This window comes from Natator depressus, chromosome 10, assembly GCF_965152275.1.
Source record: "Natator depressus isolate rNatDep1 chromosome 10, rNatDep2.hap1, whole genome shotgun sequence".
In the NCBI taxonomy this organism is placed as follows: domain Eukaryota; kingdom Metazoa; phylum Chordata; order Testudines; family Cheloniidae; genus Natator; species Natator depressus.
The window spans coordinates 23483818-23627996 of NC_134243.1; the positions used below are offsets into that span (position 1 = coordinate 23483818).

The 144179-nt window shown below is 42.2% G+C and overlaps 1 protein-coding gene and 1 long non-coding RNA gene across 2 annotated transcripts; one reads left to right on the forward strand and one right to left on the reverse strand.

The window, feature by feature from the left end:
• Window positions 1-27730: 27730 nt before the first annotated feature.
• Window positions 27731-42450, reverse strand: LOC141994418 (uncharacterized). Its single transcript, XR_012641123.1, has 4 exons — window positions 42367-42450; window positions 29364-29497; window positions 28631-28725; window positions 27731-27787 (listed from the first exon to the last, which is right to left on the reverse strand). It is a non-coding gene; the product is annotated as an uncharacterized LOC141994418 (long non-coding RNA).
• TEKT5 (tektin 5) lies at window positions 34873-92607 on the forward strand. Its single transcript, XM_074964641.1, has 7 exons — window positions 34873-35445; window positions 36528-36611; window positions 39917-39987; window positions 47942-48085; window positions 54353-54575; window positions 81528-81682; window positions 92394-92607. The coding sequence occupies exons 1-7, from the start codon at window positions 34873-34875 to the stop codon at window positions 92605-92607; spliced, it is 1464 nt and encodes a 487-aa protein (XP_074820742.1).
• Window positions 92608-144179: the final 51572 nt, after the last annotated feature.

A 144179-nucleotide genomic window follows, 5' to 3' on the forward strand; every position in this document is an offset into this window, starting at 1 on the left:
TGCATATATAAATCACAAGTACCATTTCTAATACCTTTTTTCCTTTATTCCTCTAGTTTAGGTTCCTGTTCCTCCAAGACATTTATTGTGATATATACAGAATCCTAATTTTAAAATTGTGGGTTAGAATTTAAATTTACAAGAGTGAGAGATGTGAAAGCAGACAGTGTGGCCAGCCAAAAGCTGTCAGTATTCTTTAATTCTTTCCAAGACCTGGGACTCCTGAGCAGAGACTGCCAATGATGTCTGATTTTTCAAGCACTCATATTGCTTTGAGGATGTGTTCAAATGGGTAATAGGTTGATGCCAAGGAACTCACCTGAAACCCATGGACCCACATTCCCAAGACCAACTGATAGTGCATTAGTCTGTATGTTTGAATGGTCATTACCATCCTTCAGTTCTTCTCTAACTGGGTCAGTAATATGTCATTTGTCATCTTGTTCCCTTCCTAGCCCAACCTTCAGACTCCATGTTTATCATGATTGGCACATACAATCAGGCATGGGAATGTTTTTAGAAAATGATTATGGTACACAGGGTAGCTAAACCCTATTCCATAATGCTCCCAGTTCTTACTTTCATGTGTTGAAAATGCCAAAAAAGTTCTGAAACAAAAGCAGCACGTGTAGCTCACTTATGTAATAGGGTTATCAGGAGTTCAGCATCTAAAGGAAATTTTTAGTAATGCAGAAACATCTAAATGGTTGCATAAGCTTTTAGAAGCAAAACTAAACAAGAAGGGAGGATGCAGTAGTGCTTGAACACACAGCACTTCAGAAGTTTCCTACGTCACAGAAGCTGCAACATCCCACATCAGCGATTCAGCGATGCCAGCCAGTGGTTCCTCTTAATAGGAGCATTTAAGACATAGAGTTGTTAAACACAGATCTTAAAGTATGCCTCAGAGTGGTAGCCGTGTTAGTCTGTATTAGCAAAAAAACCGAGGAGTACTTGTGGCTCCTTAGAGATGAACAAATTTATTTGGGCATAAGCTTTTGTAAAGTGGGTTTTAGCCCACGAAAGCTTATGTGCAAACAAATTTGTCCATCTCTACGGTGCCACAAGTACTCTTCATTCTTTTTAAAGTAGGTCTGTTATTCAAATATAGATGTCTAACTTGTAACATCCCACTGTGTAGCTGAAGCCACCATTTCAAAACTGCTCTTTTTATATAATGTCCTGACTCCTAAAAGAACCTACAAAACTAGTTTTTGGCCTCAGGAAAGCACCTTTCATAATGATCTAAGGACAACAGTACCTGTATAAAGGAGCTTGATACTGTTTCTACCAACAGAAACAGGATTTTTTCCTGTACTACTCCAAAAAGGATTTTTTTAATGAATGGCTTTATTCAGGAGATCAAGCAAGTTTGTGCCCTGATAAGTAAATCCTTTCACTTCCGTCATGGTTACCACAAAACGTACATACATTTGGAATGTGTATATTAAGACAAGAGTGAAAATATTAGCAATAAGTTTTAGATACTTACCTTACATTTTGGGCATTCAAAGCCATTCATATTTTTAACAACACCTATGATTGGCAGTTTCACCTTATGACAGAAGTTGATCTCCTTTCAAACATCCTAAAGTGATATTACCTAGCAAAGGCAAGTGTTATTTTGTCAGTCCACCTGTACTGGACTTTTTCCAACTGGGTTTTCCTGCAAAGCAAACTTTCCTGGCACTTTCAAGCAACTGTTACAAGAGCTCTTACTGAATTCTCTCTGACTTCTCTTTGCATTCTGAGCATGTTTTCTACCATCAGATTAAACATGTAATCTATTGTCTGGTTTACTCAATTAAGGTATCTTCTGTCTTGAGGCTGACCAAAAATTATCAAGCTATTTAGATCTTTATTCAACCAACTTAGCTTCCAGCATCTTTAAATCTGTCCAACAATTCTGGCATGGGATCAGTGAGAAGTATTCTTTAAATAGAACGGATTATGCAAATATTACTTTTGCATCTACTGTAGGTTTACAGAAAGACATCAAAAAACTAATCTGGTGAAGGTGTTGAGGAAGATGTGCAGGAATGGGTTTACTCACTCTTTCCAAAGTCAATTCTAACACCACTCCCTAATCCTTACCCTTCTCAAACACATACCTGACCTTTATTTCCTTCTATTTCCTCCTACCATGTACCTTGCATTCTGCTCACTACTCCCTACTTAGTATTCCATTTGTTTCCTGCCACTTGTGTCTCGGGACATTTTCTTGTTACTCCTGGAAAACTCTGCCTCTTTCTGCACAATTGGCCTCTTCTCCCCCTCCTTCAAATTGCCCACTAAGAATGTACCTTTGATTTAGCTAGACTTCTCCCACTAATCTCAGCCCTAGCGCCTGACTTCAAACAAAAAGGTACTTAGAAATCATCATCTTTTCAGTTGATCATTTTAAATATAGAAGGTTTTGGATACAACAATCCTGGACCTTCACAATATCAGTACAGAATCACTGTTCAGAAAGATCTGCACCGTAAGTTATACTTCCAACAGAGCATTCTACTCAAATTTCTCTATATTTTAAACTTATGCACTGTCAAACTAGAATTGCGTTTTATCAATAAAAGTTAGGTACATTCTACTTCAGAAAGTTTAGCAGAAAATGTATGCAGAAAGCAATGGAATGTAGGACCAAAAGGGCTAAAACAAAGTAATTTTAAATCGACACTAACATGGAAATCACACATTAAGTTCTGAAAAAAGGATAAGCAGTTTTATTACATAATTTCATCAGCAAAACTGGCTCAAAAGAATATTGTCTATTGCCATAATCAAATGGTCTACTTCCTTCCAGTTTTCTTTTATGCACAAAAGGATATTAAAACAAACAGTATACATTTAAAAGGTTGAATTATTAACCAAATAAGACAGTTTTGCTACCTAAATTCATTAAAAAAACCCACTGAACATCAGGTAACTTGGAAATTATGTTGTTGAATATTGAGATTTCTTTCAGATATGCAATCAATTTAGGAATCTTTTTAAAAATGTGATCAATATCCATACCTATTAGAAAGTTCATTAGACCCGTTAACATGGAGCAATAAACGATAGATATATGCCCAAGTGTGAAAAATGTATAAAAATATACATTTTAATCAGTGGTATACATGCAATGATATTTTATCAAATATAGACTGCTTAGTTTCCATCTAGCCAGTCTTCACTAAATTATTCTGATTATGTTAAAGATCTCAGTTCAATATAAGATAACCATCCTATAGTGAAAGAAAAATGCTAAGAATAACTGCTTTTCCAACAAACCAAGTTTTATATGGAAAAAAGGAAGCACTGTCTAACTTGCAATAGTTTATGCTCCCTGATGCAACAATCAACAACAAAATACTTGAGATACAGACCATTTTTGGGGGGGGCCTCTCCAACTAACAGCATCATCAGGACCACTGAGCAAGAACCCCACTGACATGACCCTTAAGTTTTCTTCAACATACTAGAAAAGAGGAAGCATACTATTAAAATATCCCAGAAAGAAATGTACTTGACAAAATAACATCCTTGCCAGTTCTTAAAAGATTTTAATCTGTTTAAGAAAATGGATGTTGGAGGAAAAGTAAGGACACTTCATTTTTTCAATCAGTCAAAGGCTACATGATTTCTGTACAACAGTCAGAAATCTGATCTATATTTACATTTTAAAGAGCCTTTTACAAACTTATAATGCCAATTACTGCAATAATCTTCACAGAATCTCTATTGAGAAGGCATGTGGCTAAAATGACTTTCCATTCTCTCTCAGCATCAGAAAAATAGTTGTGTGGTGGCATGTACAAAGTTTGAACAACATCTGAAATAGTTCCATGCATTTTGTTAAGAACATCACCTCTGTTATTCCTTGGGATTTAATTATCTGCAGTGTTGTTATAATTGAAAGTGAGGTACTGTGCAAGTACATGAGAACCAGAAATAATGAAACCAACTTGTCTATTTTTGCTGCCCAAACCAAAATAAGTGCAAAAGGAAACAGTTGAAAAAGCAAAACTTTACTTTGTTTTAAAATATTCGGTTATAATAGCCCACTGTGATGTTCGTAACAGAAGGAATTTTTTTAAAGCTATGATTTTTAACCTGTAGTGCCTCTTTAAGAAGCAGGACTTCTGTATATGGAAAAGACTGGCGGGGGGAGAGAAAATACTTCTAGTTTCTCTCTGGGATAGGGCCCCCTGAACTGTATTCTTTAAAACAAAACAAAACAAAAGAAACCCCTCACTAACTTACCACCGGAGACCATCCAGAACCACTCAGGTGAACCTGAGGAGTTTTAAAAACCCATATATGCAGTATATACACAAAGCATGTAAAATATAAGCTACACTGTAATGCTACATTTCAAACCAGATGCCAAGAAATATGCTAACTGTATTGAAAGAGTCAAATGGCCATATAAGAAACTGCAAAAAGGCAGAGTTCCTGAATTAGTCAGTAAACAATGAATTCTGTCAATGTTGATCAAATGGCTGTTGCAGCAAACATGCTGCCTAACAATTGCAATATAGCCCTCAAACCCTTGCTGCAGAAAAGTTAACCCTCAAGGACAGAAATATTTGAAGGAAAGAAAGAGTCAGACGCTGCTAGCCACTGCCTGTAAATATAGGGATACCTGCTAAACATTTGCTATGTAGAGAAGGTTTTGTCATAAAATACAACAAAACCAGAAAGGGGACTGGCAACCAACTTCAGAGAAACACAAGGGGGGGCAGGGAGGGGGAAGAGAAAACCTTTTGTAGTGATAATCAAAGTGGGCCATTTCCACAGTTGACAAGAACGTCTGGGGGGGGGGGGGAACACATGGGGGAATAGTTTTACTGTGTGTAATGACCCATCCACTCCCAGTCTCTATTCAAGCCTAAGTTAATTGTATCCAGTTTGCAAATTAATTCCAATTCAGCAGTCTCAAGTTGGAGTCTGTTTTTGAAGTTTTTTTTGTTGAAGAATTGTCACTTTTAGGTCTCTAATCGAGTGACCAGAGAGATTGAAGTGTTCTCTGACTGGTTTATGAATGTTATAATTCTTGACATCTGATTTGTGTCCATTTATTGTTTTATGTAGAGACTGTCCAGTTTGACCAGTGTACATGGTAGAGGGGCATTGCTGGCACATGATGGCATATATCACATTGGTGGATGTGCAGGTGAATGAGCCTCTGATAGTGTGGCTGATGTGATTAGGCCCTATGATGGTGTCCCCTGAATAGATATGTGGACACAATTGGCAACGGGCTTTGTTGCATATCACTAAAACTTCAGAAATTTGTACAAAGTGATGATTCTGCAGTATTATAGTCTTCAAAAGCAATAAAGTTCATTTTATGTTCTGTTATCCTGGCATTAACTGTTTACTTGAAGCATTCAACTCATTTATACAAGCTAGCCAAGCTGTACTGAATTCGGAGGGGCTCACCTTGCTTTTTATTATGTAAGCATTTCCTCGCATATTCCCCAAGAAGTTATTCTTAAACAAGCCCTATATATATATATATATATATATATACATACACACACACACACACACACACACAAAAAGCAAACTGAGTCAAGTAGAGCTCCCAATAAATAACCTATTAGGCCACTTGAGACAAGTCTCTTACAGTTTTTAAAACAGAAACAATCATATCTGTTCTCCCTGTATACCCAGTATATTAGGGATAGATATTTGTGGACCCAAAATGTCCAGCAGAGCAATCGAAGAAAAAAAGTTGGAAATAAGTTTGCACAGAGTTGTTCACATGATATAAATTAGAAGCAAACACTAAAATGAGTTTAAATTTGGAGTTTAGTTTAGATTACGAATGGGAAATGAGGCATTCTGACATTAGATCGTCGGCTTGAAGACATGACTGCCTTTACTAAATACATTTTTGGTAACAGGCCCAGTTCTAATGGGCAGTCATTCACCATCTCAATGGAAGTTAATTTGTATCTTCCTTGGTAGTTGCAGCAGGAATTGCCCAAGCATGGGAACTGAATTAGCCCCTCATCCTCAGGTACATCCATGCTACAAGGACACGGCCCGGCTGGATATTTTCCATGGGTAGAGGGCATCCCATTCTAACAGGTCTATTGCTAGCACGGTTAGAAAGTGTGTAAAGAAACAAGTTTTCATATCCACCACATTGGCAATAAAACACACTGTAGGAATATAGATGTGCCTAACTGTGTAGCATAGACAGACCCTTAGGATGGTCTGTGCAGGTCAGGATCTCCATAAACCAGCCAGCGCTATGCTGGGGAACTTTGTGCTGCTGCCTAGCCACGGATCTGTGAAAAAATGCTTCAGGCTCAGACATTTTTAACATTGGCTAAATTCACTTAAAGTTACTTAAGAGTTTAGGAGTTAATTACTCTTCAACCAGCAGTATTTGACTCAGACCTTAAACACCTCAGTAGTTACAATCCATTGTGAAGTACAACGTTTCAAACAGTCTAAAACAAAACACAAAAAAACAGTCTTAAGTATATGTGCAACTCTCAGCAATTAGGCATTTGTGTACCATTCAGAGCAGCAGGGAGGATGGCTTGAAAATAAATGGCTTTTGTAGGAGTCCTTTCCGTGACTTTAACGTGTGGCAAAGCTTCTGGAATGCAATTTGTGCTACATTCTTCACCAGACTCAGAGCAAAAGAGGTTATTCTATTACAGTCTAAAATAATGCACGTACACAGAGGGCTGAGAGCCCTTTTGATAGACATTATTAAGGTATCTGATTTTTTGTTACTTTGGGAAAATCAGATGACCTCTAACACTGTATCAATAGACCACGACACAAAAACCTCTAACAGTGGTCAGCATGCTGAATACGAAGCTTTGAATTTTGCATCAGGAAAGCCTGACTCCAAGCATCCAGTTTAAGTAGCAATCAGCTTGTCCGTCCTACTAACACTGACTCACCCTATTCAGATTATAGGATAGGGTATGATATTATGTCTAAAAAGTAAGCATGCATTTTCAAGCATAGCAGAAGCACAGAAATGTACCATTTCTCAGGAGCTGGTCAGTTGAGTTCTTAATAAACTGATTATACTGTTGTACTTCTGCAAAGTTGTGACACACAAACCAAAACAAAGAGGATTACTATTTACAGTTTGGGAAGATACATAACTGTACAAGCCATTTTACATGTTTGATAATTTATTAAGGGCATTTATAAGGTACCCATCATAATCTAGATCAGTGGTGGGCAATTTGCGGCCTGTCAGGGTAATCCGCTGGCAGGCTGCCAGATAGAAGTGGGCATGGGCCACAGGGATGTGCTGGCCACTGCTTCCCGCAGCTCCCATTGGCCGGGAACGGCGAACCACAGGCACTGGGAGCTGCGGCCGGCCGTGCAAATGTAAACAAACTGTCTGGCGGCCCTCCAGCAGATTACCCTAATGGGCCGCAAGTTGCCCACCACTGATCTAAAGTCATGTTCAGCACGCTCAGATTCAAAGACAAGCATTCCTCTAATCTAGCTAATTTCTCGCAGCCCCATAATTTGAAAGAACACATGACAACAACCTCGAAGCAGATGACACTATAGCAAAAAATAGAATTGACAGCTATTAAAAAGCCTGAAGAATAGTGCAAGAGTTTAGTCTCGTGGTTAGGGCAATGGGATTCTTGACTTCTCTTTTCAGCTCTGCCACCTACTCATGCAAAGCTGTATCAAAATGGAGGTGAATAAATAGCTCAGAGATTGCATTGTTATACCATGTTTTTGAAACATCTGCTGTTTTAGTAAGAAAAAATGAGCAAAAGAAGTTTGATGTTCAATAACAACTTAAATATATTTAAAATACAGTGTACACTAGAAACTGATGCAATCTACACATTATAAACCAAAGCAGGTTTCTTTGGCAAAATAATTATTACAGCTTGTTTAAAGTGTCATAGAACAATCTTGGATTGTCCAATCCTTGAGTTGTTATAACTAAAGCAGGTAAATGTTCCCTGAGCAGCCAAGCAGGAATTGGCAGAGTCCTGCATGGATACAAAATTTATATCCACAGATATAAAGTGTATATCCGCAGAGCTGCAGGGCTCTAGCGACAATGAGAGAGACAAGCAGGGCCACGGCCAGTGCCTAGGCCAGGCGAAAGCAGCAGCCGCATGTTGGGCCGCCACTCTCAGGAGTCAGTGCCCAGCCTGGGCAGCTCCTCCAGTGTGGCTGTACTGCCCTCTGCCCACGGGGAGCGGCTCCAGGCTCACAGGCAGCTGTCTCTGGTCACACTAGTGTGTGCAAGTGGCTCACATGCTCCCGGGCAGGAGTCCCTTCCAGGCAGAGGTGTGTGTCACCAAGATGGAAGGGGTTGCAAGCACCTTGGAGGACAGGATTAGAATCAAAATGACTGATAAATTGGAGAATTGGTCTGAAATCAACAAGATGAAATTCAAAAGAGACAAGTGCAAAATACTTAGATAAAAAATCAGATGCACAAATACAAAATGGGAAATCACTGGCAAGGACGGTGCTCAATTGTTCTCCATGTCCACTGAAAGTAGGACAAGAAGGAAAGGGATTAATCTCCAGCAAAGGAGATTAAGGTCAGAGATTAGAAAAAACTTTCTAACTATAAAGATAGATAAACTCTGGGCGAGGCTTCCAAGGAAGATTGTAGAATCCCCATCATTTAAGTTCTTTAAGAACAGGTTAGACAAGCACCTGTCAGGGATGGTCTAGATATTCTTGGTCTTACCTCAGCACAGGGGACTGTATTATAGGACTTCTAAAGGTCCCTTCCAGCCCTACATTTCTATGATATTAATATAACTTGAGTGCAACAGTGAAAGGAGTGCAGATTTATCTTATCTGGGGATATTTAGAAGCTTAGCAACTGAATTAAAAAGGAGTGTGAAACAATTCCTTCCATTATAAATACCCGAAATACATATCTCTGTAATAGCAACACATGATACTAGCAGGTAAAATGTCCAGGTCTTTAAAAAAACCCTCTAATGCCACTTAGTTTCCAAGCATTATTCTTCCATATCTCTTAAGTATTAGGAGAAAAAGCCACAAGCTGCAGAGGCATAATGATCTCTCTTTCTCAAATATTATATCGTACCTTTCATCAGCCTTAGGGCAAACTATATAGGCAAAATCACCAGGACATACAGCCCTCTGCCAACCAAAGAAGAAAAAAAACACAGTGTACAGACAGACAGGAGAAATACCAGCCAAGGACCCAGAGCAAACTCCAACACTTGCAGAATGTCAAGGTCTCCTCCCAAAGTCCTGGCATAGCAATCTGCTTTGTATCCTTGTGACATCAGAAGGAGGAAGACCTGAGTTGACTGCTCAAGGCTTTGAATCCGAAGTCCCTGGGAGACTAGGTATCCTTTCTCACTTTTAACTTTCATCTAAATATAGTGGTCTTTCAGATTTACAAAGCATCATTGTACAATGTGAAGAAGCCAATTGAATTAAAGATAGAATTAAAAAATACTTGGAAAATATAGCTTGTCTGCTGAATGGTACTGAGGAAGAACTGCATCAGTGATCAAGTCCAACATTTGACCCTTTATTTGCATTGGGGGAAGAAACAGATTTTAATTAAATAACCACAAGAATTGCTGAAACTCTCTCACAATCGTCAGGTATACAAAGGTTCCCCCCATTTGAATGTCTCTGAAAATGTGGATGCTATTTTTGCCAACAGGTCTGGGAAAGAAAAAAAATCTAGCCAAAGACTAGGAGGGCAGTACATGATAACCAACAGGAGGGAAAAAAGAATCAGAGATGGATTGCATCATTCCAATGCAAGAAAGTTCTCTGCAGTACATTTCTAGTGTCTTTTTCCAGAGTGAATAATAAAAAAAAAATCTTTGATTTTAAAAATAGTTCTAAGGGGAATGCTGCATTAATCTTTCTACTGTTGGATAATCACATGTCCCTTTAAGAGGACACAAGGCAAGGGCTAAATGACCTTTAGATTACGTTCAAATTCCCTTTTAATCTGGTGATTTTGAACCAGCCACATACACCAACACAAGATAAAGAGATCTGTAGAATACATAGATTAATATTTCCAACTAGGAAAGAAATTCCACTTACGCAGCAGAGAAAAATATAAATCTTATGATAAAAACCCCTTGAAAGAAAACAAGCCTAACTTCCAGATGTTCATGGTCAGAGTGGTCAGCCAGTCAGACCTGGTTCCTCAAGTTTAGTGATAAGATTTTTTTCAGTGGCTGCAACCAGACTTCTGTGTCCCCAGTGCAGCAGTATCAACTGTCTGCTGGGTTTTTGCCATTTTTTTAAAATATAATCATGAAGTTTTTTAGAGTTTCACTCAAGTGCCCTTTGACTTTCTGTGGAGGATACTCTGCATTTTGCAGTTCAAAAAGGCTTGTTTTCGTCACTATATGTCCTTACAAAATATTTAATGGCATTTTAAACTATTGTAATAAAATACCGTCTGCCTTAAAAGTAATAAACTTGTTGAATTTTAAGATACGGACTTGAGAATGCTCAAGAAGCTAATTACTGACAATTCAAGCTGGCAGATGCACGATGGAAATGTGAATAATACAAGTATTTTGAACCTGTGCTGTTTACTGCACAGTTACTAGTTTGTTTAGAATTAGGGGCCATTCCTTTTAAGTAACACTGAGCACCTAAACTTCTAAAGTGGGCACATTTTAAACTGCACTCTCTGCAATGAAGTAGAATTTATAGAATGCCGATGTTACACTTCAGCCCATATTCCCTTACTAACTACCTCAGCAACCTCATTCATATTTAATATGAGGGACAACAGCAAAGAAGCACAGATGAAAGAGCCCTCACATCAGAAGAGTAATTACTCGCCATAACAATTTTTCTGAAAGAAAGGAAAAGAGCTACGGAAGATTAGCTTTGTCCATTCCTGCCAGGGATAGCAGACATCTCAACACCACCTCACAATCAACTGTTTAAACTAATTGTAAATTGAAAGATAATTGGTCCACATGCAACACATTGCTGAAAAGTAAACTTTTGACTAAGAATTAAAACAATGTCTCACTCCAAGCTTTCAGATCTGGACCCTAATTTGTTCTGCTATCTTCTCACTGCTTGCAACATGAATAGAGAGCCCAACTTCTTGTTAACATTAAAGTAGTCACATAGTCGCTATTTGCAAGTGATCTGCTTTAATTCCATGCAGGAGGGAAATAATCCTATTTCTATAGATGCTCCCTCTTTGTTCGCACAATAGATGGTTTATTTGCACTGAGCAGCCAGCTCAGTACCCTCCTTTTACTGATAAATTATCATCCCCATGAGATGAATATTAGCTCTGAAACACAAACCTACTCTGGATCTTTACTATGCTGCCGGAAGTGAAAAATAAAACACGAGAGCGTCTCTTTGCTAACTTTAAGACACCATGACAGCTTTAAACATGTCCCTGCTTCTAGTTTTGACACTACCTTAATGTAGTTTTTAAGATATCCTTACAAAAACTAAGATTTTGAGATTTTATATGAGAAATCAGTTACTAGGTTAGTAATGCAAAAAAGCCCAGTAAATGAATATTGTGGCAGTTTCCTGTATGGGAATTAGCATAATGAAATCTATTATTTGTCAGCTGCTAAATGTTGTTTCATATAAAATCCCTAAATCACATTTAAGTCTTCCCATTCATTTCAATAGGAATTACCCTTCTAGTAGATTTTTGTCCCTCTTTTAACAGGAATATAAAAACTGGCACACTGGACCAGATCAGCAGTAAATCTCTTCCAGTATTTCACCTCCACTATTGACCAGTAAGTACCAGCTGCTTCAGAGAAAGGCACAAGAAATCCCATAATTGCCTACTGCAGGGTAACCTGGCCCCAGGGAAAGTTTCCTCCTAACCTCCAGTAATTAAAGTTTTGTTTGTGGCCTGAAGGGTTTATATCCCTTCCCAGACAGATGCACTTTATTTTGGATGGGATATAACAGCTATGAATATTCTTGTTTTCCCATGTAAATGTCCTGCCCTTTTTTGAAGCCTTTTGAGCTCTTGGCCTGAATGTCTTGTGGTAATGAGTTCCAAAATGAGTGTTGCATGGGAAAGTATTTCCTTTTACCAGCTTGGCATTTTTCACCTTTCAGTTTCACTGACTGCAAGGTTATTCCTGTAATATGAGACAGGCTGAAATACAAGTTTGATCTACCTTCCCTGTGCCACTCATTGTTTGTATTTCTATTTGATTAGTCACCTTTAAAATAAAGATTCTAAATATGTTGGTTACTAGTGGCAATAAGATTAAAACTTGATTTTGAATAAACACTTTTTTTTTTTAGGAACAGCTGATTGCAGAAAACATGTCAGTTGTGAAACAGTCCTAATTATTGTCTTAAATATTTTTTAAAAATCATTTTATAATGGGGAGGAGGAATTGTTAGGGAGTTGGGGAGCCACCCCCAAGCAGACCCTGGCTGACCCCTAGCTTCTCCCAGTCATTTAGGCACATCTGCCCCTGCCCCTACACTTCCCTCTGCCCCCCAACTCTCCCCTGCCCTCCCACTCCCATTCAACCCTCGCTCAGTGCTGTCAGCTCACTAGCCTGTGCCCCTACCCCAGTCTGTCCACTCCCAGCCCTTCTGAACCCTAGTCTAGGTGACCCCCCCCAGCAGCCTCATGTGCCCCACTCTGTCCCCCGTCACCTGGCCTTGCAGGCAGAGCGCTGTGAGAAGGCAGCCACTGCTCCCTCCCTCTCTCTCGGCAGCTGGTTGCTCCCGCCTGGAGCCAGCTGCCCTCTCTACTGGCACCACAGCAGCCGCTTGTGGGCAAAAGGTGTAATTACGGCACCTCCCACAGAATCTATTTCCTGCTGGGGGGGGGGGGGGGGGGAAATGATTTCTGCACATGCACAGTGGTGCAGAATTCCACTGGGGTATTTTCTAGGTTTTAAAAAATGTTCTCAACTGTTACCTTGTTACTGTTACCTCAGCTGAACCATTTTAAGTCACATAATTTTAAATTGCTGAGCTATTAAGCTAATTGCTGAGCTATTAAGCTAATTAGTTAACTGCAAGTACTACTAGCAATCATACTGTATTTCTTGCTTTCTTCTCACCACTGCCTGACAAGTCAATCTTGTCTCCCATCTTCCCCCACTATGGTAGCTTTTCTTCCAATATAGATGCCATCAACCCACCTTTACTTCGAAGACAACATATCTACATATTTAAGAATTGATTCTAGTCTCAGAAACATGCGTTGTCTTGTGTTTTAGAAATAGCTACTGCAACTCCACTTGGGGACATGCAGCCCTCCACACGGCATATCAGGCAATCAGATTTCCTTTTGACTGATTTATTCAGCCTGGATTCTGGAAGCACTCGAATAATACCCTCTGCCAGAAGGTGAGTGCGCAATGATTCCCAATTCACAGGTCAGTATGCCAATATCATGACTTTCTAACCATTTCCCTACCCCCAAAACAGCTGTCTGCTGGCTTATTTGGAACTGTTCCATACACATAAGAAAAAGAATAAAACTCTGAGGAGGATTTGGATTAAAGAAGTTAAGACCTGAAGAAAGTGCTCTGTGTAGCTCAAAAGCTTGTCTCTTTCACAAAGAGTTGGTGCAACTTTCTGGCCTTGTGGATTATTTATTACAGAATTTGGAAAACACATTTGGCAGTACCACGTGGGAAGCATGATCTTACGAATGCTGCAAGAGCAGAGCTTCGGGGGCTCCCAACTACCTGAAAGTCCTAGTGGTTTCATCACACAAACTAAATACCCTGTTTTATACGAGTACTGAGATCCTTTCGAATGAAGGCGCTACACAGTATAAACACAAACTGATTATGTACACAATTAAGTACTTTAGTATGGCCTCATGGATTTACGCGAATTATAAATAAGGCTCTGTGTTTGTCATGGAGGTCACTGATTCAGTGACTTTCTGTGATCTCCGTGACTTCTGCAGAGGCTGGTGTGCCTGGCCTGGGAGCTGCCTGAGCAGCTCAGGCAGCCCCATGGCCAGTCGCACTGGCTGCGGTGGGGGCAGTCTGCCCCCCTCCTCCCACCAAGAGTTTGGCTGGAGGGGGGCGCTCAGGACTGGGGCGGTGCTTACCTGGGGGGTGTCCCTGGAAGGGCGACAGGAACTCCCCTCCCTCAGCTCCTAGCTCCATGTGCTGCCTCCGCCCGCAGTCACCGCCCCCGCAGCTCCCATTGGCCGCGGTTCCCAGCCAATGGGAGCTGCAGAACTGGGGCTTGGGGCGAAGCGGAGGCAGCATGTGGAGCTCAGGAACCGAGCAGGGAGCCTGCCCCAGCCCTCCCAAACCCCTTCCCCCGAGCACCCATGGCGGCCCCCCGGGCCATCCCCCTGAGGCCCAGCCCAGTTTTAATCAGGGGTATATAGTAAAAGTCATGGACAGGTCATGGGCCGTGAATTTTTGTTTACTGCCCGTGACCTGTCCGTGACTTTTACTAAAAATATCTGTAACTAAAACGTAGTCTTAATTATAAATCCTATCCAGTGGAAAGGCAATCTTCATGTTGTTAGGCTATTGCAACACTGCCAGTCTAACCGCTATGCAATCACAAGTGGTGAATCTCCATTTAGCATAATCCTGTTTCACACACATATTTTGCAATTTCATATGACCACTAACCTCTCTCCTAGCCACAGAATCTCAGACTCTGCTATTTCAACACAATAAGGGATCAAAGGGAGCTCCAGGGAATGAAGTCAGGGAGACAAATTGTGGCAGTTGTGTAACTTCAGAGAATTTTTTGATATCTTTTACAGTTCAGGGACCACACTGATCAAATTCAGATTTTTTTTCAATGTGATAGTCAACTCTAACTGCCTATAAAGTGGGAACTTCTGACAACAGCCATTCTCACTGTTTAGTCTATTGCCATAGTTCCCTCCAAAAAGACACGCCCCCTGCAACCCAGTGAAAAATTCACAAACCAACCAGAAAGACATTCTAAGCACATGTATTTTGATTCTTTAAACCCCTTTCTTTAAAGGGACATGAAGTTGCATTTGGGCACAGAGCTAGCATCCACCAGCTCTCAGAGCTTTTTAGCTGTTGAGCACACTCAGTTCTTGCGCCAAATGCCACCATTATACCTGCCTTCTAACCAAGTGATGGAAGTTACAAACTTCATAGCCCAGATGAATGTAAAGCTGTAGAATAGCTGACAACAAATGTTCTATAACAGGTTGCATATGCAATTATGTTTAACTTTCACCATCCAAGAATTTCACTAAGAGCCTCTTTCTAAGACTGAGCATGAATCCTTCAGTTTTATTCTTTGTTTGCCTACAAAGACTACATTGTTTAGCCAATGGGGCTATATATCCACCTTAAAAGAGGCACTGAATAACAAAATTATTTGTAGTATCCTCCCGGAAGTTTGAAACCCTGTCTTTGTCTGTTTTAATCGTTTACATCTAACAAATCCCCCACCCGCCCAGCTCCACCCCCCCCCCCCCCCCATATCTCTTAAGAGGCACAAGTGTATCATGATCTTCATGCAATCCTGTTGATCTTCTTTATGTATGGTAAGACAGCTCCGGGACCTGGGTGTAACTCATGCGCCCTCTGGTGACTGGTATATAAATTATATAGAAACAGTTTCTATATTTGTGTATGTATTTAATGTCTCAGTAACAGAGTGGTGGATTTAGAAAAAGATTTAGAACCTAGAAGGCACTGCCTAAGCATGTAATCCTGAGTATCAGAAATTATTGGATAATACTACAAACTGCACAGACTACCTTCAAACTGATGTAATTAGAATGCAACTGTCAATGGCTGATAGTGAAAGCATATGAATCAAATAAAATGTTAAGCAACTGCATTGTATGGTGGAAACGAAGATCTAATCACTTTTAGTGTATTTTCTTAGGGTGGAAATGACCAACGTTCCGAATTTATACTGTTGCTTATGAAGATTCACCTTGTCAGGCCTCAGCAACCCTAGTTCTACTTGCATGGAGGCAATGTCAGACACAGGTAATTTAATTTACATTGGGAAAGTGCAGACTGAACAAATTTATGCAGTAGTATGAAGGCCAAAGTGTCCACTTAGTCACAGATTTCACTTGCCAACAGGCAAGCAGCATAAGAAAACATTTCACTTAGTAGTTACATATTATACATTAGACAAATCACCATGTGTGTCACAAAATAAAGTCACTTATTTCTAGTTTTTTTAATTTCTTTAACGGGCCTGAAGCACTGATTATTGTATATGTCTAACAATAGTCTGTAGGAACCTGTTCCATATAGGTCTCAGTTGTGCCCATCAAGGTAAAGGGAAATGAGAACTGCTCCAGTATGAAGCGTTTGTGAAATATTTGTCTTTCTGAATGAAGTAATATTGCATGTGGAAACTCACAAGCATGGGAAAGGATTTAAAAGCTATTAATTAAAGGAAAGTTCTTTCCTGAAAAACAGAAGCTGGTTTCATAGCATTAATTGCAAGCCTACTGCAATTTTTAGAAGATTTTAGAAAAAAAGTTCATAAAAATAAAATTCTATCCATACTGAGCACATAGCACACACGTTCAAGGTGTTGTTAATGAACCTATTTGCTCTATGTGTTGCCCAAATTTTCTTTCTTTGTGCATACTGACAAAAGACAACTTTTTACTGTTATCGGTATTGGAGAATCCAGACAACATTAGAAGAGTCAGCTACATTCTAGACTACCTCACATATGAGCAACACGAATGGCTAAGCTCATATTTAAGAAAATATTGTTTATGGTGACTGAGGAAGTAGGAAGCCAAGAAGAACTGTCCACCACATAACTTGAAACCAGGCTTCACATTGAGTCTGTTGTCAGTTAAGCTTACAAGTCAGCACAAGACTCTTAACAGATTTGATAAAGGAAGCTGCTGGGGAAGAATGGCACATGCCATTTTTATAGTTATTTTGGTAATCTTTAACTGCACTTGAAATAACCAAAGATGTTAAGGTTTTTCACTGTGTATGGCAGATTTTTTTTTAAAGATGCATTTTAGTAGCTTTCGCTTTTCTGGGGTGGGAAGGAAGGTATAGGAGTAAAATAAAGCCCCCGTCTTACTCACAGAACCCCTTAGAACAGACAGACAGGCACATGGGAAGACACCCACATGCCTGAACTACTTTAACCTGCTCCCCACAGTGACCAGGTGTGTGCAGCACAATGCGTTTTATGGCAGCTTCTCTCACCACCTTCATATCATAGAATCATAGAATATCAGGGTTGGAAGGGACCTCAGGAGGTCATCTAGTCCAACCCCCTGCTCAAAGCAGAACCAATCCCCAATCAAATCATCCCAGCCAGGGCTTTGTCAAGCCTGACCTTAAAAAACCTCAAACGAAGGAGATTCCACCACTTCCCTAGGTAACGCATTCCCGTGTTTCACCACCCTCCTAGTGAAAACATTTTTCCTAATATCCAACCTAAAGCTCCCCCACTGCAACTTGAGACCATTACTCCTTGTTCTGTCATCAGCTACCACTGAGAACAGTCTAGATCCATCCTCTTTGGAACCCCCTTTCAGGTAGTTGAAAGCAGCTATCAAATCCCCCCTCATTCTTCTCTTCTGCAGACTAAATAATCCCAGTTCCCTCAGCCTCTCCTCATAAGTCATGTATTCCAGTCCCCTAATCATTTTTGCTGCCTGCCGCTGGACGTTTTCCAATTTTTCCACATCCTTCTTGTAGTGTGGGGCCCAAAACTGGACACAGTACTCCAGATGAGGCCTCACCAATGTCGAATAGAGGGGAATGATCACGTTCCTCGATCTGCTGGCTATGCCCCTACTTATACATCCCAAAATGCCACTGGCCTTCTTGGCAACAAGGGCACACTGTTGACTCATATCCAGCTTCTCGTCCACTGTCACCCCTAGGTCCTTTTCCGCAGAACTGCTGCCTATCCTCCTGCCCAGTGGCAAGTCTGGCCAGACTGTGCCCGTTCAGAGATGCAAGCAGCTTCCTTTTCACCTCCAAGATCTCTAGTCAGTGATGTGTGTATCTGTGTGGGAGGGGCGAAGAGGATGGGACACCAAAGACAGAACAGACAGAGTTAGCAGATGGACTGTACTCATTTGTATTTATTTCAACAAGATACCTAGATATGGACTATGCTGTCTTCCCGATTGTGTGTGCCTACGCACAAAAATACTGAATCTGTAAGAGACGCCTGTGGGGGCAGCCATTTGATCTTTTGGGGATTTCAGGGGTGTTTTCCTTCAACCTAACACCAGTTCCTACAGTTGAAATGCTTGCTGTTTTTGAGGGAATGACAAATATCTTATTTACAAGAGAATTTTAAACACACCAGCAATTCCTCTTATACCAGGAGTAATGATAAACGGGAATTCCTCATACAAAAAGGGAAGTCATTTTCCTTCTTCAGAATTAGGCATTAAAAAGGTGAGGGACAGTTTTTACATCTTCTGGTATAATGACAGTACGTCTGTCAGGGAGCAGGGAGCTACATAACCTCACTAACCCCCACACTGGCACTGCTCTATTGCCCCTTCCTACCTCCCCCACTGGCATTTCCGAAATGGCCAGTTTTGACTTAGCTTAAAAAGAGGACCGTCTCGGCCAAAACGGGACATGTGGTCACCACCAACCTAAAACACAACTATTTGTTATCCAGTTGATCTCCAAATCAGTGGAGATTCCCCTGAGTACCAATATCTCTTTGAGGGGGCAGGATGAAGCCTTCATTCTTGGTAAGACTCTCTAAGACAGGGGTGGGTAAACTTTTTGGCCTGAGGGCCACGTCTGGGTATGGAAATTGTATGGCAGGCCATGAATGCTTACAAAATTGGGGGTCAGGGTGCAGGAGGGGGTGAGGGCTCTGGCTGGGGGTGTGGGCTCTGGAATTGGGCCAGAAATTAGGAGTTTAGGGTTTGGGAGGGAGCTCTGGGTTAGGGTGTGGGGGGTGGGGGTAAGGGCTCTGGGGTAAGACTGGGGATGAGGGGTTTGGGGTATAGGAGGGAGCTCCAGGCTGGGACTGAGGAGTTCGGAGGGCAGGAGGGGGATCAAGGCTGGGGCAGGGGGTTGGGGTATGGGGGAGGGGTGTGAGAGCTCCGGCTGTGCGGGCTCTGGGATGGGGCCAGGATGAGGGGTTCACGGTGCGGGAGGGGGCTCCGGGTGCGAGTGCAGGGGGAGGGGGTGAGGGCTCTGGGGTGAGGCTGTGGATGAAGGTCTTGGGGTACAAGAGGGGGCTCTGGGCTGGGATCAAGGGGTTCAGAGGGCAGGAGGGAGATCAGGGCTGTGGCAGGGGATTGGGGCATGGGGCGGGCTCAGGGATGCAGGCTCTGGGCAACGCTTACCGCAAGCAGCTCCCGGAAGTATGTCCCCACTCCGGCTCCGAGGTGCAGCCAGGTGGCTCTGCATGCTGCCCCGTCCACAGGCGCCACCCCTGCAGCTCCCATTGGCATGGAATTGTGGCCAATGGGAGCTGCAGGGGTGGCACCTGAGGACAGGGCAGCACGCAGAGCTGTCTGGCTGTGCCTTGGAGCCGGATGGGGGACATGCTGGCTGCTTCCTGGGAGCCGTGCGGAGCAGGACAAGCCCCCGACCCTGCTCCCTGGCAGGAGCTGAGGGCCAGACTAAATGGTCTGATGGGCCAGATGTGGCCTGCGGGCCATAGTCTGCCCACTCCTGCTCTAAGAGATCAGAAAGTCAAAGATAGGATGTTGATGGAAACCTTACTAACATGGTTTTCCTCTTGTTGCCGGCACCCAGTGCTGAGAGGCAAAACAACAGCAAGGTTCGTTACCCGGTGTGCGTCACCCAATAATCACAGCGGGGTGGAGAAGCAGAAAAGTTTATTTGCAGCTGCAAACAAGGTACAGGGAGAATAGAATCTCAAATCCTGCACACAGAGCAGGAAGTTACACAGGCTTTTATACATCCTTTCTTCAGCATACTTATCCAATAGCAAGCTGCCCTAAGTATCCATATAGCCAGCCAATCCAGTTACCAGCTAGTTCCCTTGTTTTTTGTATCATTTGTTAAACTATACATAAAGCTGCTTTATTCAGCATTGTTCTTCCATATCTGCCCTGTTTGGCCTTGATTAGTTTCAGGCAGTCTGACTCTGCAACATATTGTTGCAGATTCTTAGTATAACTGCTGCGAGTGCCTCCAGGCGCGGGGGCAAAGGACACTTGGGCCTAGTATGCAGAGCTGCTGCGAGTGCCTCCAGGCGGGGGGGGGGGGAGTGGGGAGGGGCGGGGCAAGGACACTTGGGCCTAGTGCGAGGGGGCTTCATCGACACTCGTGGTCTTCCATCCCCTCGAGTTACCTAGTGGCCATGCCCCAGTGTCCCCAACAACTCCCCCCCTTGAGAACACTCAACAGCCTTGGCTCTGAGTTTTCTCACTTGGGCTACTTATTTCTTTACAATAGGACTTTGCATAAGCACTTTGTGATAGCCCTGAAGAGAATGACTTATTAACTTTTGCAAAAGGGCCCTGACACATGATACTGCACAGCATAATACCAGTAACACAAGCAATACAGGAATGAGAAGTTTCAATAACAGGCTAAATAAACCACCAAGCCAAGACGACAAACCCCAGCCTGAAAACAAGGTTTGCAACCAATCGCTCTCTGGGGCAGTATAGGCAACCTGTGCTCCGGCTTGGGCATGGGCCTCAGCCTGTACCACCTTTTCATAGATCTCATAACTGCTATTATTTACATATACACAACACTGGGGCCCGACGAGGGCACAAACCCCTCCTTGGGATGCCAAGAGATAGTCCAAAGCCAGCCTGTTTTGGAGGGAAAACGTCCTGAGCTGCTGTACCTCTTTATTTAATGTTTTTACTGCTGACCCTAAATCACTAACTGAGTCCTCTAATTCTAGGGCCACTTTCTGAAGTACCATTTGCAGCCTTACAGTATAGCGGCCTACGCATGCCATGGTTGGCCCAGTAAACAGTGGCGCTATTCCCAATACAGAGCACCCTACAAGCTTCTCGGTTGTGAGGGAATTCTTCATATTGCCCTCCAATGCCTTAGTCAGTCGCCGCAGGGTCTTTTCTCGTGACTCAACAGAGGTGTCTTGAGCATTTCTAATCTTTCCTTTGGGCAGTGTGACAGTTATTGACAGATGAGGAACTCCATGAGCTATATAACAGCTACCTGTCCAGTTGGCTGGCAGCACCTTGTAAGCCTTTCGGCCACATACAAAATAGTGACCCTGTAGGGCCCAGTAAGGACTGTTTCTTAAGGGGATTCCTGGGATATTTAAGGCTGCTTTTCCAAACAGTTCATATGCCCCTAAGGGGACATCCCATCCTCCTGACTGGGTACAAGTGGGCGCATTTCTAATTGTGCCATTCAAATTACACTCGCCATAGGGACCACTACAAACCCACCATTGGCTTGCTACATTGGAGATATTAACTGGACGGCAAGTTATATTTCCAAACCTTTCTTTTGTGGTAAGATTATTTGTAAGAGTTTCCCTAAAAGGGGAGGAACCATTACACCCACACTGCTGGCTTCCCCTTTTGGCCTTTATCCAATACCCATCAGCCCACTGTGTAATAACACAGGAGCTCTTTCCCACAGGACGCCCTAGTGATCAGATTGGTTTCGGGTAAAACATAACACTCCCTCAGTGAGTACCGCAACTGAATACTCCTGGTCCTGAAAGGTGGCTTGCTGTAAAGAGGTCTTATTTCAGAACAGCGAGTCCGTTCTTTTCTGCTCTTTGGTGGCGGCTAATTCTGCTAGGGTCAGGGGCAGCATGTCAAGGGGCATTTCCGTTCTGGGGGACAGGGGAGTTGGAGCACATACCCAGCAATCAGTCTGGTTTGTTAAAGTAGCAACATGGTGCGCAAGCGAAACAAAGGAGTTATGCTCCCGATATGCACAGTTTGGAAATACCAATACAGAGAATAACAATGTTACCCAATTAATTATCACCAGAGTCTTCCCAACCCAGGGTCTCCAGTACCTGGGTGGGCCCATTTTGGTGTTAAGGTGTCCGCTAATTGTGTCCTTTAAACAGTAGCTTTAGCCCGAGATCGTCACTAGATGAGGAGTCAGCAGGTTGGACGGTCCACTGTTCTGCTGACGAGTACTGCCTTCAGACAAGAGTGATGGATCCAGTTCTTGTGTCCCTCGATCTTTGCCGCTGTATGGGAGATCAGCAGGACGGTATAGGGTCCTTTCCACTTTTCCTGGAGAGGCTCGTCTTTCCAGATACGAACAAGCACGGAGTCACCGGGTTGTAAGGAGTGGACGGGAGAGTCCAAGGGGAGAGGCTGGAAATCCTTGGTATACCTGTGAAGAGACAAGAGAACAGCAGACAGGGAACACATATACTGTGACAAAAAAACCATTACCCAACTCCCATTCCCCTGACAGAACTAGGGTGCTATTCATAGGCCATGCCCTTCCAAACATAATTTCAAAGGGACTAAGCCCTAATCTACCCTTTGGGAGAACACGGATACGAAGTAGGACGAGGGGCAAAGCATCAGGCCACCGCAGTGAGGCTTCTTGGCACACTTTTGAGAGTTGCCGTTTAAGGGTCTGATTGGTATGCTCCACTACACCACTGGCTTGCGGTCTCCAGGGCGTATGGAGTTTCCAGGGGATCTGTAAGGCATGTGAGATGCTTTGAATAATTTTTGACGTGAAGTGTGTCCCGTTGTCAGATTCTATCCACAGGGGGAGTCCAAAGCGAGGAATGATCTCCTTAAACTTGAGGGCCACTGTTCTGGCAGTGCAATTACAGCATGGGAAGGCTTCTGGCCATCCGCTGAACCGATCCACTATGACAAGGAGATATTTGAACCCTTGGGTCCGGGGAAACTCAGTAAAGTTTATTTGCCACCCTTGTCTGGGGCACGGAGTGGGTTCTAGGGCAGCTGGTGGCACAGGATGTCCCGGTCGGGGGTTATTCTTTTGGCAGACTAAGCAGTCCGCTTGTACCTGGGCACCCAGGGGTCGGAGTCCGGAAGTGATAAAGTATTTTCCCATTAGGTGGATAAGTGCTTCCCTGCCAGCATGAGTGGTTTGATGTAGTTTCTGCAGCACCGGCCGGATCAAGCCCTTTGGTAGGAGGACCTTCCCTTCTGGGGAAAGGAGCCATCCCTCCTTTTCCCAGAGACCAAGTTTGTCAGTTAGCTGTCTCTCCTCCCCAGAGTACTGAGGGGTTGGAAGCTCCCCTACTGATGGGATAAGGGCATGCATATGGGCGTTCTCAGTCTGAGGGGATGGCAGGGTGGCAGCATGCTTAGCCTCTCTATCTGCCCTAGCATAACCTCTGGCCACATCTTGATCTTCCCTTTGACGGGCTTTACAGTGTACCACCGCCACTTCCAAGGGAAGTTGTATGGCTTCTAGGAGCCAGAGGATTTGGGGCCCGTACTTGACTGGGAGCCTTGGGCAGTCAGCATTCACCTTTGCTTCCATAGGCCAGCATGAGCATGTAGCACACCAAAAGCATACTTTGAATCAGTAAAAATGTTGACCTGCTTTCCTTTTGACAGTTCAAGTGCACGGGTCAGGGCTATTAGTTCGGCAAGCTGGGCAGAGGTCCCAGCAGGCAAACCTTCAGATTCCACAGTGTCATGGAGGGTCACAACAGCATAACCCGCCTTCCTTTGCCCATCTATTACAATACTGCTACCATCAGTGTACCACTCATAATCTGCATTTGGGAGGGGTACATCCTTTAAATCCGAACGGCTGGAGTACTGGGCATCTATGATCTCTAAACAGTCATGTTTCTGTTCCTCTGTTTCTGGCAAGAGGGTGGCTGGGTTAAGGGAGGGGCAAGGCTGTAAGGTGACTTCAGAGTTCTTTAACAGCTTAGCCTGGTACCGAGCAATCCGAGCCTGGGTGAGCCAAAGTCCTCCCTTTGCATCCAATAAGGCTCGGACCATATGGGGAGTATAGATTTGCATAACCCCTCCCAATGTTAGCTTCTCGGCTTCCTCAAGCACTACGGCAGTAGCTGCGACCGCCCGTTCGTAAACATGCCGGCCAATCCTTTGCAACCTGATCCAGTTGCTTAGAAAAATAAGCCACGGGATGTCTCCATGCTCCTAACAGCTGTGTGAGCACTCCTAGGGCCACCCCCTTTTGTTTATGTAGATACAACTGAAACGGCTTAGAGAGATCCGGCAGGCCCAGTGCCGGGGCTTCCATCAATTTTCTTTTCAGGATTTTAAATGCCCTGTCAGCCTCTGGGGTCCAATAGAAGGGGTCATTATCTGCTCCTTTTACACAGTCGTACAGGGGTTTAGCCCACAGTCCAAACTCTGGGATCCATATCCTGCAAAAGCCTGCCATACCCAGAAATGCCCTGAGCCGCTTACGATTACTTGGGGTAGGAACTTGACAGATAGCTTCCTTTTTTTTTTTCGCTTGAAAGCTGACGCTCCCCTTGCCTTAGCTGTAACCTGATTCCGCTCTACCTCAGACAACAGGGTTCTCAGGAGGATATTACAGTCGTCTCAATCCAGCTTGTGACTACTGAGGCACCCCTCAAAGACTGAAATAAACCGGCTTGGGTTCATGGATAATTCCCCAGCCTGTGTTTTAAAAGCTGCTAGGTCTATTGGATTGAATGGCACATGGGTGTAAACTTGCATAGTGGTAGCCTGACGTCCGTCTGCCCCTGGGCAAGCCACAACAGTCTCGGTAAGCAAAGGATAGAGTCCCACCGAGGGGGCAATCTCTGTAACCCAAGGCATCCTACCCTTATAAGGTGGGGGTGTGGGGGCCGAAGGGGACACCGGCTCTGCCATTACAGTGGAGGTGGGGGTCTGGGGACTAACATTAGCTACTACCAAACCAGTCGGAGTCAGATTACAGCTCTGCAGAATTACAGCTCTGTTCTGTTTCTTAAAGCCATAAACGCTTGTGCATACAAATGTTCATTCCATTTACCCATTCACTGACAAAACAAAACTAATTGGAGGATCATGTTGTAATTAATTGACCCTCCTGGTGGCCACCACTCCTGGTCCTCTAGTTGATATTGAGGCCAGTCAACTGTACAGAATCGTTTTAATTGGCTCTTAGTCATCGGATCCGCACCAAATACCTTCCAATTTGCTAGACTGCATTCTAGGGGCATACACTGTGCCCTAACCCCCGAGCTCTGTCCCTGTCCCATACCTACAGGGTAACTCTGGGCGTCCCCAGGTTCCAACAGAGCATACAATCTGGATTTCAAAAGGTTCCTACCGTATCCAAGGGACCGGTTCCTCACCGTCGCCCGCAGCTGCTTCTCCACTATATGAGTGCGTTGCACCGTTGTGCCCTCCGGGGTCGATCAAATCGCGTCTCCTCCGAGGCCCCCGATGAACTCACCGGTGCGCGCTGGGCGTCGGTTCTTGCCGCAATCCTCGACCTCCAGGAGGGGTCCGGGCAAGGCTAAATAGCAGCCTCGTCGCCCACCCAGGGACGCCAAAAGCTGTTGCCGGCACCCAGTGCTGAGAGGCAAAACAACATCATTCCTTCACTTTTGACTACTTCATTACCCGGTGTGCGTCACCCAATAATCACAACGGGGTGGAGAAGCAGAAAAGTTTATTTGCAGCTGCAAACAAGGTACAGGGAGAATAGAATCTCAAATCCTGCACACAGAGCAGGAAGTTACACAGGCTTTTATACATCCTTTCTTCAGCATACTTATCCAATAGCAAGCTGCCCTAAGTATCCATATAGCCAGCCAATCCAGTTACCAGCTAGTTCCCTTGTTTTTTGTATCATTTGTTAAACTATACATAAAGCTGCTTTATTCAGCATTGTTCTTCCATATCTGCCCTGTTTGGCCTTGTTTAGTTTCAGGCAGTCTGACTCTGCAACATATTGTTGCAGATTCTTAGTATAACTGCTGCGAGTGCCTCCAGGCAGGGGGGCCAAGGACACTTGGGCCTAGTATGCATAGCTGCTGCGAGTGCCTCCAGGCGGGGGGGGGGGGCAAGGACACTTGGGCCTAGTGCGAGGGGGCTTCATTGACACTCGTGGTCTTCCATCCCCTCGAGTTACCTAGTAGCCATGCCCCAGTGTCCCCAACACTCTCCTTCCTGGTCAGTTTGTTTCTGGGGCCAGGGCTCGCTTGAGGCTCAGACAGGCAAAGGGGCCAAATTGAAGGTGACGTTGTAGACAGAAGGCACAGCCTCCCTTTTTCAAGCTCATGCTTGGGTTAGGGATCTAAGCCCAAATTCAGAGGAAAGTCTTACCTACCAGCTGTCATATGCTCAAGGGGCTAATAAAGACGTGATGTATACATGTGTCACCTATGAATTTAGACTCCAGTGCAGGAGCTCTTCTAAACTGGCTGTGGTGGGTAAAGGAAACAGCACACCGTTCTTTGCTTAAAAGTACTGGTTTGGCAGGAGCTAGTCCTGCTATGCATATACATTATCATTCCTCCACTTTTGACTACTTTATTTTTATATTACATTAGTATGTAGAAGCAGCTTTGGCCAAATATGGGGCCCATGGGGTTATGCATTCAGCAAACATATGGTGAACAACATTCCCTGCTTTCTCTCAGGCATTTCTTTCTTCTAACTTTAATGTGTTGGCTGGTTTATTTGCTTAGGCGCCACACTTTATGGACAACTAGTAGCTGAAAGCCTGTGCTGTAAGAACTGCGGCAGCTGATCTAAGTAATCCACCATCTGTGCAGTCTCCCTCATACACCCAATGCAATTGTTGCATGAAAGTTATCTGTAGCGGAAGGGTGGTGATTGGCTAAGTTACCTCTGAGATCACAATGGTCTAGAACGCTTGGCATGGCATAAATGCAAGCCTTACTGCCACACAGGTGTAATTCATAAATGGCTGAGAACCTAAAAATTGGCTGGTAACAGACCACAAATTCCATTGATGATTAAATGTGGTGATATTCTGAACAAAACCAGCTCTCAACCATTTTTGTAGCTGTTTCAATTGCTTCACACTGCCTCAACAGATATTATAGGCTTCAGAGTGACAATCCTGGAATCTTATTATATAGACAGATTTTTAATCTAGCCAATGAGCTGGAAAAATGTGTGGTGTTCAGTTTCTCTTAACCTATTTCCTTTCAAGTCCCTTGTTTTTATACTGAGATCTGGAAATGCAATCCCAACTATACCTGGAGACAGTTCTTATAATACAAACTGAAACATTAAAACCCCCCGCCCTCCAAATTGCTGTATGTGAAAGAGACAGGCTGCAGCAGTGACTACAATTTGACAATGTTATGTTGTACCTTAACCAAATCAATCAATAGCTTTTCAGTAACCTCCTCATTTAAAACCAAAACCAACCCCTAAAATCATAGGAGTTGGAGAAATTATACCCTCTTGTGCATACTGAGCCACATAAAACTTGCTCACTCATATTTTTACAGAGGAAGGCTGATTAAATGAGAAATGAAAATTCACATTAGTGTGAGAGCTCATGCCAGCATATCTAGCCAAAGTACACCCAAAGGGAGAAGGGAAATTGCTGATCTCAACCACAGAATAGTTAGAAATAATAAATAATGTCAAACATCTTGAAGGTTCTTACATAGGAAGGGCCAGATTGTGTTTCCAAAATTCACACATAGGGGGTACCTTCTGCATACATATCTTCTGTTCTGTGTTTGAAATTAACAATTTGAGATTGTCAAATAACAGGCTCAGATATAATTATTTAATCAAAGATTACCAATCAGATTAGTACAGCACTATACAGAAAGAATGGATACTTTACCACCCTTAGCATAAAGTAAAGAGCCAGCCTCTGTTTCTTCCTCCTCTGTCTCTGGTAGGATGGTGGCAGTCTGTATTCCCCACAGTAACTCCTGAACCATCTCTCTTTTACAGGGGGTGAGACAAAAACTCCTTTTAGGAAGGAAAAATACTTTCCCATGATTAATTTTACCATGTGTTCTCTTTTCCTAATTACTAATGGAATTTCTTTTATGGTCCTCAGTTTATCTGATTAGAGATTCCTTGTTATTCATCAATCCAGTCAAATGACAAATGAATTAGAAACATCTTTCAGTGGGTCATTATTTCATCCATTACAGAACTCACCTGTAATAACAAGTACCCCTTATCAATTATCAAGTTTTGTTTACACTGTAGACCAGTGGTGGGCAACCTGCAGCCCATGAGGGTAATCCGTTGGCGGGCCGCCAGACAGTTGGTTTACATTTGCACTGCCGCCCACAGCTTCCAGTAGCCATGGTTCACTGTTCCCGGCCAATGGAAGCTGCGGAAAGGGGCGCAGGCTGCAGAGATCTGCTGGCCGCCACTTCCCACATCTCCCATTGGTCAGGAACAGCGAACCACAGCCACTGGGAGTTGTGGGAGGCTGTGCAAATGTAAACCAACTGTCTGGTGGCCCGCCAGCAGATTACCCTGATGGGCCACAGGTTGTCCACCACTGCTATAGACACTTATTCGTTTGAGGGGCCTTTTCGATGGACTCCTCGGTTCCCACAGAGTTGGGGGCCTCAGCAATAATGAGATACAGCCCACTATTTAAATCACATGAAATTCCTGAATACAGGTCACGTACAGGTTAAGAATCAACACTGTGGGCCTTAAAATTCAAACACTCTTTGCTAATATCATAAAGATTGTGAGAGAATAGTTAATAAGCAAGTGAATTTAACATACAAGAAAAAGAGGACTAAAAAGGTTAATATTTACTATCACTTCCCAGTTCCACCTGCCAGTGTGGTGAGGCAGCTCTGCAGCACCATCGCTCTTCATGATCTTTGCAGGGAATTCCAAGAGTTTAAGACCTGCAAGAAGGGAATGGGGAGGGACTCTGTGAGCTGTATGTAGGAAGTAGGTGGTCCCACATTAGGCATAGGTGAGTCCAAAGGAGAATGCCATTCTCCCACCAGCTCCACAAAGAATCCCGAAAAGGTAGATGTAGCCATGCTACCAATAAGCAAGGATGCTGCTGGGCACAGGCGCCAGCTTCCTCCGGGTCCCACGTGTGCTCAACCCCACACTCAGCCCCAGGCCCTGCCCACCTGATCCCTTCCCCAAGCTCCCACCCCCGCCCCGCCTCTTACCACCCACTTCCACCCCCTCCCTTGAACACACCCATCCCTGCTCCTCCCCGTCCCCCCAGCACCTCCTGCATGCCGCGGAACAGCTGATTGCAGCGGGCGGGAGGCACTGGAAGGGAGGGAGGGGGAGGAGTTGATTGTCAGGGCTGCCGGTAGATAGGAGGCCCTGGGGGGGAAGGGGAACTGGCTGCTGGTGGGTGCTGAGCACCCACTAATTTTTCTTACGGGTGCTCCAGCCCTGCAGCACCCATGGAGTCGGTGCCTATACTTCTGGGGGTACTGACCCAGTACAGGGGCACAGGACCACCACACAGATGACCATGATCTCCCAAGGATCCTCCAGGTTTCTGGGTGGTCCCTACCTCTGATCCCATGGGGAGCAAACCCCACTCCCCAATAGAACGTTCAAGGAGGAACTCTGCAAGTGGATCCTCATGGAAGTTTCCTCCCTTTTACCCCCTTCTGTGAATTTCACTGCCAGCTGGAGCGATCTGACCTGAAAAAAATTTGAAATTACACGTTGCTGGAGGTGCTATACGTTCAGGTTGCCCCTCTCTTGAGACCATAATGCACAACCAGCTGGGGGATGAGAAACATGCTACTTTACAAAGGAGGACACTTATATCATCATATATGAATTGGCCATTCAAAGGCATCCAATTATGCTCTATTTACCCCACTGATCTGCATGGTACACTGCCTCCCTTTTCTGCTGTGCTGCAAGTGCCCTTGCAAAACAGGATGCAGAAAAAACTCCTCAAGAGCCATCTTGATTTTTCCTCTCTCCCTGTCCCCCCTTCGGAAGGTTACTTTGGGCCATTTTGCCTAACTTTCTTCTGCATCCAAGTGAAATGGTGCAGTGTTTTTCACATCAAGTTAAATAGGTATTTCAATACTTAAGACTGTCCCCCCTTTTATAAAGTGCCCAGCTGGAGAAAGAACAAGCCACTATACGTGCCCTTCCCATCTATTTTTGTCCCCAATTTTTGTTTTAAAAGTTGCCAGTTAAGTCAATTTAAGATCTTAGATCACTGTAAGAAACTTAAAATGATCTAAGACTTATTTCCAAATTCCTTTACCTGCCTCACCCTTTGACTTTTGGCAACTAGTGTTTGTAATGTGTCATGTGATCAAACTTCCTACTTCACCAGTCTGGATAGCACTACTGTATAATGCTAAAAAAATCATTTCCTCACTATGGATGTTCAAAGATTTTCAGCTTTAGTTTAGTTAGTTACTTACTAACTGTAGGATACCATAATGGACTTTTCAGAGCACAGGACATATCTGTGACAATTATTAGTAATTAGGAAATAGGAATTTGAGGAGGCCATGCCTTACATTCTATTTGGTTGTCTTTGGCAACCCTATAAACAAATGAAATCTCAGTTCTAAGAAGATGGTGTTGGAATTTCAAGGAAAAGGTTCTTCATTTAGTCCAGATGAGACTGGATCAACCATGAATGCACATCTGTAGGGAGAGATTCTGCTACTAATCTATCATTACCACTTTTACACTGTGATTTATTTCTGAATTGTACTGTAACATGTTACCTTTGGGAGATTATTTCGTTTACTGTGAAACTTCCTATGCTGTCTTTGTGACATCTATGCATGGACTTACTTACAAATAAAACAATGCTTTTCCAAAGTTACTTTGAGTGAAATTCTCTCCAAGGAAGAAAGGTAAAGCCTTTGAATATTGGAATGGCTTGTTAGCCTACTGATGCACTCTGACCATTCAAGGGCAACTATCCATATAGATAATCCTAGTGAAATCAATAGGCATTACTATTGTCAGTTGAACTACTCACATGCAGTATACGAAATGGAAGCATAGGTCTCTAGCAGATGAACTAAATAGGAATCATCACTAGTTGTCACTAGCGTTTGTTTTTAGCTGTAAAAAATTGTTTAAAAAGAGTCTTACTAAAGTAATCAGTGAAACGAGAAACAGTGAGTGCTACCATAATCCTGACACACTTCACCCCATCACTGTGTCTGCATACAAAGCAGAGAACCCAGGAGTTAAAAATAGTGCAACTTTTAAACTCTGTAGGCCAGTCATTAGAGGGTGACACACTCAAATAGTTGAGCCAGTCTACCCAATAAAGGGGTGGGGTACATATATAGGTTATCTGTCCTGTTATACTGGCCCACTAAATAGCTTTTATTACCTTTTGGCTTTGAAAAAGAAAATTTGATACATGAGAGATCATGTATTACTCAGTCTAGAAAATGGCATTGCTATTGTTCACAGAAGTTCTGAACACATTTTTCTCCTCTCTGACTAGCAGATAATGGTTGCCTTCCAATGAATTTCATTAGGCAAGTCCCATTTTCAATATTATTCCTCCTTCACTTGAGTGTTGGCACCAGGGGGCTACTCCCCCTGAATGGATCTTTAATGGCTCCCAGGGGAGCAGATTACTGTCATACGAGTGAAAAAGGTCCACCGTAATTAACTTGCGTACACTGCAGTTTATTTGAGAAGAAATCACACAAACGGTAAACGGTTACATTAAGCACATAACTCCTACGTTAGACATTAAAGAACTATACATTAAGAGCTATCCATTCCTCTTAGTGAGCCTCTCTTTCACAAACATACACAAATTGGCCCTGTGCTAGCCTCACACAGTTCCTGCTTGGCAAACAGAGAAGGTGGTTACCCATTCTGTGGACAACTTGTTCTCTCCCGGTCTGGTCTCCTCAGCCCTCTGGCCTGTGTCAGATTCCCTCAAGGCAAGGCCTTGGCTGCCTGGAAGCCCCTCTGGCTCACAGTCCTACTCGAGCCCACGGAGCAAAGTTTTGGCTACTCTGTCTAGTAGTGTTGCTTCCTCAAGCGTTAATTAAGAAATCCCTCAACAGTAATTTAATTTGCTTGATTTTTATACTCTTTTTCCTCAAAGGCGTCATATGTCTTAAAATAGCATAACTCAAATTGATGTAGCTTAGATCTGTCCCCACTCTGCGATGTCGACAGGAGATGCTCTCCCGTTGACTCCCCTTACTCATCTTGATCCGGTGGAGTACAGGAGTCAACGTGGGAGAGATCTGCATTCGATTTAGCAGGACTTCACTAGACCCGCTAAATCGACTGCTGATGCATTGATCGCCACTTGTCGATCCCCCAGTAAGCGTGGACAAGCCCTCAGATACCCTACACTGGAGCCTGTTGCACTGCTGCTAGACTGACAGGCCAATTCCATAGTATGTTCATTTGACTTTAGGACTATTTTAGTTAACACTTTGGATGGAGGAAATATTTCCAGCTGGTCTGATCCTGGCAAAGTGTTACACAAATAAGTTTGGAAGGATTAGATATTTTTATCAGTAAATGTCTATTTCACCATACGCACTCCGACCAATGAAAAATAGTTCCATTGATAGTCAAAATTTACATATAGGAAAGTAAGAAAAATGCTGCTTGAGAAATTAAGAATTTGATTTAAGGATATTTGCTTTATATACTGTGAAATGTGAGGTTGACAATTTGTGTTTTAACAGTTTTAAAGCTTTAGCATCTGTCAATTATTGTCTGGTTTCCCCATAATTTTCTGCAACTGTGAAAGTTTAATATCAGTAAAAATCAGGAAAATGCTTGAAAATAAATCTCAATACCCATCAAAATGATAAAAAAATAAACATCTAGTTCTGCCAAACCTATATATAGAGAAGAGTATGCATCTGGCAGTGTTTGCAGCTTAGGTCTTCCAGCTCAGAGTCAAATTGGTCTTTATAGGAAAAAAAAAATTAAACACAACATTGCAAATTGTCTCCTACCAAACACAAGCATTTTCCACTTAACATTTGCTGATTAAACAAACTAACAAAAAAACCCCACCAAAACAATTCAACCAAAATAAATAGGCTTTCTAAATAACTCTTCATTTGCTAAAAAGAGGCAAACTAGAAGGAAACCTCTTAAAATAGTAACATTAGACTTCTTCAATAGAGTTTGGGGTCTACACTATCATCAATAGACATTTTCCCTTCTATATTTTTTTCCATTCAAATATACCTACATCGGGGTATGCTTATTGCCATATGATAATTACATGTTTTCTGCATTTATTGCTATGTAATGATCTGGCTGGTTGTTCTGCTTATATGGAAAAGCAAAGAAAAGAAGGTGAATCTAATGTTCAGGCAAGTTCAAAGGTCTATATTGGGGTGGAAACAAAGTGAAAGGAGAATTAAATATCTGGGAATTTATGCATTACTTTCCATATGAAACACATGGCTTCATGTTAGACTCCAGTTCAGCAAGATATGTAAATACACGCCGAGCTTCAAACATGTGATTAATTCCACTGATTTCAGTGGAACTTTTTACAAGTTAGGCGTGTGCTCAAATACATTTCTGAACTAGGGCCTTAGCCCAGTTCAAAAAGTAATCAGCAGGCCCAGGTTATCTTCTCTGCTTCTGGGAGATTATTTAGAGGCTCTCCCCTGGGGAACACCAGGAAAAGAATGTGCCACGGAACCCTAGAGAAGAAGTGTGCCACAGAACCATCCCTCTCTTGGGACATTATGAGCTACTTCACAGGTGCATCTTGGCTGGGAATAGGTTTTGCAGTGTTTGGCTGGGATTGAAGTAAGTGATGAATTCTGACAGCAATCTTGCAATCAATGATGCACATGAATAATTTTACACCGATGAGTAGCTGCAGTGTGTTAGTTCATTGGGGTACTCATAGGAGTGAAGTTACTTATATGCACAAGCTTTTGCAGAATCAGGCCCTCTCTGCTTAAAAAGCCCAAACCAACATCCAGTGAAGTTGATGTAGCTTCATTCCCTGGGTTTAGCATGCTAACACAATGCTGCTGAATGTGTTTCCTAACACGGCAGGGAAATTACATTAAGAAGTCATCTTTAAAAACAAAAAAAAACAAAAACCCTCCTAATTTTGAGCCCAAATTAACTGACAGTGTCTCTCTAGTTTTCCCAGACAGGAATGTGCCACAGTGTAACTAATGCTCATATACAATGTATTTCCCCAAACTGAAAATTATACACTTTCATATGCTGTAGATAAAAAGCTAAGATGGTCATTGTCCAGAATTGAACACCTACAGTTTTGAAACCAATCTGCAGCAATTTAAGGAGTATTGTTTAAGACAGTGAAATATTATTTCTATTGAAACAATTAATTTTTCTGCAAAATTCCTTGTATGGGGATGAGCCACATAGAGGTCTCAAAGCAGTGGATTTAAGAAAGACTAAGATGTAGGACAGAGGACAAAATATAGAGAGGAGAAATGTATTTCCAGTATGGGATGTTAGTAAATATTTGTAAATGGGAGGGAATAAGATAGTTAAAAGGAGGCGTGAGAGAGGACTCTCCACCTTACAAAAGAAACCTCATGTAAAAGCACAAACAGAGGCAAAGACTGAGGTTTTTACTCAGTTTTACTTTGTACACACTCGGCCGGTTCTCTAAGTCAATTGTACAGATAACTATACAGTTACTTGTTTGGGGGTGACTATGCCAAAGGCTGTGTTAAGCCTCTAAGCATAGCTGGTGTGAGCCAGATGTTCCCAGGAACCTGAGCACATGTCTGCACTGGGAGCTTATGCAGTTAATAACAATCCTCTGCAGTCTTTCAAAGCAACCTGCTTCCTGAGTGCAGTTGGTTTGTTTGTTTAATAAAGCCAACCTGAGCATGCTTAAGGGTCCTTTGTGGATAATGATGTCCTCAGTAGGCTTTATGACAACATCACTGAGTCACAGAGGATAAAGCAGTACCTGCAATAAAAGCAGCACTGGCCAGGAGATACAACCATTCCTGTCTGGGCTTTGAACCTACACAGGCTGCAGCGTTTGAGCTACAAAGTAAGGGTGGGTGCATGAGGTAAGGAGCAGGATGGAGTTCCTTGGAACCACTCAGACAGCCAGCTACTGTAGCCCCAAAAAGAGCTACTTATTCCCTGAGCCAGTCTGCACCAGCACAACTCAGGACAGTTACCAGTCTTACTACCTGCCAGGTTACCGCTACCTCAACTCATGGAAACCCAGCCTGTTTTACAGAGTATCTGCAGTCCCCACCAACTCCAATGAGCAGGGGAATATGCGAATCTGTGCCCCTTTGCGGCCACCCACTATACTGCCCTCAGTGCGGTCTGCCTTATATGCTCGCTACTCCCCCCGCGACTGGTACCAGGCAAACACGGTTCAATACAAAGGATCGGAGTCCTGCCGGCACTGGGCTGGCCGGCTGAATGATGATTCCTTGAGACTGATGCAAGACAAAGACCAGCTGACCCACCAGACACAGGACAACACTGGAAGAAGCCTAGGACAGAGACTGTCTGACATCGATTTTTGGAGGTCAGAGCTGACCTATGAGCTAGACCGTCTGCTGACGGAGATTCGTACCCTGGAAACAGCCAAGAGGCGGCTGGAGTGTGCTGCTGATGAGGCACAAAGGCCACTGAAGGTGGGTCAGAGGTAGCTACTGTTCTCTAAACCGCTTTGGGGCACAGGCAAAGCAAAGGGATGGAGTTCTAGCTTAATACCGAATGTATTAGTATGTCTAAGCCTCGCTCTTATTTTTACCAAAACAGAGCCCTAGAGATTGCATTTTGAAGATCTGAGGTGCAAGTTAATTCCAACAGAAAAACTGCACTAACATGGATTTAAGTTTTGCTGTATAGGAATGGACGTCAGCAAACACTAAAAACATAGGAAGTCTAAAGTTGAGTTTATAAAAGCTTGTAGAATATTATCTATGAAATTATTTCCGTCAAAGAAACTTGTATGCAAGTACAAATACAAAAATCAAAATTCAGGATCATGGCCTCAGGTCCAGATCTAAGGTATTTAAGGTTCCTTGATTTCAATGGAAGTTAGGAGCCTAAATACCTTTGAAAATCTGGGTTTTAGTCACCCACATTCAGTTAGGCCCACTAGATTCAGAAAGGCTGTCCGCAGATAACTCTATAATATCTCTTAACAGAAGTCTTCCCATGAACAGAAGGTTAGTATGATTCCATTTGCTACTGTTGTTCAAGACACATGAATGCAACATGTATAGTAAAGATGGGCCTGGAAAAGGTTTAGATCCTAATCTCATTTTCCTATTTAAATATCCTACATATGTACAGATCACTCTCTGTAGTATGTAGGTTTGACTCAGGGGTTTTGGTATGACCCAGTATAGAAGAAGGTTGTAGACACAAAGCTTGGATTCAGATCCAAATTACTCCAAAGCTCAGATATGTTGAGGTATAGTGACTGGTTCTGGTCCATCTAATTTTTATGCAGTTGATTACTAGACAAAATTATGACTGCAGCTTGCCCTTAGAAAGCAAATGCCAACAGAGATAAGCATGAATCACAGACATTCATCCATTATATACAATGAAACCACCCCAAAGTATCAAGTACAATTCTGTTCCACCTTTATTAGAAGGCCACCTCTTACCAATCCGTTCAACGGTCCCTTGACAAGTAAATTGAAGTTCCTTTGTATAGTGCAATACTGAATTTGATGCAAATTTTCCTCTGGTTTGCTTGCAGGTAGCCTTGGAATGCTTATATAACCGTGAGAAGCGGATGGGGATTGACCTAGTACATGATGACGTTGAAAAGAACCTCATACAGGTATGATGAGACTTGTTACTTGATGAATTAATCTGTAGAAAATAGCTAAAAATCAAAGCGGGTAGTTTTTATTTGGACAAAAAACACAAACTCTCTCTGGAATTCAGTTGCAAGACTGAAGAGGAGGGGGAAAAACACATCAAGTTAAGGAACCCCTAGTAATTTTGAGAAATTAATCATGAACATGATTGTTACTTTTTGGCCGTGATGGGTAAGGTGTCAGAAAGCTTTAGACACTACACCACATAAATTCTCTTCTAGTGTCTCTTCATATAATTGAATACCCAGGTCAATCTATCCTGTGGGAAGTTAGTCGACAGGGAGAGGAGGGGAGGGAGCTAATGTAAGTGAGTTTATGTGAATGCAGCAGGGGTCATCGAAGAGGGGAAGCTGGGGTGGAAGGATGAAAGAATACTCCTTCTTCCTTACCCCAATAGCCAGGAAAGAAAGCTTCATTCTGGTGGTTCCTCCAATCACTGCTCTGGAGCAGTCATCTGGGAAGCTATCTTTGGGCTTCATCTGTGTAGCCACCTGTAAGGTACTGTATTCACCACCCATCATGTCCTCTTGTGTCAGGGTGCAATGTTGCAAGCGGCCCTTGTCTCCAGCACCTCCTGCAGGCCATCTGCCTCTCACCAGCTCCATAGCTTGGCCCTCCAGCCAAGTCATATAAAGTTCTGTTATCTTCCAGGGTTCACAAAACATCCCAATACAAAAGAGCCTTCAGCCCCCTCTTGGACTATTCCTCAGCCTGTCCTTCAGGGTCAGGCTTCAGTCCCAACCTGGATTCAACATTCCTTCTACTCAGCTTGCATGCCTCTTCCTCAGGAGCGGCAGGGGAGCCCAGGCTCACTCTCTACTCTGGGTTCCAACTCAGGGACCCTATATTAAGCAGCTAGGTCTGCTGCTTCATACATGCTGCTGTTTTCCTGGGCCACTTCCTACCTCCAACCTCCCTTCTGCTGCTTCCCCGCAGCTTGTGCTTAACACAGCCTCCCTTTGGTTCTCAGGCCTCTAGCTTCTCCCTCGGTCCTTACAGCTTTTCTTTTCTCCACTCAACTAACCCTTTTCCTGTCCTTTAGGGGCTGACTCACACACTGTGGATTTCTCTCTACAGAAGATTGTGGTCTCCCTTGTAGCTATCCCCCTGACTGTAAGGTCCAGGAGTCTAATGATCCTATTCTAGCTCTGCCCCCCTTCCTGGCCCTCCAATCAATCAATCAATCACAGGTGTTCTACTTGGCACTTAGTCCCATCAGGCCCCCTTACACTCCTTGCTTGGCTGACTGACTCATCTGGAAAAAAAACTAGCTGCTTCTGAGGGTACAGCTCCATAAACCATGGAGTGTATGATTGCAGCATGTGTAGACCTATGTGAGCTAACTTCAGTCTAGGTAAGCTTAGGCATTGATAGCAGTGAAGCCACAGCAGCATGAGCTTCAGTTTGGTATATGAACCTTCTTGGAGTGCTGGGTAATTACTCTGGTGGCGTGGCCACGCTGAAGCCCCGGCTGCTATCGCTTCATTGTATCAGTACACGAGATAGCTACATTAAATCTACCCGGGGTATGTCTACCGAGGCTGCAATTAGACTCCCTGATTACAGTGCATACATACCTTTAGCGGGCAGTGTCAGAGCTGGAGTTCAGGGTACAAAAAAAAATCATCTTATTGGGAAAGGTTCTGAAGAAAGTATTGGAATTGTTTTAAGAGCATTTGGAGGCATGTTTAAATCTGAGAGTGTGAAATACAGATTAATTAAGCTCTTTGGAGCAGGGACAGTCTTTTTGTCCTGTTTGTACAGTGCCTACCACAATAGGGTCCTGGTCTATGCCCAGGATTCCTAGGTGCTTCAGTAATACCACTACTACTACGAATACCGTCCTGTGCTCTTTTAAATTCAAACTGGCCCCATAGGTAGTTACCTGCTGGTAACCTTTGGACCTAAAGAAACCAGCCTTAGGAATTTGCAGTGTGAATAAAACTATCATTTTGTTCAAAGTCTATGCCAGTGCGATCACTGTAAGACAGAAGAAGGTCAACTAAGAGGCGCTCTTGATATTTTAGCGTGTGTGAACATGAACGTGTGTGTTCTTAGAGGCTCACATTGCCTAGAAACGTAGAGGCATTGTCATGGCAGAGGTTTGGGGCAGAGTTAAAGTTGTTCAGGTGACTGCCTGTGCATTTTCTTATTTTCCATCATTTTTTATAGTTTTTTTAAACTGGGGACCTTGATTTTGAATTTCCAGCTTTGCAATATTTATGATTTTTACACCCTTATGTCCAGGTTTAGATGATCAGACTTAGTGTCTACCCAACATCAAGGGAAGGTTTCTTCCTAAACGACTTACAGTTAACCACAGAAGAGATTTAAAGGGGCCACATAATTAAAGACCAAATCCAGAACACGTACTTGTGGGACTTGCATGGTAGCAGCAAAGGCAATATGGTAGTAAAGGCTCATTACTTAATATCAGAGACGCTCATGTCTAGAAGTTGCTATCTTCCAAAACCACACTGAACAAATACTTTTTTTAATTTAAGGTGTCTTAAAGACTTCTTAAACCACTTAAGGAAATATATTCAGAGTTTTGTAAACTATTGTATATAGAACTATATCTTACAAGCTAGGTATGAAGGATACAATGGACTGAAGAAGGGAAGCAGTGGGGCAGTACAAAGGCAAAATTAAGTTTGTTTGGGAGACCATGATTATGGTCTTTACATGGTTTCCAATATGGTTTGTTTGAGTTTGGTTTTCGGAAGCCAGGTGAACTTCAGCTTTGAAGCTCTTGGCTAATATTAGTCCTTCTGAAGAAAACTACATCAGTATTCATAAGGAGTTTTCCCCTGAAGCGAGATTTTTCTCAAACTAAACTCCAAGATAACACAATTTTTTCCCTCCAGGAATGTGAGTGAAAAATTAAGGAGTGTGGGTTAATGGTCTAAGCCTCAGGTGTGAAATGTCTCTAGCATGCCTAAGTCAAGCAGAATTTGATCCTATATTTGTTAGGGTAGTCCTATCTACTAATGTGCTTGATATTACATAAGCCATAAACACAAGTTGTGTCAGTGCTAAGGTACAGCTTTATTGCCCAGAAGAAGAGATAATAGGAAATCAAATGCTCCCTCTTTTGACTGGTGCACAGTATATCATATCTCAGTACTGACAAAGGACATTCTCGACTTCCCTAAACGCAGTTAGATACATGATGTGTATGTATGTATTCTGCAAAATAGTTAAGTTTATTTTATATACACTCAAGCAAATTAATGTAATGACAGTTGGACATTTTTCATTATAGGAGGTTGACTCGTTCAAGTCTTGTCAAGAAAGAATGAGAAAACTTGCAGAAAGAATTGATCAACAGTTGGGGTAAGTGTTTGCTTTTAAACCCCATTTAAATGAAAGAGGAACTGAATCCAGTACTGGAAGATATTTTTAAGGCGGAGTGACAAGTGCAAAAACATAATAATGTGCTGAATAGAACTGGGTGAAATTTTTATGGCTAATAGTTTATTTGCTGAAAATTACAGTTTGGGGTCAACCACAACCGTTTGTGAATTTAGGTAGAAGTAGGTGAATAGTTTTGGCTAGAGGGAAAAAAGGTAAAACAATTTTCCCCAAAAGTTGAAACATTTCATTTCAATACTCTTGAAATGAAATGTTTAAACTTTTTATTTCTAGATGTTTCTAGCTAGATTTAACTAGCTAACAAACAAAAAAAAGGGGGGGGGGACCGACCCCAAAAGAAAATAAAACATTGCATTTTGGTTCAGACAATACATTTTGTTCAATAATGTTTTTGTTTTTCTTTCTGAAACAATAAACAAAATTGTTGGTTGATTTGAAACACATTTTTTGAGTTTTTGGTTTGGCCATCAAATGGAAAAATCAGTTAAGTACCCTCAACTTCCAATTCCCATTGTTAATCAGAGTCAAGTGCACAGCACCTTGCATGGTCAAGCCCTACAATCTGATGAGTCCTTTGATATAAGAGGATTTACCATCAGTTTGGTGCTGTGTGCAATAGTTTTCACAGAATACTGAAAACCAGTACAATAATTCCAACTACTGTATCATGTACAATAGCTGCATGCAGGGAGAAGTGAATTTTGAATTATAAATCATAAATGTTAAAAAGTATGTTTCCTGTATGTGATAAGTATTTGCTGGATGACTGGTCGTTTACTGTACAGTAAAGGAGAATCAAGCTAGAGGGATTTTTGGCCTATCAGAGCGTCACCACCTATATCAGTGAGTCAATATATGGTGCTCACTATAGTAGTAATAGGATAAAAGAGGGACAAACAGACATTTGAGAATATAGCAAGTTTCACTGTCAGAGCCTTGTGTATAATATGCAATTTTATGCTGGGATTTTCAAAGGCATGAAAGGGAGTTAGGCATCCAATTCTTATTAGGAACTATACCTCTGGAAATCCAGTCTTAATGTAATAGGAATTTAAAGGAAAAACTAAATCTAATACGAGTGAAACATGCAGAAATGCTGGTAAAGGACTGATCTTTATTTCCTTGCTTGCATCTACGTGAAGATGACTGTACAGATATATGGGAACAGCCAAGTATTAACTGTTCAGTTATTTAATAAAAAGTGTGGGGAAAAAACAGATATCCCACTAGTAAGGCTAAATGAGGGTCTGGTCCTGAAACTGTTATGAATGCATGAGTGCAAGCCATTTGTATATTGGGAGTTCCTCATACAGCACAAATAGCTTCAGTCCTGGAGGATGCGGATGGTACATATGCTGTGAGCTGAAGCTTCTGAAGAAAAATGTAACTCAGCTTTCACATGCCATGTTGAACCTGAAATCCCTTGTTAATTAAAAGGAAAATCATAATTCTTATGACTAAATGATGCAAACATGGCTTATGTGCCACACTGGAATAAAATTCTGAAGGACTGAAGTACTTTTTTTACTACAATATTCAACTGAAAGGGGCAGTTTAGCCCTCGAGTTTTTCCTGCTACGGGTACCCCATCTATCTTGGCCACCTCCTTCCTGGCACTCTCATACCTTGAGTCCTCCACGTGGTCCCATCCAAAAGTCGCCCTTCCAGATAAATCAAACTGGAATCCAAGCAGATCAGCAGATATGTAGAAGTCACTGAGATATTGTGGAATGGATTTAGATTCTCTTTATGGATAAAGGTTTTATAAGAAGATTGTTATAATGGAATATGTTTATTTTCTTTCAGAGTTTATTAAGCTATCTTGGGAAATGTAAATTATTCTAGAATAATTAATATCTGATTTGATAAGTCTTATTACATTCACTTCCTTCAACTACTCAGTAATGATATGGACAAACAGATTCATGTTTCTATTCTCTCCCTGCTAGTGCAAAACTGCCATTAGTATGCCTGCTTCCAGTTATACATCAAAGGGAGGTGATTATACTTAATGGTTAGGTCACATGGGAAAGACATATATAAATAGGTTTTATAATTACTGTTCTTGTCAATGGTACTGTTATAGGTGTCAAGCTGAGGTGCATGTCTGCCACTCATTATTGCAACACCTAAAATAATTTTGTATTTAATACTGATCAAATAAAAGCCACATTTATATTTTGGCAGCATGAATTCTACTCACTTCTATTGGCTGTGATTTCTAAGTTAACTTTGATACAGTTTTATGACCAAAATGAAAGATACTAATTATAATGTTTCCATTGAAAAGTATTGACAGAAGATATATTGCTGAGTTTAAATGCCAAGATACTAGCAAACCTCTTACTACTGAGAGAAATAGGGTCTTGATCTTTCTCTATCCATATCTTTCCCACGGAAGTCAAAGGGCCTGGTGTCCCCTGCTGTGGAAGAAGCAAAAAAAGAAATTACAAAAGTTCCATGCGGCTAAGAGAACAGAGATGGAGCCACATATCCCCTCCTTCTGGGCAGGATGAGCAGTAACACTGGAGAGGCAGGGTGTGGCTTTCTACCCACCCAAAACTTGACTAGCTTTAGATCAGTCTGACTGCAAAATCTGCAGGGTTGGGAGAGCTGAACACTGTACTTGTCTTTCCATTCTGCCTCCCACCCGTAGCAACATAGCTGGCTCAGGTGTTCCTGTTCCAAGTCTCCTACCTTTTTCTCTCCAAGACAGGAGGATAGAAACTCCAAAAGCTAGTTTGTCATGCCAGCTACAGGACTTCGCTACAAGTGCATAATGCATAAAACAGCCAATTTTTATCTCTATCCCTTCTGGCCATCCATCCATCACCAAAATGATGATGATTTTTAAATGTGTTGAGCTGTCCAGATGGCAATACCAGAGTTTTAAGTGGTGGGGCAGGGAAGATCCCTCATGGATCAGTAAGTGGTTAAAAGACAGTAAATGAAGTGTAGGAATAAATGGTCAGTTTAACAGTGGAGAGAGATAAATAGCAGGGTCCTTCAATGATCTGTACTTGACCCTTGCTGTTCAACATAGTCACAAATGATCTGGAAAAAATGGTGAACAGTGAGGTGGCAAAGTCTGCAGATGATACAAAATGATTCAAGATGGGTAAGTCCAAGCAGATGGCAGAGTTACAAAGGAATCTCAAAAAACTGGGTGACTGGGCAACAAAATGGCAGATGAAATTCAATGTTAATAAATGAAAAATAATGCACATTGGAAAACATCCTAACTATATATATATATACACACTCAAAACGATGGGGTCTAAATTAGTTGTTCTTATTCAAGAAAGATCTTGGTGTGATTGTGGATAGTTCTCTGAAAACATCCACTCAGTGTGCAGCAGCAGACAAAAAAGCTAGAAAAATGTTAGGAACCATTAGGAAAAGGATAGATAAGAGTACATAATATATCATAATGCCACTGTATAAAGCCAGGATAAACCCATACCTTGAATATTGTGTGCAGTCCTAGTCACATCTCAAAAAAGATATTGTGGTAGAGCACCAGCTTTGCCTCGGGGGGTCCTGCACTTCTAGGCAGTTAGGGTTTGCCTCAGAGGTGTGTTGTGACCCTCAGTGTAGCCTCTCTCCCCTCCTAGAGGCAAGGGTTACAGCTTACTGAGTCACCTTCATCATCGGCCAGTCAACAGGTTTGGTGTAAGAACCCTCTTTAGTCCCTGTCTTCCTTCTCATGGAGCATTTGTGTAGTGCAGGAGTTGGGGGGAACCCGAGCACGCTGTCTTCTCCGGGTTCCAGCCCAGAGACACTAATTGGCAGCAGAAACAGGTAGTTTCCCTATACTTCCGGAGCTATAGCCCTTGCCTGGGCTACTTCCCCAAACGGCCCCTCCTAGGTACCTGACCACACTTGTTCTCCCAGGTCTTTTACTGTGCACCTTCTTTCACCCCATCTTCCCACAACACACCTTCCTACTCCCAGCTGCTACCAGTCAGCCTCTCTGAGGGGGCTTCCTTTTAAACTAGTCCCAGCCGGTTCTAAATGAGCATCAGGTGATCTGATTAGCCTGTTTCCTTTAATTGCTTCTAATCAATTCTTAACTGGTTTCAGGTGTCTTATGGAGTCTGCCTGACTTAATTGCTTCTAGCACCTTCCTGACGCCTCTGCCCTGGTCACTCAGGAAACAGAAAACTATTCATCCAGTGTGTTTTCCTTCTACCAGACTCCTGCCTCCAGCTGGTCTGGGTCTGTCACATATCCCTCCCCCCCGGCTCAACACCGAGGGGTTGGGCAGCTTTGGACACCATACAGTGCACACGTGACAAACCATCGGCATCACCATGGTGGCTCCCTGCTCTGTGTTGCATGTGAAACTGGAAAGGTTGGAGGGAGAACCACCTGGTTTCCCTGGAGTTCTTCTCCATGTTTTGCTGCATCCATTGAAGAAGGGCATGATCAGTTACAAGGACAAATCTATGCCCGAGCAGGTAGTAATGTAACACTTCCATGGCGATCCGCTCAAACGGAACTTCGATAATCGGTAGGAGTACCAAAGGGGGTCTTAGATGTGGACGAGGGCTGTACAATTGACATTTGGGACAGGAGATGCAGTACCGATGGACATCCTCATGTACCCCCAGCCAGAAGAACCTGCGCAAGATTCGCATCTGGGTTTTCTCCACCCCCAGGTGTCCTCCAAAAAGGTGACTGTGGACAAGGTTTAATATTGCCCTCTGGTGTTTCCAGAATACTAGGGGATGGTGTACCTCTTCTTCTGCATGCGCACGACCCGGTACAGGAGGTCCTTCTTGATTATGAAGTACGGCCCAGGCCCTCGAGTTTTTCCCACTACGGGTACCCAATCTATCTTGGCCACCTCCTTCCTGGCGCTCTCATACCTTGAGTCCTCCACCTGGTCCCATCCAAAAGTCACCCTCCCAGGACTTATCAGCTGGAACTCTGAGAGGGATCTTCTTCTACCCTCTTGGCTGGCTCTGTGTGTGTGTGTGTGTGTATGGGCGGGGGGTGGGAGTGTTGGAACCAGTTTCTGAACCTTCCTGCATCTCAGGGTCCTTCCTTTTAGTAGCCCGTGTCTGTCCGTCTACACAGGTGGCCCTTTGTCCTTGTAGCAGGATTCGGGTACCCAACGCCTTGGCAGCCCTTCTTTCCCTTTTGGTCTTCTAGCCTCCCCCGGGGGCAGGGAATCGTTCCTGGGATACTTCCGTGAACACTGGGGGAGAACATTCTGCTGTGTAGGCCTCCCTCAGTTCGGGGAGTTCCTCTTCCTCAAACCCCTCAAGTGGGAGCAATCCCAGTTTCCAAACCCAGGAAAATCTCTGCCAATGAGCATGGGATAGGGGAGGTGTGGGACCACCCCTACTTTCACCCGAGTGACATTTCCCTGAATTTCTAGCTTTACTGGTATGATGGGGTAGTAGTGGTCACGGAGTGTGGGGGAGTCCGGGGCCTGCACCCCTCTTCCTGGGATTCACTGTGACTCTCAGCCAGCCAGTAAAACAGAAGGTTTATTGGACAACAGGAACACAGTCTAAAACAGAGCTTGTGGGTACACCCAGGACCCCTCAGTCAAGTCCTTCTGGGGGAGCAGGGAGCTTAGACCCCAGCCCTGGGGTTCCCTGCGTTCCCCCACCCAGCACCAAACTGAAACTAACCCCCCCCCCCAGCAGGTTCTCTCCTACAGCCTCTGTCCACATTCCCGGGCAGAGGTGTTACCTCCTCCTCCCCCTCCTGGCTCAGGTTACAGGCTCTCAGGTCTCCCATTCCCAGTGAAACTCCCCTGCCACATTCCCAGGTCAACACTCCCCCCTCCCTGCTGCGTCACAGTAGCTAACAGTCCCATGGACACGTTACCCCTGTACATTTAGCCTGTGTTAACTGGCTGCGCTTTACTAGTTTACCTGAGATCAGTGTGATAGCACTCCTGGAATCTGCGAGCGCCACGGTTTCTACCCCATCCACTTTTACCGGCCTTGTATATTTGTGTGGGGTGACTGTGAAGGTTGAGGAGGGAGCATGGGCCACTCCAGTCCCTGAGATTACACTGCGTGGGCTCTTCGAGGTTGGGGCACTGGGCCGTTATGTGACCTAGGTCCCCACTCCCATAACACCTATAATTACTTCTCCTGTCCCGTGGGTTAGGAGGTTTAGCCTCGGGGCTTCCCCACCCAATCCATTCCCATCCTCCCGGATTCCCATCTGGTCTTCGGCTTCCCTCTTCTTCCACCTAGGGGTCCTTGGGTGTCTGGTCACCTGAACCCCTGGGGTTGGCGTTGGTCTCCTGCCTCATACAGGGCCTTCCCTAGGTAGATGGGTCAATTTCCTGGCCTTCAATCATCTCTCTACCAGCACGATTGTTTCGTTGTATGTGGACGGGTTGTGCTGGCCTACCCCACACACAAAGGTCTGGTGGGAGTCTCCGCATAAATTGGTCTATGACCAATGTCTCCAAAATTTTCTCCGAGCTGAATGCCTCAGGCCATAGCCACTTCTGAGCAAGGTGCATCAGATCGAAGAGCTGAGACTTCGGTGGCTTGCTGTCCTGATGCTTCCAATCATAGAACTTCTGGGCCCGTACGGCTGCCATCACCCCTGATCGGGCCACGATTTCCATCCTCAGCCGGGGGTAGTTAGCTGCGTCCTTGGAAGGCAGATCAAAATAGGCCTTCTGGGCCTCTCCACACAGAAAAGGGGCAAGAATGCTGGCCCACTGGTGCTGTGGCCACGCCTCATGCAGAGCAATTCTTTCAAAAGACAGGAGATACGCCTCTATGTCATTCCCGGCTGTCATTTTTGGTAGATAGCCTGCTGCCCTTAGGGTTTGTGTCCCTCCGGGCCCTTGGATTCGGTTGGAGAGGGTCTTTAGTTGTTCCACTACCTCTTGAAGAAGAGCTCAATCTTGGGCGGCTTGGTTCACTAGCAACTGGTTGGTTTCTTCTTGTAATCAGGTAGATTCCTGACTGTTGTGGTAGCCCCTGCCCTGGTCACTCAGGAAACAGAAAACTATTCATCCAGTGTCCGGTGCGTTTTCCTTCTACCAGACTCCTGCACCCAACCGGTCTGGGTCTGTCACAATATATTAGAACTGGAAAAGATATGGAGAAGGGCAACAAAAGTGATTGGGTATATGGTACAGCTTCCAAACAAGGAAAGATTAAAAAGACAGGGTCTGTTCATCTTAGAAAAGACATGAATAAGGGGGGATATGATGGAGGTCTATAAAATCATGAATGGTGTGGAGAAAGTGAAAAAGGAAGTGTTATTCACCCCTTCACATAACACAACAGCCAAGGATCACCCAGTGAAATTAATAGGCAGCAGATTTAAAACAAACATAAGGAAGTACTTCACACAATGCATAGTCAACCTTGTACTCATTGCTAGGGGATGTTGTGAAGGTCAAAGGTATAACTGGGTTCAAAGAAGTAAGTTCATGGAGGAAAGGTCCATCAGTGGCTATTAGCAAAGATGGTCAGGGACGCAATCGTGTGTTCTTCCTGGGTGTCCCTAAGCCTCTGACTTCCAGGAGCTTAGACTCGATGACAGGGGATGGATCACTTGATAATTGCCCTGTTCTGTTCATTCCCTCTGAAGCACCTGGCATTGGCCACTGTCGGAAGACGGTATACTGGGCTAGATTGACCATTGGTCTGATCCACTATGGCCATTCTTATGCTCTTATGGGGGAGAGAATATGCCATAACTACCACTTCCCTAAACATGCTCTCTAACCCAATTGTCAGTGCAATAAGCTCATGCTGTCCATGCCACTATGCAGAGGCCAATGGACTGTAGGATCAGGTGGGCAGAAGTCAGGCTATACAGGACTGAAATGAAAGGAACCAGTTAATCTGTAAGCAATGCCAAAGTAAATGTGCTGATTAAAGATGAATTATATTTTAATGTAAGAACTTGCTCTTTGCAGTATCAACAGAGATGCACAGCACGCACTAGAGAGAGATCTTTCTGACAAAAATTCAGCACATTTTATTGATGAGAAGTGTTATAACCTGAGGAACACATCGGACAGCATCAGCTTCTATCATGGAGTGGAAAAAATAGATGGAACGTAAGTATGAATAGTTATTGTACTCTATTGTACTCTTATTGTACCTTATATGCCACCATGCCATATCTCTGGGGCAGATTCCTGTGCATGCCTTAATGTGCATCAGGGTCTCTCCTCTTCTTTAAGAAGTTATATAGAAAGAAAAAGAAATGGCCTTTTCCTTAAGATTGCACATTTTGCCTTGGAGACCTTCCATTACCCTCAGTTATTACCTGCTTTTTATTTATTCCTTCATAAGCCTCAGGGTAGATCTACGCTACAACAAAATACAGGCAGCTGGCCTGTGTCAGCTGACTCAGGCTCATGGGGCTCAGGCTGCAGTACAATTAAATTACAGTGTAGACACTTGGACTCGGACTGGTTCCCGGGCTCTTGGACTCCGCAAGGGGGGAGGGTCTACACTGTAGCACTTCAGCATAGATGCTACCTACACCGATGGGAGGGTTTTCCTGTTGGTATAGTTAATCCACCTCCCTGAGAAATGGTAGCTAGGTCAACGGAAGAATTCTTTTGTTGACCTAGTGCTGTCTACACTGGGATTTAGGTCATCTTAACCACACCGCTTAGGGGTGTGGGGTTTTTACACCCCTGAGTGACGTCGCTGAGTTGACCTAACTCTGTAGTGATACCACACCTATAACTGGATCTAGCTCCCTCTGGAGTTTATCAACACCCTTCAGTCATCTGGTGAAGGGAAGATTAAATATTTACCAATAATCGGCGACACCACCAGGTTTTGCTGGCAAGGCCTCTTTGAAAGCAGAGGTGGCCCAATGAGGAGCTGAATCCCATTTACCTTCAACCCTGTCTCCACATATTTGAAACTCTTTGTTTCTTTTTAAAGAACATTGTTTGAACAAGTAATTGTCATGAAAGCCCGGTCAACATTATTCTTGGAGATGTGTGGGAAGTTGGTCATCTCTGGTGCCTGTACATAACTTAGCCTGTAGTGAGTTTTATCTTCCAGCTAGAATGGTCCTTTAAAGCCATGGGAATCTTCGCATGGATTCATGCAGATTTTCCCCCACTGTTTGATTCATAAATATTTGCACCCTTCAATTAAAAAAACAAACAAAAATCAAAGTAAAATTCCTCTCTAACTGCAAAGTGTGATGTGATTTGGGTCAAAACCATGCAAACACACACCAAACTTTGTACTTCAAGGTTCCAAAAAATAGCCCAGGGTTACTTGAGAATTAGGTCTCTGGACTTGTCAAATTTTTTTAAACCATTCCATTAAATTGGTAGCATTGAGAAAGTTCGGCATAGCTCGACCTTTATTTTCTGGATTTAGATTTTCAAAAGCTAATTTAAAAAAAACCAACCCTGGTACTAGTCAGTTAATGAGAAAACTACTGATGACTGAAGAGAATCTGTCCTGAGGGTAGCCTTAGATGTAATGGAGAGACCTACATCTGGCTTAAAAACTACAGGAATAAAATAACTTCATGCAACAGAGGGCAGTGTTTGTTGTGCTAAAGACATATTAGCTGCCTGGTAGAGATCACTTTGCAATGCAGCATTACTTGTGATGCTGAGTCTACTTCATACTTACAAATGAGAGGTAGCACTACCTGCAGATGTCTGCTCATGGGGGAAGAAGTAAGACTGATGAGATAATATCTTGCACCGGATCAACTTATGTTGGTGAGAGAGTCTATTTATTTAAATAGTGCTTTTCATAAGGGATCACACTTACTACTGAAATGCAGGCATCTCTGGGGTGGAACTTGGCAATCATTCCACTGGCTCTAGCAACATGACACATGCTGGGAATTGGAGGTGAACAAGAATATTCTAGCTAACTGAGGTAAAAACATCCAGTGGGTAAGTTTTTTATACTCTTGTTACCGTATAGCCATTTTCCTCGTATGCCCCCATGTTATCCACAGCAATGCCATTTTCCATTAACATGTGATTGAAATTACATCACATTCAAGCATACCTGTTCCATTCAGGAGCATAGCAGATGTATTCTACCTGAACCATTCAGCACAGTCCACCAGATAAATTATAGGCTGGGGAAATAGTGTTATGAACCAATTAAGATATTCCGTCAAGAATAAGACCTTCTAGGAAAATTGTTTTTATTATAATTCCATCAGAGCACAAAAGAAGACAAAGTGCACAGAGATGATCCAGATCGGTAGCTGCAGGCAGGGTTGGCTCCAACAAGCATGGTTTTTAACCTATAAACTTATGCATCTAGCATGCTGATTTATGCATGATACTGTGATGTCATACTGTGTGACAGAAGCTTTTCAGGACAACTGCCTAAAAGTGTGGCATTTGGGTGGTTTAGTTTTCAGTGACAAGAGCTGCCAGGTCTCCTGGCTTTGTAAATTTATTATTTCAGATCTGAAAGAGAGAAACCCCAAGGAAAACCATAAAATATCTATTGAGAAAACAAAAATTGACAGGATTGTCTTTTTTTCCCCCTTCAGCTGTTAACATTTAGCCCTAGTTTTCAGCTAAAACATTAAAGAAAAAAATAAGACTGGAACTCTAGCAATAGTGAACAGTTCTTTAAGTGGTTAGATTCAAAGATGTCTTTAGAGGGAAGCTTGGGGTAGAGGAAGGTAGATCCAAACTCAAACAGAAGCTTGACTTGGCATTTCAGTTTAGTCATGAAGATCTTTGTTCATTTTTGTAAAATTTGAGCATTTTTGTTTTGACGGAGACAAGATCAAGTAGGCTCCAGAGAGCATTAAATAAATGAATTTAACTAACTCAAAGGAAGGCAGTGGTGCAGTTCCACTTTGTAGGGTGTGTCCTTTGTAATGCTGCCACATCCAGGCTAGCTTTCTGTGTTTACCTTTCCATAACAGCCTTTAACATTTGCAGTTGTACTCTTACTGAGTAGTTAGCAGGATGAGTTGTAACTGTCTGTGCAGCAGTGTTAGCTCTGCACCTTTCCAGCTTTTATGCCTTGTGGGTGCCTTATTTTTCTTGTTGGATTTTCTTTAATTAAGCTAACTGTGGTTTTCCACAAAAGGATCTAGCTGCATCATTCCAATCACCCTGTAACTGCAAGGGATTCTTATCAATTTTCATTTGACAAGGGGAATGAATCATTGTCATATTTCAGGAGAAGTCAGAGGAAGGAGGTGCAACTAATCCCCTTGCTGAGAAGCTAATGCTGAAAACACATGAGATCAGAAAAGTAATGGTGTGGGAGAGAGAACTGGTTGACATGGCTCCTAACACACATTTACAATGGGGGTATAGGGAGGTCACGATCCAAATGAAGGGGTGAGCCTGTTGAAAATCCACAGCTGCAGGGTATAGGAGGTTTGGATACTGAAAGTCAACCTACAATCTTGTTTTGACTTATCCCTCACACACCTATGATTTTTGGCGGGAAGCTATGCCAGTATCTACACACATCATCTGGACACAACCTCCCACGAATTCTAAATACACGTTTGCAGCTACAGCTGGTCAGAAAAACTCAGCTGGAACTGTATTCTGTTGGATTATGCAGTTCTGATGATATACAAACATTTTGTGAACGCCGGTCATTTTAGTCATAATTTAATTTTTGAAGAAAACCTGGGGAAAAAGAATTCCAACAGTGTTGAAATGTCCTATATTGACAGTCTCAGAATGAAACATTTCAGTCTTTCATTTTAAAATATTTCACTTCACATTTTTAAATTTTGTATTGTATTATAATTAGTACAAAATAAAAATGAATGAAGCATTTTAATAGTTTTGAAATGAGGTTTTGATCAACCTGAAACTAATTTTTGTGGAGAATTTTTCTTCATGGAGAATTTTGAAATTTCAGGTTTTGTGCCTATTTGGAATGACATCAAATTTCAAAATCTCATATCCTTTCTGAGAGAGAACTTCTGTCCTCCATATAGCTCTATTTGCAGCACACAGAGCTTGGGAAGGGCTGAGACTGCACAATTTAGATCCAGATCCACATAAAGCCAGAGTTTGGTGATGTATTAATTTGGGATTATGGTTCATACTGTTCTGAAGATACAAACCAGCTGTGAAGTTTTGACATGAAACCAAACCTCCCTAAGGTTTGGGCAAGTACAGTACACTGCAAAAGGAATGTTAATGGGTGCCTGAACATTGGCTCTAAGCAGCCCCATCTACACTTCCACTCAACCTATTTATCGGCTTTTCTCTGGCTGTCACTGTATTATCCAAGTGCCTCACCAATACTACCAAATTTCTCCTTAGTACCCTTGTGAGTTAGGCAAGTGGTGCTCTCAAATTGGGCTTGTCAGCCAGAAGTGGATTCTGCAGACACCTGAGCAGAAGTCTTACGTGTACGTATACCATGATGCAGTTTGGATTGACGGTTGCCAAGGTTTTATCTCCATTTTACATATGGGGAATTGAGGCACAGGGGGAATTAAGTGAGTTGCCCAAGACCACACAGAAAGACTGGGGCAGAGGTGGGAATTGGAGCCAGTTCTTCTGAATCCCAGTTCAGGGCCTTAAGCACAATACTCTTGTTCCTCCTCCAACTCCAGTCTATGTATAGCAATTGCAGACTAGCGCAGGCATTGGAAGCATGTAGGATGCCCTACAGGAATACAAGCACACAATCATTCACTTCTCTCTCCTTCCCAACAACTCATTGATTCCCCTGAATCATATGTCAGGCTGAGTCAGGTAGTGCCTGGCTCCTGCATCCAAACGTGACCTATAACCCTTTGCACTAGTTGCAGCAGTGCTTCAGGGTGGTGCTGCACTAGTGAGCACAAGGTCTCAGGGACCTGAGGTGAGAGATCAAAAACACTGTTAAAGAGGGGATAAGTCAGCAGAAACTCCATGACTGAAGAAGAAGTTGGAGGCTACCCTATTGTTGCATAACCAGCACTATTCCAGGAGCAAAGTCTCTCAGCCCTGGTCTACACTGGGCGGGGAGGATCGATCTAAGTTACTCAACTTCAACTACATGAATAACGTAGCTGAAGTCAAGACACTTAGATCGACTTACCATGGTGTCTTCACTGCGGTGAGTCAACTGCTGCCCCTCCCCCATCAACTCTGCCTGCACCTCTCATGGCGGTGGAGTACAGGAGTCGACGGAAGAGCGCTTGGGGATCGATTTATCGTGTCTAGACTAGACACGATAAATCGACCCCCGCTGGATTGATCGCTGCCCGCCGATCTGGCGGGTAGTGTAGACATACCCTTAGATTGGTGCTTTGGGGAGGGGAGGGGCTACTTCACCTATGCACACCACCAACTCCTCCTACAGGCGTCCAAAAAAGACTGAAATGCAAAAGGTCACAGAACTAGTTGTTTCACTAAAATGTAGTCTTCAAATCTGTCTCTCCTAAAATAATTACCAGGGGAGAAAAAGACCCTATACTTTGTCTGAGATACTTTAATGGCATGTTAGGTGGAGGAAACAAAGTCAGATTCTTTGTGCTGGACAAAATATGCCAAGTGCCAACTCAGATACACCGGGCATGAACTCAGATCGCTCTATACACTTGTTAAAGAGCAGGATAGGCATATAACGTTGACAGATGTGCCTGATGTTGAAAAATTGTAATTTTGTGCTTAAGTATATGGAGGAGATCATGTAAGAACAGGTCATTCTTTAAAAAGCAAAACAAAAAGAAACTTAGCCTGGTAATGAAGCCAGATGCAATGAGACCTTCGATTGCCTGTCTTACAAGTGTTAACTGGAAAAAGGAAGATTTGTCTGTAGGATTAATGTAAATCACTTAACTTCCTGAAAGTTGGATAAATTTTCCATTCCTCCTCCTCCTGCTGCCTGAACTAGCTTTACATCCTTCTTTCCCTTTATTCTGACCTGTTTCAAACTTGTACATCTCTGGTGGTGCACTCAATGAATACAAATCCTTTGTATGTCAGCCACTTTCATACACATTTATACTTTTACAAGACAATTAATCTCTAAAGATTGTTCTTTGGCACTAAGGTACATCAGACAATGGATAACTGTCATTGGCTTGAGAATCTTACAAAATGGCTGTGCATTTTTTTTAACTGCTATCTACTACAAAACCCAAGAAAGCTATAGGAACACTGTAAAAGCAGTAGCTCTTCTGAAAGTTTGTTCAAAATTGAAAACATTTTTCTGTTCCTCCTGCACAAACTGGTTCCAGTGTGGAACAATAAGATAATGGAATGAGCCCCCCAAGTTAGCTCATGCATTTAAGTGTTTAATTCATTAGTGCTTTGCAGTTGTGGTAATTGAATGCAAGCCTCATTTCGGCTGAGGACTTCATTCTTTTCCTCTCAGTTCAAATTGTTTTCTTCCAGAGTTTCAGTTCCTGAGACATGGGCAAAGTTCAGTGATGACAATATTAGGCACTCTCAGAATGCACGGGCCAACTCCATCAAGCTCCGTGAAGAAACAGAAAACACACTGGAGAATGTATCTGAGGAAATGTGGAAGCAATTTACTGATACCAACTTGGCCTTTACCAATCGCATTGCTGAAACAGCTGATACAAAGAACAAACTACAAACACACCTGGCTAAGGTAAGAAAATGACTGCAGAAGTAATAGGGGTTGGAAGCTACAAGATATATGATTCAGGACAGAAAAAAACAGAGTTTTCATTGGTGAGGTAAATATTCAACTAAAAGCACCTTTGTTGGCACATTACTAAATAGCTTTACTAATGTTCTCCAAATGGGATCACAAGTTGCATTTAGAGCCATAAGAAGAGCTGTTAGCATAGCAGCAAAATAAGATTTTACTGCACCACAAAGCCATAATGCAAAACGTGCCTCAGGAGATACACTATGATGCTGCTTGAAGCTGGAATGTCAGAGGAAGGAGGAGGAGTAAGAAGGTGACTTAAGCACTGCCTCTTTTTGCTAATTGACATTAATTAAAAAATGCAAGCAAATGCAAGGTATTTTAGGACCGTAAGGATTTCAAGGCCCCTGACAGAGTACATATTTTTGAACAGATTTTGTTTGATTAATATTTTGCTTTGTTTTTTTGTTCATGGTGCATTAACCTTGGAGACAAATCAAATAGAAAGTACCAAAAATCCTACAAGCAGCAGCATGCCTCAATTTTGGAAGAAGGGGAAGATTTTAATATTGCATATTTATTTTAAAGCAACAAGGGGAGAGCCCACACACAACATTTATTTTAACTTAAGTATTTTTAAATTTTAATTATGAATTTTCATTAATCTAGTTCAGGGAAAACTGAGAATTCTGGACAGGCAAAGCCAGTGCCCATGTGGGCTTTTTAACTTTGTAGATTTCTTTCATTTTATAACTGGGACTAGTAAAACAGGCGGAAGAAGATTATGGATGACAGACCAAGGTTAGCCCACTAGCCTCATACTTTCCTTATCCTGAAGACCTTTCTGCACCCATAATTCCAATTGCCAGGTACAATGATTGTGAGATCAACCCATTTTTATTTTCTTCTGCAAGTCAAGTCACCCTTGACTTACAGAAGCTCCCCCAAGGCCTTCATGCTATCTCATGTAGCTCCAGACTCTCAGAGCTCTTACATTGACCTGAATTATTTAATCCTTCACTCTTTCATTAATAATTTAGCACACAAAGTTAATAATTTAAGTGAGCAATAAATCCTCATTAAAAGAGACTTCTTCTTGAATTTTTGCAAAGGAAAAACAGATTATGTAATAGCTAGCAGAGAAGTTTCATTTTTCTGTGCAGGAATCTTTTTTGGTTGTTTTATTGGCAACAATAACAAAATCTGCATTATTGTTTAGGGTCAAGCTTTCCCGGGGCCTGAATTGGTTTGTAAATTGTAGCTGCAAAAACACAAACTTGCAGCACATATGCCAAACAAACTGGGTAGAGACTTTCCTCAATTTTCTCACCCAAATCAGAAGCTGGCTTGAGGCGTTTCTAGGTTTTGGAGAATAAAAATATTACATTTCTCTTGTTTGAAGACTGCCCTCTGATTTATTAGGATTATAAAATGCCATTACAGTCTTCAGCAATTCATGCTCAAAGTTGTTCCATCCCCTTTGATATAAATATCTCTCCCACATCCTTAACCTAAGTTACAGCTTGGGTGTGCTCTGAAAAATAGTGTACTGTTCTTTGGTGGATCAGACAATCTGACTTTTCAAACATGACTTACCTCTCTGACTTACCTCTCTCCTTCACACTTATACAAACCCTGGATGGTATTTAAATAGCCAGTTTTGTATTTAAGTTCCATCTTTGTTAGCTTCGCAGTAATTCTTTTCAGTATTAGTTGATTAGCTAAAACATGTAGAACAAAGTCAACAAGAGATATTGTCTCTGTACTGGTAGATATATGTTGACTGGAATCTTGTTAAATTGTCCCTCACTGGGATCATTTCGTCTGACTTCAGTTAGACTAGCTAGGTTCTCCATGAAAAGCTTCTTTCTCTTGCAAAGATGACAAGTTTTCTTGTTTGCTTCAATGTGCATTTGGAAACAATAGGGCTTTTCCTGCCATCCTGTTTGCCTGAAGTTGTAGAAATTATTAGTATTAAAGTAGAGTAAAGAGTATCCATAGGAATATAAAGTGCCTTGTATGATATCAGCAACCTGTCACATGGTGATAGGGATATTATCAAACAATCTCCTACATTTGAAATATACCTGAAACATTCACTACAGTCTAGATGAAAAACTTAAAATTGGAGTTCTTTTTTAAAATCAAGTTTAGAAAACTGTGATTTGTGTCCCTGTAACACTACAGTTCTTTTCAGTAACTTGCTATATGAAATCTGAAGAAAGTAACATTCAGTTTACATAAGGAAGTTATTATTTTGTATGTTACATGTTGGAAAGGAAAGTCTGCAGAGTTCTTTAGAAAATTGCATTGTTTTCTCTCTCTTTAAAGAATCCCTCTGGTGTAAGTACTGCGTTACCAAGAGTTGGTGAGATACAGTGCTAATAATTAACGTTTACATAGCACCAATAGATTAGTCATCCCACAGTCTCCCAAGTTGTCAGAAGGTAATTACAACAGAATACAAGAGAAAAGTACAACACGTGCTTGGGATATGTTAAAGAAAACTGGTAGTTGGTGCCAGGTTTAGGTTCAAGGTTATGTTTCTGTTTTTCTTTAGCTTGACATTTTCATATGCTTATTTTGTTAAGCCGCTCACAGTTTCAATGTATCTTTCCAATTTGTCATCACATATTTCAGGACAACAAACCGGAGCTTCAGAGAATCTCTAGCCTAGAGGTAATTCACTGCACTGCCATATAAGAACTCTAGCTTTGATACCTGACCCTAGTTCATTGTTCCAAAGACAGCACTTAAGGAAAGAGAAAGTGTCTGGGGTCACTCAGCAAATCCTTTGTTAAAGATGGTTGATCGGATTTGGTGGGGATTCTGTCCATGCTCTTTGTCCTTAAGGATGGTGGCTATGACACTATCTCAAGAGTGCGGGTGTAGATGTAAGGAGGAGGGAAAGCGAGAGCAGGGATGAAAAAGAACTACCTGCTGAACAGTTTGGTATATTTTAGCTGTAGCTAAGGCTAGAAGACATGCCCTTTTTCCCGAACCCTGAGAATGTGTCATAAAAGATAACAATGACGTAAGAACTGGACCTAGGAGGTGCCAGTCATTTGACAAGCTAACAAAGGGGAAGGGGCACTGAGCAACAGCTGCCAAAACCTATGACCAAGCTTCCTCATTGCCTTTGTTCTGCCTTTGGTCTATGATTCTTCTGAAAAGCAGTTATTCATGATTCTGTTTAAATCTACTAGTCATTAGACAATGAGTTGCAGAGACCCTTCATGTTAAAAATCTTTCTCCTTTCAGTTTGTTTTTGTATTCATTTCTTGAGAAATGAATACAACTAGTAAAACCCTTCGCTTGTGTGCCAAATTCTTTCCCCAACTCAGCAGGCTAGCTTTATGAACTGGGGAAGCGAGTGTTCTTTGAAAAGGTTTGCTATCTTGGAACCAGTAAGAGTTATTTATTTAATGAGGTCTGGAACCCATTTCTGAATCCCAGATATTTTTCGTCTTTGCAAAGTGGCAGAATCTCTTCCAGACAAACACAGCCAGTCCCTCAGTGTTCCTTCTAAAACCACTACCTTGACAGAGGAAAGGACCAAAAAATATCTAAAAGGGCCAATACAATGGGTGTGGGGATGCAACTGATCCTCTGATGCATTGCTGCATTTGTGTTTTGTTTTGTATCACTTGTGTAAAAAAAAAAAAGTCAGTGAAAATTCAGACCCCTAAAGATCTTTAATCTCTTAACCCCTGGTCCACTGGGTGTGTTTTAAACACACAGTCCTGGATGAATAGCTTATATCTTACTCTGTGAACTTCATGTAATGCCTCTGAAAACTTAGTTGGTTTCCTTTGGAATTAGGCTTCTTGTAAAAACTGATCTAATTAGACGTATAAAATCTTGGATCAATGCATTACACTGGCGTAGGGCTGTCTGTAATTGATACTGTAGTGGTGACTATGTTGTGCGCTGTGGTTAGTACATACAGTTTCTGCCTTCAAAATGATTCTACTGGTCTGAAAGCTTTTACTTGTTTGATATTCCTAATATAATGGGGAATACCAGTTGAACTGGTAAAAACAAAAACTTATAGAAATTTCACCCATTGGACCTTTCCCCCAGCTTAATCTAAATAAGTAAATCCCACAAGGAAATTCTGCCTATTTTCCTTTTGCCCTGTACAAAGTCTCTCTTGCTTATTACACTTCTCCATTTAAATTGCATGGCCACAACATGTCACTTTCTACCTGCCTCTATATCTTGTCTCTTCACTGAGAAGGCAAAATACTACCCTTCATCTTCACATGTGCAGATGTTACCATTTCTGCTCCTAGATCAGTGGAACTGGCCCATGACCTCATCACAAGAGCATTGTGCACTGTTTCACAATTCAGTGAGCATGCAGCATGGTTGCCATTGTTAGCTGGAGAATAACTGAAGTGACAGAAGATCGTCCTCCATTTGGAAGGTTGAGCTCTGTGCTGCAGGTTGTAGCCAACACCAGCTTTTTGTTGCTATTATTAGAATTGTGTAACATTTAGATAAACATAATGTTAAATACAAGCTCTCTGCGTTCTAGTAAAGACAACATTACAGTGGGCATGATTCTTTTCTTTTGGACCATAAAACTGGGGATAATACCGGGGGATACTGAGGTGCATTAGCAGAGCTGTGTGGAAAACCTGTTCAGCTCCTGCCTGTTCCACGGTAAGGCTGGCTTTGTAACCACCATCCCATGTACATCCCTGGCATTTGCGTGCAAGAAGAATGTCATTGCCCCAACCCACTGCTTAGAGAACTCAACTACAAAAAAGCACACAGACATTGCTATGGTGCGTTACAGCATTGCTTTTCAGATGTGCACAGGCTGTGTTCTGCCACCCTTACTTATGCGGGACAGCACCATGCTCCACAAGGGAGGAGGTATTAGGACTCTTCCCCAAGTATGGCACTATTTACTTAGTGCTAGATTGTGGGGAGGAATCTGGCCCAAAGCATTTAAGTGGTTTGGCATAGGCTGGCATTTTAGGTGTTTTTCATACCGGAATGTCAAAAACACAGGAAAATTACAAAGGGGAACAAACCTGCACTGGTCAGGAGATGGACTGATATTCTAAGACATCTTTATTTCCAGTGTCTATGATTCTGTGTGATGTTTAGTTCCTGTCTCATCCTGAGCTCCCTGCAATGCCAGTGGCTGGAGCATGGCAGGTATGCTTAAGGTCACAAGACTGAGTCAAAGCCTCACACCCCACTTGGCCAGGTGCAGAGTCTCCCTGACAGGAGGACTTGGAGAGGAGAATGAGAGGGCCAATTCGTCTATAATGCAAGTAGGCTGGTAAATCCCTTAACAGGTTATTTTAAGATGTAAAGTGGCCAGAAAGATCAGTAGGTTTGTTCTGTAGTTTTAAGTTGACAGTTGTAACTGCAAAGCTTCTTTATCCCTTGCTTTTTTTCTTTCATTCAATGGTTTTCTATTTGGCTGAGCCACCCCCTTTTCATTGCCCTGCCCTACAAGAGTGAACCCAGGTCTCTTGGTGTTTTGAGGAGAAGCCATGTAAAAAGCTAGGTAGATCAAAACCAGTGGCTGTGTGTGTACGAACACCCAGACAGCATCTATACTAGGTTTTGGTGCTCTTCTTCTCCCAGCCATGGCTGCTGAAGGGTGCATGAGACCAAGGGCAGCATTGTCTGAAACTCTCTTTTAAAACGGTGTTTGCTATTCTCTCCTATTTCTGACTCTGCTAGGTTCTCCTATGCAGCACAAAGTCTGAAGTCCTTCCTTAGCCAAAACTCATTGAAGTCATCAGAAATTTGCTGGAATAAGAACTAAAGACCACACAGGATTTGGCACCACCTGAATTCTGTGTCTCCTAATCCTTCAGGGCTAAAGTTTGCACCCTGATTTACTTGATACAATCTGTCTCATAACATATATAGCCTTCATAACCGCTGTGTACTTCAGTGGAGATCCTTTCCCAGACAGGAGCCAGTCCCAAGAGGTCCTAAGCACCACCGTTTAGAAGTTGACAGTGCTCAGCATTTCAGGCCCAGAGTGCCTACTCCTGGTCTCATTGAACATAAGAACTGCCATACTGGGTCAGACCAATGATCCATCTAGCACAGTATCCTGTCTCAGACACTGTCTAGTAACAGAGCTTCAAGGGAAGTGTACAGAACAAAGCAATTTTAGAGAGAGTTCCTTTCCCAGCTTCTGGCAGTCGGAGATTTTAGGGTTGCCCTGAGCATGGGGTTACACTGTCTACCATCTTGACTAATAGCCACTGAAGGATCTATCCTCCATGAATTTATCTAGTTTTTTTAACCCTGCTATACGTTTGGCCATCACAGCATCTCACAGCACTGGAGTTCCACATGTTAAATGTGCGTTATGTGAAAAAGTTCTTTCCCTTGTTTGTATTAAACTGCTCGCTATGAATTTAGGTGGGTGGCACCTGGTTTTTGTATTGTGAGATTTTATAGATCTCGATCATATCCTCCCTTAATCATCTCTTTTCTAAGCTGAACAGCCCTAATCTTTTTAGTCTCCCCTCGGATGGAAGTCATTCCATACATTTGATTATCTTTGTTGCCCTTCTCTGAACCTTTTCTAGTTCCATTATATCCTTTTTGAGATAGGGCAACCAGAACTGGACACAGTATTCAAGGTGTGGGTGCACCATAGATTTATATAGGAGTACCATATACACTTGTTCATAAGCCGAATATTTTTGGTAAAAAAGTGATGCATCAAAGAGCGGGGGTCGGCTTATAAACAGGTCTACACCAAAATTTGATGATTTAAAACCCTATGAAATCATTGAATTGAATATCTTATACATTGTCATTTTGTTTACCTGGAGCGTCTGCAGGCATGGAGCCCCTCAGTTCCCTGTGGCCGTGGTTTGGTGTTCCCAGCCAATGGAAGCTGCGGGAAGTGGCGATACTTCCCGCAGCTCCCCTTGGCTGGGAACGGCAAACCGCGGCCACTGGCAGCTGAGGGGTTCCGTGTCTGTGAATGCTCCAGGTAAACAAAACGTCCTGACGACTTACCCTGACGGGCCGGGAGCCAAAGTTTGCCAACCCCTGAAATATAGGGTCAGCTTATAAAAGGGTCATACAGTTTTTACTATTTTTACCTATGCATCTTGGGGGGGTCGGCTTATAAACGAACAGGCTAATGAATGAGTATACACGGTATATATCTACCACTTTCCTAATAGGTCCTAACATTCTCCTAGCCTCTTTGACCACAGCTGTGCATTGAGCTGAAGTCAGAGAATTATCAGTTTTCTCTGAAGTTTTCAGAGAATTATCCACAATATGCTAAGATCTCTTTCTTGAGCGGTAATAGCTAATTTAGACCCTATTGTTGTGTGTGTGTAGTTGGCGTTATTTTTTTCCCAATGTGCATTACTTTGTCGTTATCAATGTTGAATTTCATCTGCCATTTTCATAGAATCATAGGAGTGGAAGGGACCTCAAGAGGGCATCTAGGCCAGTCCCCTGCACTCATGGCAGGACTAAGTATTACCTAGACCAGGGGTTCTCAACCTTTTTTTCCCCTGAGGTCCCCCCTCACATGCAATAAAAACTCCATGGCCCACCAGTGCCACAACAATTGCTTTTCTGCATACAAAAGCCAGGGCCGGGGTTAGGGGATTTTGTTACCCAGTCACTCAGGTTTGTGAGATCCCCCAGTAATTCTTTGCAGTCAGCTTTGGACTTACCTATCTTGAATAATTTCATGTCATGTGAAAACTATACCACTTCACTATTCCTTCCCTTTTCCAGATCATTAATGAATATGTTAAATAGCACAGGTCCCAGTACAGAACCTTGGGAGACCCCAAAGTTTACCTCTCTCCATTGTGAAAACTGACCATTTATTCCTGCTCTTTGTTTCCTACCTATTAACGAGTTACTGATAGATGAGAGGACCTTCCATGTTACCCCATGACTACTTAATTTCCTTAAGAGCCTTTGGTGAGGGACCTTGTCAAAGGCTTTCCAAAAATCAAATTACATTATATCACCTGGATCACCCTTGTCCACATGCTTGTTGACTCCTCAAAGAATTCTAATAGATTGGTAAGGTATGACTTCCCATTACAAAGGCCATGTTGACCCTTCCCCAACAAATTGTGTTCATCTATGTGTCTGATAATTCTGCTTTTTACTATAGTTTTTACCGATTTTGCTGGTACTGAAGTTAGTCTTACCAGCCTGTAATTGCCATGATCGCCTCTGGAGCCCTTTTAAAAAACTGGCATTACATTAGCTACCTTTCAGTCATCTGGTACAGAGGCTTGTTTCAATGATAGGTTACATACTACAGTTAGGAGTTCTGCAGTATGGACGAATACCATCTGGTGACTTATTACTGTTTAATTCATGAATTTGTTCTAAACCCTCTTCTACTGACACATCAATGTGGGACAGTAATGCAGATTTGTCAAAGTTAACAGAAGTTCTGCTACTGAACTCAGCAGCTGCAGACTGAACCTTCTGTTTCCTTCCAAAAGAATACTGAGTTTGTGTTTTTAAAATACAAAGTGTGGAGACAAACTGGGCTCCTCTAGTATTCTGTTTAGCTTCCCTGTTCTAGAATATACTTTTTTACGAAGACCAGTCCTGCACACACTATTGCAAATGAGATCTCATTTACTCTACTTCCTTACACTCTAAAGGTACATTTAATGTATCTATGCAATGAAGATTTTTTCCTCCAGTTTTTCTTACGTCAAGCACTACACCAAAAGTTTTGCCAGGAACTTGCCCAACAGTGACAACTTCTCCAACTCTGGCATCCATAAGGTAACGAACTATACAAGGCTCAGGGTAATGACTACACAGTAACTCATCTGTATTTGAAAGTATTCGGTCTCCTACCAGCACTGCTGGTGCGTTACCAGGCATTCTAGTCTCTTATCAAAGATGAGTGCTCTACACAATATGTTCCCTCTTAGGGAAATGATGAAAATGATCATGAGAAAAAGATTATGTAGTACAATTAAAAGATGGAGAATAAAACTGCACTCCTTCTCCCATGGCAGTCAATGGGAGTTTTGTCACCGACATCAACCCAGGTAGGATCACATCACGGGAGCGTAGCTACTAGCCCTCTCCATTCAGATGTAGCTCAGTTAAACTCCGCTGTTCCCAACGGACTCCACAAAGTTTACCTTAAATCAACTTCAAAATACTTAAGGTTGTAACATCAAGGAACGCATCTAAGAACTTATTATCGTGTGTTTTGGAAAACAGATTTTGTGGATTTGATAAGGTTATATAAAGAGCACAGAGGGAAACCCCCCCACCAAATCTATTGGCACAGCCCTTGCCTCTTTGCTGCATTACTTTAGTTCTGCAGGATCAAGTGCTTTCAATTTCTGGTCACCAGACACCACACAGGATTAAAATAATCCATGCTGTTTCATTTTACAGGATAGATCAATTGTTCCACCACATTTTTGACTGTAAAAACTGAACTAATTTGCATTCAGTCAGGGGAACAAGAGAGGAAATTGCAGACATCTTGTCTTAGCAAAGCTCAGCTTTGTACTTACCCTTTATGCTGTTGGAGACTTGGTTATTTGTCTGAACCCTAAAAATGGTCAGGATCCAAATTCAGAGCAAACATCTAAGCCAGTGGGAAGGAAGTCTCATAAGAACACTTGTAGGTCAGTAAGTCCGCTTTCATTCTTACATTTTCTGTCCAGCTGCTGTTTCCTGTTACCCTTACTTCACCTGGGACTCTCCCTCATCATTGACTTATTCTGGAAGTGGGCCATAGATTCCCATCCATGGGATTTTCAGTGTGTGCTAACTAACTGCTCCTTTCCAGTACTTCTTTTGGGGAAGCTGCCAGGTGAGCCTAACACATCCACAGTCCAACAGGAGTCTTTCAGGAGCTGATTTGCATGGGGAAATAGTACAGACTCACTAAGTTGCTTTTTTACAGCATGGAACAGGAAACTATTAGGACAAGAAAAATGGTCCCTTGACAGCCAGTGAGTTTCCTTCTGGTTCACTGTGGAGCTTCTGTATAGAAGAGTCCCCTGACCCCCTCGAGCCTGGTTTTCTGTTACAGTTCTAAGACATTTTACAAATGATACAGTGGTAAGGAGCCTGGCTCCTTCCTTACACGTGGGGGAATGGGGAGAGGCACAGGCCACTTTACAAAGATGCTAAGGGGTGACTTGAGCAGTCTATAAGCACCTACAGGGGGAACAGAAATTAGATAATAGAAGACTCTTCAGCCTAGCAGACAAAGGTATAAGAAGATCCAATGCCTGGAAGTTGAAGCTAGACAAATTCAGACTAGAAATAAGGTGCAAATTTTTATCCATGGGAGTAGTTAACCAATGGATCAACTCGTGGTGGATTCTCCATCCCTGGAAATTTTTAAATCAAGACTGGATCTTTTTCTAAACTGTGTGTTCTAGCTCAACTATAGCTTTTGGACTGGAAGCAGGAATTAATTAAGGGAAGTCCAATGGCCTGGGTTAGACAGGATGTCAGACTAGATGATCACAATGATCCCTTCTGGCCTTAAAGTCTGAAGTACCTCTGTGATTCTCTAGCAACTGTTGCAGGAATTAGGTAGATGGGGTCTAAATGGCCTTTTTTTTCAGTTTTCAGCATAGATATCCCCCAAGAAAAAATAAGATTATGTCCCTTAGCCCACTTAGAACATATAGCTCAAGCTGGGCTGTGTACTGCCTCAGGACCAGAACTGGAAGCTAGTGAACTGAAAATATAGCCCATGGAATATAGTACAGAACCCTTGGGATGTAATTATCATAATTCCTCATTAGAACAGAGACTGTCCAGTTATAGCCTTACGGACACTGTGAAAGATTCGGAGAGAGGCCCATTTTAGAATTAGGGGGAAAAAAATACATCCACCCTTTCGCACCAGGAAAGAAAAGGAAAGTCTTATCATAGTGCCAGTTCTTCCTTAAAAAGCTTGCATCTCTTTTCTCTAAGATCTACATTAACATGAATAATTACCTTGGCTTCACTCTCCCAGAAAACAACAACTGGGCAGGATGTTTGCATATGGGAAGCATATGCAAACATATGGGAAGTTCCTATAGTCACTGTGGGAAGCAGTCATAACAGACCACAAGTGACATGTTTATATAGTCCAGTTTTATACCATACCTAAACAGTTGAGTATTTCAGTCAGCAATGCTTTTAACATTTTCAGGAGTGTTTGTATTTCCAAAGGTAAAACACAGCCCCACCCTTCCTGCAACAGTACCCTTTATATCTGTACGTGGATATAAAATATATTATAAAATCAGACACAATTAGTAAAACTGTGAAAAAATAAATAAGTAACTGCAGCTGGTAAGCCACATGCCTAAGCTACCAATTCAAGCTAGATTTGATGTCTCAGCCACACCCATTCATTGGTCTGCTCACAACAAATTGTAACTCATGTGAGTAGACCCTTTGAGATCAGTGAGAACTTTTGTGACTAAAGGTCACAGTCCTCTCTACCTTTTCTGACTGTAAAACATAGCATAGTGCACCAGTGACACTACAGAACTCGATACTGGAGAGTAAACTGCTTTTTTGATTTCGACATTTTTACCTTTTATGAGTGCAGAAAAGTTTACAACTAGAAGAGCTGGTTTATTTCTCCCTGCTGCCAAATTGGCTTCATTTAAAAACAAACAAGTGCTGGTTTGTCAGGACAACAGGACAACATTTTGTCAGGACAACATTTTGGAGAACAATGGAGAGCAGAAATAAAAGGCAATTTCAAAAAGAGTAAACAGATTGTATTTTGGAAGACGTCAAAAGGCTCCAGCCTATTTATTTAGATTGTGTCCATTACTGTTTCACCTGGGCCCTTCATGTCAAACAAAAACTATCACAACACAAAAACACAAAGTCAGCCACATAAGCAAGCTTAATAAATCATAACTTCAGTTTGATTCTCTGTATCTAGCCATTTCCCCTCCAACTTATTTAAATAAGATTTTCCATCACTCACCCCGCAAGATTGAATAATTTTAGACAAAGCTGAGGGGCTTTTTTCCTTCCTTAGCAAGAATAGAACACGCTTACATGGTGGCTAGAAAGAAAAAACAAATACATTTTATATTCTTATGCCCCCTCCTAGTTCTAGATTTTATGATAGTTGTAAGGTGGTAGTAAAAATCAGAATCTGGCTACCTCCTTTGAAATATTTTCAGAGGTCAGCTGCCATAGATCTGTCCATTGAGGCTGATCTGAGTGCTCAAGAGTTTAGTAACAAGGGCAGGGTCTGACACCTCAGCACTTAGCTTACAATAGGCTTAGATAAAGACATATTAAAACTTGATGGGGGAGGAAAGAATTGGTTGTGAAAATGTGTTGGACCTGCAGTCACACTGAAAAGCACATACTGTGGGTAGTAAAAAGTTGGGGTGGAGGGGGCAGGTGTGAGACTATTTCCCCACAACATGTTACACCGCTGACCCTGGGTTACACACAGGGGGTATTTTCAGCCTTCATATCTAGGCTCTTACAGCTTTCCACATCCATTCCTGATAGTTGAACAAACAGTTAATTTTATTCTTTAATATTGGAACCTGTTTAAGAGTAAAAGTCTCAGATGATTAGTGAACTTTGACTAAAAAGTGACTGCAAAGGTGTGAGCTGGTACGATCAGCTCAAACTTGCCAAGCAAAATCTGTTTAAAGGGGGAAATATATATTTTTGTCCAGAAACAGATACATATTAGGCCTGTGCTGACAAACATGTAGAGGTGAAAAGTAAGTCACTTCATGCATTTCTCCTGAATGCTACCCTGTGGGAAAGAGCAGGGTTCTCTCGCTGGAATGAATGATTAATCTTATGATATCAGAGGAACTACTCCTGCCCTCACTGGTGTGAGCAGAACCACTGTGGTCCTGTGTGTGGGGCAGAAGGAAGGGAGTAGTTCACAGACAGGCCATGGAGGAGAACCCTGCCCTCCCAGCAAGCCATGGGGCAGTACACCATAGTAAAGTACTTCATGACAGAGCATGGGGGAAAGGGGAAGTTGGGAGCGTGGCCAGAGGGACCAAACTGAGTGACATTGCCATGCCTACAAGGGTCTGTTCAGTTTGGTGATTTGATTTGCAATGTAACATGAACTCTCCTCACACTCAGGGTATATGTACACTGCACTCTGAGGTGTGAATGCAGCCCAGGCAGACATACCAGTGCTAGCACGGCTAAAAAATAGTGTAAATGCAGCAGCATAGGCTGTACAAGCATGCCAGGGACCCTGCATACTGACCTGCACTGCTGAAGACGGAACCCCTCTGTCTATCCTGTCATTTTTAGCCATGCTAGTGCAGGTATGTTCAGGAGAGCTGCAATAACCTCTTGGATTCCAGTATAGACATAGCCTTAGGGCTAACAGGCTAAATATAGTTGTGTGGGCGTCGTGGCTCTGGCGGAGATTCGGGTTAGCCACCCCAGCTCAAGCGTAGAGGGTTGGGTGGGCTTGAGCCTTGCTCGCATGAGTCTGTCTGCTTAGGCTGAGAGGGTCACTCCCAGCTGCCATGTAGACATACTCATTGAGGGACTCTGCTAAGCCAATGTGTGAAGACAGATTGGATTGACCATCTCTCTCTCACACACGGCTGTGGCATTATTATGCAAGAAATCTGTGACTGGCATTACTGATGCTCTGCTACTGCTCAGTGGCTGGAGGGAAAATCCCTCCCTCCTGCAACCACTGCAGAGCCCATCTGTGCCAAACCAGTTTACACAGGCTTGGCACAGGGACCAGGATTTGGCCCAAGGGAATATCAATCTTCTGTATATGCAGCAGTAAAACCTTCCCTTTCTCTTACCAAGGGCTATATCGTAGGAAATACAGTGATGGACATATTTAGTAAGTTACCTAGAAGGGAAACGTTTAGGGACGTAGTATTTTCCGACAGGGGAAATGGTCTTCTTCATTAGTTTAGAACCAGAGTGAACTGGAGGTAAGAGATTCAAAATTAAAACTTTGTTAATGATTGTGAAGAACCCTTTTCCTGAGACTGAAGACAGTATACTTAACATATGTCTTTCCTAATGGTCCTACATTTTATAATCTGTCTTAAATTAGAAGATCCAAGTAAATTTCTTCAGCTCTCTACCTAAGCTTATCTCAAATTGATTGCCTCACCTGAGAAACCACAGTAATCTTACTACTTATATCTCAGATTCAACAGAATATGAAGGAAACAATTATCAAAACTCTGCCTAAGGTTACTGATGACAGAGGACTGGCTAACTAATTTTCTGAACGAGTTGTTGAGTAGCAACCTTTTCTCTAATTGTATTAACAGTACTTGTGTAACACAGATTAAAGTCTGGTTCTTAACAGTCCAGTTTGATTGCCTGAGAAATATTTTTTCAAAATTAGCAAGAGCAAAAATTCCAAAACTTTATGAAAAGAATGTCTGATTTCCAAGCATGAATGACTTTAATGACAGATGATACTAAACTGCTCAAGATAGTTAAGACCAAAGCAGACTGTGAAGAACTTCAAAAAGATCTCACAAAACTAAGTGATTGGGCAACAAAATGGCAAATGAAATTTAATGTGGATAAATGTAAAGTAATGCACACTGGAAAAAATAACCCCAACTATACAATATGATGGAGGCTAATTTAGCTACAGCTAATCAGGAGAAAGATCTTGGAGTCATTGTGGATAGTTCTCTGAAGATGTCCACGCAGTGTGCAGAGGCAGTCAAAAAAGCAAACGGGATGTTAGGAATCATTAAAAAAGGGATAGAGAATAAGACGGTACCTTACTGCCCTTATATATTGCCTTTTTGCACCTTATTGCCCTTATATAAATCCATAGTATGCCCACATCTTGAATACTGCGTACAGATGTGGTTCCCTCATCTCAAAAAAGATATACTGGCATTAGAAACGGTTCAGAGAAGGGCAACTAAAATTATTAGGGGTTTGGAACGGGTCCCATATGAGGAGAGATTAAAGACGCTAGGACTTCTCAGCTTGGAAAAGAGGAAACTAAGGGGGGATATGGTAGAGGTATATAAAATCATGAGTGGTGTGGAGAAAGTGAAGAAGGAAACGTTATTTACTTGTTCCCATAATATAAGAACTAGGGTCCACCAAATTAAATTAATAGGTAGCAGGTTTAAAACAAATAAAAGGAAGTTCTTCTTCACTGAGCGCACTGTCGACCTGTGGAACTCCTTGCCTGAGGAGGTTGTGAAGGCTAGGACTATAACAGAGTTTAAAAGAGAACTGGATAAATTCATGGAGGTTAAGTCCATCAATGGCTATTAGCCAGGATGGGTAAGGGATGGTGTCCCTAGCCCCTGTTTGTCAGAGGGTGGAGATGGATGGCAGGAGAGAGATCACCTGATCATTACCTGTTAGGTTCACTCCCTCTGGGGCACCTGGCACTGGCTGTTGGAAGACAGGATACTGGGCTGGATGGACCTTTGGTCTGACCCAGTATAGCCATTCTTATGTTCTTAATGTGTGTGTTTAGTGAACAACTGAAAAATGAAGTAAGAGTGGTACAGTTTTAAATCAACTAAATTTCTTACTTTCTTTCCACATTAACAATGCTTTTGGAGGACTACCTTTCTTACAGTTTTGTTTCAAGTAGGTTGTTTTCCTTGGTTAAAGTACTGAGATACAGGTTTTGTACCTCATTCAATATAGCTAGAATAATGTTTTCAAAATTTAACATTAGTTTGAGCTGGGGGTCATAGTCTTGAAAATGTAAAGAGTTATTATGTGGTCCGTATAAATATTTCTCCCAGTTAACTTCCCTGTTGACAAATATTTTTCCCCTGTAAAGACAAAGAATTTCTCAGCCTCATGTTAAGATACAGATGAGTCTTATTTTGTTTTTTAAATATATTATTTATAACTTGACAGTCTTTTCTAGTCTATGCAAAAAATCAGTTTCCATAACTGATCTATAAATAAAACTATTAGGATTTTGCAGGTACTTTTTGGCATTCCTACAGCTCAAAGATTGCTCTGGTATTGAACTCTGAAGATTGTTTACTGTGTTTACTTCAGCCCATTTAGTTTTATTGTGAAGCTTTGTAAAGAAAGGTTTGCAATGGTCTGTCAAGTCCACAGCACCACCCTCCACACACTCAGTGTGCCTAATCACTTGTGTAATGCTGTACATGGAGGGGAAAAATTCTTTCAGGCAGGCTCCATGTTGATCAGCTGATGCTCTAAAGTATGAAATTTGATTACCCCGTCTTAGCATGCACAACTACTGTACAAATGTTACTATTCATACTTATTCAAGCCTCTTTTCAATCCAGCTAAAATATTTGATTGCATGACCTGCTTGGCAAAGAATTCTATAGGCTGATGATACACTTTGTAGAGGAGTATTATAATTATTTGTTTTAAATGTACCTGCCTTTTACTTTCTTTATGGACCTCTGGACTCTGCCCCTGTTCCCCCCCAAATCAAAACAAATCTTAAAAAAACAGAAGACAAACAGTGACCTGGAACTAAAAACAGATCAACCAACCAATCAACCAAACCAAAACACTACCTCCAAGCAGTTATTTTGACCCTGAAAAGAGAGGAGCCAGAGACACCATGAAGTCTCCTAGGAACTTTTCTATTGCTAATTGATTTTACATAGAGGACAACATTCAGATCTTAGCAGCAGCATAAAACCTTAAGATAGATAGAGTTGAAAAGATGTTGGGCCAAATTCATCCAGCTTTGATTGGATCAATTTAAATTCTGAGTTATATCAGGGATGAATTCAGTCAAAGATTATTACATATAATCATTAAACCTTGAAATACTGTGCTCCCGTGTCATAACACTTATAGTGAAGTCAACCGTAATTACACTAATCACTCAGGGAAATGAAATAACTAGCAAGAAATTACTTACACATGAAATATGTACAACCAAAACATTAGATCAGACCATGAAACAAACAGAGGAAATTACAAAACACTGCGGCACAATGCAGCAGCTACTTTGTTATTACCTGATTGTACCTTAGTGTATTCAGCTCCTAGGCACTTAGCAAAAACCACAGAAGCAAGGACATTCACAGCTGGGGACTGAGTATAATATTTTAAGAATATGTTGTGTGTAAGGTTATTTTGATCACACCATGAAGCATGAGTGAGATTTCAGCAGCTCTTGTTCCCAGTAATATTGATCCAGCCAGTCACAGCCACAGCCTTGGTGAGGTGGAAGTGAACAGCAGTTTATATAAACCCTCAGGAATGCCACAGCACAAAATTCTGCTTATTTTCTGTAAGTGAAGGGTGTATGATGGGCGGCTGCTGAAGCCAATCTCTGGTTAGACTCTTTCTGGAACACACAATTCAGGATTTATTGTTTTTTTCCTCCTGCCTTTGGAGGTCCTCCAGAAATGACGTGGACTGGTGCAACACTATCTGGTGATTCTCCCCACCAATCCGGTTATGCATTTTAGATTATTTGAATGATTTAATCCAATGTGTAGCCAGCATGCGTAATCAAAGGCTATTTGTATAGAGCTTCTGCCATGCGTTGGAGGTGATTACCCTTGGGCATTTTTGTGTGTGTGTTCTAGATGACGGTGTTTAAAAAAAAAGAGAGGCCTTAGCCAGGAACATGGAATAAGCCTAAACCATATCTATTAGAAACATAAGCAGTCAAAGTTTAAAGATGGCTGCATGTCTTAAGTTTGTACTGTGAGTTCACAGGCAGGTTCAAATAATATTTTTTCAGTGACTGAACAGGGAGGGAGTTCTTTGCCCAGCGGCAGTAATCAGTTTCCTTGACTGTGCATAAGATGCTTTCAGAATATTCTCACCTGTGTGAGCAATACATCTGAGCATTTACTGAAGCCATATGGTATAAGGAGTGATTTGTAGTTATTGCTTTTAGTGCTAATTCAAAGGGGAATTATAGTTGAACACATAAAACTGTGAAAAAATGGAAGCGATTTACTTGTATAATTAAACTCTCAAAACTCCTTGAGCGTTTCTAGCGATGACTGCTCTATAAAGGCAGCCACAATAAAAAGAAACGCTTCCCAAGTAGAGTCACATCTTACCCTTCTCAAATTTTAAAAGTTTGCTTACTGAAAGAATGCAGATTGCACAAGCCCCATGTAGCTTGAGTGTAGTCTAAGCATGAAAAATGATTTTCCTGTACTTGTTACTTTATATTACTTGAAGGGAAAAACAAACATGCATTCATTCAATTTCCTATAAGAGAACAAGATAATCCCATGGCTTCCATGTTATGAAGGGAGCAAATGCAGTTCATTGCCTATACAGGATGCTGTGTGGCCTGTGCAGATGTGATTATGCAGTATGTTTGATTCGCCCTATAGCTGTCACTCACAGCACCTCCAGTCCAACAATGTGACTCTAGAGAAAAGTATTAATTATGGGGTCCTTGCTGCCGGGCAGAGAGATGGAAGAACAGCTGTAGCAGCCGTGTGCTTCTATCAAAAACTGTACAGAACTTGGAGGGAGGAGTACAGTTTGCAGGAGGTCCCAGGAAGTCAGCCTGTGTGCACATGGTTAGAACGTTAGCTGCAGTTGCAGCATCTCTGTAGCTTATTTAGTAAAGAACCATTTTGGTTTTACAAGCATGTGTAAGCGGGGGAATAGTCCTGCTATTGTGGGGAACTTTCCTGGCTTCTGCACTACCCCGGTGAAGTGGGCTAGCGAAAGGATCTGAGTCCTCACTCCCATGCCCTTTACCCAGTGGCCTCCCTGCCCTTGAGGACTCCCCTTTCACGCTCCTGTCTGGCAGAGTCCTCGTAACCCCAACAAGGTTGGGCCCAGGATTCCTGGGGGGCTCGATCCCCAACCCTGCTGTGGTCACCTAGGACAGGGGCTAGGGTGTCCCCACTCCGAGGTACTCTCTCTGCACTGGGCACTTCTCTGACCCACTGACCATTACATACAAGTTAAAGCAAATGCAAATTATTTAATCAACAATTAATTTTAAAAAGAATAAGGAAAAATGGGAAAGGTTAAAGGAAACACATCAACCCGCTCTGTGGCAGGGAACATCACAAACAGTGTCTCTGGAATGTCCGGGCAGTTCACAGTCTGTTCCTTGTAAGTCCCAGGCCTCCTTCTCAGGCCCTGGCTGTGCTGTAGGGGATGCTGTGGGTTGGACACTTGCTCTGGTGGTGGCCACACGCTCTCAGGCTCTAAGTGGTAGGACCCTTCTTCCCAGTGTCACCCCAGCCCTGTCGGGGTTACGATCCAAGCCTGGCCTGCAGAGCCTCTTGGCTGAGGCGTCTCCCTGTGCTGGGCCCGCAGCCCAGGGGCCCCCTCGCTCTCCCCAGCTGCTTACCACACCCAGCTCTGGACTGCTCCAGCCCCAGCTCCACCACTCTGTCTCTGCACTGCTGCTGCTGCTCTGCCTCCACATCCTTGGGCTGCTTCTTTGGCTCCTCTGCCTCTGGTTGCTGCAGCTCTGCTCCCAGGACAGGTCTGCTCTGCAGGCTGCTTCTGTGACTCTGCTCCCAGCGCTGACCTGCTTCCTGGGCTGCTTTTCTGGCCCCTCTGGCTCTGGTTGCTGCAGCTTTGCTCCCAGGGCAAGTCTGCTCTCTCTGGGCTGTTCCTCTAGCTTTGGGGCTGCAGCTCTGCTCCCAGGACAGGGTCTGCTCTCTCTGGATCTGGCACAGCTCTGCTGCCCAGCTCAGCTTGGGTCCCTGCTTTCTCCTTAGCTCGGCCCCACTCCGTCTGACCCAAGCAAATCCAGCTCACACGGAGGACGGGACCTCCCTGGCCTCCTGACTCTCTGATTAGCCTGCCCACCCTGTCATTCAGGCCGACCTGGAGCATTGGCCTCTCCCCATTGTACCTGGGGGCTGTCAGTCTCAGGGTCCTAATTCCCCATCGACCCTTTCCCCTTTTTAGTACTGGGAGCTAGCAACTAAAATCCCCCCACTGAATGTTAGTAAGGGGACCAGAGTCCCCTTACACATGGAATCATCTCTTGTTATTACCCAGAACATGGTACATAAAACAAAAACCACCATAACTAACCTAGATACTACCCTAAGTAGGGCCCTACCAAATGTACGGCTGTGAAAACTGCGTCACGGACCATGAAGTTTGGTCTCCACCATGAAATCTGGTCTTTTGTATACTTTTACTCTATACTATACAGATGTCACAGGGGAGACCAGCATTTCTCAAACTGGGGATCCCGACCTAAATGGAGGTTGCGGGGCCAGGGTGTTACAACATTATTGTAGGGGGGGCCAGAGTATTGCCACCCTTACTTCTGCACTGCCTTCAAAGCTGGGTGGCTGGAGAGGGAGGCTGCTGAACGAGAGCCCCGCTCTGAAGGCAACAGCCCAGGACTAAGGGTAGCAATACTATACCATGCCATCCTTGTTTCTGCACTGCTCCTGGGGCAGTGCTGCGTTCCGACCTGGACTCCCAGCCAGTAGCTGCCGCTGTCTGGCTGCCCAGCGGTGAAGCCAGTGCCACCAACAGCAGCAGTGCAGAAGTAAGGGTGGCAATACCCCAAACCCCCTACAACAACCTGGCAACTCCCTACGCCCCCATTACCTTCTTTTGGGTCAGGGCCCCTACAGTTACAACTCCTTGAAATTTCAGATTTAAATATCTTAAATCATGATATTTAGGATTTTTAAAATCCTATGACCGTGAAATTGACCAAAACGCAACATGAATTTGGTAGGGCCCTACCCATAAGATAATACTATCAAGCTTCAGAATTACATCGCCTTCCATGGCTTCCAGCTGATGTTGGAAGCCAATAGGAAATATGGCTGTGATCCAAGTGATATGGCCCCTCCTGTCTTGATGGGACCTTGGGCTCTGGGTATCACAGTGCTTCTTAACCTTTTTTCATTTGCGGACCGCTACAACATTTGGAGGTGTGGACCCCTTTGGATATATTAGACAATCTGTGGACCTCCAGGAGTCTGTGGACCACAGGCTGAGAACCACTGGTGTGTAGGAAACTTCCTGCCTCCTTCCACCACCACCAGGACATTCAGGGTGAGAAGTGGAGTGTAAGAATACTAATACAAATAAAAACAGCTTTTCAAGAGTCACAAGTTTGACGCATACCAACACACACTCAGGACTGAAAATGTTAGCACTTGCACGCAAAGGTGTCAGAGTTCAACGTCTGCTGGTGTGTTTGTATATGCATTGTGAGCACATGTGAACGTGCAACTGCTCCTGCACACACATGGAAGTAGGGTAGAAAATGGGGCCAGAGTGAGCATCTGGCCCTAATGTTCTCTTCGCTCACTGAAGGTGAAATTGAAGACAATGGGCTTTTCCCAGGAGACTAAGAACACAGTTGTGGGATGGAGTCTGTCAAGCTTAGACATTTGTAAAACACGCACTGCCATATATTGGATCTACTCATAGTAGCATTGCCCACAGTAGATAATAGTGGGCTCTGCTCTGTCCCTTTCACATCATAAAAAGCTCTGTGCTTTTAATAGAATATTTCCCTCAAGCTGGAGGAGAGGGGGCAGGACACAGTCACTATTACAGCCTATAGGTTACAGTAGTGGCAATGCTTTGTTATCTGAGACTGTGGCCAGTGGAACTGCACTGTTCACATTTGGGCATATCCCCACCACTTCCCTGCTCCTTCCCATCTTCCATGGGCTCACTCAGACTAAGTCACCGCAGTGGACAAGGGGCTGCTGAGTCCCCCTGCTTCCTTTCCCTCACAAATACATTTCAAACTGCCTCTCCCCTCCGGGGAGCTGTTTTTACGTAATCAGGGTGCGGTGCCTAGTCTACTCTGGGCTGCTTCAATTGCTTAGTAAAGCAGGCAGGAACCACTTGCTGAGCTAGCCTGAACCATCCCATCCACCTGCTCGTGAGACAAACAAGGAAAGGGCTGGTAGGTGCTATTGTGGCATGCCTCGCTCAGGGTCAAGCTGAGAATGCACAAGTCCTAGATTCCATTTTAAGCAGAAACCCAGGACCCACCCAGGGATAAAGAATTAGTTATGAATACATTTTTGCCTGATATTTTATGTGCTGAGGAGACTTGAGCCAGATTTTTTATTTGCATTACACACCTTTTTTTTTTCAAAAATATTTTGAATGAATTGTAGTACTCACGAAAGTGAGATTAATATGTTGGACCAACATCACCCCAAGCGTAGCACTGCTGGAGGCAAAGGAATTACACCCTAGTGAATTTGGCCCACTGGCACACAACCAGGCATAGCAGGCAAAGAGCTACTGTAGAGACAGAAGCCGCAATACAAACACAGGAAAGGAGGACCCTGATAAGCAATGGCTGACCTCTAGAAGTAGTGTGTGTTTCTTTCCCTCAGATTCCTGTTACACCCATGCAGGCTGAAGTAATATTTTGGTTTGCATTAAAGGTAAATAGTGATTTTAGTAGCCTGAGCGAGGTATAGTACTAAGAGGCTCTGTAAGATCTCACCCACAAACATCTGCTAAACCACTGGCAACATAGCTAGAAACTGGATCTTCTGTCAGGGTAGAAGGAGGGAGAGCTCTTTGTAATATTAAAAACAACCCTAGCAGCACTGAGCACAGCTACAAATGGCTAAGGAGATTTTGCTGGCATTGGAAACTACTCAAGTTCTACCTTTTGAATAACAACAATAGATCAGAAAAAAAAAAACTTTTGGACCTACTGCGTTTGCTACACGGGAAGAACAAGGATGTGGATTTTGTGCAGAATGAATCACCATCCACTTAGCTTCATTAGGTCTTTTGCTCTGATTTCTATCCTGAGGGGGTAAAATAAGCTATATGTAGCTGGTAGCACAGTATGTACAATATCTGTATATATAACAATACAATCTTATCACTATGTTTTTCTTCTGTGGAATAGGTGGCTACAAAACTCATACTGTTAGTGGTGTAAGTATATACAAGGTTACTTATATGGTGATTACTGAATTACAAAAGGAAATGCTAAAATGAGCAGGAGAGGTGCGCTACTCTTAGCTTCACTTCCTTTCAATACAATTTGCATTCTAGTCATAGAATCAGACTGTTTTGCTATAGGGAAAATCCTGCAATACTTTGCAAATGGACAAAGCCTCCTTAGGGATCAAAGTCTCTGGGCAGCCGCCTGCCATCCTGACAACAGCTATCCGTCCACATAGATCAGTTCTTGTCAGTTCCCAAACTTGTACCAGTTTAAACTAGATCAGTTTAAAGAACAAACCTTCAGTGATAATGACTCTTAAGCCAGTCAAACTGAAATAAGTAGCCACACATGGGTTGCACTGATGTATTGACGTCAGTTTCTAAACTATACAGCTAATCAATACAACTCATGTGTAGGTAAGGCCTATGTGGCTTATTTTATTTTAGTTTGACCTGGCTTTGTCTGCTCTAAATAGAAAAGTCTAAAAAAGTTCAGTTTAACTGAAGGGTGTTTAAAATCCATTTGATTAAACTCATGCAAATCTCTGAGTGGCCACAGCAGTTTATATAACTTATTTTGGTCTGTACCCAACCTGCATAAGCCAGCTGTAAAAGAGATATAGATGTCCAGGCAGGGGTTTGCACTGGTTTAACTGAACTAGTTTTTAAACAGACTTCAAGTTAAACTGGTGGAACTGTTGTGTGATGACAAGCCCGAGAAAAGGTAGGAGTTCTCAGAAACTTAGGGAGCTCTATCTGCATTGAAAATGTCCTTTACATCCCCAAAACATGCCTACTACCTCAGGAGAAATCCAGGCATTTTTTTCAGGGTTATCCAAGTCCTTATCAGCATCACCATTTCCAAAGGTTATGAATGTGCTAAAACTACCAGCCTTATTTTGTTCATCTCATGCTTTCAGATAATGGATAGCACGGAGTGGCAACTGTCGGATACCAGGCAGAGTGCCCCTCTGGCCACATCTGGTCTCTCCAAGCACACACTCCCCCCTAGGTCTCAGGCCGTCACCAGTCATGGGATGGAATCATATGATTCTCCCTTTGTAGTCCCTGGTGTAACAACCATGACCACCCAAGCAGGTCTGAGGTTTCTTGAAGCTAACAGTTTCAAACTGAGAAAATTTAAAGTGACAGAATACCAGTGCAGTTATAGGTTAGTGATTTTTATAATGGGGATTCTTCTCAGGTAAGTGTCCTCATTTAAAGACTGGATGTATAAATAATTGGCTTTGTATCAGTTCCCCATCTAATGTAATCTAAAGAGAACAAGATCAGATAAGCAGTACCCATGGCCATGTGGATTAATTTAGAGTGTAAAATTGGGCTAAGGGTTGCAAAAATCACTCACGCTTGGCAGTCTCAGCCAAGGAGAGGCAAGGAGTTTAAATGGGCACCCAAGTTTACATATCCTCCCACCCCTAAAGACTGTCAGCTCCAGGTCCAGGGTGAGGCAACCTGAAGAAGATTGTACTGTCAATGCATGTGCTATACCGGTTTTGTGAATAAAAAGGACTTCAATTACTAGTCACATTGATGCCTCAATATAGATTATAAAAGTGTCAAGTAATGGGTTGATCACACTGGCTATGAAGAGTTAGGATCAGTGAAATTAATGCACCATCATGCAATGGATGGAACGTGTTACCTTATCGATATTGAATCTGCCACTGTACGGGCAAGCCAAAACTTTGACTTTTCCCGGGTGTTTTTCTTATTTTTATTATAGTTTAAATCAGAGAGCCTACAGGCTCTAGGGCATGAAGGATACTGTTATTGCAGGCGATCAAGCTACTTTACAGTTTAAAATTATGCTGCTCTAACTGCACTGGCATCTCCCCTTTGGGGCTACTTCCATTTTAAAAAGGTTGGCTTTACACACAAGCTGCTTTTATTTTTGCTCTGCTCAGAGAGGAGTTTTTGAAAACTTCTGAATTCAGCTCCAGTGTGAAAGATTGAATGTGATTCATATGTTCTTGCACAAGGCATTGCTGAAACATTTGGAGTATGCAGTGGTTTTCAAGGGGCCAAACTGGGTCACTGTGCTAAGATTTTTGACACCATGACACAGGTAGAAATAAGGAAATCAGTGTAAGTTTGGAATGAAAATGGCAGCTTATCCATGTCTATGAGCACCTGTGCAACACGTCCACTGCTCAAGCTGCATCTTTTTGATGTGGGAGCAAATTGGAGAATGGAGCAAAAGGGAAATAAATTCCTGTAAATCTATAACCCCATTACTCTAACAAAGTCCTCTTTGAAACTGGCTTTAGACAGTATGACATTGTTAGAAATTGTTTCCCAGAAAAGCTCTGTGTTTTACTTCTGCACATTCAGGAGAGGGGTCAGGATCTAGTCAAAGGAACTTACACTCCATTTTGTTTACAAAACTCGCAGTCTGCAATTGGAAAGACATGGCTCGTTTTCAAGTAGACTTACCAGAGTGCTCTGGTGTTGCAGGAAATGACTGCAAATAAGTGATATAGCTTTCTGAGATGCAATTATAGGGGCCTCCGCTTGACTATTCTGTGTGTGTTTGTTCTCATGTGTCCCTCAGAGGAAGGGACAGACACTATCTTCAGTACTAAACCAACACAATATGGAACAAAGATACTTGGTTGCCTTAATTTAGGAGATTTATTATGGATTAACAACAAAGTGATGTCAGAAACTAGCCAGTTTTAATGAGAAGTTACACATTTTAAAAAGAAAACCAGAGTCTGAGAACCCTGAATAGTTCACTAGCCTTGTCATTTCCAGCAGCAACTTCTGCTATGGTAGAGGAGATCAGTTTCAAAGAGGAATCTGTGGAGTCCAACTCCCAGGCCTATAGACCTCATGTTGCTGAGGGGCTTCTGTCCTGCTGATGGCCTGGGGTTGAGACCGTGCACATTCCATGATCATACTGACTTTTCAAAGGTTTATAGTTGGTCCTGTAATCAGTGAGGCAATGTGACGTCAGAGCTAGGATAAACAAGGACAAAACAGAACCCAACATTCTATTTAACAGCTATTGAACATTTTTATCAATGACCTGGAAGAAAACAAAATAATCCCTGGTAAAGTTTGCAGATGACACAAAAATTTACCACCAGAGAGGTAAATAATGAAGAGGTCAGTTCGCTGATATGCAAGCCGGGCACAAGCAAGCAATATGCATTTTAATATGGCTAAATGCTAATGTATACATCTAGGAACAAAGAATGTAGGGCATACTTACAGGATGGGGGACTCTATCTTGGGAAGCAGTGACTCTGAAAAAGATTTGGGTTGGGGGGTCATAGTGGATAATCAGCTGCACTTGAGCTCCCGGTGCAGTGTTGTGACCAAAAGGGCTAGTGCAATCCTTCAGATACATAAGAAGGGGAATTTTGAGTAGTAGAGAGGTTATTTTACCTTTGTATTTGGCACTGGTGCATGTGCTGCTGGAATATGGTGTCTGGTTTTGGTGTTGACAGTTCAAGAAGGATGTTGACAATTGGAGAGGGTTCAGAGAAGAGCCACGAGAATGTTTAAAGGATTAGAAAACATGCCTTATAATGACTGACTATCTACTTAACTTAACAAAGAGAAGGTTAACGGATGACTTGATTACAGTCTATAGGTACCTACATGGGCAGAAGATGATAATGGGCTTTTCAATCTAGCAGAGAAAGGCATGCCATGATGGAAGTTGAAGTGAGACAAATTCAGACCAGAAATCAGGCATACATTTTTTATTGGCGAGGATATTTAAACATTGGAACAATGTTCTCAGACAGCATGTTTCTAGGTTCCTATGAGCACATTCTCCTCTTGCTCTGGGCTCAGAGCTCCTGTTAATGGTGATCTTTACACAGAAAAGGGAAAAACTTACTTGCATAGGGATTCCTATCTTCTGTTCATTATCCCTTTGAGAACAGTGGAAAATATTCTCCTTAGCTAATGGAAGCTGCTGTCCATATGTTGGGCTAATTTTGCTGCTCATATATAGCTCAACACAAATGCTTACATATAAACTGAAGTAGGGAAAGGTAATAGTGTAGAATTCCAATGAAGTATATGGCGAGGCCTATAAAAATGCTCTGTTTTATTCAGACACTTCAAGAAATCTTCCAGACAGAAAATACAATCATGTTGCTGGAGAGAGCTATAATGGCAAAGGAGTGCCCACTGAAAGTAGCTCAGACCCGCCTGGAGGGAAGAACAAGACGACCCAATGTAGAACTTTGCCGTGACATACCTCAATTTAAGTAAGTGCATGCCCTGGTTCACCCATCTGTCAGATGGTAGTTCTAGGGAAGAATTTCAGATGGATTAACTCTGAGCTATTTCAATGAATGCACAGCCCACAAAGAGAGAAGTCACACAATACTTAAAGATTAGAATGATATTGGTTACTTGATAATAATGAATTAAAATTGTAAGACCTGGAAGAAAGAGGTATAAATCCAGACCAAGTATGTCCAAATTCAAACCACGAGCCCAAACTTGAGATTCTGAGCATGTGCAATTCCCACTGAAGTCCTCCTACCTTCAGTATGTTGCAGGTGGCTGGCATCTCTTGGGATTCAGTCCTATATTTGATTTCTGATTATTGAACTGTTTTGCAAGCCTATTCAATAGGTAATAGTAGGTTTTCTCTTCAAAAATTGCTTAATTTAAAAACGTTAAGTGCTTTGGCTCTAGAATTGGCTATTACCTCAGCAACAGTTTCCTTTCTGCAGCTTCTGTCATATGAAACAAATTACACTTTTATTACATGTACAGATAAGCTGCAGTCTCATAGTATCTGCCACTGTTCTGTATTTCGCCCTACAAGAAAAGCAGGTGAGCATACATATTCACTTCTAGCTCAAATCGTGCCTTTACTCTGAGGCCTTGGGTGGTTGCCAAGATAGCCCACAGCTATGATACCGATCTGCCATTTACCGTACCTAGATGATAGGGTCTTACTGCCTGTGCTTGCTCTTCCCCAAGCTACTCTCCTGAAGGTCCCTTTCATCTCTCTTCAACTTATTGTGCCTTTTTTCTTTGCTGCTTCCTTGTACTTGAAACCTTTTGATCTTCTGTAGCATTGAACCACCACTTTCTCCTTTAAATGATTCCATAAACACACACCTTCAAAGTTTGCTGATGAAAGTCCACTAGAGAAAAATATTTATCAACCCTCCCTCTGCCTCCCAAAACCCTGCATCACTGAGACTGACCTCCAACTGGGCTTTGTGTATCTGAACTTCATGGGTTGCCTGAATTCGAACGTAAGGTCTGTGGAGAGGGGGCCACTTCATCCTTTGGGCTCTCCACTGCATCAGGCATGCAGTTGATGCTCCAGAATTACAACTGTGGTTCCTGAGTCAACAAAGCGTTCAAGCCCTATTGAAGTCAATGGGATATAAGCATGTGGTTAGCTGCTTTGCTGAATCGGGGCCAGACTGTGACAAATGTGCAAACTTCAGAGGACAAAATTCAGATGGGAGTCGAAGCCAGATTGTTTCAAAGCCCCATCAACTGGGTCATAGATTAAGAGCTTCACAATATTTGGTTTTCCAGACCCAGCTAAAGCAATTTATGCCTGGTCTATACACAGATTTAGTACCAGTACAATTATTTTAACTAAGAGTGTGGATTTAAAAAAAAAATACTCATACCTATACTATGCCTAGTGGATGCAATTATGGTATGAAGGAGCCTTATTACAGCATAGCTTTATTCCACTTCCGAATGACGCAGTCATGTGCATATTGATGCCAATTCTCATGCTCTTAGATTGTGTTTGGAGACATCAGAGATCGAGGAGTTGACCATCCATACGATACTCAATCTCAATTCCATCAGGAAGGTGGTCATGGATGAGAATCAGGACCGCGGCACGGTCAATGGAGAAGGGTGTTGGAGCAATGACACAGCCCTGCTTGACACCAGGGCGAATGATGAATGGTTCAGTCTCTGAGCCATTGCACAGAATGGTGGCAGTCATCCCATCATGGAGTAGTCTGATGATGGAAATGAATTTCTGTGGACAGCCAAACTACACAGCACCTTCCATAGGGCATCACGATTGACAGAATCAAAGGCCTTGGTTAGATCGATGAATGTCATGAACAGTTCCTGGTGTTGCTCTTTACACTTCTCCTGAATCTGTCGTGCCATGAAGATCACGTCAGTTATGCCTTGGGATGGCCTGAAGCCACACTGTGATTCGGGGAGGAGTTCCTTGGCAAGGGGGAGAAGACGGTTTAGTAGGATCTGAGCAAAGATCTTCCTTGCAATGGAGAGGAGGGCAATACCTCTGTAGTTCCCACACAAAGATTTGTCCCCTTTCTTGAATATTATAACAAAGTCAGGTGGAATTTCTTTGCAGGTCCAGATTTTGTTGAGGTGCTGGCAAAGTTTGTGCTGGAGCATTGTTCCACCAGCTCTAAAAACCTCAGCTGGGATGCTGTCTGGGCCTGGTGTCTTGTGATTTTTTTGTCTGGGTGATGGCACACGGGACTTCCTCAGAATATGGGGGATCAGCAAGGTGTTCCATTGCTGAGCAGCGTGGAATAGACTTGATGGTGTCTTCAGAGACCATGGATTCGCGATTTAGTAGGCTCTCAAAGTGTTCCTTCCAGCGTTGTTTAATGGCCGCATTGTCATTGAGGAGGGTGGAGCCATCCTGCGAATGTAAGGGGATTGGGTCTTTGGAGCTTGAAAGAAGCTTCTCAAGTCATCCTGATCTATGAAACCCTGGAACTCAGAGGCCTTCTCTTGCTACCACTTATTTTTGATGTCCCGTAGCCTCTTTTGGACTTTGGCTTTGAGCACGTGATAAGTCTCACATTTTCGATGGTTAGAGGAATCATTTTACCAGTTACAGATTGCAGTTCTAAACCCTTTTTGCAGATGGCTATCACAGCCTGGGTCTCTCTCTCAACATCGGGAAAACCAAGGTACCCTACCAGCCCCCACCTAGACAAACTACTCTTACATGTACGCTACAAATCATCATCAGCAGAGAACCCCTGGAGTAGATGTGGACCATTTTCCATATCCTGGCAGCCACCTCTCCCAGACAGCCACCACTGACACGGAAATTGAATACAGGCTCTGCCGTGCCAGCACATTTTTTGGAAGACTACTTAAATGAGTCTTCAATGATAGGGATCCGCAAACAGTCACCGAGAGCTTGGTTTACAAGGCAGTTTCATCCCCACCTTTCTCTATGGGTGTGGGACCTGGGTAACCTACAGATGACAACTCAAGTGGCTGGAGTGGTTCCAGCAGCGCTGCCTCAGGAGGATTCTCAGGATCATCTGGGAAGACCGACACACTAACATCAGCATTCTCTCTGCAGCTAACATCACCAGTATAGAAGTGCAGGTCATGAAACACCATCTCCGCTGGGCTGGCCACTGTGTACATATGCCTGACACTCGCCCCCCGAAGCAAGTACTCTTCTCTCAATTAAGTCAGGGAAGAAGGGCTCGCAGAGGGCAGTGGAAGCACTTCAAAGAAATACTGAAAATACATCTGAAACGGGACCAACCCAACAAACTGGGAAGACTTGGAGCAGAACAGAACACAGGGGTGCCACACCATACACCAAGCCACAGCTTACTCTGAGGGGAACAGATGTGTTCATGAGACAGAGAAACGACAAAGGAGGAAAGAAAGGGCACAACACGCCAGCCAACAACTGTCTCCTCCAAGATTACATCTGTCACTTCTGTGGGAAAATCTGCAGGGCATGAATTGGACTCCTCAGCCACTTAAAAACCCATGGATGAACCCCCTTGGCAGACGTCATCCTTGCATCGAGGGATAGCCGAAGAATTCCATTTCCACAGTATAAGCTGAACAAGTATAAACACTTATATAATGATACAATGGTGTCCACCCTAGGTGGGCTGTGACACAAAGTCAGAGTCAAGCAGCCCTATCCTGCTTATTCCTACCTCGAGCGTCCTGAATTGGAACCCAGGGTCCCCTACCAGCCCCCGATAGACTTGGGAGAGAAGAGAGGGTTTTCAGACTCCTGGGCACCAGGAATAGACTGACAGCCTGGCTGGGCTGAGAGTGCAGGGGCTGTGCTGCGCTTGCCAGAGTGGGGTGCTGTTGTACTGGTGCCCCACCTCACAGCAGGACATGGACTTCATGCAGGACACAGCAAGTCCTATTCATCGAAGAACATCTGGTTTGCTGTGACTGAACTCTGATTGCAGCCTAGGCTGATGAGCTTATCAGGGTTCTCCATGGTACTTGACCCTGCCTGCACCGAGGTTCTGAACCTTGATCTCCTGACATGAAACATTCAGCCCCAACATGGGGACAGTGTCTTGAGACCTGGGAGGGTGGGGCTGAAATTCTCTGACTTCTCCACAAGTAAAGCAGAGTTGTCAGTGTCTTGGTCAGTGAACACTTCTTGACCAACCTGGATTCCGACAGGAGAAGCAGCAAGTTCTAATATCCAGCTGATAGCTCTACAGAATAGTACTGGGGTGCGAATGCATCCCTGTGGCACACCTGAGGTCATGCAGAAATGTAGCTGGGAACCAACGTGCACTCTCACAGTGGCACCTATGTGAAGATGAGCAGATTTAGAATGCCAGCTGCTTTCGCTGCAAGCCAACGTGCTGATTGGTCAGCTCAATCAAAAGCTGTTTTGATTTCAATACATGCCACGTGAAGCGGGGGGCTAAATTCTCAGTGCAGCTCAGCCAGGAGCTGAAGGATAAAGACAGTGCCCATTGTCAACAGCCCAGCTATGAAACCTGATTGCTTTTTGGATGACTATGTCTGGTAAGGAGAGGCTGCATCCTGCTCAGCAAAGACCTTTCCAGAGCACAACAGCAATGAGATCAGTCTGTAACTGTCACACTCAATGTGAGATCTGTTGCCCTGGTACAGGGACATTATGAGGGCACCTCTCTATTCTGCTGGTACTTTGCCTGATGCCCATGCTTTTAAGAACAGTTGAGGCAGGCCAATGCTCACTCGTTCGGAGGCATCTTTGAGTGACTCAGTTGGAACACCTTCGGCTCCAGCAGCATATCCATTTAGTCCCTTTTGTATGACTTTTCATACAGAGGATCAACGTTCATCCCTGGGTCCACAGCTGTGTGGGTTGCCAGGTCACGTAGCTCCGGAGAGCTGTCAGCAGGTCCGGATTCAGCATGCTTTCAGAATGTGTTTTCCATCTATCCCGGACCTCGTCCATCGATGAGCAGGGAGAGCCATCTGGTTTCATGATGGGGATGTTAGAAGGCTGTTCATGGCTGCCAGCCAGGTGCGTGATGGCTCTGTAGGCAGGATGCAGACTGATGTACTTTAGGCAATCCTTGACTTTGTTGGCCAGGGATTTGATATAGATCATCCATTTATGTTCTTGGACATCTCCCTTCTTGCATGCATCTTCCCCCCCACCCCACCCCCGCCACACACACACTTTTTTCCTACTATATCAGGCCACCTCAGAAAGCCAAGGTTTCTTGCACGATTGTCTGAAGCCAATTTTTCCAGTGGCAGCATGTAAAAACACATGCAAAGACGGTGAAGGAAAAAAACAAACTAATATATAAATATTGAGGTATCTGGGAACCCAAATCTATATCTAGTTGTTTATTTATCTACTAGGAAGTTGTGCTTCATGTTTGGTGCAGAAGTAGAAAAGGAAATGGGGGAACATGGGGGGGGGTCTAGATGATCTTAACATTCTTTAAACTTAAAGCCAAAAACACCCCCTGATAAAAACAAAACATCAACAAAGGAACGAGCTGCAGGAATAAAAAAAGAATTCATGTAGAAGTCCAGCAACAGAGTGGGGGCTATCCAGTTTATTGCACCCAATGCAGCATGTATGATTACCTGCCCTATGGGCAGGTGGTGTATGTGTGCATTCGGTGCAAGGAGCTCCTGGCCCTCAGAGACCAAGTATGGGCTTTGGAGACCAGAGTGGCTGAACTGAAGGAGCTAAGGGAGACAGAGAGGTACATAGATGAGACTTTCTGGGACACAGTAGAACAGTCCCACCCCTGCCTGCTCTGGCAGCCTCTGTGCTATTGAGGAGAATGAAAGTCTCAGGGAAGGAGAACATCTAACTGGAGCAAAGGGAAACAATCCCATACTTGGGACCCTCCTTCCAGATGATGGTGTGGTATCCTCTAGCACTGAGGATACCTCTCCAGGGGAGGGAACTCCAGTTATTACCAAGAGACAGATAATAGTTATGGGGGATTTGATCATTAGAAACATAGATAGCTGGGTTTGCGATGACCGGGAAAACCGCATGGTGACTTGCCTGCCTAGTGCGAAGGTTGCGGATCTCTCTAGGCATCTAGATAGACTTATGTGTAGTGCTAGGGAGGAGCTGGTGGTCATGGTACATGTAGGTACCAGTGCTATAGGGAAGGATAGGAGAGAGGTCCTGGAGTCCAAATTTATGCTGTTAGGTAAGAGATTGAAGTCCACAACCTCCAGGGTAGCATTGTCTGAAATTCTTCCAGTTCCACACGCAGGGCCAGTTAGACAGGCAGAACTGCAGGGTCTCAATGCGTGGATGAGACAATGGTGTCAGGAAGAGGGGTTTAGATTTATTAGGAACTGGGGAAACTTTTGGGAAAAGGGGATCCTATACAGGAAGGATTGGCTCCACCTAAACCAAAATGGAACCAGATTGCTGGCACTTAAAATTAAAAAGGTCGTTGAGCAGTTTTAAACTAAGGGCTCGGGGAAAGCCGACAGGTGAGTAGAGACATCCCTTAGGGGAGGATCTATTAATGGACATTCTCTATATCCTACTAAGGAGGAGAGGATGGAAGATGATAAAATACAGGTAGGATCTGATGAGAAACAGTCAAATGAAAAAGAGGCCGATTCAATTACATCATATAATGGCAGACAGCTAAAAAGTTACAAGTTTTTAAAGTGCTTGTACACAAATGCTAGAAGTCTAAATAATATGAGTGAACTAGAGCGCCTTGTATTAAATGAGGATATTGATATAATAGCATCACAGAAACTTGGTGGAATGAGGCTAATCAATAGGATACAATAATACCAGGGTACAAAATATATCGGAAGGACAGAACAGGTCGTGCTGGTGGGGGAGTGGCACTATATGTGAAAGAAAGTGTAGAATCAAATGAAATCTTAAATGAATAAAAATCTTAAATGAACCAAACTGTACTATAGAATCTCCCTGGATAGTAATTCCATGCTCTAATAATAAGAATATATTAGTAGGGATATATTACCAACCACCTGACCAGGATGGTGATAGTGACTGTGAAATGCACGGGGAGTTTAGAGAGGATATACAAATAAAAAACTCATTTATAATGGGGGATTTCAACTATCCCCATATTGACTGGGTACATGTCACCTCAGGACAGGAAGCAGAGATCAAGTCTCTTGACACCTTAAATGACTGCTTCTTGGAGCAGCTAGTCCTGGAACCCACAAGAGGAAAGACAATTCTTGATTTAGTCCTAAGTGGAGCACAGGATCTGGTCCAAGAGGTGAATATAGCTGGACCACTTGGTAATAGTGACCATAATATAATTAAATTTAACATCCCTGTGGTGAGTAAAACACCACTGCAGTCTAACACTGTAGCATTTATTTTCAGAAAGGGGGACTACGGAAAAATGAGGAAGTTAGTGAAACTGAAATTAAAAGGTACAGTGCCAAAAGTGAAATCCCTGCAAGTTGCATGGACACTTTTTAAAGACACCATAATAGAGGCTCAACTTAAATGTATACCCCAAATTAAAAAAAACAGAGAACTAAAAAAGTGCCACTGTGGCTAAACAACAAAGTAAAAGAAGCAGTCAGAGACAAAAAGGCATCCTTTAAAAAGAAGAAGTTAAATCCTAGTGAGGAAAATAGAAAGGAGCATAAACTCTGGCAAATTAAGTGTCAAAATATAATTAGGAAGGCCAAAAAAGAATTTGAAGAGCAACTAGCCAAAAACTCAAAAAGTAATAGCAATTTTTTTAAAGTACATCAGAAGCAGGAAGCCTGCTAAACAACCAGTGGGGCCACTGGACGATGGAAATGCTAAAGGAGCACTCAAGGACGATAAGGCCATTGAGGAGAAACTAAATTAATTCTTTGCATCAGTCTTCAAGGCTGAGGATGTGAGGGAGATTCCCAAACCTGAACCATTCTTTTTAGGTGATAAATCTGTGGAACTGTCCCAGATTGAGGTGTCATTAGAGGTGGTTTTGGAACAAATTGATCAACTAAACAATAATAAGTCACCAGGACCAGACGGTATTCATCCAAGAGTTCTGAAGGAACTCAAATGTGAAATTGCAAAACTTCTAACTGTAGTTTGTAACCTATCATTTAAAACAGCTTCTGTACCAAATGACTGGAGGATAGCTAATGTGACACCAATTTTTAAAAAGGGCTCCAGAAGTGATCCCAGCAATTACAGGCCAGTAAGCCTGACTTCAGTACTGGGCAAACTGGTTGTAACTATAGTAAAGAATAAAATTGTCAGACACATAAATGAACATAATTTGTTGGGGAAAACTCAACATGGTTTTTGTAAAGGGATATCATGCCTCACCAATCTACTAGAATTTTTTAAGGGGTCAACAGGCATGTGGACAAGGGGGAATCTAGTGGATAAAGTGTACTTAGATTTTCAGAAAGCCTTTGACAAGGTCCCTCACCAAAGGCTCTTAAGCAAAGTAAGCTGTCATGGGATAAAAGGGAAGGTCCTCTCATGGATCCGTAACTGGTTAAAAGACAGGAAACAAAGGGTAGGAATACATGTCAGTTTTCAGAATGGAGAGAGGTGTCCCCCAGGGATCTGTGCTGGGACCAGTCCTATTCAACATATTCATAAATGATCTGGAAAAAGGGGTAAAAGTGAGGTGGCAAAATTTGCAGACGATACAAAATGACTCAAGATAGTTAAGTCCCAGGCTGACTGCGAAGAGCTACAAAAGGATCTCTCAAAACTGGGTGACTGGGCAACAAAATGGCAGATGACATTCAATGTTGATAAATGCAAAGTAATGCACATTGGAAAACATAATCCCAACTATACATCTGAAATGATGGGGTCTAAATTAGCTGTTACCACTCAAGAAAGAGATCTTGGAGTCATTGTGGATAGTTCTCTGAAAACATCCTCTCAATGTGCAGTGTCAGTCAAAAAAGCTAACAGAATGTTGGGAATCATCAAGAAAGGTATAGATAAGAAGACAGAAAATATCCTATTGCCTCTATATAAATCCATGGTACACCCACATCTTGAATACTGCATGCAGATGTGGTCGCCCCATCTCAAAAAAGATATATTAGAATTGGAAAAGGTTCAGAAAGGGGCAACAAAAGAGATTTAGGGTGTGGAACGGCTGCCATATGAGGGGAGATTAATAAGACAGGGACTTTTCAGCTTGGAAAAGAGATGACTAAGGGAGGATATGATAGAGCTCTATAAAATCATGACTTGTGTGGAGAAAGTAAATCAGGAAGTGCTATTTACTCCTTCTCATAACACAAGAACTAGGGGCCACCAACCAAAATTAATAGGCAGTAGGTTTAAAACAAACAAAAGGAAGTATTTTTTCACACAACGCACAGTCAACCTGTGGAACTCCTTGCCAGAGATGTTGTGAAGGCCAAGACTATATATAACAGGGTTCAAAAAAGAACTAGGTAAGTTCATGGAGAATGGGTCCATCAATGGCTGTTAGCCAGGATAGGCAGGGTTGGTGTCCCTAGCCTCTGTCAGAAGCTGGGAATGGGTGACAGGGGATGAATCATTTGATGATTACCCATTCTGTTCATTCCCTCTGGGGCACCTGACATTGGCAACGGTTGGAAGACAGGATACTGGGCTAGATGGACCTTTAGTCTGACCCAGTATGACTGTTCTTATGTTCAGTTGTCATGGGCTTTATAAACTGAGAGAAATCAGGAAGCACTGGATAGTTCATGAGTCTGTTCTCTTGTCCAAGTCCAGTTTAGATGGAAGAGATTCCAAACCTCTCAAACTCAGGATATTTTCAGATAAATACCCAAATATTTAGACGTTTCCCCCAAAGTATATCTGAGCTATTCACATCGTCTGGGTCTGCAAGAAATTTCCAGTGTTTTCCCCCACACTTGAACAGGCTCATACTATTGCTAAGGAAGAAATTCTTATGGTATTTCATCACTTCAGCTTTTGGCCTCAATCTGAATCAGTAGCACTATGAACACACAGGGAAAATATTCCTGAACCTCCATGAAAGGATCAGTAACAGGTTGTCAGTTTGAGGTATAATTGCAGGTTTGTAAGTCATTTTACCCAGTCTTGTTCCCCCAGCCTTTGTTCATAAAAACACTTGAATCCAAGTCATGAAGTCCTTACTCAGGCTAAACTCTGAGTTAGAGTTTTACTGGGCTAAAAATGATATAATCCAGCTCGTGAACTCCCATCTAGCTAATGTAAAACCATTTACTGTCTATTTCCCACCTTGAATGATTTATGCTCCTGGAATAATTTGTACTGGTTGTTTCCTCTCATATGGTTAAAAACAAGGATAGTTCAACCCAAAAGCTCAACTGTTATAGCTAGAGGAAGAAAATACCTATTGAAACACTCTTTAAAAGCTGAAAATGTTATCAGATTTTGCTGTTTATTTAGAAGGAAGTGCTAATATTGGCACTGGTTCTCTAACTTGGTGTACTGCCAACAATACAGCTGAAGGAATTAGATAAACTACTAATTAATAAAGGAAGGTTAGCTTTGCTGTGCATTTTACTGCATTAACTGGGAAGCTACTTTTGAAGGGGCTCCCCTTCCTACCAGGGAGCAGAGGTGTTTTCACACTTGCTTAGTCCAACTTGAAGCTTCTTTTTAACACTTAAATCCCCTAAGTCCTGCAGACAAATCCTAGCCATCCACCACCCTAAAGAACAGACCATAGAAAGGGTTTGTTAGGTATTTGGGTAACTTGTCTCCTCTTTCCTTTTCAGACTCGTCAATGAAGTGTTTACTATAGATGACACATTACAGACCCTGAAGCTGCGCCTGCGAGAGGCCCAGGATACTCTTCAGCTGTTGGTCCTTAACAAAGCAAGACTGGAGCATGACCTTTCCGTGAAGGCCAATTCCCTCTTCATTGACAAGAAGTGCATGGACATGCGCAAAACCTTCCCCAGCACCCCACGGCTCATTGGCTACACTTGAAAGGATCCGAGTTTTCCCACGTCCTTTCAGTATGTGACATAAAGGTTGCAAATTATGAAGGAAATACTTTTCTTTTAGTTTTTTTTTTAAACACAACCCAATAGAAATAAACATACCAAAACCAAAACTGTCATAGCACGTTCCTTACAGCTACTCGTTCTGAGCAGCTGCAGTCAGTCTGTGTAGTAGGATGACAAACCTTTTCGGACAGAAGCAGATCAACTTGAAAACAGTCCAAAAATCTGTGTGTAAATGTATTGGTGGTGAAAGGTGCTGATGGTTGCCAAATCTAGCATTATAGTGATGTGAACATCTGTCAATTGGGAACTAGAGTCAGATGAACCAAGCTTGATTCATACAGGTTGCAGAACAGCTAGAAGGCAACGACTCTACGTCACTGCTCACCTAGGCTGGATTGAAATTTATTTTGGGGAATTTTTATGGCCTGGGTGTGACGTTACACTCCATAGTCTTTATGGAAATATGCTTATGATATTGATATGGCATAACATATATACTTTATGCAAGATGGCTCGTGTAAGATATCATGGAAAGGTTATGATTTACTGAATGTGATTATCCAATTTGTATGCCTGTATCATTTCTGTATCTGAAGTTAGGAATATTAACCATGTATCTGTATTTCAAATGTGTTACTTTGGGGGTCACCCAGAACTAGCCCTTCAGGTACAACAATGACAAAGCCAGACAGCACTGATGGCCCATTAGCAAAGACAATGTATTGTAAAAAAGAGCTTAGTCTTCCTGTGGATGCACCAGACTGCCTCGGAGTAATGGCTGCTACAACCCTGCAGACGCATGGGTTTGAGTCACCTGGTACTGGACCCCTTCCCCTCTTAGAATGCCAGTGTTTTTCCACTGGAAGACAAAGGGTTCCCGCCATACACAAAAGTTATATGAGGCAGGGGAGTGACATCATCATGGCTCTCCTCTGCCTCCCCACTCAAAGAGACTCTGAAAAACACCTGGAAACAAGAACTGAACTGGGGGAAGAAGAGTTGAACCCAGGCTGGAAGGGCATCTAGCTTGTGAGTAATAATACCTGAAGTCTCAGACTGAAAGCCAGTGCAGCTGATTTTCAAGTCTCTCTGTAATCTGCCTGTGACAATATTTAGGGTTAGAAATTACTATTTGTAGCCAATTTCTTTAGTGAATCAAGCTTAGTTTGCATGTTTTGTTTTATTTGTTTAGTAATCTGCTTTGTTCTGTTCGCTATCTCTTTAACCACTTAAAATCTGCCTTTTATAGGAAGAGGGCAAAATTTTATGAGCTTGCACTGTGCAGGTTTTTCTATACAGTGTAAAACTGTATTATTTTGGGTTTATCTCCCAAAAGGGGCGTGCACGTGAGTGCTGGGTGAAACCTCTCACACAGAGCTGACTTCAGTCTGTGTCTGCAGCTGGCTGTGGCCCTACCTGTGTGTGTGCACTGTAAGAGGCCGGAGAGCCTAATTCAGCAAAACAGGGAGAGGGAATCCAGACTAGTGGAGCAGGAGATGCTCAGTGGAACCCAAGTACATCAGGTGGCATCCTGGAGGGCAGCGTCCAATCCATCACACTGGGTTATACAGAAGGTCAGCCTAGATGATCACAATGGTTCCTTCTGGCCTTGGAATCTGAAATTGGTCACCTAGAGGTGAAAACCAAGAGACTCCATCTAAGCCTAATTTTTAAAATTAAGTTTCTTGTTCAGGTGGATATGAAGAAAATATTTTACATATGAACTGAGTGTGACTGATACTGCGGTATCTGTCTGAATCTGCAGGTGGCATAAATATTCAGAAACGTGAACTGTACATATTCAGCTCAGAACATTAATTCCAAAACAAAACATATTAAATGTCAACATTGACTCTCTACTGCTGATCCTTTTGGGAACAAATAGCCGGGTAACCCAGGCTCTTGGCTAGGTTTTAGTCCTAATCCTCCTATCATCCACAAAGAAAAACCTCTGACCTGGGTTTGGAAGCACTTTAAGACCAGGCTAGTTTACAAAGCTGGTGATATGGGTTGGAACCCTGGCTCTGCTTTAACTTGGGCTGGAACCCGCCCACTTGCAGTGAGAACATAGGCAAAATCACCCAAGTATTGATAGTCCTCCTGTGCCTTCCCACAGTCCCCCCCACCCCTAAAGGACAGACAAATTCTCCAGCAAGAGCCCTAGAGCATCTCAGCACAAAGAACCATCAGATACACCTGCAGATACACAAGGGGAGTGCAGAAACAGTGAGGACACAGTAACATGGGTAGCACAGTGCCGGGGGAATGCTCACAACCAGGCTAGGATTAACTGTGCAGTGTAGACATAATCTAAGGGTTTGTCTATACCAAACATTTAGTTCGCGGCAAGCTGGGATATGAATCTACTCTGCACTAGGTTGCCACGCACTGTGTGCCTGTGTGGGCCCTCTCCACGCACTAAAAGTTCCTGTGCACTTTGATTTACCCGACTTTGAAACAGGCATTTTAGCATGCAGCAGGAGGGTCCACATGGACATTTAGCGTGCAGCAGGATAGTGCAGCGCAGATTAATAACCCAGCTTGTTGTGAACTAAGCATTCATATTGACAAGCCCTGAGTGTGCTTATCCTACTACTGTCCATGCCTCCCAAGGGCCAAAAGCCCCAGCTGTCCTCTGCCAAGCTGCCCGTGCCTTCAGCGTCCCTTTGCCAACTTCGCTATTGCAGTTTGTGTTCTCAGTAGAGCATTCTGCAGCATGCTGAAAATTTAGGGGCAGCATAACATGAATTTGTAAGATTGTAAGCTCTTTGGGGGCAGACACTTCCATTGCTGCTTAGCGATTTGTTTGATTTTATGTTTATGGAATTATTTTCTATTTAATTCAGTAACAGCCTCACATTTTTTAAATTCAGCTGAAGATACCGAAGAATTTCCTGCTGCAGAAAGCAAGGCATTTTACCCCCGTAGTTATCAAGTTTATGCACAGTTAATGGGACATTAAGCTTGTCTCAAGTATTACTAGCAGGGGATATAACCATCCACAGGTATCAAAAGAGTGTAAATGCCATGGTGTGAGAGGAATCAAGCTTACAGAAATGGTTCTAACTACTAATAATGGTTGAATTTAAGAAAACATTTAGACTAAAAGGAAAACGTCCCAATTATGAGGCATTGAACTATGGGATAGTTCACCAAGGGAAATGGTGGAAGCCACAGATCATGAATTGCCTGTAGGGAACAATTCTCCTCTGGCAGCAGGGGTATTGGTGATGTTTTGGGCCACTGCTATGGTGATGATCCTCAATACAAGCCTTGAATCCAGATCTTACAAATAAACAGCAATAGCTAAGCTGTTGGTGGCTGTCAGAGTGAAGCTTCAGAGACAGTTGTCTTGTCTCTAAAACTTTTTCTGAGGCTCAAACGCTGTTTCCATTGTGGTGCATTTTAATATAGGTTACTGTGGTGCCTGGAGATCCCATTGGGCTAAGTACTGTACAGGCAGTCTGTGATCTCCAGTCGAGTACCCTCTCCTCAAGGAAAGCACAACACTTTTAAGACCAACCAGAATAAGGCATAAGGCATAATTTGACAGTTCCCGTAATGGCTTCTGTATAAGTGTAGGAGGAATGCCAAAAAATAGTCATTTTCCTTTCCTGCCTGAGACCCAGGTATAGCCCAGTATTTATATTCCACTATCTGGGCTACAATGAGATAGCCTTGGACGGTGAGCAAGTTTTCAAGCCATGTGACAATGGTAAAGAAACACAGGAAGAGCTGGTTTCTTTAAACAAAGGACTTTGTCAGAATAAGGAAAAAGCTACTGGTTCATTAGAGAACTTCTGCCTCAGACTTTTTCCACACCCCTCGCCCGTCTAGCTTCTGACTACATAATTTAAAGACAGAGTACGCATCCTCCCAGCAATGAGGCTATAAGCCTACGTTACCTATGTGGCCACCATGGGTAGTTATTAGATTGTAAATGTCTTACGGTAGACACTGTCTTGATGAGCACCAAGCTAACTGTTGATACTAAATGATATAATTAGAGTCCTGTCCGCCCAGAATACAGGGCCATGCAAAACCTACAGATCACCCTGATTGCAAATTTGGGTGCAATTTAAAGGATTTACATTACATAGATAACCTAGGAGTCCAGAATGGCAAGGGAACCTATCCTTTTATCTAATTATTAAGAATAGGGTGGTGTACTTTTTTCTTTCAACCCTAGAAAGGAGATTCCATAAATACCATGTTTATCTAGAACCAAAGAAACCGTAGCTTACGGAAAAGGAGACAAAATTGTTTCTCGTGATTGCAAACCAGCTAGGAATTGTAATTATATTCCTCATTTGGAGCGCTAATATTCAGGGGTTCAACCACTGCAGAGGCACTGTCTTTCCTTTGCAAAAAAATAAAAATAAAAATAGAACTACATATTTCATTAAGGTGAGAACTGCTCCAAGCATGTGCAAGTCACAAGCTGGCCTAATCTAGACAGGTTTCCTGGTTATCTGGGCAGCTCTGGCACACTTTTAGACTAAGGGAAGCGCTCTTCCTCTTCGACTATTACTGTGCAGCGTGATTGGTTTGGATGGAAATAGCTGCATCAAAGAACACTCCACTGGAATAATTATTATTTCTCTGGAATTTTTTTTTTTAAGTTTCTTTATTGGGTTTGTTCATGCCTCTTTACAGAGTAACCTGAGGAACAGGAGTTTTATGGCACAGTTGGACAGTAGTTCTCCATGAACATTCAAAATCCATTTTACTTTGTATCAAAGCCAAATTTGGGACCAAAGCTAGAGTTGAAAGACTACTGTATAAACCTGCGCTGCTCCTTATCCCCTGTATTGTGTTCTAAGCTATGGTCTTAGTCTAACCATTGCATTAAGTAACGGGGTCTGCAAGTGGCCTGACTGAGTCAGGAAGGAACTCTTGAAGTTTAATCCGGATTCTAACTCTAAAGTGGCTTGTCAGAGGCCACAAAGTCCCCCTCAGTTTCTTCAAATCAAAAACAATTACCTGTGTCACGTGGCCATTGTGAGAATTCATGTCACTAAATTTCTCCTTGCACTCAAATAGAATGTTATATTTTCAAAGGTTCAAAATCTGCAGTGGACAGGGCTGAATCATTGGCGCACAGGACTGGGAGCCAGGAGATTTGGGTCTGTTCCTGTTTCAGCTTCTGGCACACACACATTGTAGGACTTTGTACCTTAGTTCTCCCATCTCTAAAACAAGGATAATATCTGCATTGCCATTGTGGAGTGAGCAGCAGGCAAGTCCAGCAAGCTGACGCTAACCAGGGTTGCGGTGGCCTCCTGAGGATGATTTTCCCCTCATCCTTGGGAGAGGCTGCAACAGTGCATTTTGCTTGGATTGTGATTTGAGGAAGGGGAACAGTTCTAGGTTCTTGCCCTTATCTGTACCTAGATCTGGAAGAAGTTCTGTTACCAGAGTCCTTACTAGTAGCCTGCTCTCTGGGCTAGTAGTAGCATACCACTGTGTCCTATTGTGAAACCCTCCCTAGCACACCGCTGCCATAAGGCTCCTGTTTCAACATGTCCTTGGGTTGGGGGAATGCAGAATTCTCATTGTGCTCCGCTCCTTGATTTGGGTGTCAGAAAGGGAAGTTGATTCTATGGACACTGCTTTCTCGCTGTGCTCTGAGGTTGAGGGGATCTCACTGCTTGCTTCTGTTGCTGCCCATCTTACTAGGGGATAGAAGAGTAGAATTTGGTGGCACTTGATTTAAAAGAGAGAGAGAGAGAGAGAGATGTTTGTCTTAAACTATTAAATGCTGATTGTATCCCATCCTATTACCATACATTGCCAGCTGACCATGTGAAGGAGTAGACATTGTTTAGAAATTTTGCCCCATTTCAAGCCTTAAAATAAATTTAGGAAAATTGGAGGCTTCCCCAGTTCATAAAACTACTAATGGCTAGAAATAGTTTCTTTCTCTCTCTCAAGCCAAGAACTCTTATTTTGAAACACGTAGCAAACAAGATGACATTTTGAAAAGAGATGAGCTCTGATCTCTGTCTCTGGAGAAGAGAGGAAAGGGGACTCTATCTTTGCCTGAAAAGGTGCATGCCAATGAAAATAGAAGTAGGCCTGAATTAAAACCCTAGATTTGAACACTCTAGGGTGACCAGATGTCCTGATTTTATAGGGACAGTCCCAATATTTGGGGCTTTTTCTTATATAGGCGCCTATTACCCCCCCACCCCCATCCCGATTTTTCACATTTGCTATCTGGTCAACCTAGAACACTCTGAACTGTGTGTGTGGGCGGGTGCCGGGGCGGGGGGGAAGAGGAGGATTTCAGACACTGGATCTAAACGTCATACATTCAAATTCCTTTCTAATTAAAGCTAATCAAACCCCTCAGTGCTTCCACTTCAGCAGTGATCTCTCTAAGGCTCTGGTCTGCTTCTACATATGGTTGTCACCTGGTACCTCATCTGTGTTTGAATAATATTGTCCTTGTCTGAATGAGATTGTGAACTTCTAGCAGAAGGGACTGTCATATGCATTTGCTTTGTCCTGAAGGGGGCTGATGGTAACTTTCCTAAAGACCACCATCTTGGGGGCGGAAGGGGGGTGAGGGGAGAAAATCCCTTGAGCATTACTCCCCAGAATAGATTACAAAAACCTATCCAGAGCACTGTAAAAATGACAGCACTTTACAAAATCTTCCTCTTCTCCAGCAAACTTGGGTTGACTTGAAGACATCAGATGTTACCCTTCCAGGACAATTCTGCCAACAAAATGCTCCTATCAGTGTAATTTTGAGATACAGCAAGTACCTTCTTTGTAAAGTAAGGAAACAGGCAGGATATGTTCTTGTTAGACTAAGTGGGAGGAAAGAGAGAGAGACTTCCATTTGCTTAGACCACACACCTGTACAAAAACAGGAATGCTGGGAGCATGTATATCTAGGTTTAGGTGAAAAAGACAAGTCACTTTTTGCTTCATAAAAATGAATGTAGGGTATCATGATCCAGTGGATGGGAAAGGCAGGAAATCTTGGTTGTATTCTCAGCTCTGCTATTGATTTTCTGCGTGTTCTTCATAAGTTTTTTCACTCCTGTGCCTTACTTACCCCCTCTGTGAAATAGGATAATGATCCTTCGCTACCTCTGTACAGCACTGAGATTGGTGGAGGGCAAGTGCTCCATGAAAGCAAAGTACTATTACGGAATATGCCAGAACGTGAGTCTGGGAGAACAAAGTCCTCTAGCTCAGTCCACAGGAAAAATACAGAATGGGCAGCATCAACAGTTCTCCTCCACTACCCCACACATTCCTCCATCCTGAGCTGGAGTGAGTCTCTCCCTATGATGGTGTCACGTTCAGTTTTCGTGTTTACTCAGCCTGTGGTACTTCTTCCACAGCTACCAAGCAGAGGGCCAATTAATTCCAGTTGTGATGTGGATACTAGTCTATGTAAAATACATCCAGTTCCTAATGGACAACTAGAAGTTCATTCCTGGCTTTTGGAGAGGTTCTCAAATACAATAAAATCAATATAAAAACTGTACAGCATTTTAACTTTTTGAATCTCTGCTGATTAACCAAATGTTGCCCTAATTTACATACATGAAACAACAGATTTCAATAAGTAGGCCCACTACGTTTTCATGTCTGAAGAAGTTTAATGAGCACCCAGAGCTGGCGCTCAGAAGATAGCCAATTTGTTATAAGACAGATCTTAACACAGGCAAGACTAAAACCTGCCCCTGCCGGTGTCAAACAATGAGATTATTTTAGTTTCAGGAAAGATATTTCCTTTAAATTATGTAACCACAGGTCATAAGAGCGAATGGACTCAATATGAAAACAAAGGATTTAGTAACTTCACTAATGATAGCCTCAGTGCTGGGCCACAGGGTGAGTAATTTAGGGTGAAGAGCACCGTATTCTCACAAACAGCAGCAGCTTGGCTTTTTTGTTATTTTGGGTTTGTCTGGTCAAACACTTGAGCTTGCAGCAAGCAAGGGTGTAAATCTACCTCATGCTAGCCGATGCACATTCAGGCTTCACAAGGACCTTGCTGAGGCACACTAAAAGTTTCCTAGTGTGCTTTGATCCACCCTGTTTTGAAGCAGAAGCAGATTAAAGTGCACTACAGAACTGTTCATGCATGCTAGCCAGATCCATGTGCACACTTAGTGTGCGGCAGACTACTGAGGGGTAGATTTATATAGAGAAGCCCTGATTTAGCACCACAGAGGGGAAGTGTGTCTGACAATCACGATAAAGATGACTTCCTTGCCCCAAAGAGCTGACACCTGAAGCCCCAATCCTGCAAACCCCTAGGCATGTGACTAAGGTTACTCACATGATGAGCTGTCCCATTAGAACACTCATATGAGTAAAAGTAGGCATGTGCTGGTAGCACTGGGCCTAAAGTTGAAATGAGAACCACAGGAGACAAAGTGCTAAGAAATGGTAGCGGTTTCACTGCTGCTGAATTATGTTCCCGCAGCATGTAGGAACACGCATCCTGTTTTCTCTTAGAGTCATAACAATAACTGCTGCCTCCTGATTATGTGTATTGCCAGTTCAGATCTGTTCTCTGGCCTGAGGCCTGCTGAAAACCCTGATACGTGCATTGCTTTCTGCTCTTAAGTTGTCACTTTGAATTTAGTTAGGAGAATAATGTACAAGCCAGAGCACAGGGAAAAAAATCATTTGGTGAATGGGGATTCCCTTAAAGTTATTTGGAATCCTCAGCTCCGATGAGTGTTGGATCCATAATGTTTGTCCATCCTATACATGATCTGCTTTAATCGCCGATGTTCTTATTTGTTAAAAAAGACCAAATACAATTCCTGCATTCCTCACAGACAAATAACCAGGTGAACTGGTTTGAAGCACTGGTTTGAACTTTTGATGTTCAATTAGGACTTATGAGCACTCCTGCAGCCTTTTACTTGCTGGCTGTGGGCAAGGAGATCAGTGCTGATGGTGATACAGCCTCACACCTAAGATTTCCAATGCCCATTCTAAACTGGAGCACTTAATACAAAGCAGACAAATATTACATAACAAATCAGGCTTGTAGTGGTGAAAAGAGGAATTCTCTGTAGTATTACTACCCACGCAGTCTGTAAACTGAATGGAATCTCAAGATGAAAGTCAGCAAGGGAATATGTTTAGACAACAAAAAAGGGGGATTTCTGATGGGAACTCTTAATTATGAAACAAGTATTCATAACAAAATTCAGCATGTGAAAACCAATTTTTAAATGAATACAAGCAGCAGTGAAAATAGTCTATCTAAATCAATGGGAATTTAGCCCTATTAGCCAAGTGTGGTCAGGGTAGGCGATATAAAGATTGTGGAGTATTATCAGAAGCAATGGTTTCTTTGACTAGTTCTCCAGAGTTCTGGTTTAAGAACAGATTGAGTTGTTTGCTTTGTACCTAAATTGATCTAGTGCAGTCTGTAGTAGAGGCAGGAAGCTCTATAGGCCAATTTGGCTGAAAAGTGCTTCATGATTATGGATTTCATGATTACAGCCATCCCACACCTGCTAAACCTCAGCAGCAATCACCGCCAGCCTGTAACCAACCCACAACAACGGTACTGTTTGCGGAATATGCCTTGTTTTGGTCTCCTGCAATAGGAATATACAATAAAGATACTGTGCTTAGCAAACTTCAACAAATAACTGGTACATCCATTAGAGTTAGGCCCGACACAGGACCCCAGATGCAACGGGAACTTTGGGGTGGTTCAAGACCTCGACCTGACTTTTGTGGCCCAGGCACATCAAAGTAATGGCACTAATTAGGCAATAAGGCACAGGGAAAAAAAGTCTGACTTCATAATGGATTTGGGGCTTTATGAATTTACAGTGTTACCATTTGGACTATCAGTGCAGGAGCTATCTTTCAGAGGCTTGTTAACCAGGTGTTACATGGACTTCAGGACTTGGCACATGCATATATCGATATCACATCACCATTTTTGAAGCACTTGGCAAGACCACAAAGATCATGTGGTTATTGTGTTGCAAAAACTCAAAGTGAAGGTTTGACTGTTAAGGTGTCAAAATGCAAAATAAGAGCAGCTAAAATCCCTTATCTTGGTCATTGGGTGGGGGGCCAAATTCATCCTAATCCCCTAAAGTGGAATCTATTGTCAAGTGGCCCGTACCATGAACTTAAAAGCAAATACAGTCCTTCATAGGACTGGTGAATTATCACAGGTTTGTAAAGGGGTTCAGTGATAATTTAAATCAGTGAGCACAGATGTTTGTAAAACAAATAAACCAGACCAAACAAATTTGGTCTGAAACTGTCAAAAGGAGTTTTGATAAAGTGTGTGTGGGGGGGGAAGGGGGGGCGCGGAAAAAAGATCCTGTCAGAAAAGCCAGTTCTGGCAAGTCCTGATTTTAATAAAGTGTTTGAGCTGTGTAGAGATGCAGCCAAATATTGGACGGGTTTGGGTGGGCGCGGAGGCGGGGGGGCAGTTGTCATGCAAACAGGGGAAAGCAACAAGAAACACCCTATTGCATTCTTAAGCGAAAAACTAACCCCAAGTGAACAAAACTTCTATTTCCCCATGTTTATTCCCCCCCAACTGTTCCTCACACATTCTTGTCAACTGCTGGAAATGGCCCACCTTGATTATCACTACAAAAGGTCCCCACCCCCCGGTAATAGCTCACCTTACCCGATCACTCTCCTTACAGTGTGTATGGTAACACCCATTGTTTCATGTTCTCTGTGTATATAAAATCTCCCCACTGTATTTTCTACTGCATGCATCCGATGAAGTGAGCTGTAGCTCACGAAAGCTTATGCTCAAATAAATTTGTTAGTCTCTAAGGTGCCACAAGTCCTCCTTTTCTTTTTGCGGATACAGACTAACACGGCTGCTACTCTGAAACCTGACAGAGTGAGAGTGCTATGCAATTGTGTGGACAAAGGGTTAAAACATTATGTGGTCAACAGAAAATTTAGGGTGTTAACAGATCACTCTCCACTGATGTGGTTACACAGAACCAAAGGTACCAGTTACAGGCTGTTACGGTGGCACACAGTGTTGCTGGAATATGAGATGAAGATTGTGCTTATCAAAGGGAAAGAAAACATGGTAGCAAAAGCCCTGTCCAGAAAAGAGAGCCCAAAACTGATCCCTGTGGAATAGCCAGGGATAGCCCTACTATGTCAATGTCACAGGGGAGTTGTGACACAATGACCCCTTGACAAACAGTCCCCTGTTCTTTGTATATAGCTCTCACCTCAGACCTGTCAAACTCATTACACCAAACACATAGCTTGCAGGTTATTTATCCATAAGGGGTATCATCTGATGCAATCATTGTGAGATGTACATATGGATAATGTACGTATGGATAACCTAAGACAGCTGGATCTGGCTCTGCAGGGCACACACCTAAGTGCACACTTCCTGTCTGCAACCCTTCCTTGGGATGCAAGACACTGCAGCCCAACTGCCCTGAGCTTCAAAACCAGTGCTGATGCCCCGAAGCCTGCCCTGTTGCTTACACAAGCTCCTCCACAGCTCCACTCCTGTGAGCACTCTGGTGTTTTCAGGGACACCTGGCAAGTAAAGTAAGGAACTTAGGTTTTCCCAGCAACTTCTTAAACAATCCTCCTCCCATCCACACACCCCTTTTAGGGTTTGTCTACACACTGCATCTACACACACTAGGGGCATGTGATTTCTAAAGCACACTAACATGCTGCTCATTCATTCGTCCATGTAGACCCTGCTGGTGTGCACTCTAGTGCACTTTAACATAGTGCTTTACCATGCTAAAATGCACTGGGGAACCTTTAGTGCACACCAGCAGGGGCTACACTGACCATTTAATCCATAATACGTTAATGTGTTTTAGAAATGACACCCCAGAGTGCACATTACCCTACCATACAGACAAGCCTTTAGAAAGCACATGAGAGATTTACAGATCTATGCAAAATAAATTTGTGATTGCAACCCTCTCCTCCCCTCCCCTCCCCTGGGGCCTCAGAACTTTTCCTTGCTTTCACTTCTTCAGCCATGTTTGCTGTTGCTCCCCAGGGACTAGCTTCCTTGCTTAGAGCACTTGTCACTCTTAAAAGCAGAGTTTTTAAGCAGACATTTTGCACCGTTTTCTCTCTCTCTTCTTCTGGGGGTTGTCCATGCTCCAATCCCCCTCTGGGATTGCTGGGTTAAGAGTTGTTAAACGTCGATGATTCTGCCAGTTGCAACCCCACACTTCTACCAGGGTAGAGCTATTCCATTATTAATGCTCCTTGGATGGCCCTGTCACCCCTTTGCAGACATACCTCCTCATTGAGCCAGGTGCTGGCCATCAAGTGGTGATCTAATTCATGACTGGCTCCAATCATAAATGCTATTCATGAAGCACAAAGGAATTAATAAATTATCAGATATTCCCCAAATCGTCATTCTTACCCTTCATCTAAGGCTTTCTAAGTGCTTAACAAATATCAAGTAAAACTCAACATCAGAATGACAGAGGGCAGTGCAGGTCTTTTCTTTTTTATTAAAGGAATTTGTAAACTGAGTCCATAGCAAAGCTGGAAACAGGCAGGGGTGCTGATCTCTAACCTCTAGGTGACACTGCCTTTTGATGGGTCAATTTTCTCCCTTTTCCCTACTATATGTTGGGAAAGCAGGGATTAATTTCAGTGAATTTAAAATAAAGTCAAGTCAGTTTTGCCTTGGTACATTAAGCTAAAATATTCATAAAGATGTGGAGCTTACCGCCTTCACGGATCTGCCTAGAATTGGAACACTTGCACAAGTTTTCACTAGCAGGGTCTCTGAAGTCCTCAGCAATGTAGGATTTAAGTTGTGTCTGATTTTGGCAAATACACTAATGCAAGTACATTATTATCTAAGCACTGTTCCACAGCCAACTATTTTTACAACCCGTTCCTTTAACTTTACATTGGATAACAGAAACATTTAAATCTGTCAGTGTGACGTGTACTGATTTGACTGTATGAGAATTTCAGAGTGGTAGCCCAGTTAGTCTGTATCAGCAAAAAGAACAGGAGTACTTGTGGCACCTTAGAGACGAACACATTTATGTGAGCATAAGCTTTCGTGGGCTAAAACCCACTTCATTGGATACATGCAGTGGAAAATACAGTAGGAAGATATATATATACACACAGAGAACATGAAAAAATGGGGGTTGCCATACACACTATAATGAGAGTGATCAGTTAAGGTGAGCTATTATAGGCAGGAGAAAAAAAAACCTTTTGTAGTGCTAATCAGGATCGCCCATTTCCAACAGTTGACAAGAAGGTGAGAGTAACAGTAGGGGGAAAAATAAACAAGGGGAAATAGTTTTACTTTGTGTAATGACCCATCCACTCACTCCCAGTCTTTATTCAAGCCTAATTTAATGGTGTCCAGTTTGCAAATTAATTCCAATTCAGCAGTTTCCCGTTGGAGTCTGTTTTTGAAGTTTTTTTGTTGTAGTATTGCCACTTTTAGGTCTGTGATCACTCTTGTTATAGTGGGTGTGGCAACACCCATTTTTTCATGTTCTCTGTGTGTATATATATATTCCTACTGTATTTTCCACTGCAGGCATCCGATGAAGTGGGGTTTAGCCCACAAAAGCTTATGCTCACATAAATTTGGTACTCTCTAAGGTGCCACAAGTACTCCTCGTTCTTTTTGTATGAGAATTATTACTCTTGACTGCAATACAATGCATCCGCTCACGTTTAAAGCCACACAAACCAGCACTAAAATGGACTAATTGATTGGCAGTCTTAGCAAACAGGCATGAAACCTGAACTACATTTCTCCCTTTGCAATGTGTTTTTCAGGTCAGGGGTGTAACACATTGATGGGACAGCAAGGGGAAGGCTGCATTTAATGGGAGATTCTTCTGTTATGAACCCACGGCTACAGGATATGTTGACTTCGTATCATTGCTTCCAGCTGTATAGCATTGATGTGCGCTATTACATTGAAAATATGTTGGCCCACCAGTAGCATGTTGCCAACGCACTCACTTGTATGAATGATAGCAAGGGTCAAAATATAACCAAGAGTTTTAGAAAGCATAAATCCTCATGCGTCAGAGCATAAACCAACCTGTAACTAGTGAGCATTGGGAAGAAGCTCACCCTCTGGTGAGGTTATTCGCCAGCTGGCTACCCTATAGGTTTCCCTGAAGTACTTTGTCAGGATGAGGCAGTAGATACAGATTAGATGAACTACTTGTCTGATCCAGAATGGCAATTCCTATGATCTAAGCTAGCATAACAGTCAAGTCCTCCCATGCTAGGTAGGGTGAGATTTAATAGTGCCTGAATTCATTCTCTGGAATGCTGACTTTGTGCATATTTTACCTTTCAATAATAATAAACATGCACTTAGGTGAGTTATCAACTTGTGCGGGAAGTTGATTAGATACTTTGGTCCCCTACCAGTGGCTGGGAAGGTAAGTGGCTAGCAAAGAAGGCTGAAAGATCGATGATAAAAACAGAAGGAATCTGATAAAATGATTGGGTTTTTTTTCAACTGGCAAATGCTGCATCCTAAACCTTTGCCATAAGAGGGAAACTCATTCTTTAAATCAAAGCAATTGCAACACTTGCAGGATGCTGTGAGAAGCAGTTTACATGCCAAAAAGTTATTGGGAGGGAATAAAAACTGCGAAGACAGATTTACAAGGGACCTAAAAGCAATGAATTTATTTTTAATAATAAAATGATGAGGTGAGGGGTTGATTGATTTTGTGCTCTGGGACCAGGTGGTCTCACCAGAATCTTTTCAGAGCAGCATGTTTCTTGGTAATATTTCACTCCAGAGATTTTTTTTAACAGAGAGAAGGTGACTAAGGGGTGGAAAGATCTCTCTGACCTCCCAGCTCTGCCATAGTGCCTTTAACCCTTCTAACTGAGTTTGCAACTCTTACAGATGGTGAGAACAGGTTATCTGGAATTTGAGTTTATGTCACAGTAAAAAACACCCCATTCTCAAAAGCCCTGTAGCACGGAGATGGAATTTAAGTGAATAACCTGTGACTGCTTTTAAAAAAATCTTAAGTTTAATATAGATTTTTTTTTAAATTAAAGTTAACTCAAGAGTCTTGGCACTGATATCAGCAATGTGGGGCTGACATCACTCTAACAGAGAACATTTGGGTTATCTGCAGTAACCAGAGATCTGTGATATTTAACAGCCTATTTTTGTTGCCTAGCAAAAAGCACTGAAGTCATACACTGCAGATATTACACATTTATTCCTTTGTTCTTTGCCATGGGGAATGTTTTGGCTGCCATATAACTGCAAAGATCAGTAACTCTGTAAAGGCAAGGGAAATTTTCAGTGTTAATATGAGGAAATGATAAAGATAACCTTCACGTTCTGTGGTATAATTTTTTCTTCACAATCCAGTCAAGGACAAGGACAGGCCTGAAGTGAAAGTGAAACAGCAATCCCCTGAAGGCCTCTAACTGTCACAGTGAGAGAGCTTGGAGGTTCCTCTGTGGTTCATCTCTTGTCATATTTAACTTCTCTGGTTTTTAGGCTTTACATTAAAACATGACCATTAGACAAGTTCACAGTTTCATTTTCTCTTGAAATGATGCCAGTGGTAGAGAGATTAATAGCTTCTCATGATGCCAATGTAAGTTCTGTCACCACCAATATATTATCTGTCCAGAAGAATTAACTGATCATTTAATTGTAATGAACTGGCTAGCGCATTTAACATACCACTAACCTTTGCCAGTGGAAATCAGAGCTGCTTGACTGCATGTCATATATCTGATAATACTAACACCTAAAGGCAAGTCTCCTTTCCTTAGGCAATAGTGGCTTGTACTATTGGAGCAAACAAACAAAGGTCCAAGTTCTATCCTGCGAAATATGTCTGCACTTACAGCTCTTCTGCTGACTAATCTATGAAGAGCTACAGACATTTCGGCTTATGAAGGAGCTACTGAAAGGCTGAGTACCACAACAGGGACTCAGAGTTGGGGAGGGGAGGGAAGGGGAAAAAAGGGTAATAACACTCTAAAGAAAAATATAGATAAGCCAAACTGCTATTATGCTATAAAATTAGGGATGTAACTGAAAACATATTAGTAGAAAAACAATAAACCTGAACGTTTATTTCTGGGGCTCTCGTTATTAAATTATACCCGTATGAACACTTAAAACATGCCTAATCAAAATATAACTAGGCCCGAGAACAAACTTTTTTTTTTTTTAATTACAAATGGCCAATGTTGCCCTGCATATCAAATAGCTCCTCACTATCCTCCCAGGCACACCCTCTATTGAAATAAAACCCCTGCTAATTAAAAGCCATATTGTCCTATACCTGAAAGTCAGTACAACTTGGGCTTGGTTAAATAAGGGAAAGCCCCAGAGAAGAGGTCCCTCCAATGAGAATGACAAGCCATCAAGCCCCACAAGTTTCAGTCAAGGGAACAGACAAGAAGAGCATTTCAGGAGTTTGGAATTACCTTAGAAGCAGAGTGATGTGTTATTGTCTTTTCTTAAAGAGAATCCATTGAGATAGTAGGTGGGGAATGAGAATGGTAATTAAATATGGATTCTAACTTTAGGTTACTGATTCAAATCCAATTCAGGCAAGTGGATACCAGAAGTCATCATCTGATTACCTTTAAGATACCACAACTACCCAGAAAGTCCCTATGAAATGAGTTGTACATTCTTAGCACACTGGTGCAGTACACAGATCTAAAACACCTTTCTTCAGAAAGCCAAAAACTGAATGAGAGATGGATTTGTCTTCTCATTCCTACAGGTGAGCCCCTCCAGGTCACAAGTGAGGAACAACAACAGGGAGAGCCTACGCCTAAACGTCTTACTGTTTGGGTGAACACTTCACAAGGCGATCACTCTATATTTGAGCCTATCAGTCCTTTTCCTCAAAGAAAAACTGCACATCACCTTCAAAAGACAAGCTTTGGGACTTAAATTCATAACTCTGTGCCACGGGGGTGCTCTACTCATGGCTAGGATGGCACTGCCTCCGGGTCACTCTGGGGAATAGCTCACACCAGGTCAATGCTCCTTCCCACAGTTGCACTGTGTCTGTCTGTCTCTGTCCGCAATCAAGACATGAGAAGTAATTCTTCCACTCTACTCAGCACTGATAAGTCCTCAACTGGAATTCTGTGTCTAGTTCTGGACCCTACACTCTCGGAAACATAATCTAAGAGGAAAGTTTGAAAAACGGGGCGGGGGTTGTTTAGTCTGAAGAAGAGAAGATTCAGGATCATAACAGTCTTTGAGTGCGTAAGAGGTTGTTATAAAGACAAGGGTGATAAATTGTTCTCCTTAATCTCAGAGGACAGAGCAAGAAATAATGGGCTTAAATTGTAGCAAGGGAGATTTAGGAAGTTTTTCTTAATGTCTAACCTAAATACTTAAGCACTGGAACAAATTACCTAGGGAGGTCGTAGAATTTCCATCACCAGAGGTTTTTAAGAAAAGGTTAGACAAACACCTGTCAGGGATGGTCTAGATGATACTTAACCCTGCCTAAGTGCAGGGGACTCGATTAGATGACCTATCAAGGTCCCTTCCAGTCCTCCATTTCTATGATTCTATCACAGACCAGAAAGAGCACCTATTCGCAAAGCTTCTGTGTTGGAGGAAACTGACTTTACAGAACTCACAACATTGTAAGCAAGAATAGAACTTTTTGGTTGTAACATTTGCATTTCCATCATTCAGGACAATGGTTAAGAATAGAGCTGGCTGGGAAACAGAATTTCCTTCCCACTAAAAATTTCATCCCAATTCAGGATGAGAGGACAAACACTCAACATTTTTCGTGGGCAGCCAGGGCAGGCTGACAGGAAACCAGGCAGGAAGGCTGATTGGCCAGTTCGGCCTTCTCAGTTTCCATTGAAAGTTTTGATGGAATCGAAATGTTGCTGCAGAACATTTCAATGGAAAATGCTGAGTCGATTGTAAACAAGAAAATCTGTTTAACTGGAAAATTTCCCACCAGTTAAGAAACGAAGCTGGTTTTGTAACTTGTGTTGGTTTTTTCTGCACACACAAAGTAGAAGGGTTAATATGATGTGTGACTGAGAGGCTGGACCTCGAGACCATGACAAAGAACCCTGAGACAGTGTACTAGCAGGGGCTACTTAACAGATGCGGCAAAGGAAAATTGTCCTTCATTATCTTATTAGTATTCTTTCAGCATGTCAAAGTACTGGATAAAGTACTAGTACTGGGTGCAATTCATTGCCACAGGATGTCATTAAAGCCAAAAGTGTAGCATTAACATATTGCTGTATATTCTTGTTATCCACATAAATGTCCAATCTGTTTTCAAATCTTGCTAACAGATTTTGGAAGAGATTAACCTCATGCTTCAGTGCTTAAACCAGCCTTTATTAGAGATTAGGAGGAGACAATGTGATTATCCCACATCTGCAAGATTTCTTGCCCTTTCCTCTGAAACATTTATTGCTGGCCATTGTCAGAGAGGATACTGGATACTGTAACCATGACCCGCTGCGTATACAGACCACAGGAAATCTAACAGGATGTAATCTCATGGCTCCTGATTGGCGCCCTACCCTATACAAACCCAATGGGCATTCCAGGAAGTGTCCAGGCAACGGTGTGGATCTTCTGTAGCTGCCATGACAGGGCTGGCCTTACCATGAGGCGAACTGAGGCGGTTGCCTCAGGTGCCAGACTGTGGGGGGGGGGGTGTGGAGGGGGTGCCACTAGGACCCAGAGTTTCAAAGTTTTGGCCCAAGCTAGAGGGTATGGGGGCATCATTTGAGCTCCCCGCCTCAGGTGCCAGAATGTTGTGGGCTGGCCCTGTGCCATGACCATTCCTGCTCTTAAACTCCTGGCTTTGACCTTGGCTTGATTTGGACCTTGGCCACTCACCCAGACCCTGAAACCTGACTGGGACTCGAATTCTTGGTATTGACCCTGGCCTAGAACTTGACCTCAAACTCCTCTGCTATTCTCAGCCTCAGGTTTCACCCTGCTCTGGTCCTTGGTCCTGACTGCTCTTGTCAGGACCCTGACACAAAGCTCCTGAAGCCGATTAGGTGCATCCCAAGCAGCAGCTGAGCTGAGTCTCTGGGGCCCTTACAGCAGCCAGTGTTGCTTTCCAGGCTGCCAAGCCGGGACCTGACCATCTTGCTAGCTGAGGTAAGCGATGGCTTTGTCTGCCTCACTGCATTGGGGACCTTTTCTCTCCTCTCCTGCTTCTGTCAAAACACATCTGGGTAAACATGAGACTACAGTGTGTTGGAGGCAGACAAAGAACAGAGCAACCCCCTCATGACGTGCCTGGATGAGGGGATACTGCAGGCAGTACGCTTCCTGTTCTGTATAAATGCCCTTGACAGAATTTTAAGATACAGGCTGAGTGAGAGAGCAGAAGTGGAATCTGAAATACCTCTGAGGGGAAACGCTCTTGTTTAGAAACCCCACCATTCAGCACATTCACCAGCACAATTGATTTTTATATTACTACACATTAGTAAAATTCTCCGTTTAGCTGGACACAAATACGCACAATTCTAGTTCTCTCAATTTCTGGAAATAGGAGGTCAGGAGCGACGTTTTATTTTCTTGGGGGAAGCAGAAAAAAACTCTGGCAAATAGTAAAGAGAGGAGGAGCTCTGGTACACGTTGTGACTGACAAGTCTGACTTTCGGACCAGCTTCTAGTACCAGCAGAGAGGAGGGACAAACCATGGCTGGATTTCGAAACAGTCCAAAAATAGGTGAAACTGAGATTTCCTGAAATAGCTTGGAACCCATGGGGCAAGGCAACATCACCAGAGGTTGATTAAAATATTTTTAAGGCTTCTTTATTTGCTGAGTAAGCTTCGGTGCCTTAGCCCTTGCCTGAAGCCTAGAAGTTTTTTTTTCCTGCTGTAGTTTCACTAGGAGCATCTGAGTACCAATCTTAAAATAGCAACACAGGCATGTTACATATTAGAATACAAACTGAGTTTTAACCTTAGACAGTTCCTGGTTTTATTGCACAACTTTCCTGCTTCATCATACGTGCCACTGACATCAACACGTCTCTGTACTTGGTGGAAAAAATAGCCTGAGCTGGCTACATTATCTACAACCAACAACAAATTTACTTCTACAGAACAGGAAAAAATTCACAAGGAACAGGGAAAGGCCTTTCATTACAGTATCCACACAGCTACCTATATATATTAGATATTTAAAAGCAGAGATGGAGTTACGAGTCAAAAATCATAAATCTAGCCATTAAAAAAAAAGTTCTTGCTTTCCAGAGAAAGTGACCGTTTCCCTGTTTCAAACTCTCCTGGCCTTACTTTCTAGAGATGATGAAAAAAGAGCCTCATGTTAGTTAGCCTCTCACATGGATTAAAAACAGAATATATGATCAGCTAGCTAGCAGTGGCTGCAACCTGGAGGCTGGGAAGGAAGTGTAGAGAAGACTCAGTGAAAATGGAGAGGCTTGAAGCTATCAGTGTACCAAGAGACAGAGACACACAGGGTTGCAGCAGAAGGCTGGAGAGAAGCTCAGGGTCTGAAACAGAAGAGTAGGGAATGAAGCATAGGCTCAGGGTCTGCATAAGAGAGGCAAAGCGGAGAGCTTGGAGAGAGTAATTGGAGAGGCAGGAGAATGATTTTAACACTATAGATCAGGAGAAATTGGGAAATTCAATAGTTTGAATTATGGTTACCATCAAAATCCCATCCCTTTGCAGCCACTTCTGCTGACATGTGGATCCTATTGAAGTCTATAGGGTAGATCCTGCTGCAGGTGTATAACATTCAGGGCACTCTGAGTGAAATTTGACTCACGTTCTTACCATGTCTTCATGATGAACTGCAAGAATTGCAATGGATGTCAGAGGTACTGAACAAACATATACAGATATTCCCTATCATGTATCCCAGGGAGATACGGAAGGCCTGTAGTTCAGTCTGCAAAAGAAGAAACACACCCCTTTTCTCTTGTGGACAGAAATTGACAGGCATGACCTTGATGAGTAATTGTACAAGGAGAGACTCACTCACAAGCAGGTTTTGATAAGGCTTTGTATCAAACTTCAGCCTGTATTTATAGAAGTCTGCCTTCCTGCATACCTACAGTATCAAGGCCAGATAAATAATCACAGCTAGTTGACTTGACAGTGGTGCTCTCTCTCCCATACTGGGAGGATGGGGAAATAATGCTGTGAGAAACCGAGTGTTTAGACTTAATTTTGACTTTGGAAATGAGATATGATACAATCATTCTGGGAAGATAGACTCTTGTCATATTATATCATTTGTGAAGGTTGCAGAGACCATTCCTGTGAACACTGCTGAATGGAAACAAGCTTTACAAACTATGAATGCAATAATGCCCTTCCAGGGGAGTAAAGTGTCAGTGAATTGTCTCTCTGGTTGCCCTCCTATGCATTGGTCCTCTTTTAATCAGTTTAATGCTTATGATTTATGTGACATCATGATTCACTATTAATCCATGCGCTGATGCAACTGTTTGTCCAGCACATAAAAAAGAACCTCCTTAATGATATTCATGACCTGGGAAAAACAGATCTGTGATTTATTTGTTCCTGGTAGAGAGGTTTAAAATGTCTAACTCTCAGAGCACTCTTAATTGTTCCAAATGATTTATGTGAACTACATAATTACCAAAGCAAAGCTGGGTCATACTCAAACTTACCTGAGTTATTTCTTGCCAAGTAGGAGAATATTGTCTATTCCACAAGTGGGCTGCATTTTTCTCTTGTTTAGAAATGTCAGGGTGTAAACAGAAAACAAAGTAGTAGCTTGTTCCCCTCTCAATTTCCAGAGTTCACTGAACAATGAGCCTTTTACAAACTGGACATGGGGGAAAAAAAGACGCAAATCAAGTAATTAAAATGCCGATTTTACTATTTTCAGATCTCTCACATACAGAACATTCTTTAACATTCGCAAAGCAAACACCCATCTGTTTTAAAAAAATCCATCTGAGGTTTTGAACGAGCTTTAAGGCGTTTCTGGCTTTCCTATGCTCAACTGCCTTGTGTTTCTATACAATACTACTGAAATTAAATCTTATTTCACTTTTAAAGTCACGTCTACTCATTGCATAATTTATATTTAGTTTGTATATTTGCTTCTTACTTGCCAAGTTCTTTTTTTCTATTCCTAAAAATAAAAACATGTTTTGAAAGAAATATGAAAAAATTACAGGGATTGTGCTGAGCCAAAGATCCTGGTTTCTCTACCCTCACTGTACCATCTGGAAAGCATCTGGTAGACACATCTATTGATAATTTTAAAAAGCTTTTTATCTACCCTTTTGACTTAAGGAAAATATTTACTATGTACAATGAGCCCATAAGATTAATATTCATTATTGTTGGTTTCTTTAAAAAAAAAAACCCACCAAAAACCAACCTCATCCCCACCCCCAACAACCCTTATACTTTGTCTGTAGAAAAGGACATGCCTGGTAATGTTGAAGTTTTTGCTTTGTGGGGTGAGGGATGGGAGAAAGGAGATTTACTCTGTCCTGCGTTTGCACACTTTGCAGGTTTTTGATCTGATATGAGCAGGTCAACTGCAAATATGGCTGGATCCAAGTGTGAAGCTGGGCTTTATGCTGTGTCTAGTGAAGATCCTTTTGTAGCTGTGGTACAAAATGATAAATGGAAAAAGTTTAGGATTGTGACTGTTGTTTAGACAAAAGTTGGCAGGCAGACCCTGGTTACACAAATATTGTAGCTCTGCAGATTTGTGGACTGCTTACTCTAACACCAGTCAGACAGTTCCCCATACAAGTCCTCTCCTCTATAGTTTTCCTTCATTCTCTTCCTGAACTACCAGAAGCAGAGGCAAGTTCAGTAAGAGGTATATACTAATTTTTCATTTGTCCACAGTCTCCCAGAAACAGAAAGGACAAACAATATCTGAATTTCTTGAGTAAAAGCACATGCAGAGAAAACCAACACCTCCCCCCTCCCTAAACCAACCCACCACACATTTTCTAGCCTCATTCATAAGTCTAGCATGCTCCACAAGTCAACCTAAAAAGGAACAGATTCATCCCTCTTTTTCCACGAGGGTCACCTTTAATTTCTGATTCAGTTTAACTAGTTCAGTGCTCAGTTCTGATATTTCCTATGACCAAAAATCACTGAGAAGCTAGGAAGTAACATTTGTAAAATTGTTTGAGATTCTTGGATGAAAGGTGCTACAGAAAGACAAAGACTTACTATTCTCCCAGACTATGCAGTGCTATTTTTAGAGGTAGCTGTTCTGTATGTTTTCTTCAGTACACAGAATTTCTGCTAGGACCCACTCACCCTGCCCAAGATTCTTGGCTAGCCCTTGCTTGTCCCCTTCTCCTACCATAATCCATTAGCAGTTTACATTGTTAGAACAACTCTATATTGTAGTAGCATCTCGGAGTCTCAGTTATGGACCAGGGCCCTATTCTGCCACTGTACAAACACATAAGGCAGTTCCTGTCCAAAGATGGGTTTTCTCTTGTTGCTGCCAATGAGAGGATAGCCCAAGCTTTAAATTCAGATCTAGATCCAAAACCTACCCAAAGTTTGGATTGCTAAAATCAGAGGTTTAAGTTGGGCCCATCCCTGCCATTAATAGATCATGGATACAGTTAATATCACAAAGTAAATTTAATTCAACTTAATGAACTTTGAACATATGCGAAGTTCCAGTCTGGATACTTGTAACTTTCATACATGTTTCGGCCAATTTATCCTAAGGATATAATTCCATTTAATTAAATATTGCTATCAATAATATACATTTCCCCCATCCTGTAGAACTCAATCTTAGTAATAATTCCAGGACATACAGTTTTCTCCTGACATAACCTCACCCAACTAGTCTCAAGATTGTGTCCTTCCTCTCCTTCCCCCTCAATTTACTGTAAAATATATTTAAAGTGGGATTAAGTCACAAACCAAGAGTTTTGGCAACCTTCCAACTTTCCTGATCAGGTTACAGTTCAAGATTGGCAACAACAAACAGCAGATCTGGACAGTCTCAAAGCTGAACCTGTAGCTGCATCCAGATATTGTAGCTCATGTCCTGGTTAACTGAGAATAACCTGAGTATAGGCAGCCAGAAAGAGTCCTGGCGACAGCCTCCAAAGAAATAGCAGGACTTTAACGTCATGAGTCCGATGAGCCTGGCAGTTCTCCCTCTGCCACTGGAAGAACAACAAAGTACAAATTTATCTCTCTGAGCATGAATTTAAAGCTCACTCAAGACAGGCTGACAAGGAGGAAATTATGAGCTGTGTTATCTCTCATGTACATTTATGTTGACTTCAAGATTAGATTACCAAAAAAATAAAAATAAATAAATAACCTCAGTACAAATTGAACAAGGTTATTCAAGAGAAGGTTAAATTGGAAAGAAATGAAAATATTTACAATACTCAAAGCTTGTCCATTTTTAAACCTCCAAGATGTTGCTCAACTAGGAAAAGGATATTAAGCGATTTTCTTATATCCTAGTTTCAGCAGTATTTCTCTATATCACACCTACAAGATATCTGAATATTGACATTTTGTACAAATTTCCCATTAACATGAGTTAAACATTGCAGGAAAAATAACTATAATTTATTTGGAAACTTGAAATTAAATAGGATATGAGCACCTAACTCCCTTAGGCTCTTTTGAGAACCCCTTTCATTGTAAAAGTGATTGTGCTACCCTGGCTGAAATGCTTAATTACCACTCTGTGCATAACAAAACACCCACCCAAATTCAGTTCTCTGAATATTTGGCTTCAGCAATTGGCATAGATCTGCTTTGTTACAAGGACAATGTCATTACCCAAATGACATTTCCCATATAATACAACCATAGTAAATCTTCCCCCTCCTCCTTCTTCACCCCAGATGTGTAGGATCTGCGTGCAAGTTACAAAAACAGATTGATTGGAAAACTGTTTCTGCTTTAAATGAAAGCAAATAATTGAAATATTCTTTGGCAGATAACTCATCTTGAGAGTTAGTTTAAATGCGTTATAGAAGTTAAGACAGTGTTGTGAGTGAGTCAGACATTGAGGAGAGGTTTTTGGAATGTTTTCTTGGCTATCTTATGATTCATAACTGGCACAAAAAAATCAGCCAGTATTACTTGCAGGTGGCTGTACGTGTTTCATAGGTGAAGCTTGAAGGCCACTACTCTGTCTGTGCGTTCATGCATGTCCCCTGAGGACCTTCTGTATGGCTCAGCCAGTAGATAGCCTATATGGTATTCATCACCAAAATTCAAGGAGTGCCGTGTAAGGAAAAGCATTAACAACTCTCCCAACTGGTGAGCAGCTTAAGTATAGAAACCAGAAAGCTCCCAATAAAGATACTGTCAGCTGGGATGCAAAAGAAAATCTTGCCCAGATTTTTACTTTTGACTCATAAAAAGGACATTTTGCTTTGTAAAGGTCCAGTCTGGTCCCACTGAAGTTAATGTGAGATTTACCAGAACTGAGCCCCACAATAGTTTGTGGCAGCTGTCCATTAATGATACTACATGGGGTTTGGCAGTTCTGACTATCCTTCCACATGCTCTTGCCAACAGAAATTCCATTTTAGCCATTAAATCTCTCTCCTTATACATGACTGTCAGTTTAAAAAAAATATTTTAATAGCAGTTCACACCAAGTTTTCACCTTGCATCTCCTATTCATCCTTATTTTTCCTAGAGGTAGCTTTTATTGAAGATTGACCTGGTTTGCTTTTCTACCCTCACAAATAGTTCACTATCATGTACTGAATTTTTAAATTGGTTGACACCGATTAAGAAGATTATAGGGAAGGGAATATACCTGTTGCACAGAATGTGTTTGCCATTAAACGCAAAGGTGTAACCAATTTGTAACAGATTCTCTGCCTTGTTAATAAAGTCTTCTTTGCAGAAATTCCTTTTACCCCCACCTTTTTATTCCTTCTGTCTTTTGTGTTTGATTATTAATACCAAGTTCTAAGGGACTTCAAATGGGCAACAGCCATGTTACTATATTACATCCAGAAGAGTGTAATCAGCCCTCTGTTCCAATTAATTTAACCAGACAAGGCACTGGTTTGGTAGAAAAGTTTATAGCACAGTCTAGACAAAGTCCCAAACACTGGTTATATTCTGTTGGCTACAGAGAGTGAGACACAAAAACTAACTATAGAAAAGTCTTTCTTCTTTTCCTTTTACCCCAGTAAAAATAAAATTCTACAGATTTACATTAAGATAACATGTATCACAGATTATATCAGATCTGCCACATCTCATTCATTGTGAATTAATTTTGAGAGAATTTTAAAGTATCTCACTCTTCTGATGAAGGATTTTACAGTGAGAAGCTTAAAATCTCACTCCATATTTTTGGATTGCTCTCATTTAAATAGTCACAGATTGAGGGAGCCCTATTCTATCTTCCAGTAAAACAATGTCATCTCATTTACTGGCTAGTCTGTTTTCATAAGCTTTTAAATTATGAACTGCAAGACTGACCCAAATTTAGAAACTCATTTTCATCCAATTCTTACAAACTTAATTTTGAAAGAAAATTCAAAAATACACTTCTCCCACATCAAATACATATGTACAGTAAATATCTGTGAGACCCTAGAATAGTCTGACTTTCCTTCCTCAACTCAAGAACACTTATGTTGTAGTCAAGGCACATAAGGTAATCAAAAGAATACATATGTGCTTAACTTTAAGTATGAAAAATCCCACTAGGAAGTTCATGGGGTTGGAAGTGAAGGTGATTACTCATGAGCTTATGAGTTAAACAGATGTTTACGTGATTTGCTGGATCAGAGCCTTAGCATTATGGTGGGGAGCAGCAGCAAGACCATAGTTAAAGTTGCATCATACACAGAGAAGTGAAGTCCAGTGGAATATGAACAGGTATGTTCTCAATAGGTCAAAAGCATGACCATAAAAGTGATTTGTAGTCCCCAGTTCTGCTGATGACTAATTTTCAAGCAACTATTTACTTCATTGTTTTCAATATAAAAGAATGGATGTCTTAGTTGTAGACAGAGACAAACACCTACAAAATCTCTATCAAGCATTCTTACAACTACAATACCCACCTGCAGAAGTGAAGAAACAGATTGATAGAGCCAGAATAGTTCCAAGAAGTCACCTACTACAGGACAGGCCTAACAAAGAAAATAACAGAACGCCACTAGCCGTCACCTTCAGCCCCCAACTAAAACCCCTCCAACGCATTATTAAGGATCTACAACCTATCCTGAAGGATGACCCAACACTCTCACAAATCTTGGGAGAAAGGCCAGTCCTTGCCTACAGACAGCCCCCCAACCTGAAGCGAATACTCACCAACAACCACATACCACACAACAGAACCACTAACCCAGGAACCTATCCTTGCAACAAAGCCCGTTGCCAACTGTGCCCACATATCTATTCAGGGGACACCATCACAGGGCCTAACAACATCAGCCACACTATCAGAGGCTCGTTCACCTGCACATCCACCAATGTGATATATGCCATCATGTGCCAGCAATGCCCCTCTGCCATGTACATTGGTCAAACTGGACAGTCTCTACGTAAAAGAATAAATGGACACAAATCAGATGTTAAGAATTATAACATTCATAAACCAGTCGGAGAACACTTCAATCTCTCTGGTCACGCAATCACAGACATGAGGGTCGCTATCTTAAAGCAAAAAAACTTCAAATCCAGACTCCAGCGAGAAACTGCTGAATTGGAATTCATTTGCAAATTGGATACTATTAATTTGGGCTTGAATAGAGACTGGGAGTGGCTAAGTCATTATGCAAGGTAGCCTATCTCCCCTTGTTTTTTTCCTACAAACCCCCCCCCAAGACGTTCTGGTTAAACTTGGATTATTGCTGTGCACATTGTAAGATGAGCTATTGCCAGCAGGAGAGTGAGTTTGTGTGTGTGGTTTTTGGAGGGGGGTGGGTGTGTGTGTGTTGGGGGGGTGAGAAAACCTGGATTAGTGCTGGAAATGACCCACCTCGATTATCATGCGCATTATAAAGAGAGGTTTCAAAGAGGGATGGGCTATTACCAGCAGGAGAGTGAGTTTGTATGTGTGTCTGTGGGGGGGGGGGGGAAGGGTGAGAAAACCTGGATTTGTGCTGGAAATGGCCCTCCTTGATGATCACTTTAGATAAGCTGTTACCAGCAGGAGAGTGGGGTGGGAGGAAGTTTTGTTTCATGGTCTCTGTGTGTATATAATGTCTTCTGCAGTTTCCACGATATGCTATGCATCCGGTGAAGTGAGCTGTAGCTCACGAAAGCTCATGCTCAAATAAACTGGTTAGTCTCTAAGGTGCCACAAGTACTCCTTTTCTTTTTTCTTTTTACGAATACAGACTAACACGGCTGTTACTCTGAAACCTTCCTTAAGAATGAGTATGTTTCTTACAAGCTAAATGGAGTGTTCTTCCTCCTCAGAGCAAAGGAGAAAGTGCTGGTGGTGACAACTTCACTCCCGAACACATTTTCTTGAACTGATTGGTACAGAAAAACTTTTTGTGCTCTTGGTGGTGTAGCGTGTCTGCCAAGGGATTTATACCTAATAATTTAGATAATTTGTGAATACAAAAAACCAAAAACAAAACCAAGTATACACAAAACCCCCCATATGCTTACATACCTGTCAAAGTTTAATTTACTGAGCCTGATTCAGCACTATTACTGCAGTATTACACCGGTGTAACCTCGCATAACACTGAAGTAATAGGGATGAATCAGGCCTGTTTGCACCACAGTAAAAATCCCACCTTCAGCTAGAGGTGAAAAATTATAAGAAACACACGATGGTATATAGCAGATCCAGCTATTCACTTATAATACAAGGACTATTGCCAGTAAAGAGAGACATCATTTCCTTAATGTGGGGTGTGCAGGCTAGTTGGGACTAGATCACTTGGAGTCCTTGGAAAGAACTTCTTGTAAGAGTGGGTGTATTACAGTTATTAACAAGATAAGAAAGCACTTTCTACTTAAGTCAATTAAGATTGATTCATTTTAAGTGGGATTCAGTCTCTGGAGTCTGTGAAAAGTCTAGTGGTCAGTCTCTGGAGGGTTCTCCTCCCAGATGGTTTTGAATGTGCAATAGATAAATCTTTATGAAAAGGATTGGCGGAGGTGGGAGGGGACACTTAAATTTCAGCTAAATTCTTGTTTCCTCCATTGCAATGGAATTTATTTCCATCAAGAGTTGGCAAGTTTTTCCTTTACCACATGCTGGTCAAGTTTTGACACTGATCACAAAGGCAAATTATTTTGTATATTTGTGTTTAAAGCACTGAAGATTAGAAACTGCAGTTAAAAGTCCAGTTTTAAGTGGCAGACTGACAGATTTATTTTAGGCTTTATTGTGTTCAAGTGCTAGGGCAGTTGCTTTTGGACTGTTTTTCACTTTTGGCCTCCAACCTCACAATTCCTTGGACACTGTCACACTCCAAACAGAAAGATCCCTCTTTTGTTATTCTCCAAGGGGTTCGGTATCCAAATCACTCTCTTATTTATTTGTGCTTGACAACAGCAATACAAGGCTAGTGGCAATGAAATCAGAGGTACTGGAACAGCAATTGCGTCAGCTGTCTCTAAGAGATTCCCTGGGTGGGTTAGATACTGGAAAAACTACTGTTTAATAAATAAATGTTATTAACTTTGACTGGTTGTTGAATCAAATTAAGGGTGGATCTGCCTCTATTTCAAATGTGTGTCTCCTCGACACATATTGTGTTTTAAATAGCGTTACTTTAAAAGGGACATAAATGAATATGTGTTTTAAATCTGTGTTTTAAATAGCGTTACTTTAAAAGGGACATAAATGAAAAGTAATTGTCTTGTGCTAACTGACTATAATAATAAAGTGTAAATATATTCCTTCCCATCTCCCCAGCTGAAATGCTGTGTTAGGAACGCATTTCCAGAACTAAAAATAAACTCACCAACTTTTATTTAGGGCAAATTCCTAAACTGAGAAAAAGAAATAGCTTTTCAGAGTTAGAATTCACTTGTGGGCGGGTGGGGGGGGGCAACTGGAACATTTAGGTCTTGTATCATCTTAGGTGTCAGAACTAGTAGATTGTGGATTCTATTTCCTGTCTTGTCTTTTATAAGGATTATATCCTCAGAAGCTTCAGTGAAGTACTACAGTTGTGGTGACTTCTATCACAACACACCAGCCAGTGTCTTCTTGTAATTTGGTGTGTCTTTTCAATCGAGGGTGAAATAAGTAAGGATTTTGCTGCCTCAAAAATATCCTCTAAGTGGTTAAATTATTCAGAGCTAAGGACCATCTCCTTTGATGCATCTTACAATACTGAGTATGCTTCAGAGTCAGCCATGTTCAACTATCAGAATGAGAAGTTCAGGGAGTTTCAATTCAGAAATATCAGAGTTCAGAGATGAGACTGCAGTGCCTCATGGGAGATGTAGTCCAGCAAAGGAGCTTGGCTCATAGGAGAGAATGGGGGGCAGGGGGATGACACACTACAACTCCCAGGAGTCACAAAGGCATGTCAGGCAGATGTAGTTTAATGTTAATGACTTGAAAATACATACTTTGTCAATATTTTGTTTAGCTGTCCGTGACAGAAAATCAAAAAAATTGTGGGGAAAAAATCAAATTTCCCATGCAATGTGTTATTTTGTGGAAGCTACATTTTCCATCAAAAATCACTGATTGAAAATTCCCAGTCAGCTCTACTGAATAAAATCAACCAAAATTATGTTGGGTAAGTATTACCACATCCCTAACTGAAAACAAACTAGATTTCCTCTCACCCCTTATGTGTCTTTGGTTGGATTAAGGATAATCTCCAATGGTCAACAGTTTGACCCACTATTCTTGCCCTACAAGGGACAAATGAGACTTGAAATATGTAGCCACTGCACTACACTCACCAGATCAGCCTGAGACTTGGTTTGCATTCCATGGAAGCCTCCAGACAGACTGCTTTAAAACTGACTTTTCCCCTAATGAAGTATTTCACAATGTGCAACCTGTGAGTTGTGTTGACTATTGGCTCGGCATTCCCTGCACATACCTGTAGAACTTCAGAGTTAAATAGGGGGAAGAGAGTTTAAGATGTATAAGCAATGGGGGGGGCACTTTCTAGAGGAGGTTTCTAAAGAGACAATTGAAGTGGTGTAGGATTCCACAGAAGAAAATAAAAACAAGGAATAGAAAGAAGTGCAGTGAGGTGCCCGCACAACATACGCTCACATCTTCAGCTTCTGGATCACATACCCTGCTTGTCTGTTCAAAAGCATCAGAAACATAAGCAGTTCACCCCAGAATATCCATTTATGTTTTCCCTTTGAGTGGTTTATCACAAAAGAATAAAAGCCTTCCTGTAAAAGTGATAAATGGTGTCTCCAATGGTTTTGTGGTCCTTATTTGAAATTAAGCTACGGATAGTGTTATGAATAGTCTCTTATTTCAGCCTAAAGTTCTGCTGTCCTCCTCCACTCAGTCTACACTGTATATCTGGATACTCCAGCCACCACCACTCAGAGAGGCTGGTTACATATTTTCTCTTCTAATGCTATCCCAGAAAGGTGTGCGCAATATGGTAGTCCACACCCACTTTCCTAGAGACATTTTTAGGCAGTCAAGTCCCCTCCCTCCCGCCCACGAGTTGGAATGTGACTTCTTAACTGGAGGCCTAATTCTCAGTCCTGTCAGGCAAGTTTGTAAAAGATACCTTTGGAACATGCATTCCTGGTTTCTAGGTTTGTGCTACGATGTCATCACTTGGTGTTTCCCAGCACATGTGAACGTAACTCCAGAGTCAGATCACCAGATATAGTCCTCATTGCAAAATATACAGAAGGAGTCAATTAACAGTAAGATGCCAGGAATCTATTTCCTTCAGTGACACTGAACTGCATTTTTATATTATTGGTCATCAAGATGCAAAGCTTTCCTTGCAGAGTGCATGACACTAGACTCACAGTCTGGCACCACAGTTTAATTATAATGATTTTATCCTATATTTCTCTCCTTAGCCTTATGGATTGCTTAGGCATTGGAATGTGAATACTAGAGCAGGACAGAAAACTGTCCCATTTCCCATTCCCTGAAATCCTTCAAGATTCTAAAAAGTCTTATTCCACATTGGGACAAAATGGAGATCTATAAAATGTTTTCCATGACAAATGAGAAAGAGAGACCCACCACAGACAAAACTGGTGGTTAGCCATTACAGGATTTGGAGTGCAACCCAGACCAGCGAGGGGTTGAGTCACAGCCTGCCCTGTAACCCTGGGTACCTCAAATGCTTTGCTACTGTAACTCCCTGCCTGGGATGTTCAGAGTCAGCAACAAGCATGCAGGTCACACCCTGAGGGTCTGTGTATAATTACAGTGCTGCACCAACAACTGCAACCCCAGCAGCCTGCCACGCTCCTGGGTCTCTACCAGCTTTGGTTACTGCTTGCAAGGTGACTCCAACACCCTCCCAGTCTTGAATTTTCCCCAAACCAGGTGCTTTGTAATATTGAGCCCCCTCCTGGACAGTCCAGAGAAATAATAAGGTTTGTTTATTCCCCTAAAGACTCACAAGCACATCACAGCTTATTAACTTCACCGGGGTAAATACACCCTTCTATTTAAGCAACGCATTGAGTTGGTTTATAGTAAAAATAAAACAAATGTATTAACAACAGATCAGAGGTTAAGTGAAGCCAAGTAAAAGGAATAAAGTTAGAAAAAGTTACAAGGAAATAAAAGTGAAAAGACATCTAAAAGTTTAAAACAATCTAGCAAGCTACAGGCTTTGCTGAAGATGTTTTTTCTCACCTATATTCAGTTCCCAAAGACTTCAATCCCCCCTTGGTTGAAGGACCCATCTTTCTCAGCCCGATCCCTGCCACCCCCAGCTGAAGCAGGAGTCTGAGCCCTGCTGCCCGGGGCTGAAGCCAAAACCCTACCACCCCTAACTTAGCTTCACAGGGCCCCTGGCAATTGCCCTGCTTGCTATCCCCTACACTGGCTTTGTGTTCATTTCCGTGATTCATTGTTTATCTCCCACAACCTGCCCATGACTTTCAATAAAAATATCCAGGCCAGAATCGTAGCCTTAACCATTACTGATGGGCCTAGACTGCACTCTCTCTAAACTTATTGGCTCTAGATGGGGCATTCCCCTCTATCAATAAGAACTTGGATCAAGTTTTGACATACATCAGTACCTTAGGAGCTAAAGTACGTTCACTTTGAGTAGTCAGGTAGCAGTGATTTTTATATAATTTCTCACAAGATGACCCACTGTCAGATCATTTCAGCCCTTGCCAAACGCTCATGCTTCATTATAAGAATACCATCCAGTTTCTGAACATATGGCATATATCCAACATGCATCTGCTCAATGAAGCTTAGCTATTCATTGTGTGGATCATCTTACAGCAACAAGCTGAAACATGATTCCAAGTTCAAAACATTGAAGATAATTTTACTATTGTATTCCTAATCAAGGCATCATCTGTCTCTTACCTGTTGTCTTAAGACATGTTTAAAATTGTACCTATCACAATTTCAGTGCTTTGAGATAACAAGCAAACTGTTAATAGAAACTCAGACTACTAAATTAAGATCAGACCAAACAATCAATCAAAAATCCCAAACTAACCTCATCACATTGGTCAGAACGCTTCCACACAAAAACAGGATGCAAACCAACTTTTTAAAAACCACCCTTATTTTTCTGTTCTCTCCCTAAATATAACAAAAATACATGGAGATTTCTCCCCCTTTTCCAAAGGTAGCTAAAAAAGCCCAATTTGGAACGTCAACTGCTACTGAGAAGCACAGAATTCACAGTACTTGATCATGCACTCCGATGTTGACTTTTAAAACTGATTTGCAATTTTAATATATACACATATTTTGTTAATGATTTGGGAATCTCAAAGAGTTTTATTGGTACAGATTTTTAAAGCAGTTAAATTCATCTCCAATAGATCTTTTCCAGAAGATTTTATGATACGTACAAAAATATAAAGAAAAATTCAAACATACGTATTCAATTCAAATTCCTTGACAGTGTTTTTACTAACACTTCACATGATCAAAGCTGAAAGATTTTAAAAATCTAATTTAGTTTTCACCATTTATGATGTGCACAAATAGCATATTCTGGGGTGCAATCCAGACCAGTGAGGGGTTGTGTGACCACCTGTCCGGCAACCTTGGGTGCCTGACAATGCTTTGCTGTTGGTGCTCCCAACCTGGGATACTCACACCCTGAGGGTCTGTATACAGCAACTCGGACCCCAGCAGCCTGTCAGCAACACTCCAGTAACACTCTGGCTTTCACCAGCCTTGGTTACTACCTGCAGGGTGACCTCCAACACACTCCCAGTCCTGAATTCTCCCCAAAACATGTGTTCTGCATGGTCCAGCCCTCTCCTGGTCAGTTCAGATAGAGGTTCGTTGCCCCTATAAGAAGTCAATGTCCAACAGTTTGCTTCTTTAACTGGAGTTACGAAACAGTTCAGTTTAAACTACACTGGACTAGTTTTTGATTAAAAAATAAAACAAGTTTATTTAACTAAAGAGAGAGATTTTAAGTGAGTACAAGTATAAGGCATTAAAGTCAGAAATGGTTACAAAAGAAATAAAGATAGAATGCTTTCTAGTAGCAAAAACTTAATAAACTGGAGTTGGTTCAAGCAGGGGTGCTGGAACAATCTGTATAGTGGGGGTGCCGAGAGCCACTGAACCAAACTGTAAACCCTGTATAGGATGGAAACCACTTCAAGCCCGGGAGTGCTGGAGCACCCCCAGGACCCCTAGTTCCAGCACCTCTGGGTTAAAGATAAAATCCTTACCACATGTTCCCAGCAACACAGCTGATCAAATTCTCCAGACAGGATCCACCCCCCAAAAGCCCAAGCACTGGTTCCTTTGTCTTCTCAGGTGAAAGAGAGAGAGAGGGAGAGAAAGAAAGAGAGGCCATGAAGGGGGGTTTTGCCCCTCACTTTTACAGTCCAGTCTTACTTTGAAATGCATTTTCCTGAGGGTACCCCTAGATAAAGTACCTTTCTACTGTGAGGACGGAGACAAGGAGTCTGACAATGAAAGAGGTTCCATGATGTTGTTTACTAAAACGCAGATCGATCTGTTCCTGCCCCACTTTGTTGCCAAAGAATGGCCACTTGACTGGTGATGGCGAATCAGCTTTGATGACACCTGGTTAGAGGCATCGGCTTGTCCATTGTCTTTCAGAAACAGGCTTATCCCCTCCCTAGACTTGTCTGGTAAACACACCTCAGTCATAGTTTCAGCTTATGTTCATAACTCTTAATGGGCATTTCATACATACATTACACAAGAATATTCATGATCAGTGTGTTACCTAAGAACATAAGAATGGCCATTCTGCGCCAGACCAATGGTCCATCTAGTCCAGTATCGTGTCTTCTCACTGTGGCCAATGCCAGATGCTTCAGAGGGAATGAACAGAACAGGCAACCACTGAGTGATCCATCACCCCCAGTTGTCCACTCCCGGCTTCTGGTAGTCAGAGGCTAGGAATACTCAGAGCATGGGGTTGCATCCCTGACCATCTTGGCTAATAGCCATTGATGGACCTATCCTCCATGAACTTAGTTAATTATTTTTGAACCCTGTTATAGCTTCGGTCTTCATTGTTATTAGTTGTCAAATGATACCTCACAAGACATATTCTGTACAAAGATTATTACAATAGTGTATAGGGTGTGAATACTGGGGGAATTTGGTCACAATAGTTTTTGCACTTCGCTCAGCATGGCTAAGCTGTTTCACTTTCTGGTTCTCATGTACTAGTAGTTTCTAGCCCTGCAGGAGAAGGTTAAAATTTTAGTTTTTTTTAAATTAAAAGACAAAGCAAAAACACACTTCCTACTAAATGTTATAAACCTCTCTTTCTACTGTAAAATAATTTTGGTTCTAAACTGATCAACATTGCTCCTTGAATCTGGTAATGGAGAAAGAAATCAGATGGGGAAAAGCTGGCATGGACATGGGGAACTGAAGAGATGTAAATGGCTACTCTGGTGGCAGTTTTAGCCACATCATTGATGTACTCTTAGACTCAACCCCACTGATCTACGTGGTAGAATAAACACATGAATATATTTTAATAGTGTGTTTAATCTGAGTGTGTTCTTGTGTGCTTTTAATTCATCTTGTTTAGCTGCCCATTTCTTCTTGTTTATTTTATATTTTACCCATATTTATGTTATTCTGTTACTATCTCTTGCAAAGAAAAGATACCCCTATAGTTAAGACACTGGACTACATGATCTGCATTCTTTAAGCAGATCTATCATGGATTTACTGTGTGACTTTCAGCAAGCCAGTTGGATTCTTTGTGCCTCAATTTTCCCATCTGTAAATTAACACCTGTCTCATGGATGCTGTGGAGCTAGATTCATTTATGCTAAAAGTCTAATGTAAAATTTAACATTTAATTCATTAGATTGTAAATTATTTGGGGCAGGGGTCATCCATTTGTTTTGTGTGTGTACAGCACCTAGCACAATAGGTCCTGGTCCATGACTGAGGCTCTTAGTAATGGTAATACAAATAAAGTAATGATCCTCCGATAGCATGGTATTATATAACTCTAAGCATGTATCTCCTGCATCTTTTCCTCTGCTTCCCCAATTCATGGCTGCCGCAAACAGCCCAGAATCATCAAGACAGTTTGCTGTTAGGATGCTTGCCTTCAGTATAAGAAATTAGGGTAGGCTGCCTTAACAAGCTGTGGATTGGGTTTCTAAATCCCTTTGCACAGATTACAAGACTAAGCATGTTTAGAGTGTAAAGTTTGAAGCCCTCCACACTTAAATTCATAACTGTGCTAGATACTTACTAAACAGAAGTGCAGCTATGATAGTGTTACATTGATTAGCTGACGTGGTATTAAAAGGATGCACCCTGCCTGCAACTAGAGTTGAAAAAAAAAAAGATAACATTACAGCTGAGGCATATACCTGTTAAATACAGTTATACATTTTTCTAGTGTAGATGGGAATAGTGGGGCTTTAAAGTTAAAACTTTTCAAGGATGTTGGGTTCTTGGGAACTACTATTTTGGACTTGCAGCCAGAAGTTCAAATGGTTCCCGTTAAATGGCTGACTAATGATGAAACTGCTCCTCACAGACTCAGCTACTAAATTGTATAACGCCATCAGTAAGGCATTTCCCAATTTTAAGTGTAAACACACTTAAAGTGCGCCATTTAGCAACATCAGCTGGAAGCCTGGGAAAATACAGCCTGTCTGGCACCAAAATTCTTAATTCAAAACCAATTCCAGTCTCTTAAGCTTCTGGGGTTATTGACATTAACTAAAACCTTAAGTGTCAAACACAAATAAGGGGAAATGAATAGTAAAAAGAAAATAGGATCTTCCAACTAAAGTCTGAGAAAAGCCAGAGGATTTTAAGGCCCCATCACATCTCAACTGAGACAAGTGCTTGGGAGAGTAACGTATTATAATTGTTACCTCTAATGGAAGTAGAGGACTCCCTGCCACCTTTTAATACAATACCACAGCATTGTCACTGAAGGTAAAAATAGACAGTCACTTGCTGCTTGAGAGCACTGTGGGAAACATGCTACCTATATTGGCCCTTTCCCCCTTCATAATGTCAGCCTGCAATTTATTTATTCTAAGGCCTGTTGTAAACATTTATCTCCATCATCACAATGGGAGTTGGGGATACATGGAAGACCTAGCCATCTATCATTTCATATCATATATGCATTATGGCCAAATTCTGACCATGCATGTTCACAATGATGTCAAAGAGGATACCAAATCAAAAATTTAAGAGGAAAATTTAGCATTAGAAGCTTAAAGTGTTAAAATACTCTCTAACTTCCGCAGTTTGTGTGGAACTGTAGACTTTTCCAAAATACACTTAAAGTTCCCAGTGTGAGGAACCTGTAGTCCAACTGGCAACAAAGCCTCAAGAAACTGCACTCAAATCTTACAACTCCCAGCCAACGACATAGTGGCAATGCAGAGACAAAGACTGCTGTCTACCAAAACGTGGAACAGGCACCATAACAATAAATCATGATTTCAGACTCTGTACAGGAACAGTCTTCTTTTGGGAGGCTGGCAAAGTTACATTTGCTGTTTTAGTACTTCTGGATCTCCTCGAGCCATTCAAAGCACATATTTCTTGTTTACTATGTTTTCCAGCGGTCATCCAGGAATCCTAGCTGGGGTAGTTGTGTAACTCTAGGTCTAAATGAAACATGTACATGCAATTACTGTTTGATGTGGCTGCCTCTTGAGAATAAAAGCAAAGCTATAGAGAATATATTTCAAGTGACCAAATTCCACTGAGTCAGTGAGTCCAGTTAGCCTGGCTGCCTTTCATATAGTGAGGTGTCTAGTGTCCATTAGTACCGGCTATTGTGGCATTAAAACAAACCAGTTCTGATGGTTACTATAATGTTGGGAAGATACCTCCTACAAGGATCCAGTTCTCTGGATCTCTGCCTACACTGTACATTTAAACTTAAGAAAAAATATTTTTAAATTTTCATTTAACCCTGGAAATAAGCCTGTGATGTGGTGCCAATATTTTAACAAAGAGCTCCCAAAAATATTTTTCCCCTTAGCCTGTCATAAAAATCATGTACCATAAGAGCGTGTGTTTGCAAAAAAGGAGGGTTAGGAGTTAGAAAATTTATTAATTTATTTTCTCATTTAGACCACTGCTCTTATAACCAAGGAGGGAGGCAGCACCACTGAGCAATCCAGCTTATGTTAAGGACACTTCCTGTAAGTGTTATACTTTTGTTTCTAACAAAATACACTCAAATATATTCATAGCATAACGACTCTTACTTTGCAGAACTGGAAGAACTCCCATTCCTCCACAGGCCCCCAAATGCACTTCTGTTTCAAGTTGAAGGCCCTGGTCTTCTAGGCCAAATGCCCATCAACATGAATGAAACCGTCTTAAAAAAAATTCCCAGTATTGCTAAAACTGGTTCAGCTTCACCAGCTTTAGGAACATTGACCGCCCTAGAGTAGGTGGCCCTCCAATGTTTTAGCACAGTGGTGATATGAGATAGGCTAAAAACGCTGGTGGAAACAAGCGGCACATCTACAATAGGCCTTCCAAAGCTGCCTATATGGGTGGAGCTCCAGTGTTAGCAACACAAACATTTTCCAAAAGTTTCCCTAGCATAGACAGCGCTGAACAGTCGGAATCCAGTGGTATCAGAAACTGCAAACCTCTCTATGACCTTCCAAGAGAGTTGCTCTTCACTGGGAGGGTGCAGCTTATAAGCAGAAACTGTGGCACAGCTGGTGATAAAGCATTTTTTGTCACGGAGGTCTGGCTATAAAACAAACTCCTAAAGGAACTGGTCACATTGGGAGCATGCTGATAGACTCTCCTCTCTGAAAAAGCTTTCCTGCCCTAACAGAGGTGGTGGTAGGGAATTACAGGTATTATTTCAAGCACAGTCTCCTATGCCAGAAAAGGGAGAAGAGGAGATTCCATGGAATGCTCAATATGAAGTTGTAATTTACATGGGAAGTGCTTAGATACTATGGTGATGGATTCTTATAGAAAACTGTCAGACAAAGAGATATCATGAATGGGGAGTGGAGAACTAATAGGGTACATCTACACAGGGATAAAAAACCCATGGCTAGCCTGGGACAGCTGACTGGGACTTGAAGGATTCCGGGATGAAAAATTGCCAAAAACCCAGCAATTTTTAGCTTGGCAGCCCAAGCACATGAGCTCAAGTCAGCTGACCTGGGCCAGTCTCAGCCGTGCCATGGGTCTTTTATCTCTGTGTAGATGTACCCACAAGGGCCTTTTAAAAGTTTCATTGTTTGGTATATTCCCAAGAATTGCTGGCATGGATGATTTAGCAATTTTCAGAGAGTAGGGGGGACTCCATCAGCAGTAGTGGAGTCATCCCAGCCTTCTCTGCAATTGGGTGGCAGAATTTTAAGAAGGTGTTCCCTGGAGCACTCCTCAACCTATCACTTCAATCCCAACAGATCTCTCACACAGCTTTCCTTGTGTTCCCTGCTCCAACTGCTCTATGGCATTTGTTTTGGACAAAATTGCTTTAGCTCCTCCCACAATATACTAAAGGGCAGTGTATAATAAAACAGCTATATCACTAACAAATGTGCTTACTGTCCCTTTCACCCGCAAGGTCTATGCTCTCTGCCGAAGCGGGCAGCCAATTTGTGTTCATACTGGAGGTATCGGTTCACTATGTAAAAAGAAAACATGCTAGTTTCCCTCCAGTTCTTATGCGGAGTATGTGCACTCTGCATGTCACAAGATTATTGAGCATCCATGATGGACGTATATCTGGGGAATTCAGGTTTTCTTGGTAAACAAAATGGTCTGTTCCCATAGGAGTTGATGGGTAAAATTCATGTAAGCTGGTGCAACTCTGGTATAAGCAGCTCTAATTCTACTTCCAAGCTGTGCTTATGCCATGATGGAATTTAATTACTGCACTGAAGCAGTTGCTACCTAATTTGCCCTTAACAGATTCAGAGACAAGTGTTATCTTGAAAGTATCTTTAAGCATTTGCCAATTAGACTCAGGCTGGTATGGAGCTGGGACTCTAATGGCTTAAACCCCTATTGAGTGAAGATTTCAACTCATGACAGATTTACAACAGTCAATCAGTTTATCCCACAAATCCAATCAGTAGAGCTCCCTAAGTGGTGGCTGGACTCGACAGGTGAATAGTCTGTACATCACTGCATGCAAGACTCAAATGCAGACCCTGGTACGTTATAGACAGCAGCTCTAACTGTGTGGGCCTAAAGGAGCCTCTACCTGAGGGAACCCGCCGGAGCCATGTAAGCTAGTCTCATCTGGAAGAGAGTCTTTGCATATCTTACATTTCATAAGCATCTCTAAAATTACAGTGCAGCACAGAGTTCTCTGTAAAGCCAAACCCAGTGGGTGTGCAGTTTTGCTTTCTTTGTCCTTCTGCCATTTCTAACTTTGGTTGATATTGTTTCCTTTGGGAATCTAGAAAAAACATGCAGTTCCCAGAGGCTCCAGTTGCAGAGGTGAACTTCCTGCTTGATAAAGAGGTATGGAGCCAGATTCAAGTGGCCTATGAAACTGGTGTAAATCCAGAAGAATTCCTCTGATTTTCTCTACTGCTACTCGTGTTTTACACCACTGTTACTTAGAGAGCATCTGCCTTGTGGGTTTTTGTTTGTTTGTTTAATAGCAAAGTCCAAATCTTGTAGTAACTATTCGTAACCGATTCATAGATTCATAGATACTAAGGTCAGAAGAAACCATTATGATCATCTAGTCTGACCTCTTGCACAACGCAGGCCACAGAATCTCACCCACCGACTCCTGCGAAAAACCTCACCTATGTCTGAGCTATTGAAGTCCTCAAATAGTGGTTTAAAGACTTCAAGGAGCAGAGAATCCTCCAGCAAGTGACCCGTGCCCCATGCTACAGAGAAAGGCGAAAAACCTCCAGGGCCTCTTCCAATCTGCCCTGGAGGAAAATTCCTTCCCGACCCCAAATATGGCGATCAGCTAAACCTTGAGCATATGGGCAAGATTCACCAGCCAGATACTACAGAAAATTCTTTCCTGGGTAACTCAGATCAATTAGAAGCCACCATCACTCGGCAGGAAAGCACACCATGATTTTGTTTTTTCTCAGGTTATTTTATTAATCTTAACAGATTGTTGCAATTTGTAACCTTAAACTTTTTCTTTTTTTTTGGCATAGCAGATAAATTAAACCTCAAAGTCTTTGCAGGGTTTTCCTTGCTGTTACATTTATTGTCTCAAACCTGGAACCAGTTTTTAAAGAGTGCCTGGTTGAAGGAGGTCACAGATCTGGCAAATAAAATTTCTAAACTGGAACTGGGTTGCTGAGGGGCATGCTTTCATCCCTGTCTGAGGAAAAACCCCTCAAATTGGCTTCTTTCCCTGCCTCCCCATCTCTTGCAGTGTAAGCACCCAGGGGCCCACCATAGAAAGAGCCCAGTGACTCCCCTCCATCCTCCCCAGCCTCCTGTCAACAGTGGGACCATCTTCTGTTCTTTCTCCTCACTGCAATCCTGGGCCTGGGAAGAGGGGCCCCCGCCGTAGCCCACACTTCGGCCTGGGAGAGGGGTATAGAAAACCCAGGAGCTGCTGGAGGAGCAGAGATAAGGTTGTGGGGGCAGAACTGATGTGGGGTTGAAGGGGCAGAAGGACAGGGAGATGTGATGTCACTTTCATTTCTGCAGAAAATGATAGATTGGCCCCCTCTCACACACTCACCTTTCGGACAACTTAAAACACTTCTCCACACCCCCAAAAGTCTAGTTTTACTTAATACCGCGGGCCAGATTTTAAGAGCCAGAATGAGTAGTACTTTATTTCATGAATAGTCCTATTGATTTCAATAGATGATACTCAACTTAAGTAAGGTGTCAGAATCTGGTTCCATTTCAGTATGCCCATCTGTATTTTAAAACCACTGGTGATGTATGGATACTGAACATTTATTTTCAAATAAGCTATGCACAAAAGAAAATCTAGGAGAGAAAACAAACCAAAAAAACCCAAAAACACAACTCCCCCCCACAAGGCATGTTAGGCCACACTTCAAAAGAATCAGCTTCTAAACAATGACATATTACTTTTTAACTAATAAATACTGTCCTGCTATGTCTTCATTCAGGAGGTCAGACTAGGCAATCACAAGTTACCAAGAGTCATGGTGGATTCTCCATCACCTACAATTTTAAAATCACATTTGGATGTTTTTCTAAAAGATCTGCTGTAGGAATTATTTGGGGATGCTCCATGGACTGTGTTACGGAGGAGGTCAGACTAGATGATCACAATGGTCCCTTCTGGCCTTGGAATCTGTGAATACTTCCAACCACCTAGGATTTCACAATACTGTTATGGTGGGGGTCACCAGGTGGTGCTGTTACAGGTCTTATGTTCCTTTTCTTAGGGCACAAGCACTGTGCAGTTTTTTGAACAAAGGCCTATGTTAACATTGTGAATATGTTGTCTTAGAGCTGTGGCAAGTAGCAAGGGAGCTCATTCTTTGCTTTAATCATTCCACATCGAGACAATTCTTGGGGCTGAGTTGCTCCCTGAGAACTGGGGATTGGGGCTTTGACAGAGATTTCTGAAAGATGGCATTGAATGCACATTGTTTAGAGCTGTCCTTGAACACAGCTGGTCACAAAGTGGAAAAACAAACAAGAATATACCCAGAATCCACACCATTAATTTCCCCTTCAAACAGGAAACTGACCTGCAAGATTCCCCTCAACATCTGATACCACTCAGCAGAGGGGCAACAATACCCAGCTTACCAATAATCAAAGAAAAGGACAGAGATGCTTTCTAAATTGTAGTATTCTGAACAATGGGCCAGTTCAGAGATCTTCACTCAACCTCACTCAAGAAAAACAGCTATTAACTGAGTAAGAGGCTCTTATTGTTTAGCTTATTTGTAGTCTACAATTCTATCCAACAATACCTATGTCTGTCTTTTGATTATTCACACTGCTTTTCAATAAAAGAACAACATGACAATATCTGGCAAAAAAAGACAGCTGCTGGGTTTGTAGGTGTTATTAAGGGCTATGAATTAATATCAAACCGTGCAATGTAAATGTTTATACTTACAGCTAAATGCCTATTCTTTCACTTGTCTTTTCCAATCTAATTTCTTGCTGGACATTCCTGATTCACTGAAATCCCCTCTGAATTAGAGCCATATGAAACTGACCCAATGAGGCCCAATGAGCTGCGCAGACTTGACTTTCACTTATTCTTTCTTCCTTAGAGTAGCTAAATGCAGACAACAATTCTGAAAACAATTTGGTTTTGGAATGCAAAAAAAAAAAAAAAAACCCGACAACCCAAAACCACTGCAATTACCTGAGCCATCTGCCTCACAGACAGTGACATACAACTCCTGGCACCATGGATATTCATTTTGACTGTCTCCTCTTCTACACCCACTCACTCCCATTAAGGAAAAGGAAAGTGTGCAATTCAAAAGCTGTTACAGTGGAAGCTGGAAGCTCACAGAGGTGATGTGCCTTGGTAATACACTCAATTGGTTGGTGTTACAATACTGCAGCAGATGAACCTCCAGTAAGACCACAGATTACTGTTCTTGTACAATACCATTAAGAATGCTGGACCTACTCTAAACTGTAGTGCGAGTTAAGGGGAGCATTCTGACCCGACAAGTGAGTTGAAAAGTAGAGACTAATCTTAACTATATGGAGGATCAGTGACCTATTCCTGCAGGATGCTTTAGAGGCCAATGGGAGGTATTCTGGAGTAGAATTTACTGCTGCTTTGAAAGGGCACAGCATGCACCATCTCTAATATACAGGGCACTGGTATATGATGATATGGTGAACCACCACTTCTCATGCTCCCATCATGTTCTCCAGAACCTCAGCTTTCAGTTTTTAAAAGTCAGTTTCTAGCTGTGATGGTTCCAAAAAACTTCAAAAATATAAACCAAATGTAACTGATGCAGAGATGTCAGAGTCAGCAGAGAGCCTGGAACAATAACTCTGAGAGATTTCCAGGGAGAGGGAGAGTCACAGATTTACATAATGTACCGTGACACCTTATTTTGGTGCCACAAGAGGGTGACATTTAGAGATGCTATTTATTTCCTCCCCCGCACACACCCCATACACACACACGCACAATCAACGAGCCAAACCCAATGAGAACAGCAGAACCCATGGGCACATTTGAGCACCACTGAGGTGGGGGCCAAGCTGAGGGAGCCCTGGGGAGCTCAGTGAATGTGCATAATCATATTTTGAACCTTTGCATAATCCGCTGTGAGCAGTATCTGATTCCTGCAGCTCACCTGGGTGACAAATTTTCTGAGGGTAGAGCTTGGAGGCAGATCATCACCTTGCCCCGCTGCCCCATAATACATGATATCGAATAGCATATGTACGTTGGAGCAAACAAACTAACCAGCCAATCATGCCCCCCTGGGCCGATGCTCCATGAGGTGAACGGCTGAATAGGATTTGGCTTTAACATATTTTAAAATGTTAATATGAGACCAATGTAGAGGACATGCTCTACCAATGTAGATGACATGCATGACAGATGAGTGTGTCCAGTAGCTGACCAAATGCATGGATTAAAAGTAAAAGTAGCATACATGTAACATTCTCCCTGTCCTACAGCAATATGGGAACTTGGGTTTATCTAAATGTATGGTCTAAGGCAGGCTTTGATTTCTTATTGAAAAGTGAGCTTATCTTGGTAAGTCACACCATTTTGAAAGACTTTGGGCTTGTCTATACTACAGGTTATATTGGTAAAATTTATGTCGCTCAAGGGTGTGAATAAGCCACCCCACCCTCCACGAGCGACGTAAGTTACACCGACCTACGCGCCGGTGTGGACAGCCCTATGTTGGCGGGAGAGCTACTCCCTCTTGCAGAGGTGGTTTTATTATATGAGTGGGAGAGCTCTCCCCCGTCGGCACAGAGCATCTTTATCAGTGTGGCTGCACCGCTGTAGTGCTTCTAGTGTAGACTAGCCCTCAGCGAAGGCACGGTAGAGTAAGTTAAGGACAGGCTCACCTGCCACTCTAAATTTTGGGGTTCCCTGACTCGCTTGTCAAAGTCTGGCACAGAAAAAGTTACAGTGAACCAAACAAAGTTATCAGCATATAATTACGGTTGAATGAATTTGCATTTGGCAAGTATAGAAAGTTGCACTTCACTTGCCACGCTTTCGGCGAATTTAACAGCAGACTACGTTTCCTAGGAATGATCCTTCAGGCAAAGTTTGTGTGGACTGAAAAATAAGAGGTCTGAAATTTTCTAGCGTTTCCAAATCTTGCTTTCCTCTTCTCCATGCCACAGAGATTTCTTCAGCTCTCCCTCCTGATTATAAGGGGTGTGCTCATCCAATCAAGGAACAGAAATAGCAACATGGTATTTGTGACACTGTCAGCATGTGTCAAAAGGCCTTTAACTAGCTTAAAGCAACACTCATGTCTGACCCTGTGCTAAGGGCCCCAAACTTTAACAAACCTTTCCTAGCATCCAAGTGTGGTGTGGGGGCAGTTTTAATGCAAAAAACAAAAAAACAAAACAAAACAAAAAAAACTACCCAAATAAAAAAATTCCATCCAGAAGTGTTTCTCAGCAAAAAAACTGTCTAAAAGAAAAAGCCACTGGTCAATCAGCCCAAAAAATGTTATGCCATTGTATACACTCTAAAAAAGCTACGCCGATACGTTTAGGGACGGCGTTTCCATCTACAAACCGACCATGCTGGGCTACAGTGGCTTCATACCGTCAAGGACATTAACAAAAAACTTCTTCGGTGAAGTTTTAGCTCTCCAAAATTTTAATTTTAAAATACAGCAGATTTCAAAAGTTTTTAACAAAGTAGCTAATTCCTTCTCCCGTAAAAGTTTCCCAAAATCAACTGGTTAAAATTGTTCTTAAAATGTAAAAAATATTGTTAGTTTTTATATAATCAGCAGTATATCTAAAGGTGCAGGTGTCTTATTAATTCTGTTTTTTCCTAAAGCTCAAGAAACAAATCACAGCCAGTGTGGAGCAGGCTGTCCAGCACTGTCTATAATTTGGGGGGCATGTCATAAACATACAGCTAAGGGTAGCATAGAATCCCTCCTTTACCTGAAAGAAAAAAATTTATGTTACTCTTAGCTGTATGTTTATAACAGTGACACTGTCAGCACAGATTAAATTTGGAATATTGAGCATCAAATACTTATAAGAAAACTGTTCATATGGTTAATGCACAAAGTATAAAAAATTCCTAACGTGTTTTGAATAAATCCAGATATTTTTGCAATCTGAAGATACTGTGTTCTGTTCATGGATTGTATGAGCAAGAAAAATTAGATTTATTAAGTTAATGTGCTGAAAGTTATTCACTCAGTTCTAACCAAAATATTAATATCAATGCACATATTTAAAGAGTTGGAAAAAAACATGTTTTCAGACTGATGACAATTTTTAAAAAAATGTCACTTTGGAGTGTCAGTGCAGACAAAGCTTCTAAAACCTGTGAATTGTGTGTGTCTGTATCAAGCAAAAAGTGGAAGAACATTTTCACACAAAAACTATGATCTTGGGCGCCATATTTCACCCCCAAATTAAGTTACACAGCCCTGAAACACAAACAAACTGGCAGAACTTTCTCCAAAGCATTATTAGCAGGCATGGCTACAGTACAATATTCATCTTGTGGGATTACTATTATCTGCAGACTGAGTTTGTTTCTTCTTGTTCAGATCATGTAACTTGACCCAAACTGAAAGCAGACATTCCTGCTCCAGTCAGCTTTTAATACTCCTCAACTTTGGTTTCCACTCAAGTGTGTGACTTATTTTAATCCAAGCAGGCTTTTCCAACTTCTTATGGAAAACTGCAAAATGGAAATGATAAAATCCATAAAGGAGCACATTGGCAGGTCCTCCTGCTAGCAAGTCTAAAATGATTCCAGCAGATTGTATCTCTCTTGGAACGCAGAAAGTATCAGGCAGCACTGAAATCTTGAACATCCTCTACCACATGATTTCAATTAGGGGGATTAAGAGAAAAATGTACATAGCTGTAACCTTAATGAACTGGGAAAATAACATAAGAAGATACTATATGGGATCCATGCTATTGACTTCAGCAACACCATGTGGGTGCAAAGGTCCATGCTACTGGATCCTATTGCAAGATCAGCACCTGAAAGTCAGAATTGCCACCCCCAAGCATTCAAAAGTAACTAGTCAGATCCCTAACGATCATGAGATTGACTTGGAAAGACATCAGTGATATTTTTTAAAAGTAAATTTAGAGTCTTTTTTTTTTTTTGGCCTTCTGGTTTGTCTTTAGGGTTTGGGTTTTCAAGCTTCTCTCCAGGACCATAAGGACCCGAAACTTTAAAAAAAAAAAAGAAAAGAAAGAAAGCGGAGATTCTCATGTCATCTCTTGTCTCCAGGAACTGAACACACCAGGAGCCCTGAGGCTTATTATAAAAATCACAAGAAATGGCAAAGTTTAGGTGTGTTTGTTCTCTGGACCCCATTAGCACACCATGACATTTTCTAAAACTGGAGACTCACTCACACCCAATATGGTAGTGCATGAAAGAGAATGTTTGCATACAAGTAACTACTGGCACATGCAAATTCCTGACACAATATTAGTGCTATTGTAAGATTTTACATGACCGCAGGACTTATATATCCTGACTTCATTGTGTTATGCTATGCTGTTGCTTTTCCATGTATGAAGAGAGGTCTTCAAGCAGTACTCCTAACACAATACATCTCAAACACTAAATTAAGTCTGAATATTCAGCCAAGAGGTACAGTTAGTAATAGGAAATACATGAAATGATGGTACTGCTACTAAAAGGGTGACAGTTCTGGTGCATATGATTTCTGCTATTTACCACTAGAGAAACAAAAAGGGCATTCCAAAAGGACAAACTCAGATTCTTAAATAATGGGTCAAATTACTGGTAGAAACAGGTGCAACTCTATGGAAACTGATGGAGCTGCCCCATCTATAGGGTGTCTCAACTTGCCTTGTAATCTAATCTGCAATGCCTCCACTCCCAACCACAACCAAGTAGATCCAGGTTTCCAAGCAAAGATTAATAACTGAGCACAGAGCAGTTCAGCTCCCATGCTGCCACACCTTGCACCGGGTAGAGCTGCAGACACTATCAAAAGAAAAACCTGTTTCTCACCTGCCAAACAGGTTTAGGGAGGGGGAAAAAGTGACTTTAGAGCACTGCCCCTGAAGGAAGATCAATCAGTCCAGGTAATAATAGCATGTCTACGGAACATGTGTTTTCAAGCCAGGGAGGGAACTGCACAATTAAATAATTGCTCAGTGTAAACCAGTTCCTTCATCCACAGCATACATCTTGTACTGCTGTTTGGGCAGAAATACAATTCCAGTGTCATTAATTCCTACTAAACAAAAGCCAGAGGAGTGAGCCTGACACAAGCCCCTTTCTGCAGCAGCTAGTCACAAATGGAATCTGCAAAATAGGCTTACTCATAAAGTCAAGGCTGCGGTCCACCAGCCGGTGGGCAGGCGAGTGGGGAGGAGCTTGCAAAAACCAGAATTCAAATAAAGTGAGAACTTCCAGCAGCTACAGGTCAGCTATTGGAGCAATTTAAAGGTTCACACCCATCTGGCCTCCTCCTGTTCCCAAAATGCTCACCCCCACACACTCACACTGCTTCTGTTTCAAATCCTGCCCTTCAGGGGAATTAGCTGTGTGCTGCCCATTAGTCTTATAAATTTGTAAGACATTAAGACTATCCTAAAATCAAGATCTAATCCTGGGACAGGCCTAATTACAGTCAACTACTTTAGGACTTTTCAGTTGTCTAAAATGTGGAATTTTAACCCCATTTGCCCAGCAGTGAAGGGTTCCATCCACATCACAAAGCCTCAAACACCAAGGAAAACCCTTACTCACTATAACAGGCTGCCATTGTGAGAGATAACAGCAAAAAGGAAGCCGGGAGCCAAATCCTGACTCATTTGGTGCTACTGTCAAAGTTGCACATAGAAAAAGACAAAGCCCCCATGGAGCCCTGCTTCATTAAGTGTTTTTCATACATGGGACAGGCAAACACTGGCAGACGGCCATTTCTCTTTTAAAAGAAACTAGGAAATCTCAAAACACAAAGAGAATGTTAAGATTGCACAGCTCAGCGCTCGAAGGTCACACTGGCAAAAATAAAGCAGCCCATGTACCTTTCATTCTGTCTCCCTGTGGTAACTTTTAATCAACACGTTATTGCTGAGATACAAATTGAGCAAACAGAGCAAACTCCTACCAACTTATCCAGTACCTCTTGAAGCAGGCACATTGTATAAGGTATCTGTAGCATGGTTCCTACATTCACTATGGATAACATATATATATATATATATATATATATATATATATATATTTATTTCAGGGACTGCATAGCATACACAGAGTAGCAACGTAAGAGTAGATGCTACTCGTGTAACTAAAGTTGTAGGGAAAATGAATTTGAGATACAGAATGTGCTCAAAAAGAAAAGGAGGACTTGTGGCACCTTAGAGCCTAACAAATATATTTGCACATAAGCTTTCGTGAAATAAATTTGTTAGTCTCTAAGGTGCCACAAGTACTCCTTTTCTTTTTGCGAATACAGACTAACACAGCTGCTACTCTGAAAGAATGTGCTCAGTAATTCAAAACTGTCAAAAGCACAAGGGGTAGACAAACTTATTCATTCAACCTTGACTTTGGTAGTTCAATTTTTGAGTGCTTAACTGTGCAAACTTCATGTTCTTAAAGCAGAATGATTTTTTGTAGTAACTGAAAAAATTGTAAGTATTTCTGAGATTTAAGTACTAAATTGCAAACAAAGATCATGGACAGATACTCCAGACTACTTAGATTAGAATATCTTGTGGTTTGCAATAAAATAAAATAAAATAAACCAAACCTCTAGCTGTGGTTGTTCCAAGTCATTCAACATGTGATTTTTGCAACCTGGTAATAACAGTACTAAATACATCTATAGGCATAGGACAATAAGGGAGACTCAGAGCATTTAGTCTGCTATACATGTATCATGCTCGTGTTCAGTTTTGGATTTAAGCAGGTTAAATCACTGGCTATAAATTAGTCTAAGCCATCACCACAAATTGTCTATTGTTATAAACTGATCCTTGTTCACACTGCAGATTTTCAAAGCTTGTATAAAAATATCCAATGCATTGATGCAAGTCAAGTATCTGCAAGCGTAACTGGCTAGTTAGGTGCTTTTAAAAAATAAAAATCTAATTTCTGTGAACATTTTTAATATTAAAACCCAGCCTACTAAAATACCTGCATAATAAACAAAAGCAACCACATGGTCTTGTTCTGTGTAACTCTTGTCCTCCATTACCCCCACCCATCACTTTTGGGGGTGTTCTTTCTGTCAGGTTTACCTTGACTGCAAGCTTTTGGGGAGAGAAATCATATTTTATTGGTCTGAAAGGTGCGGTATGCTATACAGTTGTAGCACTGTAAATACTTAATGTGCACAAACACATTAAAGTATTCACATATTTAAAGTTAGGCATGTGCAAGTGGAGGTGCCAACTGCTAGTATCTACATTTGAAAATGTAAAATTGTGGGTTCAACAGATATTTTTATTGTGTGTCTAAAATGGACAATAACTGGAGCTAACAGCAGAAATAAGGTTGAATTTTCAAGTGGAGGTTATTTACATGACTGAATAAGCTAGATATCCATACAGCAGACAGCAAATTACCTGCAAATTTTGGAGAGGAGGGAAAGTATACAAAGGTGGCAAAGCTACAGAGGTAAATGTGTTCTCATGAACATTTTAACATGAGCTACTGAAACCTAGAGGAAAGGAGAATACACTCCCTACGTGGAAAGTGTTGGACTGAAAAAGAAATCTGCAATATGCTTGTCAGCAAAAGTAGTCCAGTTCTTGGTGGCATTGAGAGGATATATAAAGCAA

What these genes read in the sequence shown, in the direction of transcription:
- TEKT5 (XM_074964641.1), top strand. Translation starts at nt 34,873, where the DNA reads ATGGAGTTCCTTGGAACCACTCAGACAGCCAGCTACTGTAGCCCCAAA. An exon ending in TTGAAAAGAACCTCATACAG is followed by an intron (nt 36,612 to 39,916) that starts GTATGATGAGAC and finishes TTTTCATTATAG; the next exon opens with GAGGTTGACTCGTTCAAGTC. An exon ending in TACAAACACACCTGGCTAAG is followed by an intron (nt 54,576 to 81,527) that starts GTAAGAAAATGA and finishes TGTTTTATTCAG; the next exon opens with ACACTTCAAGAAATCTTCCA.